Source organism: Vigna angularis, chromosome 8 (genome assembly GCF_016808095.1).
Source record: "Vigna angularis cultivar LongXiaoDou No.4 chromosome 8, ASM1680809v1, whole genome shotgun sequence".
NCBI lineage: Eukaryota > Viridiplantae > Streptophyta > Magnoliopsida > Fabales > Fabaceae > Vigna > Vigna angularis.
In genome coordinates this window covers 2,209,569-2,353,747 of record NC_068977.1, presented here as the reverse complement: position 1 = coordinate 2,353,747, position 144,179 = coordinate 2,209,569, and the positions used below count along the sequence as shown (strand labels likewise).

General features: G+C 39.4%; 4 protein-coding genes, 1 long non-coding RNA gene and 1 pseudogene across 8 annotated transcripts; 2 read left to right on the top strand and 4 right to left on the bottom strand.

Moving 5' to 3' along the window:
• Positions 1–7,184: 7,184 nt before the first annotated feature.
• Positions 7,185–12,031, bottom strand: LOC108318963 (pentatricopeptide repeat-containing protein At4g38010-like; annotated as a pseudogene).
• Positions 12,032–25,967: 13,936 nt separating this feature from the next.
• LOC108318964 (pentatricopeptide repeat-containing protein At5g47360) lies at positions 25,968–27,535 on the top strand. Its single transcript, XM_052867109.1, has 2 exons — positions 25,968–26,074; positions 26,374–27,535. Exons 1-2 carry the CDS (start codon positions 25,968–25,970, stop codon positions 27,533–27,535), a joined length of 1,269 nt encoding a protein of 422 aa, XP_052723069.1.
• Positions 27,536–44,532: 16,997 nt separating this feature from the next.
• On the bottom strand, positions 44,533–46,903 carry LOC108318967 (uncharacterized). The gene is made up of 2 exons (XM_052867108.1): positions 45,682–46,903; positions 44,533–45,395 (listed from the first exon to the last, which is right to left on the bottom strand). Exons 1-2 carry the CDS (start codon positions 46,901–46,903, stop codon positions 44,533–44,535), a joined length of 2,085 nt encoding a protein of 694 aa, XP_052723068.1.
• Positions 46,904–58,158: 11,255 nt separating this feature from the next.
• LOC128193602 (uncharacterized) lies at positions 58,159–59,475 on the bottom strand. Its single transcript, XR_008244952.1, has 2 exons — positions 59,034–59,475; positions 58,159–58,953 (listed from the first exon to the last, which is right to left on the bottom strand). It is a non-coding gene; the product is annotated as an uncharacterized LOC128193602 (long non-coding RNA).
• Positions 59,476–66,481: 7,006 nt separating this feature from the next.
• On the top strand, positions 66,482–99,762 carry LOC108319034 (uncharacterized). 4 transcript variants are annotated; one of them, XM_052867467.1, is made up of 12 exons: positions 66,482–66,606; positions 66,775–67,053; positions 67,137–67,167; positions 67,277–67,290; positions 67,373–67,423; positions 69,246–69,315; positions 86,792–86,861; positions 86,951–87,018; positions 93,194–93,299; positions 94,377–94,416; positions 99,081–99,148; positions 99,455–99,762. In XM_052867467.1, the coding sequence occupies exons 2-12, from the start codon at positions 66,850–66,852 to the stop codon at positions 99,465–99,467; spliced, it is 735 nt and encodes a 244-aa protein (XP_052723427.1). In that variant the 5' UTR covers positions 66,482–66,606; positions 66,775–66,849; the 3' UTR covers positions 99,468–99,762. The 4 variants fall into 4 exon arrangements, with proteins under 4 accessions (XP_052723427.1, XP_052723426.1, XP_017405533.1 ...); XM_052867466.1 differs by having other exon boundaries at positions 66,490–66,645; XM_017550044.2 differs by having other exon boundaries at positions 66,490–66,655.
• A 1,501-nt stretch (positions 99,763–101,263) lies between these two features.
• On the bottom strand, positions 101,264–138,284 carry LOC108319046 (uncharacterized). Its single transcript, XM_017550059.2, has 25 exons — positions 138,132–138,284; positions 137,251–137,374; positions 137,092–137,154; positions 136,103–136,204; positions 135,855–136,020; positions 134,634–134,732; positions 132,218–132,367; positions 127,620–127,659; positions 127,357–127,414; positions 126,840–126,922; positions 125,404–125,502; positions 125,172–125,287; positions 124,965–125,083; positions 122,385–122,455; positions 121,882–121,987; positions 117,423–117,562; positions 117,145–117,303; positions 116,965–117,068; positions 116,632–116,807; positions 104,666–104,855; positions 104,012–104,111; positions 103,377–103,545; positions 102,251–102,333; positions 102,087–102,163; positions 101,264–101,724 (listed from the first exon to the last, which is right to left on the bottom strand). Exons 1-25 carry the CDS (start codon positions 138,165–138,167, stop codon positions 101,553–101,555), a joined length of 2,802 nt encoding a protein of 933 aa, XP_017405548.1. The 5' UTR covers positions 138,168–138,284; the 3' UTR covers positions 101,264–101,552.
• Between the last annotated feature and the right edge of the window lie 5,895 nt (positions 138,285–144,179).

The following is a 144,179-nucleotide window of genomic DNA, read 5'->3' as shown; positions in this document are numbered from 1 at the left end:
GGACTGTATGAATCTGTGTAGCTACAGGCGTCCTTGCACCCGAGTGGTGTAGTAACTGGGATACACTCAACAGCTGCCACTCGAGGTTAGTCCGTTCTTACGTCGCCCATGTTAACTTATGGACTAAGGACCTCCTGCCATTCCCACACATGAACTACTCCCCTCTACGTGAAGATGAGTATCACGGAATATCAGGATGGACCAAGCCAGCATTAGCATGCCCACAGTCATACTTTGCCAAATTCCACATTCAACATATATGAGTCGTTCCTCCCTGGAACGCTCGTCCAAAATCCATATTCATATAATCATTCCATATAGTGTTCATCTTTTCAAACTTCATAATTCATCATCATTTACATCTTTAGATTTAAGAGCATAAAATGACGAACGTTCAGTCCTCTGAAGAACTAGGACGAACGTCCAAAGAAAAGTACTGAATGAACGGAGAATTATATAACGAACGTTACTATCTATTCGACCAGTTAAATGAACTAACTCGTTTGGAGGTACTTTGGTACTTAGAGGAATTTTCATTATAAAGACCTTAGACCAGATCAAATGTAAGAAGGAGGGTCAAGAATATTTAGAACTATTTTTGTAGTACTTCGCATACGGAAAACGGATGCCAGTAATTGAACGAACGTAAGGAAAAGTGAATATTTTGATACTTGAACGAACGCTATTTTATCCAAGTGGTTATTCAATAATACGAGAGCTTGGTATAAGACCGAGCACCGCTGATGACGAACGCTAGGTAGATGACCGAGCACCAATTATGACGAACGCTTGGTACAAGACCGAGCGCTACTTAAGACGAACGCTTAGTATAAGACCGAGCGCTATTTGGGACGAACGCTTGGTTTAAGACCGAGCGCTATTTTAGACGAACGCTTGGTATAAGACCGAGCGCTATTTAGGACGAACGCTTGGTTTAAGACCGAGCGCTATTTGGGACGAACGCTTGGTTTAAGACCGAACGTTACTTATTTTAATGTTTAAAGTATTTATATACAGCTGAGCTGAACCAAACGCTCAAACATAGTAATTCAAATGGGGATGCTCGTTCTCGATCAGAGTTCTTTCCAAATGAAAGAATTCCATTTTAAGTCATTTTCAGGGAACCGATCGGTATAAGACCGTACGATGACGAGCGTAATTTATCATAGAGAGAATTACCATATTCAGATTTTTCAACTATAACAGATTCCAGATTTCAACATTTCAGCTTATACTTTATACTTCATATAAATTTCAATTTATAAACTTTATAACAATCATTTTAAATAATTCATATTCAACATCATCATACAGATTTATTTCATACACCATAAATATCCATGTTCATAATCATACATCTCAACCATCATCCATCATGCATTCATACTCATACTGCATACATACATTCTTTCATTCATCAACATGCATACGTTTTCAACAACATACAACAGCGTATGAATTAAATCAATAAGCTTCCCTTACCCGGATTCGCAAACAGCTTGTCCTAGACGCAAGATTTGGCTTCGTCCAACTAACGTTTTTCTACCCTCAATATCACTTAACTCTTCCCAAATCAAATCTAGCCACAAGAAAATCGAAACACTTAGACTACACACTTGCATGCAGCCAAAACTTAACTTTTCAGGAAACCTAAGAACGAATAACTAAGGAAGACACTTACCAGCTTCAGCTTCTGAAACCGAGCGGTTCTTCTTGAAGCCCTTGTCACCAGGAGTCCTTCTATGGTGTCGAAATCGTGATCGGAGGAGATGAAACGGTGGTGATCTTAGAGAGAAGGTGAGGAAATCATAGAGAGAAGGAGGAGAGAAAAGGATTCTCCAGAGTTCTGAGAGGAGTGTGCGTATAGAGAGAGAAGAGTTCTTTCTGGGAACACATGTTTTGCTTCCAGCGCCGAACGAACGTCCTCTCTTTGGCGGACACGTGCTCTCCACTACCGATTCCCAACTCCTCCCGATATGACACTTGGCGTTCATCACTGAAATGTAACGTTCTCCGAGTGACACGCAGATTGCACTACGCTCGTCACTCCAGACTCCATGCAGCGTGACACCTGGCGTCCGCTGCTGGAATGCTTCTTCCTGCGGCTGCCACGTACGTTGTTGAGGTGTCTCGTTCTCCAGCTGCCACGCGTACTCCAGTGTATGTTATTTTCCAGGGTCTTACAAGTACTGTTGAAATCATGGTTGTATATGATTTGATTATAAGTTTCATGTTAAATGAAGAACTTGAATTGTTTAAAATTTGGTATTGTGATGATTATGTGATGATGATATGATATGTGCGTTATGGTATGGTTGGGTTGGTATTGTGAGGATTATCGGATATGCGTATTTTTGGCTGCTTGGTGTCATTGAATGAGTGGTGGATAGTAAGCGTTGTGGTTGCTGGCCCGGGGAAGCTCTATAGAGTGATGGGAAGTAACCCTATACACGGGTGACGTGTGTAACCGCCCGGGGAATCTCTTACATTTATGTAAGAGTGATGGGGGTGACGTGGGGTACTAGTCTGGTGAAGCTCATTACAAATTTGATTGGCGTTGTTGTGCTTGCGGGCCCGGGGAATCTCTTTAGGCGAGTGATGAGGGGTATACTTGCACTTGTCCGGGGAAGCTCTTTATTAGAGTGATGGAGGGTGACTTGTGTACTTGCTCGGGGAATCTTCCTATAGAGTGATGGGAAGCAGCACTACACATTAGGGTAATGTGTAACGGCCCGGGGAAGCTCTGAAAAGAGTGATGGGAGTGACGCTAGTACATATTATTGATCGGAAATATTGGTGGATGTAGTCTGATTTATATTGTAATGCATATTGGTGTATGCATTCTAATTTGATATTTTGATACATATTGGTATATGCAATATAGTTGAAGCATAATTCATACTTGGGTATATAGTTTGATCTGGTTAAGGTGTGGATGATAGTATGTTATTATGAGTATATTTATGATGTATATGAATTGTATTTTTGTTAGCTCACCCTTGCTTGTTTGTGCATGTGAATGTGATGATCGTATAATGCGTGATGTTATACGGGAGCAGATGTTATTACAGATGTGATGGCTGATGCTTCTGAACATGCATAAAGGATGAAAGAGAGATGGGATAGATGACTGGGAATGTATTTTTAATATTCGATCCTGACTATTTAAACGTTTTATTTTCGGAATAATCGGTTTGTAATAAATAACGTACTATTTTTCCGTTGAGGTTGGATATTAAAAATTTGATTTTTACTTACGTGTTTTACGGAAAAATTAGTCGGCGTAACACCAAATTTCGGGGTGTTACACTTCATGTGACACCCGGGCACGGAGACGAGGGCGGGGAGTGACGCTGGTGCAAGAAGCATGGTGCAGGGGGCACAGACAAGGAGCGGCTCCTGGCAGCTTCGGGTGGAAGGGGTACATGGATGAATCGAACATACACCAAAATGAGAGGGATCTGGAGACTGTATAGGTATGGGACTATACGGTTGAAGGATAGCTTAAAGGAATTGATTTAACTACTCATATCACCAAAATGCATTTGCTTTTCGGTAGCCTGACTCATAAGAACTCCATGGTTAAGCGTGCTTAGCCTGGAGTAATTCTGGGATGGGTGACCTTCTGGGAAGTTTTCCCAGAAAGTGTGCGAGTGAGGACAAAGCACACTGGAAAGCCTGGTGGTGATCTGTGGGGGTAGTCGACGGTCCCTGTGAGTTGCCGGGGCGTTACAAATGGTATCAGAGCCTAGCCTCTCCCAGTACGGTGTGGTTCGAGGACGAACCAGACGGAAGCTGGTGGGCATGGGACACTCGGGCACGGAGACGAGGGCGGGGAGTGACGCCGGTGCAAGAAGCATGGTGCAGGGGACACAGACAAGGAGCGGCTCTTGGCAACTTCGGGTGGAAGGGGTACATGGATGAATCGAACATACACCGGAATGAGAGGGATCTGGAGACTGTATAGGTATGGCACTTAGCAAGAATTATTGCAGTAGGATAATAGCTAGGAGGATTTGAAAATCATTATGGCATTAAGATTTCCAAGAATATTTTTGCTTCTCATTTCGGGCAATTAGCAATCATTTTTCTGTGGACTTCCGGGAATCTCTTTCATGTAGCTTGGCAAGGTAATTTTGAGAAAAGCCTGGTGGTGATCTGTGGGGGCAGTTGCTGGGGCGTTACAATTGGTAGAGGCCGAAATGAGCGTTGATCTTGGTTCCTTGTGGTTTTTTCTAATGGGACGTCGCTCGGCCCCACGGTGGGCGCCAAAATGTTTCTGCTGAATCGGACCGAGGAAAACTCCTGCCGCCTCCGTCCTGAAACACTCCTCCTCCTGCGCACGGTGCTCCTTCTCTCGCCTCCTCCGCCATCAGTATCAGTGTAATGGGGGGTGGACCTGCAATAAACACTCCGACGATCAAGTCAGAATGGGTTTTTATCAGTGTATCATTATATCAGAAAAGATGCCATACCTTCTCCTTTTACCCCTTATTTATATGATTTTAGAGAATATTCCCTAATCATTCCTTTATGCCAAGTCCACTGTGAAGGTAATGATGGGGTTTAATAATGGCTGGCGCACTAAAGGTGGAGAGACCCACCACTCACAGCTACTACCCCTTTAGGTGAACGGGAAACCCCTCCACTTTCTCCTTCAATTATTTGCTAATTACTCATTCATTGTGCATTTACACCTACTTGTTTGTCGAGCGCGGAAGACCGACCGCGGAGAACTATGTCGAGACCGACCGCGGAAGCTATGTCGAGACCGACCGCGAAAGCTATGTCGAGACCAACCGCGGAAGCTATGTCGAGACCGACCGCGGGGTATACGGGAGCAGATGAAGGGATGTCGCGTGATCTGGTGCAAGTGCAGGAAGAGATGGAAGAGTGTATTAGAAAGATTCAATGTTATCTTTATTGTTCTGTCTGAGATGTAAACTTTGTAAAGATTTGAGCTTGAGGTTCGGGGTGTTACCGTAATTGTATGATTACAATGTTTAAATTTTGAATTTTTAAAGGGTGAAATTTTTGGGATGTTACAAGGGGAGCTTATTAATTTAATTCATATGTTGTTGTCTGTTTACTGGAAATGAATGTATGTTGTTGAACAAGTGAATATATGTATTCAGTATGCGTATGATGTATGATAGTTGATGAGTATGAAGTATATGAATGTGAAAATGAGTTATTAATTTGAAGTATGAATCATTAATGTAGATACTATAAGGTTTGGAAATTATCTTGGATGTGAAGTATAAAGTATGATCTGGTATGTTGAAAAGCTTAAGTTGGAAATAGTGGAAAATGTGAATATGAACTTCTTACTCTGATTTTGTACGTTCGTCATCGAGCGGTCCTTTACCGTTCGGTTTTCTAGCAAACTGGTTAAAATGGAATTCTTTCATTTGGAAAGGACTCTGATCGAGAACGAACGTTCTCATGTGGAAACATTATTTTGGAGCGTTCGGCTCAGAATAGTCGTACCTGAATCTTCGAAATAAAGTAAAATATATATATATATATATATATATATATATATATATATATATATATATATATATATATATATATATATATATATATATATCTTGTACTTGAGAATTGTAGCGCTCGGTCTTACACCCAGCGTACGTCATAAGTAGTGTTCGGTCTTATACCGAACGCTCGTATTCATCTTTAATTATCAAACATGTAGAAATAGCGTACGTTCAAATTCAGTAAAATCCTCTTACCGCATTCGGTCATAGACTGGCAGTCGGTCTCTATAATAGAATTATTTTCGTTATGGTTCTGAAATCGTCTTGTGGTGGTTTATCCATTGGATCCGGCCTAGAGTTCTGTACTTAAATTATTCTTTGAGTATTGATCTAATCTTCCAAGAGTCAGTTCATTCAACTGATTCAAATGGTAAATGACGTTCATCAAATGTGATGCGTATTTGTAGTCAAATTTATTCGGTTCTGGAACAAAGGTTATCGTTCTCTTTTCTCACGTTCGTCCTCATTATAAGTAGAACTAAACGTTCGTTATTTTGTGAACTGAGATTGGAAGTTGAAAATGAAAATAGAGTGAAATATTATACGTAATGAACAATATATGAGATGAATAAGTGATGGTGGATTTTGAACGAGCGTTCCAAGGAGGAACGTCTCTATGATTTGAATATGGAAAATTGTATAGTATGACTATGGTAAAGCTATTGATGGCAGTTCATCCTGATGTTCCGTGAGTGCTCGTCCTCAAGTAGAGGAGGGTAGGTCATGTGTGGGAACGGCAGGAGGTCCTAGTCCTTAGGGGTATTTTGGACTGATAGGGCTAACCTCGGGTGGCAGCTGTTAAGGGTATCCCAGTTACTACATCACCCGGGTGCATGGAACGTCTGTAGATACATAGATTCATACAGTCCGGACAGTCTGTATAATGAGAGTTTTTGGATGATTATATGTGTTGAGATATTACTGTATAATTGTTTTGTTAAATTTGTATGTTTGATGCATGGATTAAATTACATAAGCTTACCCTTCGTTTTTCCTTGTGTTGTCTCTATCCCTGTACGTCCGTCCTGTCAATGCAATGATCATCCGTTGTGGATGTGAGCAGAAGGAGACACTCTTTTGGAGGAAGTGGTGGAAGAAGACAATCTTGTGGACGTCGAAGTGAAAGTCGAGACGTAGATCGTCCAGTAGAGTAGGCGTTCTTAGAATTTTATGACGTTCGGTTATTGGTTTTGTAAAACCGTTCGTCTTGAACTTTTGTTAGCTCTGTATGTTGTGCCGTTCGGCTTTTGATAGCTGACTTTAGTATAAGACTGCACTGTTTAATTATGTAATGTGATTAATTCTAATTTATGGTTATTACTATATTTTGGGATGTTACACTCATGCTTCAGGAAAACTACTACCAATAATGGTAGAGTTCTTCTATTATTATGACCACGTGCCATTGAATGAGTTGACGCATTCCGTATCTGAACTTACCCAAGTGGCTTCTATTTCTATTATGTTTGTCTCATGTCAGAGCTTGTGGCATAGTAACTACTGTCGTCAAAGTTCAGGTGACCATTGACCGATCGCTCACAATCATAAACATTAAACGTTGTCACTATCTCGGGCACGACAAAATTTCCCTTTGGCCCCTAAAAGAGGGTACCTATGAAACCATCTTGCTCTTGAGCTGCTTCTCAATGCATAAGCTTAAGCTTAATTTGGCAAGGAGTGACCCCGTATCTTTTCCATAAATGCAGTGCTCTCGCGTTGTAACTATTATGAACTTCCATATCAAGTCCCAATCTGGCCTGGTTTGAGCATAATAAATAAGACAAGTCTAAAATGATTTAGAGACACTTTATAGAATGCACCATTAGAAGTTGTTCAAGTCCATAGACAAAATACGTGAGCTCAGGGTCAAGTGTGCTTGTCTGATTAGCAGAGGGTATTAATATGCCCCTCAGAGTATATTTGATTGGCAAGGATGTCCAATAGTACGTAAATATCCTCACTTTGAGGATGATTACTGTCTCCAACTAAAAATTCATGACTCTTACCATCCACCCTTATAATGCTAGACCCAGGAGCCTTGCTTATCTTTAAAATCTTGTTAGAGGCATATAGATTAGAAAGAAGCACGTATATGCCACTATCTTGAAATTCAAAATTCTGCAGTGATTTCAAGATTTCTTAGGTGAATCCAACATTCCCATATGTATTACAGGCACTCAAAAGCGCTCCTATGATCTGCACATCAGGGGACATGGGCATTGTCTTTATCAACTCCACAGCTTCCTCCACCAGTCCAGCTCTGCAGAGTAAATCAACCATGCAGCCGTAGTGTTCTAACCAGGGAGAAAGGTTGTAGAGGGTGATGAATCATTATTTTCTCCACTTCACTTAGTTTATTGTGCTAGAATTAATCGGGGAATTGTTCTTAAGTGTCCAGTATTTTCCCATTTTTCACAATTGTATTTAATTTGACCAGTAATTCTTATTTTGATTAATTTGAATTATCTAAGGTTAATTATTTGTATTAGGAAATTATTGGATAAAAATTAGGGACAAATTTATTTTATGGAGAAGCAATTAATTAGGTGCACATTTTATTTTGAATCAGAAGCACACGGTCATCATAAAATTAACACTAGCAGAGTACTTATTTGTGGCTTAAAATAAATTGACGTTGAGAGCTTATTGCAGGACTTGCACGTGAAGGGGCACCAACATGGAAAGGAAACACATGTCCTAATTTGGAGAGGTATGGAATGAGTGAATCATTGATTCACGGCAGCATACAAGATGCAATATCAGATTTTCAAATGGGAATATGTTAGATGGATTAAAGTGATGATGGAAGAGAAGTAGTGGGAGACACCATGTCCCACACGGCTGCACATGAGAAGGCACTAAGTTGTGTTATCCGTGAATGAGGGGATCACTACCTACTCTACATACACTCTACAAAAATAAAAAAACTTGGGGACCATCACTTGCTGAATGGAAGACACATTTGGAGAAAGACACGGTCTTGGATGGACACCTAAATTAAATTAAAGTGATGCTCAATAAGAGTCTGCACGTGAACACACAGTTTTGGCTTCTGAAAATTGTAGCACCTTCAATTAGGAGAAGCAACAGCCACCCTGGAAGACTCGGAAGAGAAATCAGATACGGCCCTCATGCCTCTATAAAATTCAAGCTGTGTCAAGACGAAAGAGGGTAGACAGTAGGAGGTTGGCAGTACGGGGCCGTGAGGTTCCAGAGAGGCAGACAGAGATGGAAGGTGTGTGAATGTGAGTAGTGTGTGGGCGTTAGTCCAGAGCGAGGAGGGTGTTAAGAGCCGTGAGGTTCCAGAGAGTGCAGAGTTTTTGGTTCAGAGTTTTTAGAAGAGCTTTTGGTTTTTGTAATTTTCTTTGTATTGAGTTTGGATGTGAGGAAAAGAGGAGAGTTTGGAGAGGGGTAAGGCCGAGAGTTCCTAGCTTGTAGGGAGGAGGCCGTAAGCAACGTGATGGAGAAGGAAGTACACGGTACACACTTGGAGGAACTGTCCGGACGAAGAGCTCATTATTTCTTCAATGATGGATCCAGATGCACATGGATGGTTGCCCAGCTGATGAAGGAGCACGGGAATGGGAACTGCACCGTGAAGAAACACACACGTGCATGGAGAAGAATGTTCACAGCAAAGAGAGGAGATGCTCCACGGTGATGCATGGAAGGTCTTGAAGCTGCAGCTGCCATGACTTGGAGAAGAGTTGATTCATTGCCTTAGTGGATAGAAAAGAGAACTCCCAGCTAGAAGGGAATGTCACGTGAACCATGGCTGGAAACTAGGAGGCTACGGTTGGTGTCTTGGAACGTGAATGATGGAGGAACGTGGCAACACCTGCAATTGTTTTGGAGAATGATGGAAACGTGGAGGGAAGCCATGGCAGCAGAGGCATCCAGCAGTGGTGTTCTCGGCAGTAGAAGTGTTGTTAGGAAAGAACAGGTGCTTGAATGGAGGCATGCATGGTGAGCTGTGGAAGCTTCACGTGATTCATCTGAAAAGAAGAGGGCCCATCTTATTACTTTGAATGTCACGGGAGCAAGCTAACATGGGAGAAAATTGGCTTTAAAATAAGACATTCCAGAGGCAGTGGGGGGAGAGCTCTAGTAGGGGGAAGCAGAGTGTGGTGTAGAGGGAAGACGGTCGGAGGCCTGGGAGAGTTCCTTTCGTCCATATAGCTCCAGATTCTCATTCTAGTAGTGTAGGCAACTTCAGAAGAGTGATTTGAATTTCAGTAAAATGTAATAGTAATGGAGTGTAGAGTGATGTATGAGAGGAGAGAAAGGGTCGTGGAGGAGATCAGTGGAACAATGGACAGACGGCGGGATACTAGGTGATTGGCACAGTAGACGTTTAATAATCTGTGGTGTACGGTTTGATTTTATTTTCGATGTTGTAATGAATTTGATTTCAATGTATGAGTTGATTTAATTTTCTGTCACTGAAATGTCAATTTTATTTCACTATTTTATTCAAATTTGTCATTTAATTTAATCTGTGTTGAATTTAATTTTTACATTCATTTATGTGGTCTATTCACTGTTTCTGATTTTACTGTTATACCGTTCGGTCTGCTAGAGACCGAACGGCTTGTTCATTTACGCATACCTCTACCGTTCGGTCAAAACCGTTCGGCTTCGGTATTCGTGCTTGTTTAAAAACCGACCGTTCACCATATGTCAGGACGTTCGGCCATTTATCTGTTTTGCTTTTCATTATTGTTGTTGTGACGTTCGGGTTGTTTCTGCTTAGGACGCTCGGTATTTAGCGTTCGTTCAATTCCAATTTCGGAGACCGTTCGTTTTGTTTTACTTCTGTGCAATTTATACTTCAACCGTTCGTTCTGTGTTTTGGACCGTTCGGTCTGTTATATCACCGTTCGGTTTTAACACTGGTTAGAACCGTTCGGTTTTCTACTTATAGCTTCTAATTTTCTTATTTTATTGTTTTTAACTTTCAACTTTTAATTAATTTAATTTTCCTTGCAAAACAAATTCTAAACAAAACCCCCCAACTACGTGTTGATCCGAAACTGAACCAAATTTGGTCCTTGTGAGACGACCTAGGAGTCACTTCCTAGTTAGACTATACTGCATTATTTTCGTGCAAAATACTTTTGTGAACGGTGCGACCCGCTCATCAGAGGGGACTTGACATCTCATTGAAATACTTTCAGCCTTCGCTGACCAAGCCAGAATGGCAGCAAGCTGTTAAAACAGAAATGTCACTTCATTAGGCTTTGCACCTGATACTATCAAATCTTTAAATAGCTTCAATGCTTCCCTCCCAAGTCCATTTATTGCTAGGCCACCTATATAGGCATTCCAAGTACGGATATTCGTAGAAGGCATTCCACTGAAGATACGCTGCGCCATGTCTACACAACCACACTTTGCATACATGTCAACCAATGTAGTTCCTATATGAACATCCCACTTGATACGACATTGATCAATGTACTGATGGACCCATCTACCGTAGTCAAGAAGCCCAAGGCTGGCACAAGCAGAAAGCACACTAGTAAGTATAACTCCATCCGGCTCAAAACCTGAGCCTTGCATTTGGCAGAAAAGTCCAGCGATTCACTGGGATATTGGCACTGCACTAACCCGCTTATCATACTAGTCCAAGAAATAATATCTTTCTCAGGTATCTCATCAAACATTTGCCTTCCATCAGTGACAGACTCACACTTCATATACATATCCAACACAACATTGCATACCACCAACTCCTTCCCGAACAGACATTTGAGACCCAACCCATGAATTCCTTTCCCCAAATTTAAACAACCCAATTTCCCACAAGCCCCAAGTATGCTGACAAAGGTTGCTACATTAGGTTCCACATCCATTCTCAAAAACAATGTGATGGCCTCATTAAACAACCTAGCCTTGACATACCCAGATATCAAGCCAATCCAAGAGACCACGTCTCTCACAAGCATGTCATCAAACACCTTGCCAGCACCAACAGTGTCCCCAGAAATGCAATACACATGGACAAGAGTGTTTTGCACATAAATGTCGCACCACAAGCCAGTCTTCAAAGCTACGGAATGAAACTGTTTAATCTCTACAATCCCATAAAACTTTGCACAAGATTTCAAAACTGCTGGGATAGTGTACACATCAGGCACAAAACCATTCCTAACAGTCCATCTATAAATCAGGATTGCAAGCCAGGGTAAGTGGCCAGAGGCATAGCCAGAAATCAGCAAATTGCATGGGAAAGAGCTCAAGTTCCAATCAAATTGCTTCAGGAAATTGCAAGGGTAATGAACATCTGTAACATGTTTTCCCAAAAAAATTGCAACTTTGGAAATAACCAAGTCATTGGCAACAAGGGCAGAAGTCAATAGATGCGCATGAATTTGCTTGAAGGATCTCAAGCCATTGCTCTTGTGAATCAAATCCAAGAGAACCGATTTCAGAGATTGCCCAGCCTTGCTCATGGTAGTGATCAGTGCTCAAACAATCCATCCAAAATCTTTCACTATTTATGAGTGGACATAGCCACGCTTAGTTATTGGCACACAAGGTTATCAAAATCACAAGGAGTTTACGTTCCCACACCCTCTAACCTCGTTAACTCGCACATAAAATTGCTTCTGAGTAGGCTCGTATGAACTCGCAAATTCCGCGCTTCACTGGTTCACTCTTGCAACTTTCCAACTTGTAACATCCCAAAAATACAGTACTAAAACCATATAATAGAATTGATTACAGTTAATAATAAATCAGTTCAGTCTTAAACTAAGCAACGAACGGTTACGGCCGAACGGTCTTACACAAGTTACAAACTTAATTTGTTCTAGATAAAAGGAAACATGACCGAACGGTTTACAAAAAACTAAATACCGAACAGTCACATAGAACAAAAGAGAGGAGGTGACCGACATTCACCTCACAACAAAAATTACTATAAACTAGCCAAACGCTCCTATGGCTCAGCCTTCACTTCACTTCTATCAAATTTTCCTCTTCCAGCAGCGCGTCTCCATCTGCTCACATCCACACGGATGATCATTGCAATGACAAGACGGACATACAAGGACGAGAAAACACAATAAAACACAGGGTAAGCTTATGTAATTTAATTAAAGTGATATCAGGCTTGAATCTTGAGCGTTCGGTTTTGATGTATTAGTGATTTAAGCGTTCGATCTAAATTTGATATTCTTAGGTTTAAGATCTTGAACGTTCGTTTTGGTGAATTAGTTATTGTAGCGTTCGGCCTTAAATCTGATGTTCTTAGGTTTAAATTATGAACGTTCGGTTTTAGTGAATTGTTGATTTTAGCGTTCGATCTTAATTTGAATTCTTAGGTTTGAATAATGAGCATTCGGTCTTGGTGTATTAGTGATTTTGAGCGTTCGATCTTAAATTGGATTCTTAGGTTTGAATCTCGAGCGTTCGGTTTTGGTGTAATAGTGATTATAAACGTTCGTCCTAAATTGGTATTCTCAGGAAGTGATCTTGAGCGTTCGTTTTGGTGAATTAGTGATTGTAGTCGTTCGTCCTTAATTTGGATTATTAGGTTTGGATCATAAGCGTTCGGTCTTGCGTATTAGTGATTGATCGCGTTCGACCTGGATCAGGTATTTTGAGCTTTAGATTGTAAGCGTTCGGTCTTGATGTATGAATTATTATTAGCGTTTGATCTTGATCTGATAGTGAACGTTCGATCTTGATGGTGATTATTCTAAGTTAGTGATCGTTCGGTCTCGATGATGTTTGTCCTCAGGTAATGCTCGTAAAAACTTAGCGTTCGATCTAGATGAGGTTTGATCTTTGACCGATCGTCCAAACAGTGTTCGAATAATAGTATTCAGTCTAATAGAGTTCGCTGATTTAGCGTTAAGTCTAAGTGCTCGATCTTAACGTTCGTTCAATAGTGTTCGACCTAATAGTATTCTGTCTATTAGCGTTTGGAGTTTTAGCGTCCAGCATAAGTGCTTGATCTTAGCGTTCCTTCTTTTGGTGTTCGAACTAATGGTATGCGGTCTAATAACGTTTGGTGTTTTAGTGTTGAGCCTAAGAGATTGATCTTAACGTTCGTCCAAGCAGTATCCGATTTGAATGAGGTGTTCGGTTTTAGCGTTCGGCCTAATAGTATTCGATTTAATATGGTGTCCGGTTTAGCGTTCGGTCAATAGTGCTTAATCTCATGACATACGGCCAAATAGTGTTCAATCTATTATGGTGCTCGGTTTTTAGCGTTCGGCCTGATTATGATCGATTTTATAGCGTCCGTCCAAATAGCATAGTGTTCGGCAATTTAGCTGTCGGCAGATAGCGTTCGTCCGATTAGCGCGGTGAATAGTTTTGGCCAAATACGTTCGGCATATAGCTTTCGGCAGATAGCGTTCGGTCAGATAGCGTTCGTCCAAATAGTATTTGTCCAAATAGTGCTCGGCAAATAGTGTTCGGTTCCAAGGTTATTTGCTCTTGTTTTAAGTGTGCAATGTGGTTGGAATATATACTCTGATGTGATTTATGTGAAAAACATGTGAATGCATGAGATATGATAAATTACTCTGATAATATGACTATGGATGTAAATGATGAGTTTGAGTATGATTTGGACATCTCAGGGAGAGATGACTGTGGATGTAAATGATGAGTTTGAGTATGATTTGGACATCTCGGGGAGAGATGGATGAAAGTGATATGTGGTGTTGTGGTTGTTCTGTATAACTGTAGTGAACTTTGGGCTCGGTCTCTTTATCCCTACACTCAAAGCATTGTTCATGCTCACATAGAGAAGAACAGTGTTAGTGGTGAGAGTAGAGGGAGGTCCTCGTCTATAACCTTTAATGGCAGAGATATGCAGCTTGGGGATTCACCTTGTTAGTGTTGAAGAGTGCCAACAGAACTATGCAAGTGCAAAGACGACTGATAGTTCGAGAGTTATACAAATCCGGATGAGTCGTGTGAGTGTGAGTTGTGGTTTAATGAGTATGCTTTAATTGTTCTTATATATATAACTACGTATGATGACAGGAATTAACTGTGCTATATGTATAACATGTTTTTTTTATATCTAGCTCACCCTTGCATTGTTTTTGTTATGTGCTGTTTGGGTATGTTTCGTTGGTGATGATCATCCACTTGGATGGGAGTAGATGTTGTCGAGGAGATTCCCTTGGAGCAAGAGCTAGAGGATACCGAGGTTGCAGTTTAGTCTGCTAAGAACTTTCCTATTCGAACACTTGTTGTAGTGTTCAATAATTTAAACCGTTAAGTTTAAATTTTCGTTCCTTTGGCGATGATCATCCACTTGGATGGGAGTAGATGTTGTCGAGGAGATTCCCTTTGAGCAAAAGCTAGAGGATACCGAGATTGCGGTTTAGTCTGCTAAGAACTTTCCTATTCGAACACTTGTTGTAGTGTTCAATAATTTAAACCGTTAAGTTTAAATTTTCGTTCCTTTGGCGATGATCATCCACTTGGATGGGAGTAGATGTTGTCGAGAGGATACCGAGGTTGCGGTTTAGTCTGCTAAGAACTTTCCTATTCGAACACTTGTTGTAGTGTTCAATAATTTAAACCGTTAAGTTTAAATTTTCGTTCCTTTGGCGATGATCATCCACTTGGATGGGAGCAGATGTTGTCGAGGAGATTCCCTTGGAGCAAGAGCTAGAGGATACCGAGGTTGCGGTTTAGTCTGCTAAGAACTTTCCTATTCGAACACTTGTTGTAGTGTTCAATAATTTAAACCGTTAATTTAAATTTTCGTTCCTTTTTTTTCGGATGACTGTAATTCTGCACTTAAATTACACATCATATGCTGACTGTTCTCTATATTTGAATGTTGACGTCTTTATTATATAATATTGGTTATTATATAATTGGGATGTTACAAGTTGTTATGTAGTAAGATATTTATTACATAAAATATCTTAGATATTATATTTATTACATAAAATATCTTAGATATTTTAAATAGTTAAGTAACTAACCACATTTTTAGGTAAGGTGGTTATTTTTATTTTGCTTATAAATACAGTAATAGGCCAAAGGTCCAGGTACGTTCCCTCTACGTTCTCTCTATGCTCTAAAGACCCTAAATAATATTTTAGAGCAGTATCGTAATCACTCTCTTGAGAGTTGAGGCTCCATAACTCACATCTGACTTGAGCGTCGGAGTATCTTTGCAGGTACCTCCCCCTCCTTTGGAGAGTATGAACAACAACAATTAGAGAAGAGCAAGCGTCCCAGACAGCTAGGAGCAACAAGAACAAACAGGAAAACATCTACACCGAAACATTTTGGCACCCACCGTGGGGCCGAGGGCCATCCCAAAGAAGCCACAAGAGGAGCCTCGGCCTCCACGAATCATTTCTTCGGATAAAGCTACTCCATCAAGACGAAGCTGCCGCATCACCGCCAGAAGTCTCCTCCGCGAGCCATTGACGCCACCACGAGCACCTCTGCGAAATCGCGCCAGTGAGCACACCAGTGAAATCACACCCCTTTGCGGGTCAGATCCGGCACAAAAACATGCTTAACCTCATCATTCACCTCCCTTAAGAATGGTGGAAAAATGAGAAAAACTCTGTAAAACTTAACCATGATCGTTTCTCAGAAAGCGCAGGAAAAAGTGAAAACCTAAATCCCCAAATTGAGCTCAGGTTCTCACTCTTCGTATTCAATGGCAACATCTTTTTTGAAAACTACACCCAACGTGTTCCAAAGACAACCCCCAAATCGGGTCTGTCTGTCAGCCTCCGTCGCGCCCCCAGGCAACACTGTCACTGAGGCGCCGTTAGTCCCTCCCAAACCAGGGGAGGAATCATCCTCTGCATCTTCCGCAGCACCCACGACGTCCACGCACCCTTCGGATTCTGCCTCCACATCGTCCAAATTCCAATTCCCCAAAGGTCAAACTCCGGACACGACGGCTCAATCACCAACATGATCGGCAACCGAGCGTTGGTGAATCTCTGAGCAAATGGTTCCTTTTCTGTCATGGAAGGTTTCATCCAATTTCTCCTCTGTAGGGCCTCGGCCAGTGTTGCCGAAATCCGCCGCCATCCATTGTGAACCGTCCGATAAGTCCGACACATGGACTCAACGATGCTCCAAGGTCGTCAATCTGTGTTGACCGTGACCGATCGGCAAAACCTTCCTCATTGTCGTTTGACATTTTCCAGGTTGACCATCAAAGACGCGCCACCCTCCAAGGTCGTCCATCTAAGATGACCGACAAGACCGAATGTGTTTGTCGTTCGATAATTTCTAGGTCGACCATCTCCTTGCCATTCGACCATTTCCTGGTCGACCATCAAGAATGAGCCGCACTCCATTGTCGGCTCTTCATCGTCAATGTTGCTCGGTTATTGAGCCTCCCTGACGTTCGGCAACTCGGCCTCAACCGTTTTTCCATTTGGTCCCCAACGTTCGGCCATCCGTGGCCTCAACCATTCGGCCACCAGTCTCCCCAACATTCGGCCATCCGTGGCCTCAACCATTCGGCCACCAGTCTCAATAACGTTCGGACGTTGGGACTCAACCGTTCGACCATCCGTCTCATCGACGTTCGGCAACTTGGCTTGGACCGTTCGGCCTTTCTGATTGACGTTCGGTCTCTAGCGCTCGGTCATGCATGGTCTCACAACACTCAATCGTTCGGCCATTCGGTCTCACCGTCGTTCGATAATTTTCAGCATCAAGCGTCCAGCAGTCGTCCTCAATGACGTTCGGCCGCTTGGCCTCCAACCTTTTGCCTCGAGCGTTCGGCCAATTGCGTCTCACACGTTCGAGCATTTGTTCTCGCGACCGTTCAGCCTAGAGCGTTCGGCACTGAGCTCGTCATTAACATTCGGTCTCTAGCGCTAGGCCTCACGTGCCACTCGACCACTCGACAACCTATGTGTCGAGCACAGTCCTCACGTTCGACCTCACATGTCGCTCGGCCTCTACCGCTCGACCATACATCGACACGAGCGCTCCAGCATTCGACCATACTCTTGTTCAGCCTCCTAACGTTCGGCACCTCGGCCTCACTGACGTTCGGCCATTCGATCTCTTTGACGCTTGGCCTCGAGCGTCCAGCATTTGGGCTAACTGAAGTTCGGCCGCCAAGTTTACAACTCGACCGAACGATCTCACCTATATATTTTATATATATCTTATGCAGGTCACAGTAGACGGTCAACCGAAAACCGAGTGTTCTACTATCTAAACCGATCGGCCTTACAACATAATCTGTTTTTTATGTTAAATTTTCCAAACCTTGTAAATGCCTTGGTTTGTCTCGCTACTCTTTTTTCTTTAATTCTACAGCGCAGATAAGCACATCTTACATGCATAGGCGGACACCAGAGATTCGTCCATGCTGAAGCACTCAAAACCGGGAAAACACTCCTAGACCTGGTAGATGTTCGCCCTAGAACACCCAGGAGCATTGAAAAAAGGATACACTCCCTCTGGTAGTTGTTCGCCCTAGAACACCCAGAACATCAACTGCTCGACAAACCATGTCCACGAGCGTTCTGAGGGATACACTCCCTCTGGTCGTTGTTCGCCCTAGAACACCCAGAACATCAACCGCTCGACAAACCATGTCCACGAGCGTTCTAAGGGATACACTCCCTCTGGTCGTTGTTTGCCCTAGAACACCCAGAACATCAACCGCTCCACAAACCTTGTCCACGAGCGTTCTAAGGGATACACTCCCTCTGGTCGTTGTTCGCCCTAGAACACCAAGAACATCAACCGCTCGACAATCCATGTCCACGAGCGTTCTAAGGGATACACCCCCTCTTGTCGTTGTTCGCCCTAGAACACCCAGAACATCAACCGCTCGACAATCCCTGTGTACGAGCGTTCAAGAAGTCGGCCGTTCGGCCTCCTTTTGGTTTCAACCGCTCGACAATCCCTGTGTACGAGCTTGGTTTCAACCGCTCGATAATCCCTGTGTACGAGCGTTCAAGCAGTCGGCCGTTCGGCCTCCTTTTGGTTTCCACCGCTGGACAACCCATGTGTACGAGCATTCAAACAGTCGGTCGTTCGGCCTCCTTTTGGTTTCAACCACTCGACAATCCCTGTGTACGAGCGTTCAAGCAGTCGACCGTTTGGCCTCCTTTTGGTTTCAATCGCTCGACAATCCCTGTGTACGAGTGTTCAAGCAGTCTGCCGTTCGGCCTCAAAGGTGTTCGACCTTTGCTTTCAACCGCTCGTCGATCCATGTGTACAAGCGTTCAAACAATCGGTGGTTCGGCCTCAAAGGTATTCGCACGTTGATTTGAACCGCTCGACCATACATAGCCACGAGCGTTCAAGCATTCGGCCGTTCGACCTCAAAGGTAGTCGTCCCCTTGGCTTCAACCACTCGTCAATCCATGGCCACGATCGCTCAAGTATTCGGCCGTTCGATGCCATTAATGTTGTCCATTCGGCCTCAATGACGTTCGTCCGCTTGGCTTCAATCATTCGGCCTGACATGCCACTCGACCTCTACCGTCCGTGACCTCAAGCATTTAGCTTCTATGACCTTCGGCTATACAGCCTCTACCGCTCGGTCATCCTTGGTTTGAAACGTTCAGACCACAGATGAGCAACAACCTGAAACACGCTCTCTAATACAGCGAATACAGCCTCCCTGAAACACGGAACGATTAACTCGGACTTGGGGGGCATGTTATGTAGTAAGATATTTATTACATAAAATATCTTAGATATTATATTTATTACATAAAATATCTTAGATATTATATTTATTACATAAAATATCTTAGATATTTTAAACAGTTAAGTAACTGACCACATTTTTAGGTAAGGTGGTTATTTTTATTTTGCTTATAAATACAATAACAGGGCAAAGGTCCAGGTACGTTCCCTCTACGTTCTCTCTATGCTCTAGAGACCCTAAATAATATTTCAGAGCAGTATCGTAATCACTCTCTTGAGAGCTGAGGCTCCATAACTCACATCTGACTTGAGTGTCGCAGTATCTTTGTAGGTACCTCCCCCTCCTTTGGAGAGTATGAACAACAACAATTGGAGAAGAGCAAGCGTCCCAGACAGCCAGGAGCAACAAGAACACACCGGAAAACATCTACACCGAAACACAAGTAATCATAACTTTTTTTCCTGATAAAAGCACAAAAAGTGTTTTAACATTAATTTAATAAAGCCAAACAAAATTGAATGGAGATTGTTAATAGAAAAGAACACACAGCGAAAGTTGATCAGTGTTGGAATACATGATAAAATTTCAATAGTATAGCAGCAACTGTATTTTACATTTAGTTTGAATATATCGTAGGTTACCTCTCAAGACTAGTCCCTATATTTCTTTACCCGAATGATTCATTAATCAGATAGAATTATGATCTAGCATTAGCATAAATAAAGGCCAATTTTATATGTTTTTGTATCACATTGGAAAACATCATAAGTTTATGCAAGAAATAACTTAACTTAAAACTTCTATTTATTCTAATAATTACTAATTAGATCAGGTACTAGAGCAGCTTCAAAAATCCCTAGTGCACTAACAGATTGAAACCGACTAAGATAAGGAAACAAAAAAAACAGACTTAAATATGTTTCTTGTATCTGTAATATACTAATTTAATGGTTTTGATCTCCATCAAATTTTATTTTATGGTTTTGATCTCCAGTAACTAATAATTTTGAGGTGACAACCATCTACTACAGAACACCTGATGTTTCTTAAATAGTAAGGACTAAAATGAATATCTTATAATATAAGAAATATAGATATCAATGGTTTATAGTTTCGTAAGAACTAAAAAGAGAATCAGGGCACCGAAACAATCAAAGGAATATTGCACAAATAAACTGATGGTAATAAATTAAATTACAAGGTTCACTAGTGACTACTGTAATCATGTAATCACTACGGATAGGACTGAAATCTTATCAAACCTGTAGGCTACTGGATCATACTCTTCTCTTATATTGTCCTGCTCCCAATATTCTTGTTCTTTACCTGAAACAAACAAGAAAGAATACATAGCCATCAGCCTAAATGCATATGATTAAAAACTGGATGTTATTATGACTGGCAACTTGTTTTCCTTATGAAAGGACAAAAAGTGTTTTAACATTACTTTAATAAAGCCAAACAAAATTGAATGCAAATTGTTAGTACAAAAGAACACACAACGAAAGTTGATTAGTGTTAAAATATGACAAAATTTCAATAGTAGTATACCTGTATTTTACAATTAATTTGAATATATCTTAGGTTACCTCTCAAGATTAGTCCCTATATTTCTTTAACCCCAATGATTCATTAATAAGTTAGAATTATGATCTAACATTAGCATAAATAAAGGGCAATTTTATATGTTTTTGTATCACATTGGAAAACATCATACGTTACGAACCTCGCCAAGATATTCCAATATTAAAGGTCCATTATACAAGGAGGAAAATGAACCAACAAGATGTAATGGGCGACTGGTAACTGGAAAACCCTAAACCCTAAATCCTAAACCCTAAAAACCCTAAACCCAAAACCCTAACCCCTAAACCCTAAAAAAACCCGAAACCCAAAACCCTAAACCATAAAAACTAAACCCTAAACCCTAAACACCTAAAAACCTAAAAACCCTAAACCAAAAATCCCAAACCCCAAACCCCCAACCCCCCACCACCCCACCACCCCACCCCCCACCCCCGACCCTCGACCCCCGACCCCAAACCCCCGAACCCGAACCCCGAACCCCGAACCCCGAACCCCGAACCTCGAACCTTGAACCCCGAACCCCGAACCCCGAAACCCGAAACCCAAAACCCAAAACCCTAAACCCCTAAACCCTACACCCTAAAAAACCCTACACCTTAAACCCCCAAAAGTCAAACCCTAAACCCCAAACCCCCAAACCTCCAAACCCGAAACCCTAAACCAACCCTACACAAACCCTAAACCCTAAAACCACCCTAAACCCTAAACAAACCCTAAACCCTAAATAAACCCTAAACCCTAAAAAAACCCTAAACCCCAAACCCCAAACCCCCAACCCCCAAACCCCCAACCCCCAACCCCCAAACCCCCAACCCCAACCCCCAACCCCCAACCCTAAACCCTAAACCCCCAACCCTAAATCCCCAAAACCCCCAACCCTAAATCCGAAAACCCTAAACCCCCAACCCTAAACCCGAAACCCGAAATCTGAAACCCAAAACCCGAAAACCCGAAACCCGAAACCCCAAACCCGAAACCCCAAACCCGAAACCCCAAACCTGAAACACCAAACCCGAAACCCAAAATTCGAAAACCCGAAACCCGAAACCCGAAAAACCGAAACCCCAAAACCCCCAACCCTAAACCCTAAAAACCCCAACCCCAAAACCCTAAACCCAAAACCCCAAAACCCTAAACCTAAGGATGAATCAACAGCTTAGCATTGCCACAGTCATACTTTACAAATTCAAATATTCATCCAAGAGTCGTTCCTCCCCGGAACGCTCGTTCAACTTCACATCATTTCATTCATATCACATTCTCTTCTTATTTCATTCTTAATCATTCTCAATTCCATCTTTCATTACCAATCACTTTAGTTTCATCTTTCATTATCCATTATTTCAATTTCCTCTTTGACCAAAAGTTTGTAAAAGGCACTAAATACCGAACGTTAATCCTCACTCAAAACGAGGACGAACACTAGAGACGAAACAGATAGGTCTCTAGTTCCAGAACAGAATAAGACCGAGAGGTTTACTGTCGGTTTGAGAGAGAAACCGAATGTAATAGATATAGCAAGGAACGAATGAACCGGACGTTCATTACAAAGTAAATCAATTATATGAACTGACTCTTGATAACTCTGACCGAACGCTAAAAAGACCTCGCCAATTATCTACCTGAGCTCAGTCTTAGAGTGAGCTAAATCAGATTGGATTGAAACATGTGGAATGGTTATCAATTGGCTCTCCTTGATTCTATAGATTGCATGGCCACATATAGCACCAATCTGTCTACGTTTAGTAACGAGAATCAAGTAGTAAGAGTCAAGAAACTTGATGCAGCCTTGAAATGATAGAGAAATTGGTTGAGATATATATAGTACACATGTATATACACATGATGAGAGAGAAAGAGAGAAGAGAGAGAGAGAGGTACTAACCAGCAATTCCGAAAACCTTAGCGACGAAAGTGAGGCCGCTAGTGGCTCTGTTACCCTCAGCAATCCGCTGAAGCAAGCTCTTGATCTCCTGGGGTGAATACAGGACGGGGTCTTGGCTCATATTCAGATCCGACGGCTCTGATCGATCGATTTTCAACACTCGGAAGAACCTCTTGCTCCAATCACTTCCGATCAGGTAGAACCTCTGCGATTGCGATTTCAATTTCAAAATAGGTTAACTTAATCGATTGTGTAAAAGATTATTGCGTGATGAATGAATGGATAATTATCGCTCTGGTTTCGTAGAGTCTGAACTTCTCGAGGGCGTAAGAGTCCGAGTCCAGTTCAGGATCGTTGGAAGGGTGAACCTTTGCAGAGGCAGTGACAAGGGTTGATCTCGATTTCGCCATCTAGTCTCTTCTGTTGTCTTCTATTCTCTATCTATTTCACTCCCAATTTTCATTGTCGCACTCGTTCCCTATCCCATTTCATCTTTCTCCTTTCAACTTTAAATACCCTTCTGCTACCATTCCTACGGATTATCCCAAATAATCCTAAATCATTACAATAATAATAAATAATACAAATAAATTGTATATATTTATAAGTGTCAACTATAATTGTTTATAATTCCTGGTCCACTAATGTCAGACCTCGGAAATTTAACCCAAACCCCTCCTGTCAATCTCATTTAATGCGCCCAAAACCCTGTTCAGATTCTTTTAAAACCCACCCAAAACTCTGATCACTGACGCTAGGTGTCAACCAGTGAAGTTTCGAAAATCAGATAGTGGAAGGCAGGTGTCAACGAGTGAGCGAACGTTCGTTTGAACGAGAGAAGCAAACTCTAATTTTCTGAAATTCCCGTTTCACTCACTCTGCATGCACATTCTTCCCAAAACTCTGATCTTTTCATTTTCTCCTTCTTCTCTCTAGAAACCCTACCTTCTCTCTAAGAAAACTCACCATTCTTCTTCTTCGATCATCATTCAGGCACCAGTTCTACACTTCCGGCGTAGAGGACGATCGTTTGAACCGATCAGTTTAAGATTCTCAACTGGTAAGTTCATCCTTTCTCCATTCGTGCCTTTCTCTGTAACATGCAAACCCAGATTTTTGGTTGCATGAGTTGAATCTATCATTCTGAGTAATTGTCTGGTCTATGTTGGTTATAGTTTGTAGAAGAGTGTTGTAGAACATTGAGACCTCTGTTAGAAGAAGAACCCTAGCACATATATGAGAGTGTGCGTTCACTTTAAGAGGTAAGGGAAGCTTATTTAATTTAATTTGAACTGTGTGTTGTAGAACTGCTGACGTTCGTTAATTTGATGATGTTGATGCATGATGATTATTATGGTTTGATTAATTGAACGTTCGTTTACTTGATGAGTTGAAATGATATATGGCTGAGTTAGGTTATGATGCATGAAATATATGAAACATGTTTGATATGTGAAGTATGAGATATGAATGTTGATCGTGATAGAAATTTTATAAAGTTCGGAAGTTATGAAAGTATAAGTTGAGAAAAACTGATTTGAAATAAATGATTTTGTATAAGAGGTTGTACTATGATAAAGTACGTTCGTTATCGAATGGTCATTGACTGTTCGGTTTTTCTAATAAACCTAGTTTAAACGGGATTCTTTCATTTGGAGAGAATCCTAGTATAGGACGAGCGCCCTCGTGTTGAAATACTATGTTTGAGCGTTCGGCCAAACATAGTTGTATACGAACGTCCCTTGATAGAGTAATATATATATTTTTTGGTATACCTTAGTCGTTCGTAGTGCTCGGTCTTATACCAAGCGCTCGTACTATTTAGTGCTCGGTCTTACACCTAGCGCTCGTTCCAGCTCGGTCTTACACCAAGCGCTCGTATTCGATTTTTATATAATCTATATTGATAAAATAGCGTTCGTCCAAATTCAATAAATCCTTTTACCGTGTTTGGTCATTGACCGGCAGTCGGTTTCTGTAATTGAATTATTCTAAGTATGGTTCTTTAATTTTCTTGAGGGGCCTATATCCATTGGATCCAACCTAGAGCCTTTGTATTTAAAATATTCTTTGAGTATTGATCTGAACTTCCGAGAGTCAGTTCATTCAACTAACTCAAGTGGTAAATGACGTTCGTCATATGCGGTGTTATTACAGTCGGTTTTATTCTGTTTTGGAACGGGAAATTTCTCGGTCTCGCTCCTCACGTTCGTCCTCGTTATGAAGAGGGCTGAACGTTCGTTATTTTGTGCATTTGAAAGGAATGACGAAAATGGTATTAAATTGAAAGATTATAATTGAAGAACAATATATGAGGTGAATAAACGTTTGTGGACTTTGAACGAGCGTTCTAGGGAACGACTCTTGGATGAAAGTTAGAATTTGTAAGTATGAATGTGGACAAAGCTTGGCTGACGATTCATCCTGATGTTCCGTGAGTACTCGTCCTCATGTAGAGGGGGTACGTCATGTGTGGGAACGATAGGAGGTCCTAGTCCTTAGGAGTACTTTGGACGGAACGGACTAACCTCGGGTGGCAGCTGATGAGAGTTCCAGTTACTACATCACCCGGGTGCACGAACGTCGTAGCTACACGGAATTCATATAGTCCGAACAGTCGGTCTAGTATCAAGGCTTTGATTGAATTGTTGATTTGATATATATATTTGACTGTGCTTGCATGTGAAAATGTATGTTATTACTTGAATTAAATTACATAAGCTTACCCTATGTATTTCCTTGTGTTGTCTCGTTTGTACGTTTCGTCCTTGTCTTCGCAATGATCATCCGTGTGGATGTGAGCAGGAGGAGACGCACTGCTGGAAGAGGCGTTGGAAGAGCAATACTTGGAGGAAGAGAACTTAGTAGAAGTCGAGGTGAAGACTGAACAATAGGACGTTCGGCTTGTAGTTGTTTATTTTGGTTAGGTGGCCGTTCGTTCGCCTTTTGTCTTTAAGTTTTAAATGATCGTTCGGTGTTGATTTTGTAAACCGTTCGGTCTTGAATTGTCTCTCGTATGGTTCAATTCAACTTAGGAAGCTATGTAAGGCCGTTCGGCCAAAACCGTACTCCTGTTTAATTAAGACTGATTTGGTTTATCATTAAATGTAATTAATTCTACTATATGATGTTTACTGTTTTTGGGATGTTACAACTAAAATCTAATTATATTTTTTAAATTAAAGTTTCTAAAAACTATCTAAATAATATATACTTTATCAAACTTTAAATTGTTTCCATAAATAAAAAGTTATAGATTTTTGTCAAACTAAACAATAAATATTTAGTATCTTTTGATTTTTTTTTCCCGAGGATGTTTGAAAAAACCATTGGATTTGGAAGCGGTGTGAGAAGGAGGAAGGAACCAACTCAACTCATTTCTTGGCTGATGGAGTCTCGTCCTCACATACACAGGCACTGGTAATCAAATCAATTAGACCCTTTTCTGTTTCACGCAACCTTCGTCGTTCTTCCTTTTTCTTTCTCGTCCACTAACCCTTTGCCCCAATATGTAAAGTTTCGGCTTTTCTCGCGTTGCGACGCACTCAAAACTCTACCCATCTCCACCAAAACAATGGCAGTGTTGAGAACTCATTGTCCAAGGTTAAGCCTAAACTCGATTCTCAATGTGTCATTGAAGTCCTCAATTCCTGTCATCCCAAGCAACCTCTATTGGGCGTCAGATTTTTCGTTTGGGCTGGATTTCAATCTGGCTACAGGCACAGTGCTTACACGTACAGCAAAGCTTGCAAGTTGTTTGGGATTCAGCAAAATCCCCAAATTATTCGTGATCTCGTTCTGTCTTATGAGGCCGAAGGGTGTTTAATCAATGTCAACATGTTCAGGGAGGTTCTGAAACTGTGCAAAGAAGCCCAACTAGCTGACGTGGCATTGTGGGTGTTGAGGAAGATGGAGCAGAGTTTCAACATCGGTGCTGACACTGTGATGTATAATGTGGTTATTAGGCTATGTTGCAAGAATGACGACATTGAAACGGTTGAGAAGTTGATCGGGGAGATGAGTTTGAACGGTCTTTACCCTGATCTTATTACGTACATGGCAATAGTGGAGGGATTATGTGATGTGGGTCGCCCAGAGCATGCTTATTCTTTGCTTAAGGTTATGAGAGTACATAGATGTTCAACCAATTTGGTCCTTTTATCAGCCATTTTAAATGGCTTGTGTAGGTTTGGATCTATGGAAATGGCATTGGAGTTGTTGGATGAAATGGAGAAAGGTAGGGATTGCCGTCCAAATGTTGTTAGTTATACATCTGTGATTCAAAGTTTCTGTAAGAGAGGTCAGTGGACGAAAGCATTGGATATTCTGGATAGAATGAAAGCTTCGGGGTGCCATGCAAATCATGTTACTGTTTTTACTTTGGTTGATAGCCTTTGTGTTGAGGGTCGTGTAGTAGAAGCTTACAAGTTGATTGATAAGTTTGTGGTGGAACATGGTGTTTCTTATGGTGATTGTTGCAGTTCACTTGTGATTTCATTGATAAGGATTAAAAAGCTGGACGAAGCAATGAAGCTCTTCATGGAAATGCTTTCTGGTGATGCCAGACCTGATACTTTGGCATCTAGCCTTTTGCTAAAGGAGCTTTGTATGAAGGACCGGGTATTGGATGGATTCTACTTGCTTGAAGCAATTGAGAACAAGGGATGTTTGTCTGCCATTGACTCTGATATTTATTCTATTCTTTTATTTGGCCTTTGTCAAAGAAGCCACCTGACCGAGGCCACAAAGCTAGCCAAGATAATGCTTAAAAAATCAGTTCCGCTGCAATCTCCATACAAAGAGGGTGCAATCGATGTCCTAATAGAATCTGGAGAAAAAGATCTTGTGAATCATTTAACTGGCATTCGTGCGGGACTTTGATGATAAAAGGTCGTATGAAGGAGGTCACGTCCATTGTTCTCTGCTTGGTCATATCATAAGTTTGCATTGTATAACAGCAACAGTAAGAATTGGTTTCTGTGATGTAGTCTGCTGGTACTTTGTTCATTTCTTCCCCTTATAGGAGACAGTGTATTCTTGAGAAACAATATGCTTGTCTTTATCTGTGAATGCTAAACCCATTCTCCTGTAGATTCCTTTTAATATCGATAAGTTGGCAAGCCCATTTTCCTCATACAAAATGCTTTCTTAATCCAGTTCGCATCACACACCGCACCATAGTCACTGAATTCGTTCATCCATCCATCCTTATTTTCGTTGCATTCGTCACTCTGTTTGATCAGTCCAACACTTGTTCTCTGCATGGAAGGCTTGGCCTCTCATCTTACACAAAGAGGTAGTCATCAGTAATTGAGTTTAAGGGGTTTTGCAAGCAAACTAAATGAACTTAATAATTGAATTGCAAATTTTAACTAGTGATCATAGATTTAACTGATTTAAAATAAAGTAATTACTAAGATTCGGTAACAATAAGATAGTGGGAAAAGTGAGAAGTGAACTATTGGAATAATAAAATTGAGATAAGCTGGCTAATTAGACTAGAACCGCTTACCCCATTAGCGTTCTAAGTCAACACAAAGACAAGACAATTAACTTGTAATTCGAATTTAAAGATGATGAATATAGCCAGCGAAACATTTTGTTGAAGTGAAGGCCATCATAAAATTTCTGGTTTATATTTTGCAAACTCAGTTATGAATTCTAATTATTTATTGCACACCCTTTGCTGGAGAAAGAGGTAAGGGGAGCTAGATCTATGTCTTTTGATTGTTGAATTATACTGTTTTTGATGAAAAACTGGGAAAGGGGGGGATGAAAATGGTGAATCTGGAAATCTGCTGCGTTTCTGCATAATTCTGCAGAACGAGCGTTCGTCTGAATAGTGCTCGACAAAATAGTGGTCAGCCAAAATAGCGTTCGGTCGTGTATTTTTAGGTAGCGAACGTTCGCGCTCGTTCTCAGGGTGATCGATCGGCGTCCGGCATTAAATTTAATATTCTTAGGTTTAAAATCTTGAACGTTCGGTTTTGGTGTATTAGTAAGCGTTCGGTCTTCATTTCATATTCTGAGGTTTAGATCTTAAGCGTTCGATCTTGGTGTACTAGTGATCAATAAACATTCGGTCTTTAGTTCTACTGATCGGTTAAGCCTTCATTTTTAGCACCGTTCGGTTAGGTATTGAACTTTGTAGTTCGGTCAGGGTTTATTTTATACCGTTCGATTGATACCTGATTTGATAGTGTCCGGTTAAGTGTGAGTTTAATCGATTGATGATGTTATTTTGCTTTGCAGTGATCCTTCATAGTGAGCGTTCGGTCTTAAATTGATATTCGTAAGTTTAAATTTTGAACATTCGGTCATAAATTGATACTCTTAAGGATGGATCTTGAACGTTCGGTCTTGGTGTATTAGAAATTGTAGCGTTCGGATTAAATTAGTGTTCTCAGGATTTGATTTAGTACCGAAAGGTTAGAATGAATTTAGTACCGTTCGGTCAGATTTTGATTTAATACTGTCTGGTTAAGTCGTGATCATTCGGCCAGGGTCTAGACGTTCGGTCAGTACTTTGGGTGTTCGGTAAAGTGATCTAGGTATTCGACCCAGACTCTGAACGTTCGTCCTAACAGTGTTCGTCATAGGCATCGTTCGGTCTTGCTGAGGCTTGATCTTTGAGCGTTCGTCCAAACAGTGATCGTTTATAGGGATTGATCGGTCTTGATGTTGTTCTGAAGTAGCGATCCTTAATAGGGAGTGATCGGTCTGGATGATGTTCATTCTCAGTTAGTTATCGTTCTTAGGGAAACGCCCGGTCTTGATGATGTTTAGTGTTCGTCATAGGCAGCGTTCGGTTTTGATAAGGTTTGATCTTTCAACGTTCGTCCCAACAGCTAAGTCTAAGTGCCCAATCTTAGCGTTCGATCAAATAGTGTTCGGCCTAATAGTGTTTAATCCGGTATGTTGCTCGATTTTTAGCGTTAGGCCTGATAGTTCTTAGTCTCATAGCGTTCGGCTTGATTATGTTGGATTTCATAGTGTCCGTCCAAATAACATAGTGTTCGACAATATAGCGTTCGGCAGATTACGTTCGGTAAATAGTGTTGGTACAAATAGCGTTCGGTGAATAGTGTTCGGCCAAATAGTGTTTGGTTCTAAGTTCTTCTGCTCTTATTCCGGGTTGAATTGAGTGTGCAATATGTTTTGAATATATATATATATATATATATATATATATATATATACTATACTGTGATTTCTGTAATTAATGCAAGTTGGCATGTACTTTATTTTTGTGGGATTTAATTAGATAGCCTTTAAGAATTTTATAGTCTTATCGTGCATAATCAAAAATATTTTTATGCTTTATCTCGGTAGCTAAAAGGATAATTTCCTTTTGCTTATATAAGGCGATAGGTGGGTACAAGCTCTGTCATTTTACCCTTTCGAGGGAAATACAGATATCTAGTCCGTAAAATTCTAACTCGTGCTGAGTATTGTGTTTGGTGAATGGATGTTACTCACCAATGTTTTTACTCGTAAGACCTTGAAGAACCGGGAAGATATGTCTAAAGTGATGTGTGGGGGCAGTCAACATTCCCTGTGAGTTGCCGGGACGTTACACCTGGCATTGTCCTGTATTTGACCCTTGCTGGTCGTTATGTTTATTTGGTGGATGATTACTGATAAAGGTTACATTGACGACCGTATGATGTAACTGATGGTGTCGTTAATATTATATCTAGTGATATGGCGATCGTTTGGTCTAGGTGGTTGACGATCGTTCGCGAGTTGAGTTGGTTTTACTTGATCGTTCACTTGTGAGTGGTTGTGATAATTTCCAAACCGATCGTTAAGCATAGCGATCGTTTGAGTATTTGTTGATATATGCTCGGTTCACTATTCTACTATACAGTTTTCATGTGATTTTAGAGGATTCAATATACTGCTTGAGATGCTTAAGTTTGATTCTGAAACAAATGCTTTTGTTTCAAACAGGACGAGACCAACATTTGAATCAGTAGAACTTCTTTGTTTCAACTTTGTGGCATTTGTCAAAATGTCCATCTCCATAGAATTGAAAGCTTTGGTAGTTCTACTGTGTATATTTTTCTCCAAAAATTCTTCATTTTGTTTCTGTGATTAGGAGATTTTACCTTGCTCAGGACAAACATCAAGCTTATCAGGTTGCCCTGTTAAGTTGTTAGGCACAGGGGGACCGATCGTATCTAGAAACAATACTAATCTGAGAATGAACCCCTACACTCGTCTGAATCAACCATCAAATTCCAGTGGGTCTCAAGCGGTGGTCACTGTTGGACAGTCTGGGCAACCAGGAAACGTAACCTGTTTCCAGTGTGGAGGACCGCATTACCGCTCGTCATGTCCTCAACTGATGGGAGGAAAATTCTGTGGTCGTTGTAGAAGAAGTGGACATTTGGAAAATGAGTGCAAAACGGGAGGACGAGCAGTGATGAGACCACCGAACGCAGGAAGGAATCAACCAAGGGGTGGTCGAGCCCAAGCGGTTGGGCGTGTATATGCTCTAACTGGCGCGGAGGCAGCCAGCTCAGGTACACTTATCACCAGCACCTGCTTAATATATGGAGTGTCTTGTTGTGTACTGTATGATTCTGGGGCAACCCACTACTTCATCTCGAAGGCGTGTGTTGAAAAATTGGGAATAACTGAGAGGGAGATGCAGTTCGACTTGGTGGTGTCAACCCCAGCGGCTGGAGAGATTAGGACGTCTACGGTTTGCGTCAGATGTCCTATTGAGGTTGAGGGGCGTAGATATAAGCTCAACTTAATATGTTTACCTTTAAAGGAGTTTGAGGTGATTTTAGGAATGGATTGGTTGGCTACCAATCGCATTCTCATAGATTGTGGTAAGAAGGAATTGGTATTTCCTGACGAAGAAGAAGAGTTATCAGTAACGCTCGGTCAACTAAAAGAAGACATTATGGAGGGCGCCAGCTGCTTCCTGATAATGACGCACGAGGACAAAGAGATGGGTGAAATGAATTTAGAACGATCGTCCAGTAGTCACGGAAACAGACGATCGGTTGTGGATGAGTTCCCGGACGTTTTTCCGGAAGAAATACCTGGACTTCCCCCTCCTCGTGAAGTAGAATTCACCATTGATTTGGTAACGACCGCAGCACCCATCTTTGTACAACCATATTGTATGTCGCCTGCAGAGTTAGTTGAACTTAAGAATCAGATTGAAGAATTGATGGACAAGCAATTTATCAGACTGAGCGTATCACCATGGGGAGCGCCTGTTCTCTTAGTGAAGAAGAAAGATGGCAGCTCTCGGCTTTGTATTGATTACAGACAATTAAACAAGCTGACCATCAAGAATAAGTACCCACTGCCAAGGATAGATGATTTGTTGGATCAACTGCACGGGGCCACAGTATTCTCGAAGATTGACTTGCGATCTGGATATCATCAAATCAGAGTTAAGGAGGAAGACGTCCAGAAGACTGCTTTCAGATCTCGTTATGGACACTACGAGTATGTAGTAATGTCGTTCGGTGTGATGAACGCACCAGCAATCTTCATGGATTACATGAATCGCATATTCAGACCATACCTGGACAAATTTGTGGTCGTCTTCATCGACGATATACTTATCTACTCCAAGACCCAGGACGAACATGTTGAGCACTTGAGAATTGTACTTGGCGTATTGAGGGAGAAGGAGTTGTACGCCAAGTTATCCAAATGTGAGTTCTGGATGAAGGAAGTTCAGTTCTTGGGGCACGTGGTGTCGGCTGAAGGTATCTCAGTGGATCCGGCCAAGGTACAAGCGGTATTGGAATGGGAGAGTCCTCGTTCGGTCACTGAGGTTCGCAGCTTCGTGGGACTTGCGGGCTACTATAGACGTTTTATTGAAGGATTTTCTAAGATAGTAGCCCCGCTAACTCAACTGACCAGGAAAGATCAACCGTTCGCATGGACCGATCGGTGTGAAGCGAGCTTCCAGGAATTGAAGAGTAAATTGACGAGCGCTCCAGTTCTGATTATTCCAGACACAACCAAACCGTTCGAAGTATACTGCGACGCTTCTCACCAAGGTTTGGGTTGTGTGCTGATGCAAGAGAAGAGAGCGGTAGCGTACGCTTCCCGTCAACTGAAGATTCACGAGAGAAATTACCCAACGCATGACCTGGAGCTGGCAGCGGTCGTTTTTGCACTGAAGATTTGGAGGCATTACTTGTACGGATCTACGTTCCAGGTCTTTAGTGATCACAAGAGCCTCAAGTATCTATTTGATCAGAAGGAGTTGAACATGAGGCAGAGGCGTTGGCTGGAGTTCTTAAAAGATTATGACTTCGAACTACTGTATCATCCGGGGAAGGTTAACGTGGTAGCGGACGCCCTAAGCAGAAAAGTGGTTCATGTTTCAGCCATGATGGTCAAAGAATTAAGCTTGGTTGAAAGCTTTAGAGATCTAAGGTTATAGTTCGAATTGGAACCGAGCAGTATCAAGTGCTGTAACCTTAGAATATCCAGTGATATTTTCGACCGGATCAGAGTGAAGCAGCGAGCGGATGAGGAGTTGGTAAAAATATTAGGCGCGCTCGGTATAGATCAGGCCAAGGAGTTTAACACTGGGATGGACGGCTTCTTACGCTATAAGGGTCAGACGTGCATTCCAAATGATGGAGAGCTGAAGCGGATAATTGTTGAGGAAGGGCATCACAGCCGTCTTAGCACACATCCTGGTATGACTAAGATGTATCAAGACCTTAGGAAGACATTTTGGTGGTCGGCAATGAAGAACGATGTCGCTCGTTTTGTGGCATCGTGCCTAACTTGTCAACGAGCGAAGGCGGAACACCAGAGGTCGGGCAGCTTACTGCAGCAGTTGGAGATTCCGGAATGGAAGTGGGATAGTATCTCAATGGACTTCGTGACCCACCTACCCCGCACGGTCAGGAATCACGACTCCATCTGGGTTATAGTGGATCGATTAACAAAGAGCGCCCACTTCCTAGCGGTCAACTTGAAGATGTCGATGACCAACCTGGCCAAACTGTATATCAGAGAGATCGTTCGGTTGCATGGTGTACCTTCGAGCATCATTTCTAACCGAGACACGAGATTCACATCTAGGTTTTGGCAATCCTTGCAAAGCGAGCTGGGCAGCAAACTTCAGATGAGTTCAGCTTATCACCCTCAAACGGACGGCCAATCTGAGAGGACCATCCAGACGCTTGAAGACTTATTGAGGACGTGCGTCCTAGATCATTTAGGCGCTTGGGATGAAGTCTTACCGCTAGTGGAATTCACCTACAACAACAGCTTTCAGTCTAGCATCGGAATGGCACCGTTTGAAGCTCTCTACGGGAGAAAGTGCCGAACGCCACTTTGTTGGTTCCAAGAAGGAGAGAAGGTGTTGACTGGACCCAAACTTATCCAGCAAACGACCGAGAAGGTGAAGCTAATCCAAGAAAGGTTGAAGACATCATGAAGCAGACATAAGTCCCATGCGGATAAGAGGAGAAGACCTTTGGAGTTCGCTGTAGGCGATCATGTTTTCCTTAGACTCAATCCGATCACTGGAGTGGGCAGAGCCGTTCGTCCAAAGAAGCTATCCCCCAAGTTCGTCGGACCTTACCAAATTTTGAAGAAGATCGGACCAGTAGCATACGAGTTGTCCTTACCTCCTCAACTGTCCAACCTTCATCCAGTCTTCCACGTTTTCCAACTCCGGAAGTACATAGTCGACCCATCTCACATACTGGAGTTGGAAGACGTTCTTCTTAGTCAAGACCGAACGTTAGAGATGCAACCAGTCCGTGTGGAAGATAGCCGCACCAAGTACTACAAGGGAAAAGGCGTTCGTTTAGTGAAAGTGTTGTGGAACAAAAAGACTGGCGACGCTACATGGGAAGTGGAGAATGCCATGAAAGATTTGTACCCTCACTTATTTCCGGGTAAGTTTTAATTTTCGAGGACGAAAATTTTTGTAGTTAGGGTGAATGTCAGACCTCGGAAATTTAACCCAAACCCCACCTGTTTAATCTCATTTAATGCGCCCAAAACACTGCTCAAAATCATTAAAAACCCACCCAAAACTCTGATCACTGACGCCAAGTGTCAAGAATGGAAGATTCGAAAATCAGTAGTGGAGGACAGGTGTCCACAGGAGAGCGCACGTTCGTTTGGACGTGGGGCGGACAAAAATGATTTTTCTGAAAACCATGTTCACTCTCCTCTGCATGCATTTCTCCTTCCCAACTCTGATTTCCATTTCCTCCTCCTTCTCTCTATAAAACCTTTCCTTCTCTCTACTGTAACTCATCCTTCCTTTCTCCGATCACATTTCAGAAACCGTAGAAGAAGTCCCGACGTCGTGAGCTTCATTCTGGACCGAACAGTTCCAGATTCTGAAACTGGTAAGTTTCTTGTCCCTAGTCGTTCGTTCTTGGGTTACATGCAAAACCAAGTTCTGGTTGCATGCATGGGTTAAAAGTCTAAGTTATTCTTGATTTTTATGGTTAGATTTAGTTGGAAGAATTAAGTGATCTTTGAGGGTAGAAAGCTGTAGACGGACAAACCCGAAATCTTACGTTTAGAACGTTCCACTCACTGATCCAGGTAAGGGAAGCTTATTCAATTTAATTTGTATGTTTTATTTGTGCTGTATGGACGTTCTGTGAGTTGCATGAAGCATGATCTGTGTTATTTAATTTTTGATATATGATCATAAGTATGAACTGATGCATGGTGAATATGAAATGTACTATGATATGAGTATTTGAAAATATGAAATGTATATGCTGAGAAATGAGTTAATTTTAATTAAACTTTGAATAAAAACTTCCCTATGATAACGTACGTTCGTCATTGAACGGTCCTTGACCGTTCGGTGTTACTATTAAACTTTATTTGAAATGGAATTCTTTCATTTGGGAAGAATTCTAGTTGAGGACGAACGCCCTCTTGTATTAGTGCTACGTTTGAGCGTTCGACCAAACGTAGATGCCCTGAGTATTATGTGAGGAGTTGAGAAACTTTATAAATATACCTTTGAACACTCAGTTATTCCTAAATCCTAACTTCACCATCTCGTGTTACCTTTATTTCTATTATGAGTACAACTCCGCGATGGGTTTTGACCCAAAGCGTACGTTACGAGTGGCGCTCGGTCTTATATTGAACGCTCGTCCTTGTCGTTACTTACCAAATGGGTGGAAATAGCGTTCGTCCAAAATTCTGTAAATCTGTGTACCACGTTCGGTCATTGACTGGCAGTCGGCTTCTATAATTAAATTGTTCTCGGTATGGTCATTTAATCATCTTGAGGTGTCCTTATCTAATTGGATTCGGCCTAGAGCCTTCCTACTTAAATTATTCTTTGAGAAATGATTTGATCTTCTTAGAGTCAGTTCATTCAACTGATTCGAGTAGAAAATGACGTTCGTCAAATATGATGTGTCGGTTTTATTCGGTTCTGAAAAGAGGAGTTCTCGATCTCGTTTCACGTTCGTCCTCGTTATGAAGAGGGCTGAACGCTCGTTATTTTATGTAATTGTAATGGAAGACAAAAATGAGGTTAAAGTGAAAAATTATAAGGAATGAACAGTATATGAGATGAAATAATGGTTGTGGAATTTGAACGAGCGTTCCAGGGAGGAACGACTCATGTATGAATGAATATGGAATTTTGTAAAGTATGACTGTGGGCATGCTAATGCTGGCAGTTCATCCTGATGTTCCGTGAGTACTCGTCCTTACGTAGAGGAGGGTAGGTCATGTGTGGGAACGGTAGGAGGTCCTAGTCCTTAGAGGTACTTTGGATAGGGCTAACCTCGGGTGGCAGCTGATTGATTATTCCAGTTACTACATCACCCGAGTGCAAGAATGTTTGTAGCTACACAGATTCATACAGTCTGGACGGTCTGGTTAATGAGAGTTTTTGGATGGTTATATGTGTTGAAATATTCTTGTGTGATTGAAATGTTTAAATTATATGTTGACGTATGAATTAAATTACATAAGCTTACCCTGTGTTTTCTTGTGTTGTCTCGTCCTTGTACGTCCGTCTTGTCATTGCGATGATCATCCTTGTGGATGTGAGCAGAAGGAGATGCCTTGTTGGAAGATATAATTGAAGAGGAGAATCTGGTAGATGTGGAAGTCAAGGCCGAGCCTTAGAACGTCCGGTTATTCGTAGACGATAGCTAGTTATTATTTTTGATTTGGAACGTTCGGTTAGTTGGTTTTGTAAAACCGTTCGTCCCGAACTCTTATTACTTCTGTATTAATGTATTTAACTCTGAAATTAATGTCGTTTGGCTTTTGAACGTTGATGTTTAGTGTAAGAATGCACTTTTTGACTTTAAATTGTAATTAATTCTAATTTATGGTTATTACTGTATTTTGGGATGTTACATTAAGAGACTTGAAAAGAACTTTATTTATCCATAGTTTATATATATATATATATATATATATATATATATATATATATATATGTGTGTGTGTGTGTGTGTGTGTGTGTGTGTGTGTGTGTGTGTGTGTGTGTGTGTGTCTTTATTACTTATGTTTGTGTTGTTGGAAACAAAACAACTAAACAGCAAAAGTAATACAATACATAGTTTGAAGTAATTAACTAAACTATAAATAAAAAATGTTTAGCTTTTTTAAATTGAAAATTAAATAAGTATAATTCAGTTTTTATAAAAGTAGTTTAGTTTTAATAGTAAAAAATAGTATAAATAATTTATAGTTAACCCAATCAGATTGAACCGAATCTAACTGCAACAAACCCAACTCAATTGAATTGAATCGATCAAAATCAAGAGACAAGCCTGACTGAACTTAACCACGCTGAACTGAGTTGAGTTGAGTCGAGTCGAGTTGAACAAAATCGAGTCGAGTTGAGCCGAACAAAATCGAGTTGACTAGAGTCGAACTAAAACGAGCTAAGTCGAACCCAATCGAACTAAACCCAATCTAACCGGATCAAATGGAATATAACTGAATCGAAATGAACTGAACTTAACTAAAACGTATCGAATCCAACGCAACCCACCCCAATCGAATTGAATCGAACTAAACCCCATCTAACCCAACTCAACTATACTTGACCAAGTGGGACTCGTTGAGCCGAGTCTAAACTAACTGAATCTAATCGAAACGAACATAACCCAACTGAACCGAATCCAGCTGAAATGAACCCAACCTAACCCATCCCAACCCCAACCCTAATTTTGTTAGTCCTATGTCTCATACGTTAACTCTTAATTTTTTAAATTTTGTAATAAAAAATATAAATTTGTATAAAAACTTTTGTAAAGATTTATATATAAAATAAATTTTGTTTAAATTTGGAAAGGAACAGAATTGTTTATTTATTTTTTAAAATGACTAAATTGACACAAAAAATACAAGAACCAAAGAGATAAAATAAAATTATAGACACCAAATTAAGATAAATACAATGACATGTGGCCTGAGAGTAACATGTGACACTGTTGGTGCCACATCACACTATTATTGCCACATCACACTATTCTTCCTCATCTTCATCATCTTCAAATGCATCATCATCATCAGCTTCATCTTCTTCCATCTCTCTAGCTGAAGCTTCAGCTGCTCCAGCTCCTCCTCCATGCACTGGTTCCTCTGGCCAAGCTACCACATTATGGAATTCATCCATAGTCCACCTGTGGGCTGGAGGTGTATCATACATCCCCACAATCATCTCAGCAGTGGCCACCTGCCCTCTGTGAATGGACTGCAACTGAGCACCTATAAGAGACATATACATGTCCCTCATCTAGAATGGTTCTGCTTCATATGTCTCAGCAGATGTCTGGCTCTGTGCTGGCCCTCTCTCTCTACGAGCACGGCGTGGTGGAACTGGCTGAGCTGCTTCCTCACCTCCACAGTACTGCCTGTAATAAGCCTCATCAATAGCTTTTCTTGGCCTCTCAAATGGTGGAGCAGAAGTGTCCACCCCAGCTCTCTTGCAAAGGTGCGTGATCAAAGAGGGATGTCCTAGTGGTGCTTTGTTGTTTGAGGTGTTGGCGCACATACTAATCTCATCAGCTATCACCTGCCCAATATTAACATTCAAGTTTCTGATAACACAGTAAATGAATAGTGCCCTGCTAAGAGTAATATCTGACACATGTGAACATGGCTGAATGTTGGCATGAGAAAACGCCATCCAATACTTTGCAAGAGGAGTCAGATCCGTCCTCCTGATGTTAACCACTGAGCCAGATCGATTCCTTTGGAAGTGTCCTCCAGGTATACACAGTACTCTCTCCACATCCTCATAATCAGCACCTTCCTCCATGCAAAGAGCAAACTGGAACTGCTCACCAGCCCATACAGTGTCCAGGAAGTTATTAATAGAATCAGGATCATACCTGATAGCATGGCCTCTGACATAGCCCAAATAATTCTCAGCTGGATAATCACCAATCTTCTTAGCATTGGTGTAAAATTCCTTTACCACAGCTATGTTGGCAGGTGCAGGATAAGTTGCTAGCTTTCCCCAGTCATTCCCTAACACTTGCTCTCCAAATTGAGGAGCAAAGTTAGGTATCATTCCCACCTTTCTCTCCATCAGAAGTCTCCTGTCCTGAACCACCCTAAAGTGCTTCTCATGTTTTCTAGAGAAGAACCTGCTAGAGTGGGGTTGCTCTGGTTCCTTTTCCTTTCTCTTGGTTGCCATGGTTTTCAATCTTTTTCCTGAAGAGGATGCCATTCCTACAATCAAACACAAATAAAAAACCACAGAACATGATGTTAATCATTAGTAAACAGAACACAACTCCTTTTGAAGCTAAACCACCGCTGAGCGCCAGAATTTCCCCTCAGCGCCACCAGTGCCACATTCCAACAGGCAAAAATTCAGAAAAACCAAATCTGGCAGAGTGCCGCTCAGCGGCAGTTTACCCCTCAGCGGTAACTCTGTAGATTTTTGAAAAACTTGTTTTAAAGCTATCCTAACTCCACCCAAATGCAATTTTCAGTTTTCCAGTTCATAATCATGCAGTTTAATCGGTTCAAACATCAAATATATGATCAAATCATGCATAGAAATCAAAACCCCTAAATATTCATGCTTTGACAATCACATTCAAAATCAAAAACCCTAGAATGAACAAAATGCATTTTACTTACTTGGGTGGAGATACTAGATGCAATGAGAATGTTTCCAATCTAAGATACTCTCTTCCAACCCCAAACATGAATGGAACACTAGTGAAAAAGTGAGTGGAAGAGAAATTTTCTTAAGAGGAAAGAGTGAAAAGATGTGGAAAACCTTGGAGAAGGTATGTGGAAGTATTTGTGCAGAGAAAAGCCTGAAAGTATGAGAACTTGCGCATCTTAGGGTTTAAAAATACCCTAATGGGCTCAGGTTCCGCTAAGGGGAACTAAGCCCATTCTGCGAGAGTACCGCTCAGCGGTAAATTACCGCTCAGCGGCACTTTCGTGATGTGCCCTTTTCCTTCTTTTCTTAACCTACGTGCCTCCTAGACATGCCCCTCACTAGTTCTCTACAATTCAATGTTCAAAATGCTTATGCAAACCCTAACTAAAATAAACAAACAGAAATTCAATCAACTGGGTTGCCTCCCAGGTAGCGCTTGTTTAACGTCACGAGCCTGACCCAAAATCCACCAACACCCATCAGTAGGTGCAAAATTTTCTTACCAACACCCATCAGTAGGTGTTACAAACATAGTATCCTTCAGTAAATACTTAACCACCTAGCATCCTTCAGTAGATGCTATCTCCAACAAAACAATACAAAAATAATGTTCACAAATTAAAAATTACAAAACCAAATCAAAAGTCTGTAAATCCACTGGGTTGCCTCCCAACAAGCGCTCTTTTAACGTCATTAGCTTGACCCAATAAAATTCAAGTTCCATCTTCTTTATAGTTGATGTTGTCATTCCACCAACTCCTCAGCTGTTTCCTCTGAACTGTCTTGGTCCTTCTAGAATATGGAGACTCTATCTCTATCATCTCTTTCTCTTTAAATCCTTTCACAACCCACAACTTGTTCTTGATTCTTACAGGTGAGCCAAGTTGGAGTCTTATTCTCTCCCAATCACTAGGAATTTCTCCTCCTCTTCCAATATTTTCTTCCTTGGGTACCTGAAACAACAAACAATGGTTACCTGAAACCGTGAGATTTTCAACTTTCCGGCTAGTCATGGGTGCATCTTGAAATGCAGCTTTATAACTAGCTTCTTCCTCCTTTGCTTGTGTCTCATCTTTGAAGACGTCTACCACCACTCTCTCCTCTTTGTCCTGGAGCACCACTATACCTTCATTTACATCAATAATAGCTCTAGCCGTTTTCATAAACGGTCTTCCAAGTATGATAGGTATCTTCTCTGTCTCCATCTTCATCACCATAAAGTCTGCCAAGAACTGAAGTTTGCCAACACAAACTATAATGTCCTCTACAATCCCACATGGCTCCTTTGAAGATCCATCGGCCATTACTATTTTAACCTTTGCAGGTTTTACTTTAACATTGCCGATTTGCTCCAGTAAAGAATAAGGTATCAAGTTAACACTTGAACCTAAATCATGGAGAGCTTTCTTTACCTTTTTCTTCATTATGTTACAAGGGATAGAAAAACTGCCTGGATCTGTTGCTTTAGGAGGGAATGACTCTTTTTTAACAATTATACACTCCTTTGCCTCATCATCTCTACGTCTCTTTTTTGTAGAGATTTCTTCATCAGATTTTGTGTAAACTGCGATTTGCTGTAGAATCTGTTCCCAAGGTGCTTCATTATCCACCATTCTGAATAATTCTGTGAAATCCATTTGTTTCCCTTGATGGATTGGAAAAGGAAAAGTACTTTTGCTCTCTATGTCTCTTCTCTCTGCTGTATCTAACTCAACTTTATCATCATCAACACTCTTTACCACCTTGCACTCTTCTCTGGGGTTAACCTTAGTATTAGCCCCAAAATTTCTATTTGGCCTTTCTTTCAATTGCTTGGTAATCTGACCCATTTGAATCTCCAAATTCTTTATAGCAACTTTAGTGCTCTTTTGAGAAGATTCAGTTTTTTGTATGAATTGCTGAAGAGTTTCTTCCAACCTTGTTGATCTTTCATTAAGCATAGATAATTGTTGCCAAAAGGTTGGTTGCTGCTGCTGCTTATTATATTGACTAGCTTGCCCAGTTTGTCCTTGACCAATGCTTGGGTGTGGTTTCCACCCTTGATTGTAATTCCCTTGACGGTATGGAAATTGATTGGCCATGAAATTAACGTCCTCTACAGCTTCAACTGGAAAGGCACATTGACCATTGATATGGTCACCTCCACATAATTCGCACAACTGGGTTTGTACCTCTGCAGCAGTTTTCAACTCTTTGGGTAATTGTGCAAGAGTTTTAGTCAGAGTTTCCAGCTGTTGAGTTTGAATTTTATTTTGAGCTAGCAAGGCATCATGTGTCTGTAATTGGAGAATCCATTTTTGTTGCATAGGAGCTCCTCTCTCACTGTGCAGCTCATTATCACTAGTAGCCATGTTTTCTATAATTTCTGTGGCTTCCTCTAGAGTTTTCCATTTAGTATTGCCTCCTGCTGAAGCATCCAGCATCATCTTGGTTTTTGAACCAAGCCCTCCAAGGAAAGTTAAGACTACTTCCTGTTCTTCAAAGCCATGCGTGGGTGTTTTTCTTAGCAGACTTTTGTATCTATCCCATGCATGCCCTAGTGATTCTTCCATGCCCTGCTTAAATGAAGATATCTCTTGCTTGCCTTTTGTCACCTTTGATTGTGGAAAGTACTTGTTCAAAAACTTTGTCACCACTGCTTCCCACTCTGTGAAACTTCCCTCTGGAAAAGAATTTAACCAAAGTTTAGCATTGCCTCCCAATGAGAAAGGAAACAAGCTAAGTTTGATCGCTTCATCTGGTACCCCATTGATTTTCACCGTGTTGCAGATCTCATTAAATGTAGTAAGGTGCTCATATGGGCTTTCATGAGATAACCCATTAAATTGATTGCTCTTCACCAGTTGGATCAATGCTGGTTTGACCTCCATGTTAGCTGCATTGACTCTAGGTCTAGCTATACTGTTAAAGTGTTGAGGTCCAGCTATATTGGTGTAATCAGCAAGAGTTCTTCTGATATTATTATTCTCCATATTTTCTGTGCTATGGTCAGAACCTTGTGGTGATGGTTGCAACAAAGTTTTCGGAGGAGGGAAAAGTTCTCTAGATGTTCGGATTCTTCTCCTCCGTCTACTCTCGTCTAAACCTTCAAGAAGAGGTTCTGCAGTTATCTTACTCCTAGTTCGAATTGCCTCCTGCATACACAAGAGAACAAAACCCTAGAATATTTGGTTAGCACAAAAAGATATAAGAGAAGATAAAAACAGAAAACAAAAAAATAAAATAAAATAAAATAAAATAAAAAACCGAAAAAGTAAAAACAAAAATTCAAAATTCAAAGTCAAAGATAATCAATAATCACACAAATTAACTAGTTAAACCACGAGTCCCCGGCAACGGCGCCAAAAACTTGATGGACAAATTTATGAACACCAAAATATGATGTCACAAACTTGTTTTTCAATCGGCAAGTATGACTGAATCGTTCAAGTAATAAACTTGGTAAGACCAAGTATCGTTCTTCCCAAAGGACTCACGGCCTAGTTTAGTTGTGTGGTTTCTTGATTAGCTAAGACTTAAAGACGAAATATTTGGATTTTTATATGCAAAAGACGAAAATTAAATATGTATGCATGAAGTTTTGATCAATGGCAAAAAGCAAAAGATAAACACTTTCAATGAAATATATGTATGAATATGTTGTTGGGGTCAATTTCATCTTATCCACTCTCATATATTTTAGGAATTCAACATTCAAATCATCATTGTTAATGCCACTCTCTAAAGTACCTTTCAAGAAGGCTTCTCCCTAATCACGAGTTCATACAATTCCTATATCAGTTCATAAGTGCAGGAGCTTAACGACAACCAATATAATATTGGGAGAAATTCCCCGGATCTAGACTTCCCCGTACGCGCCCGTATCGACAAAACCAATATTCATGCATCGAATGAGTTAAACAATGCAAGCATTAAGCAAAGAGGAAAAACCCTAACTAATGATGAAAGAAAGCATAGATCTTAAATAAAAGATGTAAAAACAAATTCCATATATGAGAGCTTCAAAAGATTACATTGATTCCCCAACAAACATACAGAGTTTAGTTCACCATATTCATGGTGAACCTAGATGAATAATAATGAAAGAATGAAAGATAGAACCCTAAAAAGGTGAAGAGGAAGCCTGAGCATCCAAGATCCTCCTTCAAAGGGGTGGAAGAGAGAGTATTTTCTTCGTTCCAGCCAAAGATGCTAACCCTAGGAAACCCTAAAGCTTATATACTATTCGTAAATTACAGAAAATTAAGCCCAAGCCCAAAAATAGTGCCACTCAGCGGTAAACTACCGCTCAACGGTAAGTGCGTGAGTCGTTTCTTCCCCTCAGCGGCCATTTTTCCCCTCAGCGGATCTCCCGTAAGCTCTTGAGTGCCGCTCAGTGGTAAACTGCCGCTGAGCGGTGACTTCGGCTTCTCCTTTTGCACTTTTTGATGTCTTTTCTGATTCCATCTCTCTCCTTCTTCACTTCTTTCACCAAATTCACCTTAAAACCTGCACAAAAACACTGAAATCAAGCATAAACCTGTCCAGCTCTCTTATTTCTGAAAACATGAAGAAAAGCATGATTTCAAGCTAGTTTCTAAGTATAAAGGTTGCTTTTAGTATCAATTTTAAGCATGAAAATAACAGTTTTTCAATTGTTATCACTCTCCCACTCCAATACCGCTCGTACCTTAGCTGGATCTACAGAGATACCTCCAGCCGATACCACGTGCCCCAAAAACTGAACTTCCTTCATTTAGAACTCACATTTTGATAATTTGGCATACAACTCCTTCTCCCTCAGTACGCCAAGTACAATTCTCAAGTGTTCTTCATGTTCGTCCTGGGTCTTGGAGTAGATGAGAATATCATCTATGAAGACAACCACAAACTTGTCCAAGTACGGCCTGAAGATGCGATTCATATATTCCATGAACACTGCTGGAGCGTTCGTTACTCCGAATGGCATCACCACGTACTCATAATGTCCATAACGAGATCTAAACGCTGTCTTCTGGATGTCTTCCTCCTTAACTCTGATTTGATGATATCCAGATCTCAAATCAATTTTCGAGAATACTGCGGCCCCATGCAGTTGATCCAACAAATCATCTATCCTTGGCAATGGGTACTTGTTCTTGATGGTCAGCTTGTTTAATTGTCTGTAGTCAATACAAAGCCGAGAGCTGCCATCTTTCTTCTTTACCAAGAGTACAGGCGCTCCCCAGGGTGATACGCTCGGCCCGATGAACTGTCTATCCATCAATTCTTCAATCTGCGTTTTTAGTTCAGCTAACTCAACAGGCGGCATACGATAAGGTTGAACCGAGATGGGTGCTGCCATCGTCACCAAATCAATGGTGAATTTAACTTCACGAGGAGGGGGAAGCCCAGGTATTTCTTCTGGAAAGACGTCCGGGAATTCATCCACAACCGATCGTCCCTTATGGCCACTACTGGACCATCGTTCTTGCTCCAACCTTCCGAATTCCTGATCTTCGTGTGTCATAATTAGAAAACAGCTGGCGCCTTCCATGATGTCTTCCTTCAATTGACCGAGCGTCACAAATAATTCCTCTTCTTCTTCATCAGGAAAGACTAACTCCTTCTTACCACAGTCTATGAGAATGCGATTGGTAGCCAACCAATCCATTCCCAAAATTACCTCTAAACCTTGAAGAGGTAAGCAGATGAGGTTAACTTTGAATCTACGCCCCTCAAACCGTAGATGTCCTAATCCCACCAGCCGCTGGGGTTGACACCACCAAGTCGAACTGTAATTCACTCTCCACTAGCCCCAGTTTTTCAACACACGCCTTCGAGATGAAGGAATGAGTTGCCCCCGAATCATACAATACACAGCAAGGCCTTCCAAACAGTAAGCAAGTACTGATGATGACTGTACCTGAACTAGCAGCTTCAGCACCCGTGATTGCATACACTCTCCCCACTGCCTGCGCACGTCCACATCTCCCTTGTTGTGTTCTCCCAGCGTTCGGCGGCCTCATTGTCGCACGACCTCCCATGTTACACTCATGCTCTAAATGTCCATTTCTTCTGCATTTGTTGCAATACTTTCCTCCTGATAGTTGAGGACATGCCCATCGGTAGTGCGGTCCTCCACACTGAAAGCAAGTTACATTTCTCTGCTGTCCAGACTGACCGACAGTAACCATTGCTTGTGATCCACTAGGAGATTGGGTTGGACGAACGTAAGGAGACCTTCTCACGTTCGAAGTATTTCTTGATACAACTGGCACCCTACCCATTTGTTGTTTCTTTTGTTGTTCTGCCTCAACAACGTTCTTCTCCAACACCTTGGCTCTCTCGACCATAGCAGGGAACGACCTAATACACAGGCTGGATATCAATACTTTCAAGTCACTCCTCATCCCGTTCTCAAACTTTCGACATTGCCACTCTTCACTTGCAACCGTGGTATTAAAACGGACCAGATGCTTAAATTTGTTTGTATACTCCGAGACGGACATCCTCCCTTGTACCAACTGTAGAAATTCCACTTCCTTGGCAAAGCAAACGCTGTCAGGGAAATACTCTTCATAGAACTTAGCCCTGAAAACCTCCCAGGAAATGGGACTCTGAGCTTCAGTCAGTAACATCTTCATACTCGCCCACCAGTGGCTAGCTTCTCTAGTCAGCAAATACCCCGTAAAGGCCAACCAGTTGTCATCCGGACACCTCTTAGTGTCGTAGATACGTTCCATATCCCTCAGCCATTGGTCCGCCTCATCAGGAAGGCATTTTCCACTGAACTTTGCAGGATGGTGTTGAAGGAAGCTTTCCAAACTCCACTCAGCCTGATGGGTAGCGTTGGAAAAGGACGCTCCCGGGGTATTCCTGGTTGCCGCTAAAATCTCCATCAATTGTTTTTTAGTAGCTTCAGAGTTGGCGCGAGAGGCCTCCAAACTCTGCATAGCATTCTCGTTCTGCTGCATTAGGGTAGCGTTTTGAGCCATCAAAGTAGTGTTCTGCTGTTGAAGTCTATCGATAACTGTTTCCAACAACCTAGCGTTGTTGGACGCATTAGGTTCGTTGGGCTGCGGTGGAGGAGGGAGTCTAGGTGCCATTTGTTCTCTGGGAAACAGAGAAAAACGAGCGTTAGTCATGTTCAAAGAGCTCAAAAATAACTCATCAAACATACAATAAGTACACAGCAAAAACACAGTGTACTCATAACCTACAGTGTCCTTAAGAGAACAAAACTGCTCTGATACCAATAATGTAACATCCCAAAATATAGTAATAACCATAAATTAGAATTAATCACATTACATAATTAAACAGTGCAGTCTTATATTAAAGTCAGCTATCAAAAGCCGAACGGCATTAAATACAGAGTTAATAAGTTAATACAAAAGAAACAAAGGTTCAAGACGAACGGTTTTACAAAACCAATAACCGAACGTCATAAAATTCTAAGAATGTCGAACTCTACTGGACGATCTAAGTCTCGGCTTTCACTTTGACGTCCACAAGATTTTCTTCATCCACTACTTCCTCCAAAAGAGTGTCTCCTTCTGCTCACATCCACAACGGATGATCATTGCATTGACAGGACGGACGTACAGATACAGGACAACGCAAAGAAGGAACACAGGGAAAGCATATGTAATTTAATCCATGCATCAAACATACAAATTTAACTAAACAATTATACAGTAATATCTCAACACATATAACCATCCAAAAACTCTCATTATAGAGACTGTCCAAACTGTATGAATCTGTGTATCTACAGGCGTTCGTGCACCCGGGTGATGTAGTAACTGGGATACCCTCAACAGCTGCCACCCGAGGTTAGCCCTATCAGTCCAAAGTACCCCTAAGGACTAGGACCTCCTGCCGTTCCCACACATGACCTACCCTCCTCTACGTGAGGACGAGCACTCATGGAACATCAGGATGAACTGCCATCAGTAGCTTTACCACGTTCATACTATACCACTTCCCATATTCAACACATAGAGTCGTTCCTCCCTGGAACGCTCGTTCAATATCCACCATTAATTATTCATCTCATATACTGTTCATTACGTATAACATTTCACTTTATTTTCATTTTAATCTTCCAATCCCAATTCACAAAATGACGAACGTTCAACCCTACTTGTAAGGAGGACGAACGTGAGGAAAAGAAATAGAAACCTTAGTCCAAGAGCAGAATAAATTCGACTGCAAATACACATCATTTTTGACAAACGTCATTTACCAATTGACTCAGTTGAATGAACCGACTCTCGGAGGATTTGATCAATACTCAAGAAATAATTTAAGTACAAAGACTCTAAACCGGATCCAATGGATAAAGCTCCCTCAAGACGATTTCAGAACCATAACGAGAATAATTTTATTTTTGAGACCGACTGCCAGTCTATGACCGAACGCGGTAAGAGAATTTTACTGAATTTAACGTACGCTATTTCTACACGTATAATATTTAAAGACGAATCCGAGCGTTAGGTATAAAACCGAACACTACTTATGACGTACGCTAGGTGTAAGACCGAGCGCTACAATTCTTAAAGTACAAGATATATATATTACTTTATTTCAAAGATTAAGGTACGACTATTCTGAGCCGAATGCTCCAAGATAGTATTTCCACATGAGGACGCTCGTTCTCGATCAGAGTCCTTTCCAAATGAAAGAATGATGAGTCGATATTTTATTCACTTCACTTAGCTTATTGTGCTAAAATTAATGAGGGAATTGTGCTTGAATGTATAGTATTATCCTGTTTTTCCTAATTGTGCTAAAATTGATTGGAAATTCTTATTTTAACTAATTTGAATTATCTGAGCTTATTATTTTGCATTATTAATTACGGGAAATTTTTGGATAACTTTTTGGGACATTTGAAGGTTAAATGAAAAATAACAATTGAGCCAATTTCATCTTAACCATTTCAATTTTCGCTGGTTGCTGTTTGAATTTTGTGTCAACTTGTAATTCTTCGTTCGAGTCCAATTCTTATTCGTTTTCCATGCAATTTTTTTTCATAGTTTCGTATGGATGTCTATTTTCACGTATAGTTTTTCTTTTGTTTAAATTCGTTTTGTGCTGTTCCCAGTATTTATTTTACTCTCCTATGTCAGTCCAGTGTTTACTGTTTGAGTGATTTCTAATCTCTTTACATTGTTTGATTGTTGTTTGGTATTTGTGATGGCTGGAATATCACGGTATTGGCTTAAATATGCATCTCACAGTTGAAATAAATTGGAAACCAAGCACATAAGCACACAAGTTTTACGTGAATATTGCTGCAGCAAAACAAGTTACATGCATGATGAGAGCAATCTTCAAAGTTTGGTTTTGTTATGGAGAATAGGAAGAGGGAGGACAATTGTCACGGCTGAACTTGGAAGTGTAGAAGTCTTTCAATTCAATTTTTAAAAGAAACACAAATTGGTTTGGAAGAAATTAATGTTGATGGAATAATCACACACCTAATGACCTACACCACACATGTGCTATACGTAAAACAAAAGAGGAAGTGGGTTAGTGTTTTCAACTTCAGAATTTTGCTGAAGTTTCAAGTGGAAATGGGCAGCCATATTTCCTATTATTACAATATTGGTGCATGATGCAAAGGCATTAGAAAAGAAGAGTAGAAACACCCACATGACCACATGTCTTCCACGTAGAATGCAATAACAATTGCATGTGACACATGCTGGAAGGAATCTACAAAAGCTTGTGGTATGAGTGCACATCATAGTGTAGGGCCCTCTTTATTTTTGCTGAATGGAAGGAAATGTTAAAAGACTTTGTTGGAAGGTGCACATCTTACACCAACTCACGGCAGTCAGCAAAGGAAAAAATCTCCTTTCTCTTTTGAAAGTTGAGACACCATTCTTTTCTTAGTTTGGAGAAGAGGAGTGCCGTGGAGGGGCGGCTGCAGGGGGAATAAGCTGGACATTTTCCAGCAGAGGAGAGAATGCAGAGAGGGCTGGACTGCTGGAACAGAGAAGGGAGAATCACAGAGAATGGAAGGATACGGTTGAGAACAACACTGCACATTAGGTTTTTCATTTTTATTTTCTTTGTTGTAATAAATTCATGTCCAATTTAAATTCAAAGTTTGGTTTGATTTACTGTTTCTGAAATTTAAATTCTATTTTACTGTCTCTTTTTACTGCTGTAATTTAATTTCTGTTATAATTTAATTTCAGTTGTTGTTTTATGCAATTTAAATTCCTGCTGCTGTTTATCTTTTGCATGTTGATTAATTCATTGTAATTTTATTTTCTCTGTATTTTACTGCAGTAATTGTGATTCTGTTTTTACAGCTTTTGAAATTTACTGTTTTTCTGTATTTTCTGTTTTCTATATTTTCATTTTCTGTATTTTTCTTTTACTGTTTTTCTGATTCTGTAATTTTGTATTTACTATTTTTACTGCAATTATGTGCTTTTGTAATTTCATTTTCCAAAATTTACTGTTTTCTGTTTTTACTGTTTTCTGTATTTTCTTTTTTTTTTTTTGTATTTTTTTCTTTTACTGTTTTACTGATTTTGAAATTCTGTATTCATTATTTTTACTGTTATTCTTTACTGCTGTAATTTCATATTTTTGTTTTTGATGTTTTACTGTTTTTACTATTTACTGTATTTACTATTTTCTGCATTTTATGTTTTTCTGTATTTTGCTGTTACTGTTTTACTGATTTTGAAATTCTGTATTCATTATTTTTACTGTTATCCTTTACTGCTGTAATTTCATTTTTTGTTTTTACTGTTTTACTGTTTTTGCTGTTTTCTGTATTTACTATTTTCTGCATTTTATGTTTTTCTGTATTTTCGTTTTTACTGTTCCAGATTTATTTTTTTACTGATTAATGTTACTGTATTTTTGTTTTTACTATTTTCTAAAATTTACTGTTTTCTGTTTTTACTGTTTACTGTGTTTTCTATTTACTGTATTTTCGTTTTCTGTAATTTAGTTTTCTGTTCCAGATTTAATTTTAATGTTTTATTTTACTGTAAATTCGTTTTTACTGTAGCAGTTTAATTTTTACTGTTTCAATTTTGTTTTACCGTTTTAGTTTAATTTTCACCATAATTTAATTTTTTTTTTTTGTTCAAACAAATTGTAAACACCCCCCACTTCGTGTTAAATCTGAGATTGAACCCACAATATTGGTCCTTGAGAGACGACCTAGGAGTCAAATCCTAGTCTATACTGCATTATTTTGTTGTAAAAAATTTGTACGACCGCGACAGTCGTACCAAAGAATTTCATTTTTAACCAGTTTACTAGAAAACCGAACGGTAGAGGACCGTTCGATGACGAACGTACATAATCATAGTAAGAAGTTCATATTCAAATTTTCCACTATTCCCAACTTAAGTTTTTTTTTCAACATACCAGTTCATACTTTATACTTCACATCAAATATAAATTTTCAAACTTTATAGCATCTACATTAATGATTCATACTTCGAATTAATAACTCATTTTCACATTCATACACTTCATACATATCAACCATCATGCATCATACTCATACTGGATATATATACATTCACTCATTCAGCAACATGCATTCATTTTCAGCAAGCATATAACAACATGCGAATTAAATTAATAAGCTTCCCTTACCTCTAATGTGAATGGACGTCCTACAGTTTGCAACTTGCCTTTTCAACTACAATCCTTTCTACCCGCAACTCTCACTACCCTTCGAACCAACATCACGACAAATGAAAAGGATTTAGAATTCAGCTTAAGGACTCATGCACCCAGAGTTGGGTGTGCATGGTCACAAGAACAAACAGTTGAAGGAAAATTAACTTACCGGTTTCAGAACTTGGATCTATTCGGTTCAGATTGAAGCTCACAACTCAGAGAATGCTCCTACGGTTTCTGAATGTGAATCGGAGAAGAGAGTGGTGAGTTACAGTAGAGAAAAGATGGAGATGTTCTAGAGAGAAGAAGGAGAATTCGAAAGATCAGGGTTTTTGGAGAAGATGAGTGCATGCAAAGAGTGGGAAGAAGGTTTTCAGAAAAATCAGTTTTCTTCCCTAGGTCAAATGGACGCACTCTCACATACGGACACCTGTCTTCCACTACTGAATTCAGAATGTTCCATTTTGACACTTGGCAGACGTGATCAGAGTTTGTGAGTGGGTTTTAATGGCACTGAGCGTGTGACATGGGTGCATTTATGAGAGTAACCAGGTGACTCAGTAGTGCATTTAATGAGGCGTGAGAGAAGGAAAAACCTCTAGGTGCAACGAATAATTTAAATTTAAATTTTAAAGTAAGAAGCAAAAAGAAAACCATAAAATAAAATAGAAAAAGGTTTTAAAAAGAAACTCTCTTCTTCTTTTTTTAAACGTTTTAACTATTTGTGTGATTATTATGCCTGGGAGGGAGTTCAAAAATGCAAAGCCAAAAGAGCTGTTTCTTTGAAATTCATCTTCTCTTCTCCATATGTTCGTTGTGCGATGAACCAAACCAAACCAAACGCGGGCTTGTGAGGTTGATACTCTTCTGGGAACACATTTGTCTTCTTTTTTGTTCTTCTCTCAATCTTTTTGAATTTTGAATCGCTTAATGCTCAACGATTCTTCTGGCATTATCTCCCTTTTGCAAGATCCTCATCTCACTCAGTCTTCTTCCAAAGTTCTCTCAGGTTAGTGGATCCGCTTCACGAACATCTGAACGAGTTGGTAATTTTGTGAGTGTTTTTGTTTTCCCCGTTCTTTTACTCTATTTATGTTTTCATCGTTCTTTTTCTCATTTTCTGTTTTGCGGCACGTAATACGGGGATAACTGAAGAAAATGAGGATTGTTAGTTTGAAATTTTTTGTTGTCGTCATCTTGAATTTTAGTTTCTGTTTCGGTATAATAGTTGAGACCAAGATATGAACCTGATGAGTCACGTCCTTTCCCCCTAGAATGTTGTTATCTTCATGTTCTCTTCTTACTCAGCACGCTCCCAGGAGAATGGGGTGGGTACCTACGAAGGTACTCCGACGCTCAAGTCAGAAAAGGGGAATCGTAGAACTCTCTCAGTTCAATAATAGAAGAAATAATATTATTCTCCTCCCCTCTCTCAGAAAAACGTACCTTTTTTCCTTCTGGTTTTTCATATTTAACCTAACAATAAGATAAAATCGCTTGCCTAAAAATTCGGTTGGTTAGAGAACTTAACTGCTTGGAAAATATAACCGCTTGGTCGTACTTGATATTGGGTTAGTTGGTTCCGTGATTTGCGACGTCATGGTCACTTGTTTCTAACCGTTTTGACTAAAACTGACCGAATATTTGTTGAATTTTATCTTTGACTGGGTTTAACAGACGATCGCTAAACTACGAATGGTAAACTGGCTATAACGATCGCTCGCTCTAGCGGGTGAACGATCGTTCGGGAACAGTCATATGATAACTCGTTATTTTATCCTTTGGTGATCACTTGGGCAGCCAGTCGATGGATTCAGATATCTTACCCTACATAATACCCTCAAAACCCTAACCCCTAACCCATAAACCCTAACCCCTAAACCATATCCCTTAAACCCTAACCCATAAACCCTAACCCATAAACCCTAACACATAAACCCTAACCCATAAACCATAACCCCTAAACCCTAACCCCTTAACCCAAAACCCTAAACCATACACCATAAACCCCAAAAACCCCAACAACCCTAAACCCAAAACCCCAAAACCCAAAACCCCTAAACCAAAAACCCTAAATCCTAAAAACCCAAAACCCTAAACCCAAAACCCTAAACCCTAGACCCTAGACCCTCAACCTTAGACCCTAGACCTAAAATCCTAGACCTTAGACCCTAAACCGTAAACCATAAACCTTAAATCCTAAAACTCTAAACCCTAAACACTAAACCCGAAAAATGAAAACTGAAACCCTGAAACCCAAAAAACTGAAACCCTGAAACCTGAAACCCAATGGGTTTGTATAAACCCTAAGGGTTTATATAAACCCTGAAAAATTGAAACTGAAACCCTAAAACCCTAAAAAACCCCACAGGTTTTTACAAACCCCACGGGTTTTGGATTTCAGGTTTCAGGGTTTCAGGGTTTCAGGTTTAAGAGTTTGAGGGTTTCAGGGTTTCAGTTTTCAGGGTTTCAGGGTTTCGATTTTCATTTTTCAGGGTTTATATAAAAACGTGGGGTTGGTAAAAACCCGTGGGCTTTGTAAAAACCTATGGGCTTTGTAAAAACCCGTGGGGTTTTTTAGGGTTTCAATTTTCATTTTTCAGGGTTTATATAAACCCGTAGGGTTTGTAAAAACCCATAGGGTTTCAAGGTTTCAGGGTTTCAGGTTTTAGGGTCTCAGGGTTTCAGTTTTCATTTTTGAGGGTTTCAGTTTTCATTTTTCAGGGTTTATATAAACCCGTAGGGTTTGTAAAATCCCCTAAGGGTTTTTAGGGTTTCAGGGTTTCAGGTTTCAAGATTTCAGGGTTTCAGTTTTCAGGGTTTCAGTTTTCAGGGTTTCAGTTTTCATTTTTCAGGGTTTGTAAAAACTCGTAGGGTTTTTTCGGGTTTCAGGGATTCAGGGTTTCAAGTTTTAGGGTTTTAGGTTTTAGGGTTTCGGGGTTTCAGGGTTTCAGTTTTCAGGGTTTCAGTTTTCATTTTTCAGGGTTTATATAAACCCGTAGAATACCCGTAGGGTTTTTTAGGGTTTCATGTTTCAGGGTTTCAGGTTTCAGAGTTTCAAGGTTTCAGTTTTCAGGGTTTTAGTTTTCATTTTTAAGGGTTTATATAAACCCATAGGGTTTGTAAAAACCCGTCACACACACACACACATACTCACGCACACACACATACACACATACACACACAGAGACACACTCATATATGTTACAACAAAAATACACACACACACACAAAAGCACACAAACACACACACACACACACACATAGATAGCACACAAACACACATGCACATACACACATATTACACATACACACACCCACCCACCCAAACCCACCCACTTACTTACTCACAGACACACACTCTCACACACACACACACACACTCACGCACACACAGACACCCCATTCATTCCCCTCTCTCCTCCCCCCGTACAAGCACACACAAATGCATACACATACATTATAAACACAAACACACACACACACATATTACACACCCACCCAAACTAACCCACCAACTCACAGACACACACATTCACTCACCCACCTAAACAAACCCAACAACTCACAGACACAAACAAACATACACAAATACACACACACATACGCAAACAAACACATAGCACACACTCACACACACATACACACCCACCCACCCACACACGCATGCGTGAACACCTACACACCTTAATTCATACGTGTGTGTGGGTGGGTCGGTGTTTGTTGATGTGTGTGTGTCTGTTTGTGTGTGGGTGTAGATGGGTTTTTGTTTATGGGTAGTGTTTAGGGATGTGTGTGTGTGTACAACAATGCGTATGTGGGCATGCAGTCATGAGTGCATGCGTGCGAGCATGCAGAAGTACATGTGCGGGTATGTATGAGAGTGTGTGTATTAGTGTGCATGTGTAGGGGACAGTGTGTCAGCACTGATGCATGAGTAGGTGTGTGCATACGTGTTTGTGTGCAAGGGTGTAGGCATGCATGCATGCGTTTATGTCCACATGCGTCCATGCATGCGTGGCTCCATGCGTGTGTGCGTACATGCGTACGTGCATGCGAATATGGATGCGTGTGAAGGTTCGTGACTTGGTGCAAGCGAGGGAACATGCACGTGTGCGCACGTGCGTGAGTGTGTGCGTGTGAGAGTGAATGATAGCGTGTGCACGTGCGTGTGTACATGTGTTCCTTCCATAAGGGATTGTGTTTATGGGTGTGCGTGCATGCGTACGGGACAGTGTGTCTGCATTCATGCATGAGTGGATGTGTCCATGCCTGCGTGCATGAGTGTGAGAGCAGGCGTGTGTGCATTATTGTATGGGCGAGCATGCTTGTGTCCGCACGTTAGTGAGTGCGAGCGTGCAAATGAGCGTGCACATGTTCATGCGTGTGTACGCACGTGTGTGTGCGTGCGTGTAACGTCCCGGTAACTCACAGGGAATGTTGACTGCCCCCACACATCACCACGAGGCTTTCCAGTGTGCTTTGTCCTCACTCGCACACTTTCAGGGAAAACTTCCCAGAAGGTCACCCATCCCAGAATTACTCCAAGCTAAGCACGCTTAACCATGGAGTTCTTATGAGTCGGGCTACCGACAAGCAAAGTGAGGGTGTAAGGGAGTTCTTATGCCAGGACATTACAGTGCGTCCTTTGCATTCGTGTGTAAGGGAGAGGGGGAATGTGCACGCAAGTGAGGGTGCACGTGCCAGGATACGAGCGGGCGGATGCGTGTGTGCGGTTTTGCAAGCGTACGTGCGTGGGAGGGACTGTGTGTGTACATGCATACGTGCATGCGAATGGACGTATGTACGAATATGCAATGGTGTCAAGGTGCGTGACTTCATGCAAATGAGCGAACATGCATGTGTGCGCACATGCGTGTCAGCATGCATGACCGCATGCGCACGTGCGTGCGTACATGTGTACCTTGCATGTGGGATTGTGTTTATAGGTGTGTGTCTGTAGGGGGGACGTGGATGTGTGTGAGTGTGCTCGCATGCGTGCGTGAGTTCAAGGGCAAGCTTGTGTGTGTTAGTGTATCCGCAAGTGTGCCTGCATGCGAATGTTCGTGAGTGCGTGTGTGCGAATGTGCGTGCGTGTATGTATACATGTGTGTGCGTGCTTGAGTTTCTTGCATTCGTGCATAAGGAAGGCAAACATCTGCATGTGCGTGAGTGTGTGCATCCGAGCGAGCAGACGTGCATGCGTGTGTGCATGCGTGCCTAAACCTTAAACCCTAAATACTAAACCCTAAATCCTGAACCCTAGAGCCTACACACTACGCCCTACAACTTAAACCCTCACCACTACATCCTAAATCTCAAACCCTAAATCTTGAACCCTAAAGCCTACACACTACGCCCTACAACTTAAACCCTTACCACTACATTCTAAACCCTACACCCTAAATCCTAAACCCTAAACTCTAAATCCTACACCCAAAACCCTAAACCCTGAACTCTATAGCCCAAACCATTAATCCTCAACCTTAAACCCTACACCCCAAACCCACCTAAACTAACCCACCAACTCACAGACACACGTACACAAAGTCACAAACAAACACACAAACATACACATACCCACACACTCACACCCACAAACACACAAAAATATACAGACAACAAACACACACACATTATACACAAAAACACAGAGACACACACAATCACACAAACACATACACACACACACACCCACACCTCCCTAAAAAAAACCCATAAACACACTCATCTACACACACTTAGACTGTCATACACCCATCCACACACCTACTCACACACAAACACACACACACACGTCAACAAAAACACACCCACCTACACACAAACACACACATCAATAAAAACACACTCAAACACACACGTATGTATTAGGGTATGTGTGTGTTCATGCATGCATGTGTGTAAGTGTGTACGTGTTTACGACAGTGCGTGTGTATGCATGCGTCCGCGCATGGATGTGCACATGCATTCATGCGTGCATGCGAAAGTATAGGTGTGGGTAGGTGTGGAAGCATGTGCGTCAACGTGCATGCGGATGGGACAGCGTGTTTACGTTTATGCATCAGTGCGTGTGTGAGAACATTCTTGTGTACGAACTTGAGTGTGTGCCGACATGCGTGTGTGCAACGATGCAGCATGCATGCATGAATTTTTGCACACGTGCGTGCATGTATACGTAATTACATCCGCGTGTGTCTTCGTTGGTGCATGTATGGGTGTATAGCATCTGTGTGCGTTTGTGCATGTGTGCGTGCATGAGCGGGCGAACGCGCATGGGTGTGCTATTTTGCAAGCATTAGTGCGTGAGAGGGAGTACGTGCGTACATGCATACATGCATGCGAATGTGCATCGGTGCATAGGTTCTTGACCTCATGCAAGCAAGCCAACATGCACGTGCGCGCACGTGCTTGTGAGTGTGCATGACCATGTGCGCACGTGCGTGCGTACATGTGTACCATGCCTGCGGGATTGTGTTTATGCGTGTGTGATGAGTCATTATTTTCTGCACTGCACTTAGTTTATTGTACTAGAGTTAATCAGGAAAGTGTGCTCAAATATCTAGTATTTTCCCATTTTTCTGAATTGTACTTAATTCGATCAGAAATTCTTATTTTAATTAATTTGAATTGTGTGAGACTAATTATTTACATTATTAAGTGTAGGGAAATTATTGGATAATTTTTTAGGACTGAAAGATAAATTTCTCAGCAATTTGATTTTAAACTTATGTGAGAAACAAAGATGAATTTTATTTTGCAGAGGGAAAGAAGCCAGCCATTATTAATTTCCAATTGAAATTTCTAATGGAAATGCACGGATTGAATTTTTGGTGCACACAGCAACAACAAACACCACGTCAACCTAAGATGAAGTGCCAAATCCATGATAGCATATGTGGCACCAAACACCCGTGTGTCCAGCTGGCTGGAAACGTCCAAGCACACAACAGGAGTAGGGAGCAGGAAGCAGAAAAGAGGCGATTGATTGAAGAAAAATGGAAAGGCTAGCTGCTAGGGGGAGACCAGCCGCTAGTCTATGGGCACAAAGAGACAACACACATGCTGATTTTGGAGGTCTCTTAACTCCTTCTTCTCGGCAGTTTTTTTGATCCATCATTCAATCCCATTTCTTCCCAAAAACAACGTACAGAGATGACTCCCAGCATGGATTGAGAAGGAAGGAAGCTTCTGGTTTGATTGTTCAGACACTGGAGCACGTTCTATTAGGAGGCACACGGCCAAGAGGCAGCAGACAACACTTGTTTGTTTCTTTTTACTTTGAATGTTTTTCTTGAAGAGAACTGGAACTGTATTTCATGTTGAATGAATAGATAATGTTTATGTTGAATTCTGATGGCATTTTCCAATTGATTTTCTGCATCTTTATATAAACTCTTCTAGCCTTCTGTAACCTTGGTGAAGGAAGCACACTGTCTTGTTTGGAACCACTGAACACGTTCACTTCATTTAGAAGTATAGTAGTACTTGTAGACTTGATTCACCATCTATTTTAGGAATCTACTGTCTAAGAAAAAAATCACAAAAAAATTGTTTACTTGGAGAATGGAACTCTCGGTGTAGAGAAGAAGAGAGCCATGTACAAACCTTGGATGTGTTGATTTGTTTTTGTTGGAAGGAAGTGGAACCACACACTTATTTGCTTGCTAAAGAGTAGAGAGGAAGAGAAGGATTTGTTACAAAGGGGAGAAGTGATTTTTGATGAGAAGGGAACGTAGTTGAAGAAGGAGAAAAGGAGAGTGCAGCTGGAATGGATGCAGCAAAGTGGACGGTCATTAGCATATTGGAAGGGGTGTGTGTTAAATTCTGCAGCAAGAGTACCTTCTTATTTCTGTGGAGAAGAAGTGGATGAATGTGGAGGAGGAGTTCTCGGTTACCATAGCAAAATTTATGTGAATTATTTCTTTATAGTAGTAGCTTGATGAAGTGCTTGGTCCACCAACACATGACTTTCTCAGAAAAATTGGTCTATGTAGTAGTAATATATCATGCTTTCATTTTATTTTGCTGATGTGCACGGTGATGAGGTTCTGAATTCAGCAAATACCCATTTCATTTTGCCTTAAGATAGTGTTGTGGTCCTACTTGTTTTTATTTTCCAATCTTTGTTATCCTTACCTTTCTTTTAGATATTGCCGTGCTATTGTGTCCATGCAGCAGCCCCCTTGCACCTTTCCATCTTGTTTTGTTTTGATTAAAATGAAGGGAAACGTGAATCCATTATGCAGCACCGAGTTTGGTTTGTTAGAATAGGATTGTTATTGTTATTATTATAAGAAGAAGTGATTGATTTTAGATGGAAAGTAAGGAGGGTGGAGCCGTGTGAAGAGTGCTTTGGAGAAGAAGACAAAAGCTTTCAAAGAGCATCTTTTGGAGAAGGAATTTACGTGAATGGATGCAAGTTTTCAGAATTCTTAAACCAAGTGGTTTCTTTCATGTGATTGAGAAGAAGTGGCCCACGGCCCCTTTCTTGCATTCTTTATTCCTTTGAGAATTGTTGACTAAGATGGAGTAGTAGATAGTTTCTATTTTAATTTGTTTTCAATTCCCTTTGCAAGTTAGTGGATCATGTGTCTAGAAGAATGAATTTCACGTCTGGAAGGAAGAGGCAACCAATTTGTTTTGATATTTTCTTCTTTGCTTGCCAAATATCTCACGGCCAAGGAGTGGTTTTTAAGCATTTGCAATTTTTAATTTTCGTTGGTAGATGAATCGGTCACACTTAATAGTAGAAAAATTTTACTTTCTTTAAATTTCTTTTGCTTTAAAATATTTTATATGTTGAATTGATTTTCTGTATTTAAGTTATTCCGAATTGTTTTTACTATTTCAAGTGGATGTAATTTCATTTTAATGTACCAATTTCGTTTTTACTATCTAAATTTTGTTTTACTGTTGTGAATTTTATTTAAACGCAATTTTAATTTTATCGCAACCAAAAACACTACAAAAAACCCCCCATTACGTGTTGACAAAAACTGAACCACATTTGGTCCCTGAGAGACGACCTAGGAGTCACATCCTAGCACTGTACTGCATTCTTAATTGCACATAAAATTTGATCGGCCGCGACAGCCGTATCAGTGTGCGTGTGGATGCGTGTGTGTATGTGTACATGTGTGTGTGCGTGAGTGCGAAGGGAAGCTTGAGTGCATTATTCTATGCGTGGGCGTGACTGCATGTGCATGTTTGTGAGTGCGTGTGTGCGCGTGTTCATCTGTGTGTGTATTGCGTGCTTGTGTTTCTTGCATTCAAGCGTAAGGGAGGACGGGCATGCGCACGTGCGTGAGTGTGTACGTGCGAGCGTACGGGCGTGCATAAACTCTAAGCCCTAAACCTTAAACCCTAAACAATTAAACCCTAAATCATAAACACTAAACCCTAAATCATGAACCCTAAACCCTAAAGACTACACACTACGCCCTACAACTTAAACCCTAACCACCACATCATAAACCCTAAACCCTACACCCTAAACCCAATACCCTAAACAGTAAACCCTACTCCCTAAACCCCCAACCTTAAACCCTTAACTTTGACCCATAAACCTTAAACCATAAACCTTAAACCTTAAACCTTACGCCCTTAACCCTAACCCTACACACTAAACCTAAACTCTAAACACTACACCCTACAAACTACACCATAAACTCTAACCCTAAACCCTACACCCTAAATGCTAAATTCTACACACTAAACCCTATAGCTTAAACATTACACCCTAAACCCTGAACCCTAAACCTTAATCCTTAATCCCTAAACTATAAACCCTAATCCCTAAACCCTACACCATAAATCATAACCCCTAACACCTAAACCTTACACCCTACTCCCTAAACATTAAACCATCATCCACAAACCCTCAATCTTAAACCCATAACCCTTAACCCTAAACTCTCAACCTTAAACCGTACACCCTGAACCCTAGAGCCTGAATCCTAAAACCTAAACCTCAAATCCAAAACCCCAAGCCCTACACCATAAACCCTACCCCACAAGCCCTACACCCTAAAGCCTAACCCAAAACCCTAAACCAAAAATCCTAAACCCTACACCCTAAACCATACACCCTATACCCTAAACTGTTACCCCTCAACCTTAAACCCTTAATCCCGAACCATAAACCATAAACCCTAAACCATGCCCTTAAACCAAACACCATTAAACCCAAACCGAAAAACCTAAACCCCAAATCCTAAACCCTACACTGTAAAGCCTACACACTACACCCTACACCTTAAACCCTAACCACTACATCCTAAACCCTAAACCCTTAGCCATACACCATAAACCCTAACCCATAAACCCTAAGCCCTATACCCTAAACCTTAAAGCCTAAACTCTAAACCTTAACCCTAAAACCTATACCATAAATCTTAAACCCTAAAACCTAAACCTTATTCCCTAAACCATAAACCCTACACCTTAAACACTAAACCATCAAACTCAAACCCTCAACCTTAAACCCTTAACCCATAACCATAAAACCTAAACCTCAAACCCTAAGCCCTACACGATAAACCCTAAGCCATAAACCCTAAATCCTACACCCTAAATCCTACACCATAAACCCTTAACCCTCAACCTTAAACCATAAACCCAAAACCATAAACCCAAAACCCTAACCAATGCCCTTAAACCAAACACCATTAAACCCAAACCGAAAAACCTAAACCCTAAACCAAAAATCCTTAACCCTTCACCCTAAACATTAAACCCTAAACCTACATCGAACACACTCCACCATAAACTCTAACCTATAAACCCTAAAACCTAAATCGTACACCCTAAACGCTAAACTTTACACACTAAACCCTAAACATCCAAAAATCCTCAACCCTCAACCCTTAATTCAAAACCCTAAACCCTACACCATAAAACCTAAACCATAAACACTAATCCCTAATCCCTAAACCTTAAACCATACACCATAAATTCTAAACCCTAAACCATACACCTTAAAAATTTAACCATCAACCTTAACCCTTAACCTTCCACCCTAAACCCTGAACCTTCAACCATACACCCTGAACCATAAACCCTAAACCTCACACCCTAAATCCTAAGCCGTACACCATAAACCCTAACCCATAAACCCTAACTCCTGAACCCTAAAGCCTAAACCCTAAACTCTAATCCCTAAATCATACACCCTAAACCTTAAATCCTAAACCATAAACCTTACATCTTACACCCTACACCCTAAACCTTTAACCCTCAACCTTAAACCATTAACTCAGAACCATAAACCCTAAACCCTAAACCATGCCCTTAAACCAAATACCATTAAACCCAAACCGAAAAACCTAAACCCTAAACCCAAAATCATAAACCCTACACCCTAAATCCTACACACTACATCCTATACCTTAAACCCTAATCACTACATCCTAAATTCTAAATCGTAAACCCTACACCCTACACCCTAAACCCTACACCCTAAACCTTTAACCCACAACCTTAAACCCTTAACTCTGAACCATAAACCTGATAAGTATGAAAAATACATGTTTTCAGACTTACTAATTAACTCAAAATTTGTATTTATTCATGAAATAATGTGTTTCCTCATAGAAAAAGTTGTAATAGAAAGTAGGAAAGTGTGTAGTAAATTGTACAGGAATTTATACATCAAAGTGGAGTGTTGTCAGATGTTTCTCGCTAAGCCAACATTAAATCGCTCAGCTAAAAAGATGATTATTCGCTAAGCGCATGATAGTTGTGCACTAAGCGAATTAATTAAATTAGAATTGGCTTTTAAGTTTGAGACATGCAGAAAGAGAGAGAAGTTCTAGATAGAGGAAAGAAACGAAAACATCTCAGGAACTTCAGGAGACTACTTCAAGGCATCAAGACACCATTGTTGCAAGGGATTGCTTCAAATGTGTACGTTATAGATGACTAGGAGTAGTTAAATTTTTTTTTCGTTGGAATTGGATGTAATGAACTCACTCTGATGTAATTTTCTTGTTCAATATATCGTTGTTCATTCATATGCTCTTTCTTGAATTTACTATCATTGTATGGAAATATAATGTTAATTGAATGTCTTTGATTACTGGAAAGTAACTTTGAACATGGACATAGATAGAGCACTGGGATCTAGGGATAGACTCAATAACTTGATCATTCTTAGCATCAGACTTAATGCAAATTGTATGTTAAATTCATTATGGGATTAAAAGTTTGATATATTAATTTAGAACTAGTTGCCAAGGGATTAGGACTAGTATGCCTTGATGTGAATGTTTGAATGAAATAATGAAATATTGAACAAAGTTTTATATTCATATGATTCATGAAACTCAATTCCAACGACGTTTCTTTTAAATATAAATTCCTTGCACACCAACTATTTGATAAAATACCAAAAAGAGTTTCTTGTGTTGTTTTGAGCATTTTGATGTCTAATTAAGTTATAAAAGGAAGAATTGTCATGTGTTGCACAAGTCCTTTGGGAGATGATACTTTTACTTATTTCACTGTATTACTTGAACGATTTGGTATACTTGCCAAAAAGTTATCACAACCCTGAACCCTAAACCTCAAACCTTAAACCTTACATCCTTAACCTAAACCCTACACCGTAATCCCTCAACCCTACACCTACATCCTACACACTCCACCATAAACTCTAACCTATAAACCATAAACCCTAAACCTTAAATGCTAAACTCTACACACTAAAGCCTACAGCTTAAACCTTACACCCTAAACCTTAAACCCTAAAACCTAAACATTAAACCCTCAAACCTAAACCCTAAACCCTTAAACCTAAAACCTAAATCCCAAACCCTATACATTAAACCCTACACCTTAAAACCTAAACGATACACCTTAACCCTAAACCATACACCCTACACATTTAACCATCAACCACAAAATCGTAACCTTGATCCCTACACCTTGAACCTTAAACCATACACACTGAACCCTAAACCGTGAATCGTAAACCCTAACCTCACACCCTAAACCGTAAGCCTTACATAGGGATGGCAACGGGGCGGGGCGGGTACAGATAGTGCCTACCCGCAACCCGACCCGAAAAAAAAAAATCCACCTGCTACACGACCCGCTACCCGCACAGATACCCGCTTATGTGGGTATTTTAAAACCCGCAGATACCCGTGGATATTCGCGGATACCCGCAAATATTAAAAAAATATATTTTAATAAATTATTAAAATAAAATTTAAATAGAATTACAAAACATATATAAAATATAATATAAATTAAATTAAATATAAATATAAATTCAATTTTAATTAAATTTAATCTTGTAAAATATAAATTAATGTTAATTTTAATTAAATTTAACTTAATAAAATATAAATTAAATTTTTATTTTTACTTTTTGCGGGTAGCGGGTATTCGTAGGTACGGATAGTATAATACCCGCACCCGACCCGTTTATAAGCGAGTATTAAAATATCCGCTACCCGCGGGTTGCGGGTAGTAAATATCCGCGGGTATCAACTATCCGTCGCGGATTTTATCCGCGGATATCCGCGGGCGCGGATTTTTTTGTCATACCTAGCCTTACACCATAAACATTAAACCCTAAACACTAAGACCTAAACCCTAAACCCTAAATCCTAAATAATAAACCATAAACCATAAGGCCTAAACTCTAAACCCTAAACCATAACCCCTAAAACCTAAACCTTAAACCCTAAACCCTACACCCTAAACACTTAACCATCAACCACAAACACTCAACCTTAAACCCATAACCCTTAACCTTAAACCATACACTCTGAACCCTATACCCTAAAACCTAAACCCTAAACCATAAGCCCTACACAATAAACCCTAAGCCATAAACCCTAAACCTTAAAGCCTAAACCCTAAACCTTAATCCCTAAATCCTACACCCTAAACCCTATATCCTAAATCCTACACCCTACACCCTAAACCTTTAACCATCAACCTTAAACCCTTAACCCATAACCATAAACCCTAAACCATGCCCTTAAACCAAACACCATTAAACCCAAACAGAAAAACCTAAACCCTAAACCCTACACCTTGCCCACTAAACCATCTTCAACCTTAAACCCTTAACCTTTAACCTTAAACCCTAAACCATACACCCTGAACCCTAGACCTTGAACCCTAAGCCCTACACCATAAACCCTAACCCATAAATCCTAAGCCCTAAAGCCTAAATCCTAAACCCTTAAACCCTAAATCCTACACCTTGAACCCTACACCCTACACTTTAAACCCTTAACCCTCAACCTTAAACCCTAAACCTTAAATAATGCCCTTAAACCAAACACCATTAAACCCAAACCAAAAAACCTAAACCCTAAACCAAAAATCTTAAACCATACACCTTAAAGCCTACACACTACACCCTACACCTTAAACCCTAACCACTACATCCTAAACCCAAAATCCTACACCTTACACCCTAAACCTTAAACCCTAAACCCTACACCCTAAATCTTAAACCCTGAAGCCTATACCCTAAACCTTTAACCCACAATCTTAAACCCTTAACTCTGAACCACAAACCGTGAACCCTAAACCTCAAACCTTAAACATTACATCCTTAACCCTAAATCTCAAACCTTACATCCTTAACCCTAAACCCTACACCCTAAATCTTAAACCCTAAACCCTAAACCTACACCCAACTCGAAGTTGAAGATCGGGTAATTCATTATGATTGAATTGTTTATGTTAGAAAATTAGAAATTTTATTATTATTATTGTTGATATATTTAATATGTTTATATCTCTTTATTATGATTGTTTTATAGATAGTTTACCGTGTTTATGTTTGTGTGTTTGTGAATGATATTATCCATAATTATTGTATAATGTATTATACGTGAGACTATGATATTGCATATATTTCAAAAGCATAATAAATGTGAAAGATGATGGGAAAAGATTTGAAGTAATGTAATTTGGAGTTATTTAGTTATTAATTAAACATTGTTTTCCTAACTTTAAATTTTAAAGTTTTTAAAAAATACATTTTTGCATTATAAAAAGTTTTAAAATATATGGTTTTTTCCAATAATCCGTGACAGTGTGAATTTGGGAATTTCTGCCAGTATACTACTCCGGAGATCCAAAAATCCACTCCTCTGTTTGCCGCTGCCAAAGCCGCTTTCTCAAACCAATTCATCTGTGCAGAAATCACTTAGCTGCGTGTTATTCACCCTTTTATTCCTTAACTGGAATGGTTATTCTGTGTATACCCTTGGTGATTTTTGTGTTGCTCTGTTCTTTATTTTTGCTATGTGTGTGGGGCTTTTGGAAGTGAAAAACTGACATGTATTAATGTTTTGGTTAAATGTACTGGTGAATCCAGGTATATCTAGCTTTTAAGTAACGCAAAGAGCTTCAGCTTGTTCCGAAATAAAATTGACCCAACAACAGTTAGAGAATGCAAACTATGCGGCTGATGCTTTCCAATTCCGACAACAGATCTCTTATCAGGCTCTCTTCATATTTGTATTCTTATTTTCGGACACCATTGAATTTTTTCTCACTATCGGCACCGTCTCGTGCTTCCTCCACCGCAACCAACTTGTTCACATCTCCGTGGTCTTCCTCTCAACGTCGGGGAATCAAAGTATCTGGCTCTGATGTATGCATCTTTTAAATTTGACTATTTTATTGGGCTTTTGGTCAAATTTTATAGGTGCTTCTTCACTGTCTTTTGCGGTGCAGATTAGAGTTGGAAATATCATTGGAAAACAAGGTTCCTTTGCTCTTCGGTTATTGAATTTTACTATGGTTTCAATTCGACATGTATGCTTTCTAACAGATTCATTTTGCATTCTTATTGTGTTGGTCGTGCTTGCTTCCAGGGCGCATTTACGAGGTACTTAATACTACTACTCAATCAATTTATTCCATTGAATCTTGTTATCCCACACTTTCGTTTGTGATGCAAACCTCTTCAGGTTCTTAAAGTAGATCACTCTCATGAAGGAAGAGGAAAAGCCACAATCAAGGTTTGTCCTAAGTTTTCCTCTTTTTTTGTGTCATACTGACCCTCCCTAAATGCATACTTGTTCCATAATTTTATTAATGAGCATGCTTATCTTTATTTACTTTTGGACGAACTTTTACATAAGCTAAAATGCATAAGCTAATTTGTATAAGCACTTTCTAGCTTCTTTTAATTATTATTTTTAACTTGTACATGAGCTAATTTTAGCTTATGGAGAACATAATTTCATTTTTTTTCTTTTTGTTTTTCTCTCCTGGAAGGACATACGGTGAAACTTGTTCAAATATGTCCTTGGGAATGGAATAGTGTACTATGTTGAATATGCCTTAAATTAGGAAAATAGTATTGGTGTAGTGAATGCTATCATTTTATTTGTCTTTTGAAGGAATTACTATCGTATATATTTCTAAAGGTAACTAATGGGAAGTCTTTTGGCCATTGTGTCCAGGAAACCTGCTTTCCTCATTTTTCTGCACTCTCTTTAAGATTTTTCTTGACACACAAAATCAACTCCTTGGTGCAAAATATAGTATGCCTTAATTTTATACTGCATATCCTATTTGGTAGAGGAAAATTTTCATCAGTAATTTTGACAATTTTCTTATTTATCTTCACATATTAGAAAAGTGGTGAACAAAGTGAATAGAAAACTAGTTGTGTAGATGGTAACAATTTACTTATTTAATCATAGTTAAATAACTTGTTTTATGAGTTAAGATTTCTGGACCCTAACAAGTTATTATTATCCATAATAAAAGCATATATGTTTGATATGTAAATGCAAATAAGACAATATTTTAGTTTGGCAGCTACTTTCTTTCATAGCTATTTGGTAGCTGTCAGTAAATAAGTTAGACTGTTGTATTCTAGACAACTGAATCTAGACTGAATGTAGATAGATTGAAATGATAGTCAAGTGCAGAGCAAAGTTTCCTTTACCTCTGTTTCTCTCCTCTTCTCTCTATCCTCTATATTGTGTTCTTCCCTTTTCCCCTCTTCTTGTCTTCCTGTTTCTTTCATCTTTCGTACCAAAATTCTATATTATGACTCATCTTGATTTATTTATCTGTAAATTTACTGGCTTGAATCCACATGTTAAAATGCATGTGTATATACGCTGTTTGCTATTTACAAACTCACTTGGACTGTGTCGAAAAACCAACAAAGTGGTAATGGACAAACTTACTTCGATACACTGTTAAATGATAAACTAATATTTTTTTCATGACCTTACTATAGATGTTATACAAAATCCCAAATATTCTTATGATTTGATTTGGTTGCAAGGTGAGAAAGTGAAAGAGAGTGATCAAGGAGTAACAACAAAGTTTGATTTGAGAATCTAAGTATTCTGCTATTTTCTCTATAATTGAGCTATACAATTTGTAGAAACTGATGAGACATTGGCTGGTAGTTGTTTCGAATGATAATGCAACCATTTCTCCACTAATTTGCTACAAACAAGTTTACTGAACTTCCTACAACAACTAACAGTGTGCAAAAGCACGAATGAGATCTACCTAGTAATAGATGTTATCAAGTAATGTTTTCTTTAGAGGGTGTTAGGGTTTGAATTTTTTGTCCTAACTATTTCTTATTTGGTGTTTTTAGAAACTTATTACATGGTTCCGTAAAAACTGAAAATGGAGAAGCCCTTGTCTTGTATTTAGATGATACCACCTGTCTGTCAATCTTTATTAAGGAAATACAACAATTAAAGGAGATCTTACTAATGCTCTTGTTATCAGTTAAAGTTGTATGTTGTTACTCGGGACTCTCTCAATCAACTACATTTGTAACAAATACTAGTTTGTTGATAATAGGTGGAGCTTCGTGACATTGGTCAGGGAAACAAGATAACACAAAGAATGGGTACTGATGACAATATTGAAAGTATGTACTTGTATATGTAACATGTCAAATGCAAATCTGAGTAATATAATCATTGTGCAAAGTTTGTTGATTTAGTTGTTTTGTTAATATTGATACCATTGTTAGTAACTTCTTGCTGTCTGGTACCATTGTTCATAACCTTTTGTTACGTCCAAGATTGCCTAATATTTATGTTGCAAAGCAATTTAATGAAAAACATTCATGGATGCATTTGGTAGGGGAATCTCCAATCCTTTCCTTGAGGACAATGTTGAACATTTAGGAGATGACATTGATACGTTTCTGGAGAGTACTTAGAATATTCACGTCTAAGGGGTTGTTGGGCACTTTAAATTGTTAGAAGTAGGTAATTATCTTTCATAGTTGGAGAGGTAGAAGAGAAGAAGGTAATTGGTTAGTTTGTAATTGGAGGAGTAAGTTGGTTGCAAGAGGGGAAAATTTTTGTTGGAGGGAAGTCCTTAGGAGGATGGTACTATCTTTTATTCTGTGTGAGATTTGGTAAATCAATATAACGAAAGTGTTCTTTCTTTATTTTTCCCCTTCTCTCTTCTCTACAACTCTCTCTCCCTCGGGAAAATGCTTTGTATATTTTACTTTCCATAAACTAGATAGAGCACTAGAATTACATAGACGGAAATCATTCCAATCCGGGTAACTACAGTTCTTGTAAAGTGAATTTAGGCCTAATTCAGCCCTTCAAAACCCACTTGTAAGGTTTATATATTATAATTTGATCATATCTCTAATCCATTTAGGATCTCTAACACACACACCCATGTTGAGGACTTGGCATTTCAAGTGTGCTAATAGATATTTATGGGTGGTTCGATAATAGTTTAATAGGCCCAACAACTTCCATTAGGATTGGCTTCGATATCATTTTCTAATTCAAAACAAATTTTAATGCAACCTAAGTCTAACAATATATAGAATCAAAGATAAACCACATCCTATACATGAATCTACTAAATTACAAAAGCTTTAACACAAAACAAGTCTTCATGAAGATCTTCTTGCAACAAGAGCACTTAAGACTTGACTTTGAGACATCATCAAAACTTCTTCTTTTTAGCTTTATGCTATCAGAGAATGTTGTAATTAGAGGAAAATCTTCCTAATTAGAGAAAATATCTTTAGAATCTTCTAGTTTATTTTCAGTATATTGTTTCCTTATTTTCCTTTTTTGGAAGATTAGATTGCTACAAATAGGTGTAAGGTATGTAATAGACATAAATGAATGTTAAATTTGGGAGAGAAAATGTAGAGATGAAAATATTACTCCATTGTGTCAAGTTTCTATTACACCAAATGGCCTATATAAGGAGCAAACAGACCAGCACATAAAAGCCCAAAAACTAAAAGTACAATTATACAATACAATATATATCAACACTCCCCCTCAAGCTGGAGCATATAGATCATATGCACCAAGCTTGGAACATATAAATTGAATCCTAGGCCCCTTAGAGATTTGGTCATAATGTCTCCGAGTTGTTCATTAGAATTGACAAACTCAGTAACAAGTTCCTTAGTCAACAACTTCTCTCTAATAAAATGACAATCAATTTCTATATGTTTTGTTCTCTCATGAAACACTGGATTGGAGGCAATATGAAGGGCTGCTTGGTTGTCACAGTACAGTTTCAACGACTCATTTCCACAAAATTTCAACTCTTGGAGAAGTTGCTTGATCCACACAAGTTCGCATGTAGTCAAAACCATAGATCGGTATTCAGCTTCAGCACTAGATCTAACAACAACACTTTGTTTCTTACTTTTCCAAGATATAAGGTTCCCTCCAAGTAGAACACAATATCCTGTAGTATATCTTCGATCAATTGGAGAACCAGCCCAATCTGCATCACAATATCCTTCAATCTGAGTGTTTCCCTTGTCCTCATACAACAATCCCTGTCCTGGATTTCCTTTTATGTATCTGAGAATTCGAATCACTACATTCCAATGGTCAACATGTGGATTCTGCATAAATTGACTCACAACTCCCACTGGATAAGAAAGATCAGGTCTTGTTATTGTAAGATATATGAGTTTTCCAACCAGCCTTCTATATCTCTCTGGATCTGCGAAAGGTTCACCTTGATCTCTCATTAGCTTTTGATTTGAGTCCATAGGACTATCAATAGGCTTGCAATTTGTCAAACCTGTTTCCTCTAAAATATCAAGAGCATATTTCCTTTGTGAAATGATGACACCTTCTTTTGACTGTGCCACTTCAATACCAAGGAAGTATTTTAGACGACCCAGATCTTTAGTCTGAAAGTGGTTGAACAAATGATTCTTTAATTGAGTAATTTTAATGTTGTCATTCCCTGTAATAACAATATCATCAACATACACCATGAGATAAACACATTTGTCAGGAGAAAAATGACCATAAAACACTGAGTGATCCGCCTCACATCGTTTCAACCCAAAATTTTGCACAACCCGACTAAATTTACCAAACCAAGCACGAGGTGATTGTTTCAAGCCATAGAGGGAACGACGTAATTTACAAACTAACCCAGACTCCCCCTGAGCAACAAACCCAGGAGGTTGCTCCATGTATATCTCCTCTTCCAGATCACCATGAAGAAAGACACTTTTAATGTCCAACCGGTAAAGTGGCCAATGACGAATGGCAGCCATAGCAAGTAAAATACGAATGGTACTGGTTTTAGCCACAGGAGAAAAGTATCACAATAATCAATGGCATAAACTTGAGTATATCCCTTAGCTACTAGACGAGCTTTTAGACGATCAATTTCACCAGTAGGACCAACCTTAATAGCATAAACCCATCGGCAGCCAACAGGCTTCTTACCAGGAGGAAGAGGGACAAGGTCCCAAGTACCATTGTGGTCAAGGGCCTGCATTTCATCAACCATGGCTTGACGCCATCTAGGATGATCAAGTGCCTCATAAATATTATTAGGAGTCTTAAGGGAGGATAAGGAGGAAACAAAAGAGAAATAGGTAGAAGACAAACGATGATAACTCAAAAATTTATAAACAGGATATGGATTACGAGTAGAACGAATACCTTTCCGAAGGGCAATGCGCAAATTATCATCTGAGTCAGTAGAAGACGAGGAGGATGAAGGATCCATGGTCTGGTGAGCTGATGGAGGAGAAGATGAGTCTAGAGGATCTTTATTGTTCTGATCTTGAGATTGTCTCCGACGCTGATATGTGAGAAGAGGTGGAGGAACAATTTCATTCACATTTTGAGTTTGAGGTATAGATGCAGGAATAACCAAGGGATCACACAATGGTAAAGGAAACATTTGTTGAACAGATGAACGATCCTCCATAGAGGACGAGAAAAACTGTGTATCCTCAAAGAATGTGACATCAGCAGACATATAATATCTCTTGGTGGAGGGAGAATAACATGTTTTACTAATTGACACGACTCACAATCTAAGACTTGAATGTTCTTGAGACTTGGAACCATCATCTTCAACTTGGATAAACTTGGATGGCCCAACCGATCATGCAAAAGTTTTGGGGATGAAGTGGTAAAACAGGAAACTGAAGAGCTATGTTTCAAAAAATAAAGTCCTCAAGACTCATGTCCTTCTCCAATCACGCAACCCGTACCATGTTCCTGTATAACAAAGGAATTAGCAGTAAAGGTTACAGAACAATTTAAGGAACGAGTCAATTGGCTCAAGGAGATTAAATTGTAAGGACAATGAGGAATATACAAAACATAATTTAAATTTAGTGAAGGAGATAAGGAAACTCTGCCAATTCCCTGAGATGCAACTTTGGATCCATTGGCAATAGTAATGAAATGAGGGATTTTCTGAGAGGACATGGAAGAAAATAAAGAAATAGTACCAGATATGGTCAGAGGCACTTGAGTCAAGGATCCATGGATTGTGACCTTCCACAGATTGAGATATATCGACAGTTGACACATTGGACATGGAAGAGGATTGGTTACGATTAGAAGATTTTCCAGACTTATACTTCAAAAATTCTTGATATTCTTCATTTGAAATTTTGGGTTCATCAAATTTCGAAACATGAACGACCTTGTCTGGATATCCATGTAAGGTATGAGAAATAAAGAAGATTGGGAGAAAATATCCCTTGTGTGTAGCATACACATAGGGTAGTTTATTTATAATGTAAGATAAGGGTTAAACCCTAAATACAGAATGGGCTAAGCCCAATTAACATAAACACACCACTTAACATCTAACACTCCCCCTCAAGCTGGAGCATATAAATCATATGTTCCAAGCTTGTTACAAAGATAATCAATTCTAGGTCCTCGTAAGGACTTAGTGAATATGTCTGCCAACTGGTTGCTTGAGTTAACAAACTCAGTCTTGATATCTCCAGATATGATTTTTTCTCGAATGAAATGACAATCAACTTCAATGTGTTTGGTTCTCTCATGGAAGACAGGGTTAGAGCTAATATGGAGAGCAGCTTGATTATCACATAAGTATCATGTGAGTGACATCTCCAAATTTCAATTCACTAAGCAATTGTTTAAGCCACACAAGCTCGCAAGTAGCTGATGCCATAGCTCTATATTCTGCTTCTGCACTGGACCTTGCCACAACACTTTGCTTCTTACTTTTCCAAGATATCAGGTTGCTACCAATAGAGACACAATATCCAGAAGTAGACCTCCTATCAGAAGGGGAACCAGCCCAATCAGCATCTGAATAACAAACGATTTTTGTATCGTTGTTAGGGCCATATAGCAAACCTTTTCCAGGTGATCTTTTAATATACTTCAGTATGCGAACAACTGCATCCCAATGGTCTTCACATGGGGAGTTTAGAAATTGACTCACCACACTAACTGCGAAGGAAATATCAGGACGCGTAACAGTAAGATAGTTTAATTTACCAACTAGTCTTTTGTACCGTTCAGAATCTGAGAAAGGCTCCCCCTGATTTGGTAGGAGTTTGATGTTAGGGTTCATACGTGTCTCAACAGATTTACAGTTCATTAACCCTGTTTCCTCCAAGATGTCTAACGCATACTTCCTCTGAGATATGACAATACCATCATTGGATTGTGCTACTTCAATACCCAAAAAGTACCGGAGTTTGCCAAGATCTTTGGTTTGAAAATTATTACAAAGGTGTTGTTTCATCTGAGAGATGCCAAGATAGTCGCTTCCTGTGAGAACAATATCATCGACATACACTATTAAGTAGATACATCCAGCACTCGAGTGGCGATAGAACACTAAATGATCCGCTTCACTGCGAGACATACCAAATTGTTGAACAACACAACTGAATTTACCAAACCAGGCCTGAGGAGACTGTTTTAGGCCATATAAGGATTTGCGAAGACGACATACCAATCCAGATGACTCCCCCTGAGCAACAAAGCCAGGCGGTTGCTCCATATAAATTTCTTCATGCAAATCACCATTGAGGAAAGCATTTTTGACATCAAGTTGGTAAAGAGGCCATTGTCGAAGAGCGGCCATGGCAATGAATAGGCGAACAGAGGTCATTTTTGCAACTGGAGAAAAAGTATCACCATTATCCAAACCAAAAATCTGTGTGTAGCCTTTGGCAACCAGTCGAGCTTTCAAACGATCAATTGTGCCATCAGGACCAACCTTGATAGCATACACCCACCTGCAACCAACAACAGACTTTCCAGATGGTAATTGGACAAGCTCCCAAGTTCCACTTTCCTGTAAAGCACTTAATTCATCCATCATAGCTTGACGCCAACCAGGATGAGTTAAGGCATCACCCACAGATTTGGGAATTGACACAGAAGAAATGGATGAGAGACAAGTATAAAAAGATGGAGATAATCTGTGGTAATTAAGAACAGTATAATGGGGGGAAGGGTTACAGGTAGAGCGTATACCTTTACGGAGGGCAATAGGCAAGTCAGACTCAGTTGCTGGAGCCGGAGGAGACACATGAGGCAGCACCGGAAGTGAGTCAAGAGGGAGACAATTACGGCGACTATAAACCCGAAGGGGTGGAGGTGAAGGATGATCCTGTGGTGAATGAGAGTCTAAAGAAGGAGAAGACAAAAGGGGTGGAGCATCACCAGGAGGATCACAGATAAGAAGAATATCAACAGTAACAGGGAGAGGTACAAAACTAGAAGATAGATGTGAAAAGTAAAAAGAAGACTCATCAAAAGTGACATCAGCAGAGATAAAATGACGATTGAGGGAAGGGGAAAAACACTTATAGCCCTTTTGTGACCGTGGAAATCCTAAGAAGACACATTTGTGAGACCTAGGAGATAACTTATCAAGACCAGGACTAAAATCATGAACAAAACATGTAGACCCAAAATGATAGAATCCTCCACAACGAACCTAATCAATACTCCAAACTCACACCAAAAACACCAGGTAATGAAGAAAGATCTCTTTTATTCACAAAAGAATATCTCTATACAATGAACAATAGAGGCCTAACCCTCTCCCCAGGACAGAACCTGTTTAACAAACAATTAACCAAAAATCCCCCCTCCTACACTAACTCTCCTATTTATAATGGTTTCCCTCCTCACTTAACTGCTAAAGGCAGTTAAGTGCCAGACCGTTAGTTAGTTAATCGCATCAGTTGTGCCTCTTCCTTCTCTCGTACACTATCCACTTCCCCTTATTCCTTTCAGGTCTATCAATACCCTCCGCCTGAAATTCAACCTTGTCCCCAAGGTTGAAGTCAGGATATTGTTCTCTGATAGTTGCCTCATCCTCCCAAGTTGCCCCATCCGAACCTCCTTCCTGCCACTCAATCAGCAATTGTGGCACTGTCTTCTTTCCCTGTTGAGCTTGCCTTCTCCCCAAAACTCCCACTGGCCAGAAAGACGGCCCTTCTGCTTGCAATTCTCGTGGTAATTCCTTTTCTACCCTTCGCTCCCCTATAGCCTTTTTTAATTGGGATACGTGAAAAACGGGATGGATCCGCGCTGTATCTGGTAACTGCAACTTGTAAGCTACCTCCCCTACTCTCTGACTGATCTTGAACGGCCCAAAGTACCTCGCCGACAATTTTGGGTGCAGCCTAGTTGGCATTGAAGTCTGCCTATGGGGTCTTATCCTTAGATAAACCCAATCTCCCACTTCAAAATTCGCTGGTTTCCTTTTCTTGTTCGCTTGCCTTATCATCTGTTCTTGTGCCTTCTCCAAATGAAATTTCAACTGTCTCAAAGCCTCATCACGGGTCAAAAGCTCTTGACTCACTGCCTCAACTAAAGTTTCTCCCGGAATGTATCTATGCAACGAGGGAGGCTGCCTCCCATAGACTGTCTCAAATGGGGTGCACTTTATAGCTCCTTGATAGCTGGTATTATACCAATACTCAGCCCAAGGTAAGACCGCCATCCATCCTGCTGGTTGCTCCGAACAAAAACATCGGAGGTATCCTTCTAGCACCCTGTTCACGACTTCAGTTTGGCCGTCCGTCTCGGGATGGTAAGCCGTACTCATTTTCAGCTTCGTCCTCAATCCCTTAAAGAGTTCTTTCCAGAAAAGACTAAGAAACAAGGGGTCTCGGTCACTTACCACCGACGGAGGAATCCCATGTAACCGAACAATCTCCCGCGTGAAAACCTCAGCAACCGTTCGGGCTGTGTAAGGATGTTTTAAGGGCAGAAAATGGGCGTACTTACTCAAACGATCCACCACAACTAATATCGCATCATGCCCTCTGGATTTGGGTAGCCTTATAATGAAATCTAAGCTCAAATCTTCCCACACCGCGTTTGGAATCGGCAATGGCTGCAAGAACCCCTGAGGAGAAGAAGACAGATATTTGTGTTGCTGACATACACTACATCGTGCTACGAACTCGGTCACGTCTTTCTTTATCCCCCTCCAAAATAGGGATTGAGCGATTCTCCGGTAGGTTCGATAAACTCCGGAATGGCCCCCTGCCTGCGTTACGTGAAATTCTGCTATTAATGTGGCAATCCACGAAGATTTGGCTGACAACACCAGCCGGCCCTTGTAATGAAGCCTTTCATTCTCCAGAGAATACGCAGGATGGGTGTTTGGGTCTGCTTTGATTTCTTCCACCACTTTCTGCAAAATCGGATCCGCTGCCACTTCCCTGGTTACTTCTTCAAAATCTTGCCAGTACGGTCTAGCCACCACCCTGAGTTCCCCCTCCTCCGTGCCTTCCTCTTCTTTTTTTCTCGACAAAGCATCAGCTACCTGATTCAACGTACCCGCCTTATATACGATCTCAAAATCGTACCCCATCAGCTTTACAATCCAATTTTGTTGGTTTTGGGTAGTGATGCGCTGTTCAAGCAAGTGTCTTAGACTTTTCTGATCGGTGTGAACCACAAATCGCTGACCCAGAAGATATGGCCTCCAGTGTTGAATGGCCATCACCAGCGCCATTAATTCCTTCTCGTAAATTGACTTACTTAGCGTCCTCTCCGACAACGCCTTGCTGAAGTAGGCGATAGGTTTCTTATTCTGCATCAGCACCTGATTCAACGTACCCGCCTTATATACGATCTCAAAATCGTACCCCATCAGCTTTACAATCCAATTTTGTTGGTTTTGGGTAGTGATGCGCTGTTCAAGCAAGTGTCTTAGACTTTTCTGATCGGTGTGAACCACAAATCGCTGACCCAGAAGATATGGCCTCCAGTGTTGAATGGCCATCACCAGCGCCATTAATTCCTTCTCGTAAATTGACTTACTTAGCGTCCTCTCCGACAACGCCTTGCTGAAGTAGGCGATAGGTTTCTTATTCTGCATCAGCACCGCTCCGACTCCTCGACCAGATGCATCACATTCAATATGGAACGGCTGCCGAAAATCTGGCAAGGATAATACGGGCGCCGTCGTCATTGCTTCCTTCAGATTTTCCCATGCCTCCTCTGCCTTATCGTTCCAAACGAATCCCCCTTTTTCTAACAACTCCGTTAACGGTTTGGCGATCTTGCCGTAGTCTTTTACGAACTTCCGGTAATACCCCGTTAGCCCCAAGAACCCTCTCAGCCCCTTCAGAGTTTTCGGTCTCTCCCACTCCTTTACTGCCGATACCTTTTCCGCATCCATTTCGACCCCTTTTTGCGAAATCACATGGCCCAAGTACCTTACTTTAGTCTGCCCAAACTCACACTTCCCCTTATTTGCCACCCAGCCATCACGCTCCAGGACGGACAACACCGTCTCCACATGCTTCAGATGCTCCCCCCATGATCGGCTGTAAACTAAGATATCGTCGAAAAAGACGAGGACGAACCTTCTCAAAAAGGGTTGGAAGAGACTGTTCATCGAACTTTGAAAAGTCGCCGGCGCGTTAGTGAGTCCGAAGGGCATCACCACAAATTCGTAGTGCCCTTGATGCGTCCGGAATGCTATCTTCTCTATATCCCCCTTGTCCATGCGAATTTGGTGATATCCCGCTCTCAAATCTATCTTTGAAAAGTAACACGCTCCTTTCAGCTCATCCAACAATTCTTCAATCACGGGAATCGGAAATTTGTCCGGTACGGTGGCCCGATTGAGCGCCCTGTAGTCGACGCAAAACCGCCAGCTCTCGTCCTTCTTCTTTACCAAAATGACTGGGCTCGAATACGGGCTGTGGCTCGGCTGGATCACCCCAGTTCGAAGCATTTCCGCAACTTGCCGTTCGATCTCACCCTTCATGACATGCGGATACCGATAAGGCCGGACGTTCACTGGGTCCATTCCCTCCTTCAGCTTTATCTGGTGCACCCTCTCTCTTTCAGGTGGAAGACTAGTGGGCTCTGCGAACACCTTGTGATACCGGCCCAATAATTCTCCCAGTTCCTCCCTCTGTCCTTCAAAAAGGTCCTTACCATTCTGATTCACGTTCTGGGCCTCCAGCAAGCCCAACTCCCAAATCAGTAAGCAGACTTCCACGTCATCTACTTTTGATAAAGTTCTGGGTCCCACAATCTTTCTTTCTAATGTGGGGTCACCTTTAATGGTGATCTCCTCTTCTCCCTGTCGGTAAATCATGCTTAAGGTTCCCCAGTCCACCGTCACCTTCCCCAATTTCCTCAACCAGTCTATCCCCAGAATTAACTCTACCCCTCCCAACTCGAACAAATAAAACCGTTCAACGATATCAGCTTCTCCGACCTTTACGGCCACCTGTTCACAACACCCCCTAATCTTCTTCCGTTGACCATCCCCCAAGCTCACGAGATACGGCTGGGTATCCTCCACCTTCAACCCCAGCTCCTCCACTACTCTGCGACTAATGAAATTGTGGCTCGCGCCACTGTCGATCATCACCAAGACCTCTCGCCGACCTATCCGCCCCCACAACTTCATCGTTTTGGGGGACGACAACCCCCCTGCTGACAAAGCCGACAGTTCCATTTGAGCGATGTTCACTTCTGTTTCCGTCTCACCGATGTCTTCCTCCTCCTCATCCACCACGATCAACATGCGAAGTCCCCGTTCCGGGCACCGATGACCCGGACCAAACGGCCCTCCGCAGCGGAAACATTTGCCCTCCTCTCTCCTTTTCAAGTACTCCGCATACGGTAGGTTTCGCGGGCCTCGATCTCTCCTGTCACCGGTGGTTCTGGCAACGCCTCCTCCTTGGGTCGTCTCCCTCTTAACCAACCCGACACTCTCGATGGTTCCCCCTCGATTCTGCGTTTCTCTCAGTGGGTCCACCCGCGCGACTGTTCCCGCCGACCGCCCCCACGAACTTAGATTTTTGTACCCCGATCCTCCTCCCGTCTTCAACGACGCACAAAATTTTTCAACGTCCCTCGTGACCCGCATCGCGGTCATAAGGTCTGGCGGATCATGCGGTCTCACCTGGTCGCTCACCTCTTCCCTGAGACCCGCCATAAAATAACCCAGGATTTGCTTCTCTGGAATTTGAGTCGTCTGACCCACTAACACCTCAAAATCCCTGGCGTAGTCTTCCACCGGCCCCGTCTGTCTGATTGCCGATAGCTTCTCATAGACGGTTCCCGAATTCCTCCTCCGAAGCGAATTACCAATGCTCTTTTCAACCCCTCCCACGAGTAGTTCTTAGTCTTCTCCCGCCAGAATCGGAACCAGCTTCCGGCGTACCCTTCCATGCTGATAAACGCCAGTTGCATCCTCTCCTCTTCTTCCACTTTTTGTACCTCGAAAAACTTTTCCGCCCGACTCATCCAATTCCAGGGTTTGCCACCTTCAAACACGGGCAAGTCCACCCGCTTCCGCCAATTGATCATCGCCCCCGTACGTCCTGCTCCGGTTTGGCCCCCATCGTCTCCTGATCCTCCGACGTTATCATTGACAGACGATTCACTCCCATCCCGTCGCACCCCTCTATTGTCGGTCTTGCGGTCTTTCAAGATCGTCAAAATCGCTTGGATATCTTGGCGCATCATCTCACAGTTTTGCCTCAGCGTCCCGGTTTCATGCCGCAGGTACACCGTTTCCGCTTTCGTTTCTGCCAACGCCACCTCCACCGCTTCCATCTGTTCCGCAACCGTCACCACTCTTCCCTCCATCACGTTCGGCTATCAATGGATCCGACAGGTCGGACCAATTTGATAGAATCCTCCACAACGAACCTAATCAATACTCCAAACTCACACCAAAAACACCAGGTAATGAAGAAAGATCTCTTTTATTCACAAAAGAATATCTCTATACAATGAACAATAGAGGCCTAACCCTCTCCCCAGGACAGAACCTGTTTAACAAACAATTAACCAAATATCCCCCCTCCTACACTAACTCTCCTATTTATAATGGTTTCCCTCCTCACTTAACTGCTAAAGGCAGTTAAGTGCCAGACCGTTAGTTAGTTAATCGCATCAGTTGTGCCTCTTCCTTCTCTCGTACACTATCCACTTCCCCTTATTCCTTTCAGGTCTATCACAAAAACTCGAAGAGGTAATGGATGCAGAGGATCTTGAGGAAATAAGATAGAATGAGGGATTTTGTTATCTAGGACGGAAGAGGGCATGCGGTTGATAAGATAACATGCTGTGAGAACTGCATCACCCCAAAAACGTGAGGGTACTTGACCATGAATCAGAAGTGTACGAGTTGTTTCAATAAGGTGTCTATTCTTGCGCTCAGCCACCCCATTTTGTTGAGGGGTATAAGCACATGAGGTTTGGTGAAGAATGCCATGAGAAGCCATAAACTGTTTAAACAGTTGAGAAAGGTATTCACGGCCATTATCACTACGTAAATTTCAAATACAAACCCCAAACTGTGTTTTTATTTCATTGAAAAAAGATTGGAAAATAGAAAACAACTCAGAACGATTCTTCATTAAAAGCAACCAAGTACACTTGGAATAATCATCAATAAAGGTAACAAAATACTGAAAACCTAAAATGGACTTAACACGACTAGGTCCCCAAATGTCAGAATGAACCAATGAAAAGGGGGACGACGCCCGTTGTGAGACACTACGAGGAAAGGAACTACGAGTATGCTTCCCTAACTGACAAGACTCACATGACAAACTTGATAATGTGGACAACCTCGGGACAAGTTGTAGTTTGGCAAGACTAGGATGACCGAACTGAGTATGAAGAAGGGATGGTGACTCCATGACTACGCCAACATGTGGAGAAGGGCGGAGATGATAAAGGCCATGAGACTCACATCCTGTGCCAATCATGTGTTTCGAACTCCGGTCCTGCAACCAAACAGAATCTTTAGTAAATGAAATAACACAATTAAGAGTACGAGTTAAACGACTAATGGACAATAAGTTGAAGGGAGACCCAGGGACATAAAGTACATGCTCAATGGATATGGATGGAAAATTATTAACAGTACCAATACCATGAGATGAGACTCTAGACCCATCAGCCATTGTTACCGAGGGTAAACTATCCGGACATGACAAGGAAGAAAACAAGGACTTGTTACTAGTGATATGATCGGTGGCGCCTGAGTCAAGGACCCAAGGTCCGAGGGAGTGAGTTAGACCAACAAAAGGTGTACCTGTACTGGCAACAGATGCAGATGTAGTGGAACCAGAGTGCTGATGATCCTCATACCATCTGAGAAATTCGTTGAAGAGTGCAGGTTTGTCTACGGTATTAGATGAAGTAGAATGGTCTGCAGACGGTGATCGGGGAGGTGGATCAGAATTTGCCATTGCTACAGGTCGAGGAGGACGTCCATGGAGAGCATAACATCTATCAATCTTGTGGCCTAACTTGCCACAATGGTCACATTTTGGAAGTCCTTTTCTTGGCTTGCGAAACCGACTTCGATCATCACGTTGAGCAGCCATAACAGAGGAATCATCAGTATGAGGGGATGTCTCAGTGACGGGTTTGCTCGGTATACGCAAAAGAGCAGAACGAGTAGAAGTAAAGTTGGGTATGACAGGATAACCCAAAATCTGATCACGGACATGAGAAACATCATCAGAGAGTCCGTATAATGCCAACAACATGAAGAACTTTGATCGTTGTTCCAATTCTGCAGCAGGAGTGGAAGCAGGAGGTAATATATCATTAAAGTCATGAAGAAGGGCATGAATTTTACCCAAATATTCTGCCATGGGACCAGGATTGCGCGGACCAATAACAGTTAATAAGTCCTGACAAACACCATAAAGATGCTGAGTGTCATTTGTGTATAACAACTTCGCTTGTGCCCATACTTCTGAACATGTTTCATAGGATCGAAACATTTGTTTCAGTGAGGAGTGAATGGTGGACTTTATAACAATGCATAACTGAGCATCAATTTTCATCCAGCGGGAAGTGTCATCTATGGGAGCAGTAGTCACATTTTGAGTAAGATGATCTAAGTACCCCTGACTCTTCAACCAAAGTTTGATGTCGGACGCCCTTGTTGCATAATTCGTGCCATCTAACTTGTCAATGGACAAGTGTACATTCACATAATTGGTATATATTGAAGGATCAGAAGATGAGCCACCAATAGGGGTGTTTGTAAACGAGGAAGACGCCATAGGAGGGAGAAACCCTAAAAATTCAAAGTGCTCCGATTGACGCAACGACCACAGATCCAGAAAGAGGGCGAGGAGGTGATCACGACAGTGCTGATCGGCGGTGTAAAGCTCCGGCGACACGCCAGCAAGCGCGATGGCAGCGACGACTCTTGCGGCGGCGCGTGGAGGCGCGTGAGAGGTCTGATCGCCGCGATCTTCGTACGACGGTGGTCGCCCGGCCGAGACGCTTCCGATGGTGTGGTCGCCAGTCGATTCTGGAACTCCGGCGGCAGCGGTGGCGGCGGTGGCGACCGCAGAGGCGGCGACTACGACAACAGCAGTAGTGATGGGTGCCGGAGACCGTGGAGTTGACTGGAACTATTCTTGTGCTCTAGATACCATATGAGAAATAAAGAAGATTGGGAGAAAATATCCCTTGTGTGTAGCATACACATAGGGTAGTTTATTTATAATGTAAGATAAGGGTTAAACCCTAAATACAGAATGGGCTAAGCCCAATTAACATAAACACACCACTTAACATCTAACATAAGGCATAACATTTCTCTCGAGTATGGCCTATCCTCTTACAATATGTGCACTGAGGAGGATTACCACGGCCACCACGTCATCCTCGGTTGCCTCTGCCTCCTCCTCTTCCTTGTGGTGCTACCATTGCTGATGTTTGAATATCACCAATTGAACTTTCGTCTTTAACTAATGAAGGTACCCGAAGAAGTCGAGTAACTAAGCTGTCCATTGATGGAACTTGATCACCAACTAACATTTGATCACGAACATGACCAAAATCTGAATGTAGACCTCTTAAAATTAAGATTATGTAAAACTTATCAAGCTTCTTGTTTAGGCCTTCTAAAGAATCAACCACAAAGAAATTCTTCAATTCTTGTACAGCAGCACGGGTTGTTCCTATGTAAGTAACCATATCATGATTGTTTTGTTTGAGGGAAGCCACTCTTTGAGTTGCATCAAAGAGGCGTTGTACATCGTTAGCAAAGATATCCTGAGCTTTTCTCCAAAAGGCGGAGCACGTTTTGTAAGGTCTCAAAATTTCTAAGACTTCTGGTTCAACAGATTGCCATAGGACAACACATAGTTGAAAATCAAGCTTCTGCCATTGAGATTTCTCTTCAGAAGCGGTGGAAACATCTTGTTCAAGATGGTCATGGTGTCCTTGACCAAGAAACCATAACTCCACAGAAGAAGACCAAGATAGATAGTTTTTCCAATTGAGTTTTGCAGAAGTAATGGTTGGAGTAGCAGAGAGAGACGGTGTTCCAAGACCAGCCATTATAAAGCCAAACAAGAAAGGAGGAAAAAAAAGATTGTGGGAAGAAACCCTAAACGGAGCAACCCTCAACGGAACAGCAAATCAGAGACCACAACACACTCAGGAGACGGAGGCGAAATGACCGACAGTGGCGCGGTGAAGATCCGATACGGGAGAGGCGGCGCGTGAAGCCCACGCGCCCGAGAGAGAACACACAGAAACGGCTCGTGACGGCGCGTCGAGAGGAGGATGCGGCGGCGACCACCAGGGATGGGTCGCGCTCTTCGAGGCGCACCGAACCCTTAACTTCGCCGGAGAAAAGGCTGCGACGGCGGCGACGGCGACGGAAGCGACGGCGGACGATGGCGGGCAATGGGTGGCTAACTGCAAACCCTAACCTGCACTGGATACCATGTTAAATTTGGGAGAGAAAATGTAGAGATGAAAATATTACTCCATTGCGTCAAGTTTCTATTACACCAAATGTCCTATATAAGGAGCAAACAGACCAGCACATAAAAGCAGAAATGTGATCAGAAGCACCTGAGTCAATTACCCATGAATTTTGACATTCCATAGATTGAGAATCGCAGGCTGTTGATGTATTGGGAGATTGAGATGGTTGTGCCAAGCTGTTAGACTTTAACCTTAAATACTCTTGATATTCATCCTCAGAAAACATAGAAGTGGAGGTTTCAGTTTTCGAAGTGGAAGTTTCAGTCTTCGAAATATTGGCGGTTTTGGAAGGGAAACCATGTAAGGAGTAGCAATTCTCTTGAGTATGACCCATCCTTTTACAATATGTGCATTGAGTACGTCCCCGACCTCCTCGTCCTCCTCCTCTAGTGCCACGTCCTCCTCTTCCTCGTGTGGCAACCATGACAGATGGTTCCACTAGTTGATGCGCTTCTTGAGTTTGAGATACCGGGACACGCAAAAGGCGAGTGGTCAATGTTTCCATAGAGGGGACCTCATGACTAGTTAGAAGTTGATCTCTGAGATGATCAAAATCGGGATGTAGGGCACGAAGGATCAACACCATGTAGAATTTGTCTAGTTTCTTGTTTATATCCTCTAATGGATCTACTTCCAAAAACATCCTAAGTTCTTCGACAGCAGATTGGGCTTCAGCCATGAAGGACACCATATCATGGTCTGCCATTTTAAGAGATGCAAGTTTATTCGTAGTGTCATAGAGACGTTGAATATCGTTGGCATAAATGCTTTGGGCTTTCTTCCAAAAGGAGTGACAAGTTTTGAAAGCCCTCAAAGATACAAAAAGTTTGGGTTCCACTGATTGCCATAACAGGGCACACAACTGGAAATCTGCTTGTTTCCACTGATCAGCTTTTTCAGTAGGCACATGGCTTCCATCTCGCTCAAGGTGGTCATAATGCCCTTGGCCAAGGAACCACATTTCAACGGCAGCAGACCATGATAGATAATTTTTTCCATTTAGCTTCTCGGAGGTAATTGATGGACTTCCAGAGAAGGAAAGAGTACTGCCAGACGCCATTTCTGAAGAAGACGAATAGTACTAACGAAGAACAAGAAACCCCTAAGGGTTTAGACGAAGGAAACTGTGACAGTGATGGACGACGGTGGCCGGCAACGGCGGGCGGTGGCCGGCGGTGACGGTGGCCGGCAGTGACGGTGGCCGGAGACGGACGACGGTGGCCGACGGTTGACGGTGGCCGGCGGCGGGCAGCAGCGGGCAGCGGCGGGCGACAAAGAACTGTGGCGCCGGACAGATATATATTACTAGACAGAAACGAGAGCGGGATCGACCCGCTCTGATACCAACTTAAGATTGAAACTGTAAAATAATTTTAGAGGGCTTGATTGATCCCTCTCACAATCTTCTATTTATAAGAATAAATTGATACACAAGTACATGATAAATAGGGTAACCCTAGACACAATATAATCATGATAAAATAGGATAAATATCCTAACAAGCCCAAAAACTAAAAGTACAATTATACAATACAATATATATCAACAATGATAATAATTAAATTCATTCTCTTTTCAAGTGTAACCAAATCAGAGATAAAGCTCTACATATTCAGAATAAATCTAGATTTTGATGAGGGCCAGCAGTGTGTCTTTGTTCTTAGATCCAATAACCTATATGAAGGCTGTGTACATTTTCCATTCTTTTAATTTAAATGGAAAGATGTTGAGCAATATCTGCCTTTTCCAATCAGTGTCCGGTAGGGTACATCAAGCCTTGAGATAATGGGCTTGTAATCCTTTCCTGCACTTACAAATCGCTAATTGTTTCAGGGGTCTACGTTCAGGAGAAGACTTTCATGTTTATGTGCATGGATCATGATGGAACTGTAGTTTTGATGGAGTGAGTTTTTACAGCGTTCGTTCTAATTGGGGTTATAAATTCTTAGTAAGCTTAATTATTAATTTGTTTCTCTTTGTATTTGTGATCAGCCCTGACTCACTGGATCAAATGGAAGTTTCAAAGGACTTGTTCAGCAAGGACTGTTTGTATCTACGAGGTGGATAAAAGCTAACACTCCTCAACCCTTGATATCTGCTCTTTTTCGATCAATTAATGTGGAACATTTTTAACTTGTCAATTGCGCTTAGTGCTCATATCATGCTGGAAAGGATGCTATGATAACATGTTTTTTTCAATAACCTACAAATGTGTCAATTGTTTTTTTAATTTATCATTTTTATGGATTATTGGCAATTACATTTCTTTTGTTTTGTTTTTCTAATCAAATTCATTGTTCAATTGCTTTGTAATGAATTTGAGTGATGATTGTCTCTCAAGTGTTTCCCCAAAACTTGTGCTACCAATTGTCAACTTCCTCATTAACTTAGAGTCTTAGATAATCAGTTGTTGATGTTATTGTTCAGTGTGCGCTTTCTATAGCTTTGTAACAACTATGTATATCTGCTAGGGTGTTTGAAATCTGAATGCCGCCATGATGCATGGCATTTAAAATTTGTTCCATTACTTCAATCACATGCTATATCACTATCATTAGTTTTATTCTTGTTTCACCCCTTGTTCACTGCTGTATTTATATGAAAAATGTATAGATAATCACCTACATGCAGCAAAAGTTCCCTAATTCATCATAAAGCTACCCAACTAACAGTAATTCTAGAATATACACTACCGTTCCATCCGTTCTCCTTTAAGTCTACTCTTCTCAATCAGTTGTTGAATCACCTTTCTTTACTCCTCGCATACCTCCTGCCCTTTCTATTTTCCCCCACTCTCTCCTCTACCTGACTCCTTTTCTCATACAGTTTTTGTTGGGTTCCTAAATTGGGAACCCACTTTCAAGACTCCCTTCCTCCCCCAAGAAACACAGAAAGAAAGAAAGAAAGTGAAGTCTGAATGTTATTCACAAGTATAGTATTTGTACAATCAACCGCAGAGGCATAACCCTCTTCCACAGTTATAAACCCGTAAGCAACTAAGCAATCAAAAATCCCCCAATCCCTTCTTCTCAGCCTCTATTTATACAATCTTACAATCTCACCAAAACTGTCCTAACTGTTAGTTTGTTATAGTTTGTTATATTCATTTCCTCCTATTTCTTCTCTCATAAACTACCCATCCTTTCTTATTCTTATCCCTATCAATACCCTTCCCTTGATCATCAACCTTGTCCCCAAGGTTGAAATCGGGGTACTGTTCTCGGATGGTTATTTCATCTTCCCAGGTGGCCCCTTCTGGTCCTCCTTGTTGCCACTCCACTAGCAGTTGCGGCACGCTTCCTCCTTCTTCTGTCCGCTGCCTCCTTCCCAAAACATTCACGGGCCAAAACGAAGGCCCTTCTGCCTGCAGATCAGGTGGTAGGTCCTTCTCCACCTGGTGCTCTCCTACTGCCTTCTTCACCTGTGAAACATGAAATACCGGATGGATTCGAGCTGTCTCTGGCAACTGCAATTTACAAGCTGTCTCCCCCACCTTCTGAATCACCCGAAAAGGTCCAAAATACCTTGCTGACAGCTTTGGGTGGAGTCTGGTTGGCATTGAGGTTTGTCTATGGGGTTGTATCTTCAAATACACCCAGTCCCCCACATTCATATTTGCGACCCGTCTCTTTTTATTAGCTTGTTGCACCATAAGATCCTGCGCGCATTCCAAATGGAACCTCAACTGTTTCAGAGCTTCGTCTCTGGTTTGAAGTTCTTGATTCACGGTCTCTACCAAAGATTCACCAGGAATGAATCTGTGCAAAGAAGGAGGCGCTCTCCCGTAGACAACCTCAAAAGGTGTGCACCTTATTGCTCCTTGGTAACTCGTGTTATACCAAAACTCCGCCCATGATAGCACTGTCATCCAACCTCGAGGCTGCTCTGAACAGAAACACCTGATACCCTTCCAGAATACGGTTCACAACTTCCGTCTGCCCGTCCGTTTCTGGGTGATATGCGGTGCTCATTTTCAGCTACGTCCCCTGGCTTTTGAACAATTCATTCCAGAACATGCTCAAGAATAATGGGTCTCTGTCGGTCACGATGGATTTTGGGATCCCATGCAATCTTACTACTTCTCATGAAAATCTCAGCCACCGTCCTTGCCGAATAAGGGTGTTTGAGCGGTATGAAATGGGCATACTTGCTCAAACGGTCCACCACCACCAATATAGCGTCGTACCCCTGGGACTTAAGCAGCCGTACCACGAAGTCCATGCTAAGCTCTTCCCAAACTGCATTTGGAATTGGCAAGAGCTGTAGTAATCCTTGCGGTGATGACGCTAAGTACTTGTGTTGTTGACACACAAGACATTTAGCCACAAACTCTGTAATATCCTTCTTCATCCCGACCCAGAATAAGGATTGGGCTATCCTCCGGTATGTCTTGTAGACTCCCGAGTTGCCCCCCGTTTGAGTTTGGTGAAATTCTGCCATTAGCCTAGGTAACCACGAAGACTTTGCAGACAATACTAACCTCCCTTTGTAATGCAACCTTCCGTGTTCCAACGTGTACGCCGGGTGAGAATTTGGATCCCCCTTAATCTCTTCAATCACCTTTCGTAGCGTCTCGTCCTCCTCCACTTCCCTCGTGACTTCTTCAAAGTCTTGCCAGTAAGGTCTGGCTATCACCGTCAGTTCCTTGTTTTCTTCTTTTTCACCCTCTGCTATTCGAGACAGAGCATCATCAGCTCGGTTGGTCGTCCCAGTCTTATACATAATTTCAAAATCATATCCCAATAGTTTAGCTATCCAGTTTTGTTGATTCTGCGTCGTGATCCTTTGCTCCAATAGATACCTGAGGCTCTTCTGGTCCGTGTGCACTATGAATTTCTGCCCCAGTAGGTAAGGACGCCAATGCTGGATAGCTAACACGAGAGCCATCAATTCCTTCTCGTAAATGGATTTGCTGAGAGTTCCTTCAGATAAGGCCTTACTGAAAAAAGCGATTGGTTTTTTTTCCTGCATCAGTACAGCACCCACTCCTTTACCCAACACGTCACACTCAATGTGAAAAGGTTGCTGAAAGTCGGGTAAGGACAACACCGGGGCTGTCGTGACGGCTGTCTTCAGTGTTTGCCATGCCTCTTCCGCCCTTTCGTTCCAAGCAAAGCCCCCTTTTTTCAACAGTTCCGGTAGAGGTCTGGCGATTTTGCCATAATCCCTAATAAACCTCCGATAATACCCCGACAGACCCAAAAATCCCCTTAAACTCTTTACCGATTTTGGCCGTTCCCAATCCACCACCGCCTTGATCTTTTCATCGTCCATCTCCACTCCTCTATGCGAGATGATATGTCCCAAGTATTTGACGTGGGTTTGCCCAAACTCACACTTCCTCCGATTGGCCATCCACTGGTCCCGACTCAGCGTTTCCAGGACCTTTCCGACATGCTCCAAGTGTTCATCCCAGGTTCGACTGTAAACGAGGATGTCGTCGAAGAAGACTAGCACAAACTTCCGCAAATAGGGCTTGAAGAGGTGATTCATAGTGCTCTGAAACGTCGCCGGCGCGTTGGTGAGTCCGAAAGGCATTACCACGAATTCGTAATGTCCCTGATGCGTGCGGAACGCCGTCTTCTCTATATCCTTCTCAGCCATGCGGATTTGGTGATACCCGACCTTCAAATCCACCTTCGAAAAATAGATAGCCCCTCCTAACTCGTCCAGCAACTCCTCTATTACCGGTATGGGGAATTTATCTGGCACCGTCGCTCGATTTAGGGCTCAGTAATCGATGCAGAAGCGCCAACTTCCATCTTTCTTCTTGACTAAAATTACTGGACTCGAGTACGGGCTTTGGCTTGGTCAGACCACCCCCGTCCGGAGCATCTCCGTCACTTGCTGCTCGATTTCATCTTTCAACACGTGTGGGTATCGGTACGGACGGACATTGATCGGACCGGTGCCCTCTTTAAGGGTGATTTGGTGCACCGTCTCTCTGCTAGGCGGCAACCCCACTAACAACGCGAACACCACGTCATGAAAATTTAGTAACTTCTCCATACGATGTTTTTGTCTTTCAGTAAGCCCCGAACAATTTGGGCCGCTCGCCTGGGTCTCACACGAGCCTAATTCCCAAACCAATAACCACATTGCCACCTCATCTATTTTCTGTAAATCCTTGGGGCCCACCACTCTTCGTTCTAAAGTGGGATCCCCTTTCACTGTTATCTTCCTATCTCCCTGTCGGTACTTCATTGTCGATTCTTTCCAGTCCACCATCACTTTCCCAAGCTTTTCTAACCATTCCACCCCCAGAATGACGTCGACTCCGCCAAACTCAAAAATATAGAAACGTTCAACCACTTCTGCTTCCCCCATCTCCAATGCCACCTGTTCACAGTACCCGCTAATTCGTTCCCTCTGTCCGTTCCCCAAGCTTACCATATACGGCGGGGTTTCCACCACCGTCATCTCTAATTCCTTCACCACCCGTCGACTTATAAAATTGTGGCTAGCGCCACTGTCAATTAAAACCAATACCTCACGTTGACCCATTCTCCCTCGTAGCTTCATCGTTCGGGGCGTCGTGAGGCCACCGGCCGAAAGGGCCGATAATTCCATCTTGGTGATGTTCAGTTCATCCTCCCCGTCATTTTCAGATTCTTCCTCCTCTTCAGCCAAAATCATCGTCCTTATCCCCCTCTCCGTACAACGATGACCGGGGCTAAAAGGTCTGCCGCACCTGAAACATTTCCCCTCTTCCCTCCGCTTGATGTACTCAGAGTAGGGAAGATTGCGGACACTCCTTTCATTTCTGCTGCCGCTGTCTCTCCTGTGATTCCCCCCGTGGGTCGCACCTTTGTTTACAGAACCGACACTTTCAGCTCGTCCCGCTCGTCTCGCCGGTTCGCGATTCGTCTCCACCTTAATTACCGATCCCGATGTTTTTCCCCAAGGACTTGGATTCTTGGATATCCATCCTCCTCCCGTCTTCGCGCACAATTTTTCCACATCTCTCGCCACCCGCATAGCGGTCATCAAATCCGGTGGATCATGAGGCCGGACATGATCGCTCACTTCTTCTCTTAAACCGGACAGAAAATACCCCATGATCTGCTCCTCAGGTATCTGGGTCGTTTGCCCCACCAAAACTTCAAAATCACGTATGTATTCCCCCACCGGTCCCGTCTGTCGTATGGTGGAGAGTCTCTCATACACCGTTCCTTTCGTTCCTCCCCCGAATCGGATACCCAGCGCTCTTTTCAACCCCTCCCAAAAAAGATTCTTGGTCTTCTCGCGCCAGAATCAGAACCAGCTTCCGGCGTAGCCATCCATGCTAATAAAGGCCAACTCCAACTTCTCCTCCTCCGCCACCTTCTGGACTTCGAAAAACTTCTCCGCTCGGCCGATCCATACCCACGGTTCGCCTCCCTCAAACACGGGTAATTCGACTCGCTTCCTCCACTGGCTCATCCCTCCTTGGTTACCTTCTCCCCCATTTCCTCTCATCATTCAGTCCACTGCCATTATCGTTCACCGATGACTGACTCTCCCCCTGTCGCTGTCCTTGGTTCATGGATATACATTCTCCCATCGCTTTCAAGATCGCTTGAACGTCCTGGCGTATCGCTGCTGTATCAACCTTTGTCTTAGCGATTGCCACTTCCACTGCCTCCAAGTGCCCTTCAACCACCACCATTCTTCCCTCCATCTCCACACACGAACACTCTCCGATATTGATCCGGCAGGTCGGACCAAATGTTGGGTTCCTAAATTGGGAACCCACTTTCAAGACTCCCTTCCTCCTCCAAGAAACACAGAAAGAAAGAAAGAAAGAGAAGTCTGAATGTTATTCACAAGTATAGTATCTGTACAATCAACCGCAGAGGCATAACCCTCTTCCACAGGTATAAACCCGTAAGCAACTAAGCAATCAAAAATCCCCCAATCCCTTCTTCTCAGCCTCTATTTATAATATCTTACAATCTCACCAAAACTGTCCTAACTGTTAGTTTGTTACAGTTTGTTATATTCATTTCCTCCTATTTCTTCTCTCATAAACTACCCATCCTTTCTTATTCTTATCCCTATCAGTTTTTGTCTCAGGCCTTCGTTTCTAGGTCTAACATCTTAACCCTCTTGGCCTGAGTCAATGCCTTTCCCTTTTGTTCTTCTGTTAAATGCCTATTAGTGGCTCTGCATTTATCAACAAGTTTGTTCTCTACACTTATAGTCAATCTAGCTCTCTATTACTAGTTAATTATCACTTTGTTGCTTGGTTGGCAGATGAAATGAAAGTTAAGGTACAATTTTATGATGACAAACCTTTATCTGCATCAGTTCCAAAACATGTAACATGCATTGTCAAGGAAGTCATTTCAGCCACTACAAGGTATGTGTCATTATTCATTGTTGTGCTTAAAGAATTTTCTTTATAGTCTTCTTGTTTGCAAATTTCTCCAATTTTGTATACCAATTTTTTTCAATTTGTCTTACTATTCATACTTCCTTCTTGATCACTTTTTCCTTTTCACTTGAATTTGTTGTTTAAATTTATAGTCTTTGAGGTGCTCTTTGTGTGCTCTAAAACACCATTAGCTAGATTTTTTTTAGAATTTCGAACTATATCCTAGTCACAATCTCTTGTTTGTGCCAGGCACCCATAATACCCTAGTCTCTATCACTTTAACCCATTTTAACTCTTAGATTTTATTGTTCTTCAATTCCCAATTGCAAATTTCTTTTGATGGAAATGAAATTGTGACAAGTGAAGGGAAACACCTAAAATAAGGAACAAGAGAAGGAAATTATTATGAGGGTTGGAAAGTGGAAATTGTAATAAGGTGTCCTCTAAAGCTTATAGTTTTATAAAAACAAAGGAAAACACAATTTGTGATTATTGAGAATGGTAACTCCCTTGAAGCATCCATGGTCAGAAGTCCAAAGAAATATAAGAACATAATCTCTATCCTATCCCAAATCGGAAGCAAGTTTAAGGGCAAGAGGTTGCCTGTAAAGGTTAGTTTGAAGGAAATTTTAGGTGCTTTGTAAAGTAAGAAGCTTCCCACTATTATAAAGCTTTAGTTGTGTAAGAACTTCCATTTGCTTTGGCTTGTGAAGTATTTTTTCCAAATAGTAGTCTTGCCCTTTGAGGGAGTTTTAGGCATCCAAAAGTTTGTCTTGGACTAGTCCCTAAATTGTTTGCTTTCTTTCTCCATCTGAATGACAATAAGTATAACTATATACTTGCTGTCACGAGAGGGTGCTGATTATTGTTGTTTATTTGTTTTTGATTTTTTTGTATTTGTATCAGTCAATATTTGCATACTGCTCATATGAATTCTTATACATATCAATGATGAAAATCAACCTCTTAGATGGAAAATCGAGACTTCTTTGAAATTTAAATTCTTTGGCCTATAAATTTGAAAGTTGTGTACTAATTTCTTCTTATTCTTCTTAATTTAAGGAATAAAAAGGTGGTACTGGACAATGGCCTTGCAGTTGAAGTAAGTCAAATTATTCTTTATTTTTTGTATGACACTTATTTAATGGTGTAAATAATTGGTAAAATGTTAATCACCATTTGCTTCTACCTTTGAAAGTATAATTATTATCTAACATAGTAGTTACAAGCAACATTTTTTTAGAATTTCTTTTATGGTCATTGCATGAACCTTGTTCTAAGTCAAGGTTCTCACACCGATTGTCTCATTCAAGGAAAGTTGTTGAAGGAAATTTGAACTGAGGTTGTTAAATCAAATAACCAACTAACAAATGTGTTGACCAAGTCCTTAAGGGGACCTTGGATTGAGTTTATTTGTTTCAAGCTTGGTACAATCAATTTGCATGCTCTAGCATGAGAAGGAGTGTTAGAATAAGTATTAAAAGCTAGGTAGGAAGGAGTATGTTGGGAACCACTCCCAGCTCTACCTATGAGTTGTACCTAGTTATGTACCTGCCTAGTGTAGTCTATCAGTTGTACCTAGTTTTGTACCTAGGAGTCTAGTGTAGTCTTTTGATCTTTCATCTTTTTATTGTATTAGATTTATATCATTATGAATAGAAGATAATTTCTTTTGGGTCTTTCAAGCCTTCCAAACATATATTTTCTCTTTTTTAATCTTAAGTGTCAATTAGATTAAACCCAATGAGACCAATCTAATATACCATACTATTAGGTCTATTAGACATTTGTCGAGCCACTTGGACCCAGACTGACCTATGTTGACATGGGTTCGGTTCACTCGGCTCGACCTTCAACAGCGATTGACTTGGCTCGACTTTTGGCCTAGATCGTCTTGACATGACCTTTGGTCAAGATCGACTAGACTTAACCTTCGGCCCAGATTGACTCGACTTGACCTTTCAGCTCAACCTTTGGCCAAGGCTAACTTGGACTTTCGGTCAAATCCTTCGCCTCGAGCTAACTCGATTCAACGTTTGGCTCAATCCAACTTGACTCAACCGAGACTGACTTGACTTGACCTCTCGATTTGAGTTGACTCGAATCAACCTTTGACTCGGATCAATGCTACTCAACCTAAGCTCGACCTTAGTCGCCTTGGCTTGTCTTAGACACACCTATATTTTGGATTGTCAAAATCCAAAAAGTTTCCCAATCCAAATCAAGTGGACGGGATTTAAAATAAAAAAATATGGATTTGGATTTGGGAAAAATCCATTTAAATAGACTTAAAGTAATATGTCTTTGGACCATTATAGATTGTATTTCAAAATTTGGATCTTTTGCCAACTCCTACAGCCAAGCCTATTGATTGATGGAGGCACAAGGCCAAACCTGTAACACCAAAAGACATTCAAGATGGGATGACTTTGTGCACCGATGGTCCCTTAATCTAGCATAGACCCTGAGTAATGAATTGCCAATCCTACAATGGATTTGTTATTGAAGATTTTATTATGATTCCATTAATTTTTCTAATTCTATTACCTTCCATTATATATTATAGTGTAATTGTTAGGAATCTAGGTAAGAATCCTAACTTTCTACTTGTAACATCCCAAAATACAGTAATCACCATAAATCAGAATTAATTACATTTAACAGTAACACATTACAGTCTTTGCACTAAGATTTAAGTTCATAAGCCAAAAGCTTTAATTACAGAATTCAATACGGTAATATCAGAATAATAGAAGCTGGGACGAACGGTTTTACAAAATTTAATAACCGAACGTCAAAATTTAAAACCTAACGTCTAAACTCTAGTATGAACGAGCGTGCTAAGGTTCGGCTTTAACTTCCACTTCAACCAGGTTTTCTTCTTCAATCACGTCCTCCAAAGTGGCCTCGCCTTCTGCTCACATCCACACGGATGATCATCGCAAAGACAGGAAGAACGTACATAGACCGTGGACAATACAAGGAAAACGAAAGGGTAAGCTTATGTAATTTAATTTATACATCAACATATAAAATAAACATTTCAATATACACAAGCACATAGTTCAACATATAACCTCATACGGAATATATATACTAGACCGACCGTCCGGACTGTATGAATCTGTGTAGCTACAGGCGTCCTTGCACCCGAGTGATGTAGTAACTGGGATACACTCAACAGCTGCCACTCGAGGTTAGTCTGTTCTTACGTCGCCCATGTTAACTTATGGATTAAGGACCTCCTGCCATTCCCACACATGACATACCCCCTATACGTGAGGATGAGTACTCACGGAACATCAGGATGGACAGCCAGCATTAGCATAGCCACAGTCATACTTTACCAATTCCAATATTCAATATATATGAGTCGTTCCTCCTTGGAACGCTCGTCCAAAATCCATAATCGTATAATCACTCAATATAGTGTTCACCCTTCAAGTTCTTATAATTTATCATCATTTTCATCTTTAGTTTTAAGAACATAAAATAACGAACGTTAAAGGCGAGATCTAGAAAGACTCGTTTCCAATCAGAATAAGTCGACACATGATTATTTGACGAACGTCATTACTACTAAAATCAATTGAATGAACTGACTCTAGAGCGATACAATCAATATTCAGAATAATTTAAGTACAAAGACTCCAGGCCGAATCCAAGTGCCCATTCCTTCCACAACGGTTGCAGTGTTTTCCTCCCACCAGCTGAGGACATGAAGAACGGTAGTGTGGTCCTCCACATTGGAAACAAGTAACGTTTCCGTGTCCAGACTGTCCGACAGGAACCACTGCTTGCGACCCACTTGCATTAGATGGTTGGTTTGGACGAGTGTAAGGGGCTCTCCTCTGACTAATACCTCCCCTGGACACGATCGGTCCCCTAATCACTTGTTGTTTCTTCTGTCGTTCCGCTTCTGCCATATTCTTCTCCAATACCTTGGCTCTCTCAACCATAGCAGAAAACGACCGGATGCATAAACTGGAAATCAAAACCTTCAGATCACTCCGCAGTCCGTTCTCAAACTTCCTACACTGCCACTCTTCAGATTATTACACCAAATAATCGATTATCTGCGCAAACATTCCCTAAACAAGAAAACTTCTAAGTGTTCTTACATCATCAAAGTTATTCCTATACAAATATTTCTACAAAAGGCTTTTAATGTAAATACAACAAGAGTCTTCAATTCTTTAGCTTGTAACATCATCAAAACTTCAATATCTTCAAGATACCAATGCTCCTCATTGGTAACACGGTGTTATCAGCTGGTTAACATCAAGGAATTTCAACACCAAAGTCATGGTTGAAGGTTGCTCATGGCATGAGGGGGAGTCTATTTCTGACAAGATTCAGAATCTTAGTCAAACAATTTCACCAGCCCCTTGTCATGTTTTTGGATGCTTTGTTGAATAAAGGAGACCATTATAACCTTCCACCTTCACGATTTATCATCGGTCGTCAGCATTTCCGTCATTCGCCGTGAAGGGGAGTATGTTTCAGCCACTGCAGGCCCCATCCTTTCTTGATGGCAATTTAGTCCTTACAGTTTGGTCGCTTTCAGTAACTACAAGCTCCATCAGTCAGTGATGGCAATTTAAATCCCTGTAGTTTGTCGCTTTTAGCCACTGCAGGCCCATCCTTACTTGATGGCAATCTAGTCCTTGTAGTTTTGTCGCTTCCAGCCACCACAGGTCCCATAAGTCAAATGGCAATTTAGTTCCTACAGTTTGTCGTTGTCTACCATTGTTGGCTATCATCCACTTTTAATGGAAATCTCCTTTATCAAAGTCCCTAGTTGAAGTTTCATGGTGTTTGTTGAAGTTTCGTGGTTGTCTACTGATGTCCAATATTATTCTCCATAAGTTGTTGTGACTTGTTTGTCAATCTGTGTTTTTGCACTTTTGCTATTCGCTAACCACTGTCATCGGTTTGTTGCACACTCTTGAAGAGGAGTCTCTTTGGCTATGCTGGATTGTGAGTCTAATTTGGTTTATAGACATTCTCTTATATTTCAAGAGGAGTTTCTTTGGCTATGCCGGATTGTGAGTCCAATTTGGTTTATAGACATTCTCTCTCGATGGTCTGAAGCATATGTGCATCTTGTTCTAAGTTGAAGTTTCTAAGTTCCTAAAGAGATCTCAGATTAAGTTTATCATTCCAAGCTTGGTACATACAATTTGTATGTTCCAACTTCAGGAGGAGTGTTAGAATATTTATCCTATTTATCATTGTTAGAGTATTTACCCTATTTATCATTGTTAAAATATTTACCCTATTTATCATCATTATATTGTGTAGGGTTACCGTATTTATCATCATTACATTGTGTTTAGGGTTATCTTATTTATCATCATTATTATATTGTGTCTAGGGTTACCCTATTTATCATGTATTTTGTATCAAAACTTTCTTATATATAGAATGAGAGTGAGAGGATCTTTCAAGCCGTCAAGAATTATTTTACAGTTTTTCAATAAAACTATTTTCAGGGATTAAAAGCAAAAATTTACTATATTTGTGAGGATGAAAAATGCATTTAAATTTTTATTTATTTTACTTTAAACACCTAAATTCAACGTTTATTAGATTAAAAGATGAAATGCCATCAAATCGATATGTAGCTAACGAGTATGCTTAATTGTGCTAAAATTTCCTTCCTTTTGAATTATCTTTCATGAAAAATTGTAGAAGAATGGAATTAAATCATTATTCAGTGCTGGTAATACTAAATGTCTGTTTTGTCTGATCAATAACCTCCAGGTACCGCCTCACATTGTAGCTGGTGATGCCATAGTTGTTAACACGGAGGATGACTCCTACATAGAAAGGTTAGTTGGTGTAATCTTATTCAAAGAAAGAGATATTAAAATTAGTGATACATTTTTTCATTCAAAAGAGAGCCGTGTGATCAACTCTCTTGCATTGATGTCTTACATTTTTCGTATTATCTCTCGTATTTGTACTTCGTCCTTCTGTATCTCACTTCATTATAGTAGGGTATAATGAATGCATTCTTTACGTAGCTAGATTCATTTTTAACTGCTATTATACTTGGAACCATTATTATCATTTGTGTAAACTTGGATCAAATTGATTTGTATTATTAATAATAAATATTATCTCTTCATTTTCAGGGCCAAATCATAGTGTGACTTCAGCCAGGATTTGAATAGATATCCAAGACTTCTGAAGCAGAATGGCCCTTTTATTCAGCCTCCTAGCCCTACCCTCCTCTCTTTCACTTCATAATAGCATTTTTTTTGTTTTCTTTATCTCCCAGCAAATGAATTTGGATGTTTGTGTTTGCAGGACTGTTGCTTTAGTTTGTGCATAACGAAAGCAAGGCAACATAATCTTGATTGTTGAAAGTTTAGATGATAAAAACTCATTTGAACAGTTTGTATTTATATTTTAGTAGAAATTTATTTTTCCAGACCCATAAGCTTCAAATTGCTTACATTACCCTTCTGTATAAATTGTATAATCTGGAAACTTAATGAATTGTGCAAATCTAGTGTTTGATGAAAAAATTAATAATTAATTAATAACATTATTTTTATAGTAATTACATAATGTGCATTTAGTTAATAAAACAGTGAAAGTAATCGTTTGAAAACTATAAAAATTTTAAGTTGAACAAAAATATTTAATAAGAACTAACTAAAAATACCTTTCATATTACCATTTTTTTATAACTATTTATTATTCAAATCCATTTTATATTTATATTTAGTAAAATATATCAAAAACTATTAATTTTGTTTTCAAGATTTTACCTTTTTTTTTCTTTTGCACTCAATTAGTTTTGGTTTAATACCTATCTTGGTTCTATTTTATTCAGAGTGATTCTTAATTTTTTTGGATGTTCAAAATAGTTTCAATTTTTGTAATTTTTGTTTAATTTAATTATTTTTATGATGTCTAGATTGTTAACAACATAACGTCCATGTGAGTTATTATTGAATAAAGTATAACTTTTTGACATGTGGCAACTTAAACAAAAGTTGATGTAGAAACGTTATAATTGAATATGACCACATCATGGTTTTCAACCTAATCCTAGCTACCAGCAAAACAACCACTGTCATTGGACCACCGCGAAAGCTATTAGCCATCAAAACCCACCACCATCATCTCCTTCAATATCGCAAATCAGCAAACAATAGTCATTGTGAGCCTGTTTGTCTTTATCGAACAACCACAAGCAACCTGCATCTATAAACCTAAACCTAGATTTGTTCAAACATCATCGCATCAGAGAAAACTTTAACTTCAAAAAAAAAATCCCAAATCTGAAGATTTATCTGCTCCCACACGTCATCAAACATGCCAATTTCTTTTCCCAACCATATTTTTTTTCTTTTAATGCTTGTGTAGGAAAACTGTTAACCAAAAATATTATAGATTGCATAACTACAAATCTACAAAATTAAAATATATTTCAAATTACAAAATCTAAAATGTATTCTAAATTATACAGTCCAAAATATGTTTTCAAATTACATAAATAAAAATTAATATTTTAAAATGTACAATTTAAAATACATTTCCATATTATATAATCTACAAATACATTCAAAATTGTAAAAGTATACATTTTCCAATCATATATGATCTAAAAATACATTCTTGATTGATTAATCCAAAATATACTTTTAGGTTTCGAAATATATTCTAGACAGTCTGAAATGTGATTTTGAATTTCCAAAAATATAATTTAGATCGTATAATCGAGATCATATTTCCGTACTTTACAATCCAAAAATCTAAAATATGATCACTTTAAAGTTTTCCAATACCTCACAAAGGTGCATGAAGGAATGATAAGTAAGGGTGGGGAAAGATCCTGCCTTTATTGATTAGCTCTAGTTTAAAATGATTTTCAAGATACAAACAATTTAGCGCAAGCGTAACATCAATCAAATTAAAAGATGCAACTAATATTGATCAAACTCAATTTCCTTTAATTGCTTTTGGATAACACTGTGAATTCGTTCTCTACATTAACACAAGACATGAATGCTCAGTTTGCATACAGGTAAAATTTGACGCATTAACAACTAAGTTTAAACTAAATGTGCTGAGGTACTATTCATAACCAACAAAGCCTTAAAACCCGACAAAATTATGCACGTCTATCATAAAAGTGGTTGTAAATCCTTACCACCAAAAGCTTAAACTTACCAACATGGAAAACCCTTCGATTAAAATTCAAAATGGTAGCTAGAAGCCTCAGTTAATCTTTGGTTTTGGTCGCCTTGGTCTCAGTACCATATAAAGGCACCCTAGAACAATCAAGAAAGCTGGTATAGTTGTCATATCAAAAACCATATGTATTTTTCTCTCTCTTGTGCAGTTAATTGGATGAAGAAGGGAAAGGGTCGCATTGACTTGACCAACAAACCTGCGTGAGAGATTGTCAGACAAAAACTAACAAATTTCAGAAAATAAAATAAAATTTAATAGCGTTTGAAGTACAACTTAAAGAAAAGATAAAGTAGGTCTACATGAAATCACTAGCTACTAATCAATGAAGAGCAACAGAAAAGTAAAAATAGTTGAGCTTAACAATATTTTCATCCTTAGATAAATTTTGCAATTATATTGGAATGAAAGAAAAGAAGAGGAACGAAAAGCAAATGTGAACAAATTCAAGTAATAAAGATTAGCCAACCCCTCTAGGCCAGGTTTAAAAATTTGACAGCTCAGCCTGGCCTATATTTTAAAGCAGGCCATTAAATTGCATATTGCAGAATAGTGCCCAACCTTTTGGATGCATCCTCCAACGTGTTTAGTAGCCTCAATGCATCAACATAACGCAATTCTCCAGTGACAGTTGATACCTGAAGAATACAACATTCATAACACATTCATGGAACTTAAGAATATGATTGCAAGTTGAATAGAAGCTACAAATAACTACCACTTACCCTTTTCCAAAGGCTAACGACATAACTGTACTTGTTTGCAAGCTCAAGCTCTTGGGACTGGAAGATCCTGAACGTTTTTTCAGCTTTATATTGTTAAGAATTCACATTAACTCATTTTGTCTCAAGAAAAACAAAGGCCCTATAATACCCCTGAAAGCAAAGGGCAGGTTTGCATTCACATGGTTTAATTTGATAATATATGCTTTAATATATTTTTTCTTACACAAGGCAAATGCGATGGTACATCATGTTACTCGCTATTGGATTCCTCCTAGTCCCACAAGATGTCCAGTCCTCACTGTGAAGGATGTATTGGAAATCTTGTATCAACTAAAGATAAGACTAAATTATAATATATAACTAGATGCAAAGCTTATTTTACAAGCTGGTTTTGTAAAATTTAGTTGGACCTAATTCCAATTTCTTAAGAGATATTAAGCATTGACAAGTGCTCTCAGTCCCATTGTATATTTCAGAGTGATCCCATTTGCAATTGTTACAAATTGTGATAATAGTGTGCAGAAAGCAACGACAAATGTTACATGTTAAGAAACCAATTAAAGAAAAGATTCAGCTATCTCACACCAACGAGCAACGACAAATGTTACTTGTTAGGAAACCAATTAATGAAAAGATTCAACTATCACACCAACGAAAATGTTCTGCTCAACCACAATTATTTTGCATGCTTATTGACTTATAAATGGTTGGTCCCTACCAATTTTTCTTAAACAAATACACTCTTTTAAGTATAGAGAAAGCAACAATAGTTAAACTCATAATCACTTGATCACAGAAGGCTTTCATATGATGATTGACAGTTAGCCAATGAGCTTAGGTTTTAGACTAAGGTTCAAAAGTAATATTAAATTTATCTCACTTTATATCAAATTAAGATATTCTGTCCCATTTTCCTCTCTCTCTCTCTACATCTAACTCTAAATTCAACCTGGCATCAAAAGTAGTATCATACACTAACCTGTCCCCATCACAGTTCCACTGCCATGTTCCTAAAGAAATTACAGAAATAGATGACATGCGCATTTTAATAATGATCTAATTGATGCTTTTTGAAATAGTAATTTTTCTATCATTAAATGGCTGCAATGCTACACCGTTAGGATACTAGTACGTTCCATTAGCAGAAGATGAATGGCAGAATTAACCAGTTGTATTGATTCTTCGAGGGAAGTGATGACATAGCTTCTAGCAATTGAATCAGACTGGAACTGTGAAATGTGCCAACCTTGTGATGTAATGGAGAAAGGGTTGCATCCTACTGACCATAACCAGTCCTGTCATACGCAGAGATAAATCTTACAATATGATAGTTCAAATACACTTAAAAACGAAGTTACATCTTAGTACATGGACATTGACTGTTCTACGAACTTGGGACACAGTTCACACATGCTAATCTCTAAATGACTATGTATATTGTTGAAAAAGGCATTAAGCATCTGCAACCAGGACAAAATTGAAAAGGTGGTCAAGCTTCCTGCAGGCTCTTTTGCTACATGCATCACTTTTTGTATTTTGGGAGATTTAGGGAGTTGCAACGTGAGTATGGTAAAAATTAACTGATTTGTTGCCATTTAAGGGATTAGGTAGGTATACCCAAAGAAGAGTAACATAGTCCCATACAATCAATGCACAAGAACTGAACCTCAACAAACGAAAGATATCTGGATTTAGTATACGTAAAACACTAAATGCATCAAAGAAGTAGACTGGATTCCAAATATTGGACATAAAATGTACCTCAATAGCGGTCTCATGGGCCTGACCATAGACAAGATGAAGGGGAAGCAAACCAGCAAGATGCTCAGCAGTGGCAGCAACTGCAGCTTTTATAGGCTGCCTTTATCGTCCCCATACAGGATGAAATCATGAAAGAACTAATGAGTAGATTTTTGTACCTACACTAATATATAAAAGAGATTCTCCCTTTTGGGGTACACATTTTTTTTTCAATTTTATCCTTACAGTAACCATCATTTATATTTAAATAATTATCTTACCAATTTTACCCTCTAAAAACAACCCTCCTTTTAAATTTAATTATATTTTTCGATTTGACCATTTTTTAAAATTTAACCAGTTTTAAACTAAAATAATTATCTATAACAAAAAATTACCTATAAAATAAATTACAAATATTTATGATAAAATCATAAAAACATTTATTTTTACTTTTATAGTTATAATAATAATAATAGTTTTATTATTTTTTGTCATCATAAAAAGAAAATGAACACACATGCGTGTAATGGTAATATCACAATTGTTCAATATAAATTTTTATAAAAGTTCACCTCTTCCCCTACCCTTTCCCAATGAAATCAATAAAATACGATTGCAAGACAGATGAATAAGCAATTTTAGAAAGTTGGAAGATAGGTTTCTCAATCTTACCTCAAGTCCAGTAGAAGTGAATGCCCATTACAATGTAGATGGCTTTCCCACGAGGAGGACTCAGATTGAACGACAATAATCATGTCAGAGAGAGCTTTTGCCTGAAAATATTTGTCTAGTAAAAGTGGTTCACTGTAGATGAACCAAAAGATTGGAACCTCGAGCACAGACCTGGAATGTGCATGCCTACCTGCACCATTCATAAATACTCATATTTGTCAATAACAAGAATATCAAGAATATCAAGAATAAAAGAGAGCTTTATTTTAAACTTATATTTAGTGAAATGAACAAAATAAATCATGTCATAAAATTACGTCCAACTAGAACATGCAACCCCAACGCTAGACATAGAAAGTCCTTGTTAGTCCCTACTATTTTACACTTCTACATATTCTATGATTTTCCATTTGACATCTAAGTTTTGACCATAACAAACAACACAATTTTGGTGTTTCTAATATATTTATCTAGTGTGCAACAAGCTTAGTCATGATCAACAGCAACTTTGTGTCAAGATACAAGTCATGATTAAAGCGCAAAAGACAAGTGAATGAGGCCATGTTAGATGACCTCACAAAGAAGAAGACGGAACTAGAATAGAAGAAGCTTTCCAAAAGTATTAGACTACACTACAAGTAGCAAGAAGCGCTAGACAATAATGTCACCTACATATGACCATATTCCTCGGGGCATGAGATATATGTCAACAAGAATGGAAGTTTAGACAGCCAAGTTAGAAAAAGCTTCCATCTTGAAGCATCAAAAGCATGCAAGATAGAGAAGCAAGAAGAAGATCAAGAGAGGTTGCTCAAGAGTATTCTTGGATTGATGTAATCTGCAGAGAACCAAGATTAGAGTCCTTGATGTAGCACCTATCAAAAGATGTCTCCTATGCCAGCTTCAATTGTTAGATGACTCGAGTCACTTGAGATTGAAAGTATAAAATAATTCTTGAGGGCTTGATTGATCCCTCTCACAATCTTCTATTTATAAGAATAAATTGATACACAAGTACATGATAAATAGGGTAACCCTAGACACAATATAATCATGATAAATAGGGTAATCCTAGACATAATATAATCATGATAAATAGGGTAACCCTTGACACACTATAATGATGATAAAATAGGATAAATATCCTAACACTCCCCCTCAAGCTGGAGCATACAAATTATATGTACCAAGCTTGGAACAAATAAACTCAATCCGAGGACCCCTTAATGACTTTGTCAATACATCTGCGAGTTGATCGTTTGACCCAATAAACTCAGTACATATTTCTTTGGTCAACAACTTTTCACGAACAAAATGACAATCGATTTCTATATGTTTAGTCCTCTCGTGAAACACTGGATTTGATGCAATGTGGAGAGCAGCTTGATTGTCGCAATACATCTTCATAGTATGGATGTCACAAAATTTAATCTCTTGAAGGAATTGTTTCACCCATATAAGTTCACATGTTAGTGATGTCATTGCCCTATACTCGGCTTCCGCGGTTGATCGAGCTACTACATTCTGTTTCTTACTTTTCCATGAAATAATGTTTCCTCCCAGAAAAACACAATATCCTGTTGTAGACCGTCTATCAATAAGTGAACCTGCCCAATCTGCATCACAATACCCAGAGACATGAATGCTTCCTTTATCTTCATATAACAATCCTTGCCCGGGAGCCTTCTTTACATACCTTAGAATGCGAATGAGAGCATTCCAATGGTCAACACATGGAGCCTGCATGAACTGACTAACCACTCCAACTGCAAAGGATAGATCTGGTCTTGTAATAGTGAGATAAATCAGTTTGCCAACCAGCCTCCTATACCTCTCTGGATCGGTGAATAATTCACCTTCTTCTGTCCTTAATTTCTGGTTTGGGTCCATGGGACTGTCTACCGGTCTACAATCAATCATGCCTGTTTCTTGTAATATATCAAGAGCATACTTCCTTTGGGAGATTAGAACTCCATCTTTTGATTGCGCTACTTCAATGCCTAAGAAGTATTTGAGACTTCCAAGATCCTTGGTTTGAAAATGTCTACACAAGTACTCTTTTAGTTGAGATATTCCAACAACATCATTTCCTGTAATGACAATATCATCAACATATACTATTAAGTAAACACATTTTCCGAGAGAAGAATGACAATAAAAAACTGAATGGTCCGCTTCACTGCGTTTTAGCCCAAATTTTTGAACAATGGAGCTAAACTTTCCAAACCAAGCACGTGGGGATTGCTTGAGGCCATATAGAGATCGAAGCAATTTGCATACCATACCAGACTCCCCCTGAGCAACAAACCCAGGAGGTTGCTCCATATAAACTTCTTCCTCAAGATCACCATTTAGGAAGGCATTCTTGATATCCAATTGATGAAGTGGCCAGTGACGAATGGCTGCCATGGCAAAGAAGAGATGAATAGTAGTCATCTTGGCTACAGGAGAGAAAGTGTCACAATAATCAAGACCATAAACCTGAGTGTAACCTTTTGCAACAAGCCGAGCTTTGAGCCGATCAATTTCACCATCAGGGCCAACTTTAACTGCATACACCCATCGACAACCAACCGCCTTTTTGCCTGGGGGAAGGGGCACCAGCTCCCAAGTATTACTGTGGTCAAGAGCCTGCATTTCTGCAATCATAGCTTGTCGCCATCCAGGATGATCAAGTGCTTCTTTCACATTCTTGGGTATAACAACAGAGGACACTGAGGATAAAAGAGAAAAATAGGAGGGCGACAATCGATGATAGCTTAGAAAATTATAAATGGGATGAGGGTTCCGAGTGGAACGAGTACCTTTTCTGAGGGCAATAGGCCATGCTGAATCATTTGCACCAGGAGGCGTGGGAGGAGGTGACGAGGGAGAAGAATCTGAAGTAGGAGATTCACCATTGTCTTGGGGAGGTGAACTATCCATTGGGGCCCTATGTGGGATGATCTCAGTATGTGGAGGAACAGGTGTAGAAGGATTGTGATCAAGAGTTGGAATGACAGAGACAGTGGAGCTATTTGACTCAGCCATTGGAATAGGAAGGACCTGCTGGAGGAAAGAAACATCCTGAACAGATGGAGAGAAGTAAGGAGTATGTTCAAAGAATGTGACATTGGCAGACATGTAATACTTCTTAGTTTCAGGAGAGTAACACCGATATCCTTTTTGAAGTCGAGAATAGCCTAAGAAGACACATTTGAGAGCGCGAGCGGAAAGTTTGTCTAGACCTGGATACATGTCATGAACAAAACATACACAGCCAAACACTCGGGGAGATGTATGAAAGAGAGGATTATTAGGAAACAAAATGGAGAAAGGGACTTTATTATCAAGAGAGGAGGAGGGCATCCTATTAATAAGATAACATGCAGTTAAGATGGCATCCCCCCAGTGATGGACAGGAATATGGGCACCAAGCAAAAGGGTACGAGCAGTTTCGACCAAGTGTCTATTTTTTCGTTCTGCTATACCATTTTGCTGTGGTGTATGAGGACAAGTAGACTGATGTAAGATACCATGGGAACTCAAGATGGCAGAAAAGGAGGATGAGAAATACTCTTTTGCATTATCACTTCTTAATATTTTGATTACTTGACCAAATTGATTCTTGATTTCATTCAAAAAGGATGTAAAGATAGCTAACAATTCAGAACGATTTTTCATAAGTGTTAGAATTATTGGTTTATGGGTGAGTGTGTATGAGCTGCGTGTGAGTGTGTATGAGCTGTGTGTGAGTGTGTATGAGTGGTGTGTGAGTTGTGTTAAGTGTGTTACAACTAGAGAGCACTCTCTCTAGTTCTATAAATGTAAGATCAAGAGTGGAAATGAAATAAGTCCTTTGAGAAATATTTTCTCCTCTTTTAGATCTCAAGTTGGTATCAGAGCGGGTTCATCCTGCTCTGGTTTTCGTGTGTTGTCCACCAACACTGTCACGGCTGGTCGCACCTGTCCAGTGCCGTTCGTAGTTGTCGTTTGTGGCTGTCTCGCCACTATCTGCAGCTGTCAACTGCAGTTTCAAGTTCTTCAACTTGGTTGTCAACCATCCTAGTATCTATCAACTACCGTCTTCCGTCGTCCACCGCCGTCCACCGCTGTCCTCCGCCGTCCGCCGCCGTCACTGCTCCGTCCGACGTCCACTGGATCTGGTTCGCCTCTTCACGCGACAGCCAACCCCACCGGTGGGTTCGCCTGATTCTCCTCCACGCTCCGTCACGCGCCGCCTCTTTGCGCGCTGCGAACAGGCGCGTGCTGCCCACGCGCCGCCCTCTGCTCACCGGAAAGTCTCCGCGCCACCTCCATAGCTGTCGCCCTCATCTCCTCTGTCCATTGTGACCCTCAAAATCTTACTTTGGTGGGTGCAGAAGCTTCCCTTTAAGAAAACCTTAAGAAACCCTATAGGGTTTTCTGGTCCTTCACGGTTTTTTCTGATTCCCTCTCCTGTTTTTATCGAAGAATGGCATCTGGAAGTGCTCTTTCTTTCTCTGGAAGTCCCTCAATCACTTCCGAAAAGCTAAATGGAAAGAATTATATGTCTTGGTCTGCTGCTGTAGAAATGTGGTTCCTTGGTCAAGGACGTTATGACCACCTTGAGCAAGATGGGAGTCAAGTACCATCTGACATGGCTGAACAATGGAAACAAGCTGATTTTCAATTATGTGCCCTATTGTGGCAATCTGTGGAACCCCGACTTTTGATATCTCTTAGAGCCTTCAAGACATGTCACACCTTTTGGAAGAAAGCTCAAAGCATTTATGCTAATGATATTCAACGTCTCTATGATACCGCAAACAAGCTCGCCTGTCTCAAAATGACAGACCATGATATGGTCTCCTTCATGACTGAAGCCCAAGCAGCTGTGGAAGAATTGAGAATGTTCTTGGAATCTTCAGAAGATATCAAAAAGAAACTTGACCAGTATTATATGGTGATGATCCTCCGTACTTTGCATCCAGATTTGAATCACATCATAGATCAACTTCTGACAAGTCATGAAGTCCCTTCCTTGGAAGCCTTGACCACACGTCTTCTTCGTGTTCCTGTGTCTCAGTCTCAGGAAGCTCATGAAACAATAGAACCATCTGTCATGGTTGTCACGCGAGGAAGAGGAGGACGTGGAACTAGAGGAGGAGGACGTGGAGGACGTGGAGGTCGAGGACGTCAATGCTCTTACTGTAACAAGATGGGTCACACCCGAGAAAACTGCTACTCCTTGCATGGTTTTCCTTCAAAAAGCGCTAATATCTCTCAGGCTGAAACTTCCACTTTCAACTCCAAGTTTACCGAGGAAGAGTATCTACGCTTAAAGTCTAACAGCTTGGCACAATCATCTCAGTCCTCAAGTACGTCCACAGCTTGCATTTCTCAATCCATGGCAGGACCAAATTCATGGGTAATTGATTCGGGTGCTTCTGATCACATTTCTGGTAATACCTCATTGTTCTCAAATCTTTCCCTCCAAGAAAAACCCCATTTCATTACCCTTGCAAATGGCTCTAAAATTTGTTCAAAGGGAGTCGGTCAAGTTTCCCTGTCTCCCTCTCTAACTCTGAAATCCGTTCTTTTTATTCCTAGCTGTCCATTCAATTTAATTTCCCTAAGTCAGTTAACCAAAATATTAAATTGTTCAATAACGTTTGATTCAAAATCTTTTGTTATACAGGAGCGTGGCTCGAGGAGACAGATTGGAGAAGGATATGAAGCTGGAGGTTTATACCATTTTGGATTTCGTCCACGGGTATCTTGTGTTGCCGCTCTTCCTCCTAAAGTGTTACATGATCGGTTTGGCCATCCTAACTTGTCAAAATTAAAAAAAATGTGTCCTGAACTTAGTGGTCTTCAGACTTTAGAATGTGAGTCTTGTCAACTAGGAAAACATGTTAGATCTGTCTTCCCTAAAAGATCTCAATCAATGTGTACTTCTAGTTTTTCTATTATTCATTCTGATGTTTGGGGACCTAGTCGCGTCTCTTCTTTTGGTTTTCGGTATTTTGTTACCTTTATTGATGAGTATTCTAGATGTACTTGGGTTTATTTGATGAAAGATCGCTCTGAATTGTTACCCATTTTCACATCCTTTTTGAATGAAATCAAAAACCAATTTGGCCAAGTAATTAAAGTCTTAAGAAGTGATAATGCTAAAGAGTATTTCTCATCAACTTTTTCTTCACTTCTTAGCTCCCATGGTATTTTGCATCAGTCCACTTGTCCTCATACACCCCAGCAAAATGGTATAGCAGAAAGAAAAAATAGACACTTGGTTGAAACGGCTCGTACCCTTTTGCTTGGTGCTCATATTCCTGTTCATCACTGGGGGGATGCCATCTTAACTGCATGTTTTCTTATTAATAGAATGCCCTCCTCCTCTCTCAATAATAAAGTTCCTTTCTCCATTCTCTTTCCCAATAACCCTCTCTTTCACACCTCTCCTCGAGTCTTTGGTTGTGTTTGTTTTGTTCACGACATGTCTCCGGGGCTCGACAAGCTCTCTGCTCGTGCAATCAAATGTGTATTTTTGGGCTACTCTCGCCTTCAAAAAGGGTATCGATGTTACTCTCCTGAAACCAAAAAATACTACATGTCTGCTAATGTTACCTTCTTTGAACAGACACCTTTCTTCTCTCCATCTGTTCAAGATGTTCATATCCTCCAACAGGTACTTCCTCTTCCAGTGGTTGAGTCTAATATCTCAAATACCTCAGTCAATCCAAGTCATACCCAAGGTCCTCCCGAACCTTCCTCTCCACATACTGATATCCTTCGACATAGTACCCCGATGGATACTCCTCTTCCAGAAAATGGTGGATCTTCTTCTTCAGATTCTTCTCCGTCACCATCTCCTGTCACGCCTCCTGATGAAGATGATTCTGGTTGGCCCATTGCTCTCAGAAAAGGTAATCGTTCCACTCGAAACCCTCATCCCATTTATAATTTTCTTAGTTATCACAGAGTATCTCCATCCTTGTATTCACTTTTATCCTCAGTATCTGCTGTGGTTATTCCTAAAACTGTGAAAGAAGCACTTGATCATCCTGGATGGCGACAAGCCATGATTGAAGAAATGTAGGCTCTTGACCACAGTCATACTTGGGAGCTTGTGCCACTTCCCTCAGGCAAAAAGGCTGTTGGTTGTCGATGGGTATATGCAATTAAAGTCGGTCCTAATGGTGACATTGATAGACTCAAAGCTCGACTGGTTGCAAAAGGATACACTCAGGTTTATGGTCTTGATTATTGTGATACCTTCTCTCCCGTGGCAAAAATGACTACCATTCGATTGTTCTTTGCAATGGCAGCCATTCGTCATTGGCCACTTCATCAATTGGATATCAAAAATGCCTTTCTCCATGGTGATCTTGAGGAAGAAGTTTATATGGAGCAACCTCCTGGGTTTGTTGCTCAGGGGGAGTCTGGTATGGTTTGTAAATTGAATCGATCTCTATATGGGCTCAAGCAATCACCACGTGCTTGGTTTGGAAAGTTTAGCTCCATTGTTCAAAAATTTGGGCTAAAACGCAGTGAAGCAGATCATTCAGTCTTTTATTATCATTCGTCTCCAGGAAAATGTGTTTACTTGATAGTATATGTTGTTGATATAGTTATTACAGGAAATGATACTACTGGAATATCTCAATTGAAGGAGTATTTGTGTAGACATTTCCAAACCAAGGATCTTGGGAGCCTCAAATACTTCCTAGGCATTGAAGTAGCTCAGTCAAAAGATGGAGTTGTAATCTCCCAAAGGAAGTATGCTCTGGATATTTTGCAAGAAACAGGCATGATTGATTGTAGACCGGTTGATAGCCCTATGGATCCAAATCAAAAATTAACAACAGAAGAAGGTGAGTTATTCTCCGACCCAGAGAGATATAGGAGGCTAGTTGGAAAACTAATCTATCTTACTATTACAAGGCCGGATCTATCTTTTGCAGTTGGAGTGGTTAGTCAGTTCATGCAAGCTCCATGTGTTGACCATTGGAATGCAATCATTCGCATTCTAAGGTATGTAAAAAAGGCTCCTGGGCAAGGGCTGTTATATGAAGAAAAAGGAAGCCTTCAAGTATCAGGATATTGTGATGCTGATTGGGCAGGTTCTCCTATTGATAGACGATCTACTACGGGATATTGTGTTTTCCTTGGAGGAAACATTATCTCATGGAAAAGTAAGAAACAAAATGTAGTGGCTCGATCAACAGCTGAAGCTGAATATAGGGCAATGGCTTCATTAACATGTGAACTTATATGGGTGAAGCAGTTCCTTCAAGAACTTAACTTCTGTGACATCCAGGGTATGAAGATGTATTGTGATAACCAAGCTGCTCTTCACATTGCATCAAATTCAGTGTTTCACGAGAGAACCAAACATATAGAAATTGATTGTCATTTTGTTCGGGAAAAGTTATTGTCAAAAGAAATATGTACTGAGTTTGTTGGATCAAATGACCAACTTGCAGATATGTTGACTAAGTCATTAAGGGGACCTCGGATTGAGTTTATTTGTTCCAAGCTTGGCACATACAATTTGTATGCTCCAGCTTGAGGGGGAGTGTTAGAATTATTGGTTTATGGGTGAGTGTGTATGAGCTGTGTGTGAGTGTGTATGAGCTGTGTGTGAGTGTGTATGAGTGGTGTGTGAGTTGTGTTAAGTGTGTTACAACTAGAGAGCACTCTCTCTAGTTCTATAAATGTAAGATCAAGAGTGGAAATGAAATAAGTCCTTTGAGAAATATTTTCTCCTCTTTTAGATCTCAAGTATAAGATAAACCCAAGTACATCTTGAATATTCATCAATAAAGGTAACAAAATATCTAAAACCAAAGGAGGAGATACGACTAGGTCCCCATACATCAGAATGGATGATGGAAAAACTAGAATTACATATTGATTGAGACCTTTTAGGAAAGGAAGATCTAACATGTTTTCCCAATTGACATGACTCACATTCTAAGGTTTGGAGACCACTAAGTTCAGGACACATCTTTTTTAATTTGGACAAATGAGGATGGCCAAGTCGATCATGGAGCACTTTAGGATTAGGAGTAGCAACACAAGACACCCTTGGACGAGATCCAAAATGGTATAATCCGCCAGCTTCATATCCTTCTCCAATCTGTCTCCCCGAACCACGCTCCTGTATAACAAAAGATTTATGATCAAAGGTTATTGAACAATTTAACATTTTAGTCAACTCGCTTAAGGAAATTAAATTAAAAGGACAATTAGGGACAAAAAGGACTGAGTTGAGATTGAGAGAGGGAGACAAAGAAACATGACCGACTCCTTTGGAAGAAGTTTTAGATCCATTTGCAAGGGTTATGAAATGAGGTTTTTCTCGAAAGGAAATAGATGAGAACAAAGAGGTATTACCAGAAATGTGATCAGAAGCACCTGAGTCAATTACCCATGAATTTTGACATTCCATAGATTGAGAAACACAAGCTGTTGATGTATTGGGAGATTGAGATAGTTGTGCCAAGGTGTTGTTAGACTTTAACCTTAAATACTCTTGATATTCATCCTCAGAAAACATAGAAGTGGAGGACCATGATAGATAATTTTTTCCATTTAGCTTCTCGGAGGTAATTGATGGACTTCTAGAGAAGGAAAGAGTACTGCCAGACGCCATTTCTGAAGAAGACGAATAGTACTAATTTGGAACAAGAAAACCCTAAGGGTTTAGACGAAGGAAACTGTGACAGTGATGGACGACGGTGGCCGGCAACGGCGGGCGGTGGCCGGTGGCGATGGTGGCCGGACGGCGACCGGACGGTGGCCGGACAGTGGCCGGCGACGGACGGCGGTGGCTGACGGTGGCCGGCGGCGGGCAACGGCGGACAGTGGCGGGCGACGAAGAACTGTCGCGCCGGACAGATATATATTACGAGATAGAAACCAGAGCGAGATCGACCCGCTCTGATACCAACTTGAGATTGAAAGTATAAAATAATTCTTGAGGGCTTGATTGATCCCTCTCACAATCTTCTATTTATAAGAATAAATTGATACACAAGTACATGATAAATAGGGTAACCCTAGACACAATATAATCATGATAAATAGGGTAATCCTAGACATAATATAATCATGATAAATAGGGTAACCCTTGGCACACTATAATGATGATAAAATAGGATAAATATCCTAACAGAGTCAAATGGAATAAATGCAATCTGAAGAGTGCTTTGAACTAGACACATCTGCAGGATTTTATAACGTCTAAATCCCTACAGCTGACTCAACATGTATCTCAAAGATGAAGACACAGGTACTAACTATAAATGAGCAAAAGTCCTTTTTGGTATCGTTAGGGGCACAAAGTCAACTGTAAAGTAAAGGAGTATGTTTCAATCACGTCAAAGTACTACAAGTCAAAGTAAGTGAGAAGAGAGTCATCACTCTCTAAGAAAAGATCTAACAAGCAATGACTCCAAAGGTACACATCCTTCAATGGTCCTTTTGGACACCTATACAAGGAATGCACCACCATGCAAGAAAGTTGATGGATATAATAAGAAAAGTCTTCAAAGATATCACCAACATTACATACGCAAATGATAAAGTGCTGAAAAAGCCTAAAGTGCAAGATCTAATTGTAATTACCTACCACTTGTTACAATTGTAGGATAGGAGTAGTGAGGTGATTGTCATGTTGTCCCTTGGTATATTTATATTGCATGATGAATGCAATAGGTTTAATTTCTTTATGGTCCTTTTATTTATTTATTTTGCTCGATTTGGTCCCTCTATTAATGCAATATTCAATCAAATCCCTCAATTTTAAAAATGTAACAGTGTAACTCTTCCAAGGTTAAATCAAGTCCCTCAATTTTTAAAATAGCAACAGTGTGACCCTTTTGTCCGTTGAAAATGATGTGGTTGGTTTTATAAATTGTCAGAATTATATTAAGCATAAACTAAAACAATCACTATTTGTTTGTCAATGATTTTATGGCTAATTGTATAGAAAATGGTCACATTGTTGTTACATTTATAAAAGTTGAGGGCCTAGATTGGGACTTTTATTAATAGTGAAACCAAATTGAATAAAATAAATAAGGACCTTCAGACCTCTTATGATGCTTGAGTTTGACAACATTCGTCTTGACAAAGGCTCATTACCTAGCAGTTTAGAGTTTATATGAATCAAGCTTTAGATTGTGTAAACTATCTTCTATGCATAGCTCTCACCCACCATTAGCTTGCAAGGAGTATTAGAATATACCTGGGTTTATTGAAACCCAGCATACACTCGACCTCACTATAACTTTTTTCTGTTCAGACATGTAAAGAATTAGTCAGTTTGGTACAGCTGGACAGATGTAATATATTCACATCCCTCTACACGCAATTTTTTTAGGTTTCAGAATCAATACAAAACTCAGTTATTATTTTCCCTTAAATCCTTAAACTCAACACTCCAGTATGTGGAGCATATAATTGTGCCCCAAATACTACAATGCCCCAGTTTATTCAACAGTAACTGCACAAACCCAATTCATTATACATAGTCCACGACAGACTTTTGGCAACTTAGTGAAGCAAACACTATGAGCTTCAAAGTCTGAGCTATAAAGAGTTGAAGATACACGAAAACTAATGTAATATTTAGGATTGATGCTACTATCATCCCAAATCAGGTATGCCACACTTCCTATTCAGCAGTTGAGGCATAACGTCAAGCATCTTATAGAATGTGCGCAAAGGTTGTCTTAAACTCGTCTCCAATTCTGACTTAATTATTTATTTAATTGAATAAAGATTTCAAAATAAAATTCCACCAAATTTGCTTTGAATAAAAATGTGCAATGGATGAAAATAGATTGAGTAACATATACACTAATCATCGATGAAATAAATTTTCCTTTCACCCTTTTTTTACACACAACTTCAAGATGTCTGCAATTTATTCTCATTTTTCAATGTACATACAAATGGCACTCTAAAACAGGACTTAAGGATATAGGAATGACCTTTAAGAGAACCATGTTTATTCAGTCTTTGCAATTGATATTGCAGAATAGAAGAATCAAGATATGTTCGAACTGTCTTTCGGTAGGTTCCATTGATAAGCAGTAAAGGTACAGCGGCTGCTCGTCGTGCAACTGCAAAGGCCATTGCTAAGGCAGGATCCTCCGACAGTGGCAACCTAAAGTGATAGTAATGTAAGTAGAAAATTAGGGAGACAATTTATAGGAATGTGATAAATCAGACACAAAGCATTGTCTTAAGAAAACATTTCACCAACCAAATGCCTAATTGAAGGTAGGGAAAAGAAAGGTTAGAATTAAAAATTCATGACATACATGTGTTGACTGAACATTGGTTTCTGAGAAGGAACTGTCAATGAGGAAAGGCTCCCCTTTATAGCATTCATATCCACAGGAAGCTGTTTTATGTGCTTAACTTTCTGAAAAAATAATACAAGGGCAATGTCAATATTCAGCTGTTGCAAGCCTTTTCAAGTGATCAAACAGACATCTTACCTCCTGTGTCACGAAAAACAACTGAAAGGATATCTTCTCATAATAATGGAATGCACCATCAGCAACCGAAGGTGACACAATATGTCTCATAGATCCCCACAGCATTGCACCTAGATGTGCAAGAAAAGAATCACGTGCAACTGTGTAATTTTGGAACTCCTGCAAAGGGGTAAATCCTTGAATGATGAGGTCCAACCAGAAATTTAAACTACCAAAAATTTGTGGGCATGCAGTTCATTATAGTAATTTACTAAATTAACATAGATCAACTGGCTGACCTCATGCGTGTCACTGAATAGATTCCAGCTCTCCATCCGTTTCAAAGCGTCTATGGCCTTTTTCTTATGACTTTCATCATATTCTTTACCTTCAAATGACTGTAGCTCATTTCTCAAATCCCGCATCCTTTCATCAAGTTCTGAAATTATCTTATGTTACAAGCTGTACAGAAAAGCTACAATAAAACCGTGTAGCTTCTAAACCTACAGAAACTGAGCAATGAAATCTACAACGTTTGATACTTAGAATGAAAAATAAAGCAAAATAGAACTACATACAAATAAAAGCTTGATGAGAACATCTCACTACTACCAGAGAAGCACAGATACTTCAAATGATAACCATGCCCAAGAATTGACTAGCACAATATTCGTTATTAATTGGTGATTACAGAATATTTATTATTATTGGAACAGTTTTACTTGTCAACAATTTATGCATGATTGTACAGCTAAATTTATGTTATCTTGATAATTAGTTAGCCCAGCAGCTGCAAGGTAGCATTTATTGCACAATAGTCACTTTCAAGTCGAATGGAGAATTCTCCAGAGGAGAACACATTATTGATATGCAATTTTTCAAAGTCTAATATGGTATAAGACTTGGCTGTACTCCTATTTTAGTTCTGTCCAAAATTCCCAGACTCTAGGTTCTGCAAGACTATCCTTGTTTTTCTCTCTCTAGTATGATTTTTTCATGTCTTTTATTCGTCAACTTCATATCTAGTGACAGGTATGATATCTTATTTGTTTACCTTAATGGCAAGAGTTATTTAACCTCGGTTTTTCAGTTCTAGATATTGATAAAAGATAAGAACTTCTGAGGTCATGTTGATGGTACCAGTTCTGTTCCTAACAGAAAATCAACAGGAGGAACATGTCCAGCAGGAAGTTAAAGATGCTCAAGTAAAGACAGGGATCTATCATAGTCTTTGTTGATCCTAATATTGTTCCCAATCTCCGACAATTCAATAATGCAGCAGATGTGGGCCTATCTAAAGATATACAGCCACAATAATATTGCTAAAAGATTCCAATTAGAACATGAAGTCACCATATTACAGCAGGATAGTCTTTCAATTTTTGAATTCCTTTCTCATTTATGAATCTTTGGGCCAAAAACACTGACATTGTATATGAGGATTTCTAAAATGATGGTGAAAGTATAGAGCAACATGTTCATGAAACTACTAAACAGATCAATTTCTTATGAAACTGAGATCCAATTTTGAGGGTGTTTGAATAGAGTTCCTACCCCATCATTGGATGCATGCCTCAATGAGCTTCTAGAAGAATGTTTCCAAACTAAAACATCCATGAAAAGCAGAAATTTGTCTCTCTTCCATCAGCATATGCAACACAAGGAAAGCCTAAACAATGATACCGAAGTGCTGTCCAAAGTTTCTGTTGTGAAGAATTTGGACGTGCTTCACATTGTCTTAAAATGTTCTACAGTTACTGCATAAATGGTCAATTCATTAAAGAATGTTCCATAAGACCACCAAGAACTGCAACAGCCTTTACTGCTGCAACTGGTCCTTCTACTGGTACTAGTTCTGCAAATCAAAATGTTTCTACCCCTGTGAAACACTTTGACCACCAAAACAGTCCCACAAATGATAATTTAAGCATTTTTTGCTTTGGGATCTTCAGGTAAACTTTTTCTTCATGTACTAGTAGCATTAGTGCGTCCCATCTCTCAAATTTAGAAAGAATAACATATTTCTTCCATATTTCAATAATTAGGCCATTGGTCCTATTAACGCATGAGCCAGCTTTTTATTTTAGGAAATATAGAGAGCTAATTCTAAGGAAACAAATCCCTGTAATTATGATACACCTGTATTAAAGAATAAAAGTACAGCAAGGATAAAATAATAAACCTTCTAAAATACATAATGAGATGCACAGTTTTGACAGTCCCTCTCAAACTGGTAAGTGTTCTCCAGTCCCATCTTGGATATAATTCTTTCAAAGTTAATGCAGATCAACCCTTTGGGGAGTATGTCTAAAAGTTGATTTTGAGTGGACACACATTGCGTAATAATCAAACCACTGTCTAGCTTTTCCGTGATAAAATGTCTGCCAATCTCAGTATATTTAGTTCTATCATGCTGCACCAGGTTATAAGCTGTACTAATTGCAGATTATTATCACAATATAACCTCAGGTTCATCCCACTTTATCTTCAAGTCTTCCAATATAATCTTTGGCCATAGAAGTTCACATATTCATTGGGCCAATAATTGAAATTCTGCTTTTGCACTTAATCATGCTATTACATTCTGATTTTTTACTCCACCAAACAACTAGATTTCCACCAAGGAAGGTGCAGTATCCAGTAGTTGATATCATATCCACAACTGACCCTGCACAACCTGCATCCATATATTCTTCAAGACTTACACTCTTGTTTCGTTTAAACAATTCTAGGAATAGCTTGCAAACGAACCTCCTTTGGTTGGTGTATAAATTGACTTACAAGACTCACAGCACAAGCAATATCCTGGCCTAGTGTGAAATAAGTAAATAAGTCTGCCAACAAGTCTTTGATGCATTTCTTTGTCCACTGCAATATCTTCCTCTGTACTTCCTAACTTTATGCTTGGATCAATTGGAGTACTAGCTGGTTTGCAGACTGTCTATATTATTTCTTTAAGCAAGTCAACAACATACTTCTGTAGAGATATGAAGATTACTTTTTTTGGCATGAGGCACTTTAATTCTCGAAAGATATTTTAAGTCTTCCTAATATCTTAATCTTAAATTTCGTGGCAAGGCATTGACTCAACATTTGCTCCTCCCTTTGGGATCCTTCACATGTTCCCTCTACCAATGGTTCTCTGTATTATATCTGTTTTGTGGATGCTTTTTCACGTTTCACTCGGTTATATACTCTTAAACACAAATCCGATGCCTTTACTGTTTTTCAGAATTTTAAAGTTGTGGCTGAACTTCAATTCAATGCTAAAATTAAAAGCGTTCAGACTAATTGGGGCCTGAGTTTCAGTTCTCTAGTTCTTTTCTTACTACTCATGGTATTCTTCATCGTGTTATATGTCCACATACTCATCACCAAAATGGTGTTGTTGAATGTAAACACAGGCACATAACTGAATTGGGTTTAACTTTATTGCATCATGCTCAATTACCCTAAAATTTTGGGATTTTGCCTTTCAAGCAGCAATTTATTTAATTAATCGTTTACCCAATGCAATAAAATTCAAGGTGTTTTATGTATATTGATTGCAATTCAAGGTGTGCAATTTTAACTACAAACAAACACTTAACAACTGACACAGTAGTCTGTCGTCTACTTGTTTCCCCAACAACCAGTACAGGTTCATGTCAATTATAGCAGCGATCCACAAGGAATTACAACTTCTGTGTGCCTTTGGTCAAGAGTACACTTTTCAGACCATCTTAACCTCCAAACCAACAACCAAATAGCAAGAGCTTCCTCTACATGATATCTGTTCATACAATTTTTTATGTCTAGTTTAACCTGAAAGTGCATTCCAGAATTTCTTGAACAGACTTCTCATCCTCGTAAGATCTGTTACCATGTATATATCTTTCTATGTCCAGAAACCTTCTTTCATTACAGTCACATTAGCTTTTAGCTCTGTAACCACCTTCCTTTATTCACTGGCCCATCTAGTTGGTTATCCATTATACCCCTTCATTTCAAAACCAGCAAGTTGGACCAATCTTGCTCCGTGCCACGTCAAAAAAGAAAGAACACAACCAGAAACGAAGATTGAATATCTTGTGCAATATTATTTCAGCAATTGTTAGTACTGTACACCAACATCCACATACAAAGGAAGACACTTCCTTTCCTAAGGGTATTTCCCTATACGCAACCAAAGGCTCTCAATAAAAAAACCCCTAATTTCCCCCAAAAGGGTACATTATCGGGCAATGTCGATCCCCTGAAATTACTAACATTATAACTACTTTTATTTTTAAATTTCCTTTTATAACACACATTTCACTCTCCGTCATTATTTCCCTGTGAACCATTATATCAATGTAAGTGGTATAGTTTATAAATGGATAATGAATCTGGAAAAACATTCACATTGTCAAGATTGATATTTGAATTGAAACCATTATGCATAATCGCTTATATTTTACAAACAAGCTCAAATTTTCACTTTTGTTCATATTTTAAGACGATCTTTAACATTTGTGTTTATATTGGTTTGAAGAATATTAACTACATATACTATTTCTTAACTTTGTTCTGCTCTATAACTTTCCATGTTTGTTGCAACCAAGCTTAATGACATTGTTCATATCTTGTGTTGTATTTGTTATTTCCCAACATGTCCAAAAAACAAGATGTTATGAGAAATTGAAGAAACAGTTTTTTACCGATATAAAAAAGGGAATTCAACAAACTTAAAGTTCAAATTAGAAATTTAAATGCCATGAGCTACAGAAGGAGATTTACCTTCACAAAGAGCAAGCTTAACTTTCCTTCCTTTGCAATGCTTAAAAGCAAAAAGCTCATATATATCAATCTCAGCTAAAAGAATATCAATGGCCTGGTGTTCCTTCTGCAACATTAAGAGTAACAACTGACTCACTTTTAGAGAAAATGAGTGTAGAAAGAAGGGACATTTACTACATATATCGGATGCCTACATTCTCTCAACTCAACATCCTTATTCACATTCCAATGATATCAAAGTCGACTAACACTACATAAAACTCTTGTCAACTTGAGAGAAACCTAGAGTAGAAATGTTTATTTCTATCACAATTTGTTTCACATCCTCAATCATTTTGGTTGAACCACGCTTTTCTTTTTTTATTTGTTTTCAGTATTGACAATGTATGAGGTAGAGACTATCAAGAGTATATACAATTAACTACAACTCTCTGAAACCTCATTTCTTCGAAGAACCGTATCCAATATGCAATATATTGTTAGACCAGACATATTTTACATACATCACCAAATACAGCAAATTTCTCCTGAATAGTATCTTGCAATCGATCTTCTGCTTCTTCTTCCGAAATTTCTGCAATCAGCAAGAAAACAGATCAAAAATAGCAAGAAATATAACATGGCATCGAGAGTTAAGCCATGCACAATGAGAAGAACAAATAAGGTTTAACTTTACAAGTCAACATAATATGTCAGAGGTTTCCAGTAATTTTGTTTTTCTTTGAGACTAACAAGACCGAAATAAGTGAGAAACTAGAAGAATCTGGATCAGTGAAAAAAAAAATACACTCAATAGATAAAGTGAACAGAGGAGAGGGAGAGAGAGAGAAAATGAATAATGAATCGAACTTATTTTATTAACATCACACAATAAATCATATGTATATAGGCTATTTATACAAGTCAGTTATCTGTTAAGAATAACAGATACTGAGATTTATACATGAAATGAAAAAGATACAATAATAGGAAACCTAGAACTGTACAATACAAAGGTAACTCATACAAGCCAACTATAGTATAATGACACTTATATACTATAATTTCACGTTATCACCGGCCGATGTGGGATCTCCACACCCTCCTCACACAGAACTATATATATCTCAAGCATAAAATTAGACATTAATGAGTGATTCAATAGCAATCATATAACGGGTGGCACAATAGACCCAACAAACAACAAATTTTGCTAGGATATGCTTTGCATGGTTTTGATACCATTTTAAAAGGTGAACTTTAAGTTGAACTCAATCTTACAAAACCAAGTTATAAGATAAAGTTTGCACTGACTTGTATACTATAAGTTCACCTTATCTCTAATTGATATGAGATCTCCAATAGGTTTAATGGAAAGATAATGGATTTGAGTAGAAAGTTTATTGCTATGTTTGATTGATTTGATGGAATTAATTAAGGTTGGTGGGTTAGTTTTTGTGTAAAGTAAAAATTACCCTTAGTGTATCTTTTCAAAATATAAATATTTTTTTCAGAAAAAATATTTGAGAAAATGAAAAAGAATTATATTATAAAAAATAATTAAAATAAAAATATAATTTATTAATTGACAATAAATAATTTAAAAACCAAAGAATAAATAAACAAATAGGGGCAACACAGTCATTTACACTCACTCCAAATTTTCTCCTCGGGTCCACTCAAATCTCCTATACCAAATACCCAAAATCCTCATAAATACACTTAGATATTTCTTCATGAATAGTAAACTTGCTATATCAAACACCAGTACAAAGAACATTTGAGCCAAGGAAACCTTAAGACATAAAAGTTTGTGCGATGAAATTCAAAGAAAAACACCATTATCATTTACAAAGTCGCTTACACTCTTCAAGATTTTTGGTTATTGAAGGCCCAAAGAAGAAGGATATTTATATATACCAAAGAGGACAACCTCTTGACGTGGCATTGCTTATTGCTTTAGAAATTCAGGAGTTGTTGTAACATATGTGTAGCCCTTGAATTAAAATACCAATTTTGGGACCATTGAAGTAGTAAAAAGGTAGTGTAATGAGAGCTCAAGGACTAGTGGCAAACTGATTGGGACCACAAGTTGAACTAACTACTGTACAGTAAGGTTGGGACAAGCAAAGTTGGACCCTATTGAATGATTGTCCTAAGCATTTTCAGATTGACCATACTTAGCCTTGATGATAACACCATACTTCAGTATGACTATAATCGTACAAACTTGACAATGAATGTTAGATTGACCATCGTGACCTTTCTGACCACTTAAGTGTCCCTGACAGCTATAGTTATCACCACCAAAGAAATTTTGACAATGAGAGTGATTATCATTACGAGTGAGTAGGACTTGAAGTATAGAATCAACACGATTGATCATTTGGCATCACTAGCAACCCTCTTGTCAAGGAGCATGCACTCAATTTTCTGATTGAGCTCGCCATTCCAAAGTTTAGGTTATTCGACAGGAATATGCACTACAGACATATGCAGCTGTTCCAAATAATTAATACATTTTTTATATGAATGCAAATAAGCAAAGTTATGTTAAATAAAGTATGCCACCATTATAAAGCTCTTATTACACCACTCATAAATATCCAACATCATGCCCAAGATGTTCATACGTTGGCATGGGAAGTGTGTTTGAGACCCCACATCAATTAAGAATAAGGCCATATTATAATATACAATTGAGGTACAATCTTCACCATGAAAGTCAGTTTTGTGATGTTAAGTTAGATATAAATTCATTTCCTAAGTGTTACCAATAAAATAATTATTTGTTTTCTTACATAATTAAAGACCTTCTAACCGAAGTGGTTGGTCAGTTTCTGCATCAAAGAAGTATTATCCATGATTTAGTGATTTTTCAAGCTCTTAATATGATATTGAGAAAACTATTATACTCAACTTAAACTTAGTACTGAGAGTTCTCTATTTCTTGATGTTATGCTGAACTAACTACTAGTAGACTACAACTATATAACTAACTATACAGCTGTCATTGATAGCTATGACAATTAACACTATATTCTTATACAAAAGTATGATTTAAAGCTGGATAAATTACACACAATCGAACATATCATTACTACCTGAAGCTGAACCAATTGTTTTTTCCACACTTGGTAAACTTGCTTCCGTACGCACACCTTCTCCCCCAACAGCAGGTCCCCATGAAAAAGGACCTGCACTTAAATCAATAAATGCCCATCTGGTACAAAACAATGACAAACGGAAACAAAATGTAAGGGATGTGTATGAGTGAAAATTAGCATTTTGTGAAGCAACAGAAATTGAACCTGTCTTTTCCAATCCATGTATCAGTGAGACATTCTGCTTGAAAATCACTGTAGTCTGCAGATTTTAATACTTTTTCTAATTGGAGCTTCAGGTCTTGATCCTTCCCTTTTAGTAACTAGAAATGCAGGGTAAAAAAAATGAAAACTTAAGAAAAAGATGTAGCACAAAAATTTTGGTAATTAAATCTGCTTTCCTATGTCGAGAGTGGAGACATATCTGATGAGTATACACCTGTAAAGCTTTGACCTCAATGATCTCAACTATGTCTTTCCCTTGATACAACCTCCGAAAATTATCCAGTGCATTTAGCCAAATATTATGCCATTCCATCTGCATTTTATTGTTGTACCAAAACAGCAAACATTTAATAATGCTTCCAACAAGAACACCAGAAAAGTGACCAGACCCGAATAATAAATGAGCACTGAGCAGCACAACTACCATAGAAATGCCCTAGTTACACTTTGGCTTGAAGCAAAGAAATATATACGTGGAGAGAACATGGGATTATGATTTTGCGTTTTAAAAACATATATACATGTTGAGAGGATTTCTTTCTCCTTTATTACAATTTTTAACTCTTTGAAATGATCCATTCTCCCTTTACCTAATGAGTCAATGGTATTTTAGGTCTCCAAAAAATTCCAAATTTAGATTTTGTTCCCAACTTTCAAAACTTTGGTTTTAGTCCCTATATTTTATTTTTTATTTTCTGAAATACACAAAAATTTGGACCCAGAATATAGGGAAAAACAGTTAGCTTTAAGGACTAAGTTCGCTTTAAACACTATTAACCCTTATGTAATTGATCTCCAATAACTAAATGCTCTGCCCGTCACTTTCATTCTGTGTTAGCTCCTATAAGTTAACTTTTGACGTAACTGATAAAGAGGCCATGATAAATAGTATTCATGGAGGGGAAGAGGGTAGAAAAGTCTTGGACATATGGGAAAATGAATATTTGGAAGCCAGGTGAGACATCAGATGATCTTTTGGAAAGCTCAATTGATAATGCAGAAGGAAATTCTGGTGCAAGAGGTAGGGGAAAGGAATATAAAATAGAAGGGGTTATTCGGAGGACTAGTACCCAATTTTATATGTACAGGAGATCAATAAAATAGGACTGCGTGATGAATAGTAGTTAGTTTCGTAAGTAAATGAAGTTCAAAAGAAGTAGAAAAAGCAACTAAAACTTGTACCAATAGAATTTTGTATAAGACTATCATAAGGTGATAGGATATAAGTAATAGGAGATAATGGGTTTAAGAGAGAAGGAAGAGTTAATACAGAGTTAATATCCTAACTGTTTTAGTAGTTAGGAAAGGAGGGAAGGGAGGTCTTGTATAAATAGAATTCTATTCATTGTTAGAAGGCAGTTAGTCATATTCTTTTGTATAGACAATAGGTCTTGGACCTTGTGAGGGGGGTTAGGCTCCCGTGTCATCATTGTATAAGACATTCGTTGGTGTGAATACATACAATTCCTTCGTTTATTTCCCTTTTGTGTGCAATTATGTGAGTGTAGGTTGTGAGACAGTTAGGTTTCATACCTAGGAACCTAACATAAGATCATTCAATCATGTATAAGATTTGAATATCACATATCATGCAAAATAAAAACTAACGAGCATATATGCTTTCACCATGCAAGGAAATGAAATACTTACAACATCAGCATCCTCGGTTCTTGTCCAAGAAAATTTCATCATTGGATGCTTTACATACAATGGTCGCTGAATCTTAGTAAGAGCTGTAGAGCAATATCAAGTAGCTAATGAGGGATTCTAAGTAAAAGCAAGAAGAAATGAAGAGGGACTGCACACATCAACTGCAGAAGTATATCACAAATAATAAAAATTTGAATAAGCATAGGAAAGACTTTGCGGTGTCAATGTGTGTGTATACATATGTTTGTGTGTGTGTGTATAAAGATGACTACAACTACAGCTCAAAGTGGAAGAGGGTAAAACCTATGTTCCTTAACCTAAAGCTAAGTACAACCTAAAACAGCTGTTATAAAAGCTATACAATGAAATAATAACACCTGTTTAAACACTCCTCTCAAATTGAAGCATATAAATTTGTATGCACCAAGCTTGGAACATAGAACGTTTGTAAGCAAGTCATCAGCTTTGATGAATCCTGTACCAAGTTCCTTAGACAAAATGACAATCGATGGCATACCAAGAAGATTTTCAGGAATGTTTTCTGCCTGAAGAAGCTTCATTTGCAAACTCTTATTCTGCACAATGTGGTGGTTGTTAGGGTTGGCATTGAAGGCCTTGATTTAGTATAGAAAAATATTTAACAATTACTTTTTGCAAATAACTAGTTCATAAACTCTGCAAAATAATGCCAAACATATTTCGATACAATTTACAAATGAAACAACCAAATCACAATAGCAGGGCACATTCTAAGGAGAAAAGACAGAATATTTCATATACCTCCTTTAGCAAGTTTATTTCGGGCTCGGATAAACCTCTCCTGAAATATTTTGCAAGAGACACAATATAAAAAAACATGCAGGTACAAAAGCATGGCCATAACATATAATTTTGATAGATACCCATAAGCTAGACTTGAACTATGTAAGAAAATATAGAATTATTTTACTGATAACAATCACACTAATTACATTCTCATCTTCTCTATTTATAATAACCAAAACTTTTAAGAAAAGAAATAAAAATATGTTGAAATACAGAGAAAGATTATCAAAGTGTTTTTTCTTAATTACTATGGAGATATTAAGAATATTCTTTTTCTTAATAACTTGTTATTTACAATGCTCCCTCTCAAGTTGTTAGATGAATATCGATCATTCTCGACTGACCTACAAGATTCTAGAATCTATCCAAAGGAAGCGCTTTAGTGAAAATGTTTGCCATCTAAGATCCTATAGGGATATGAATTATAACCGCTAGACCTCTGCCAAGAATATCTTTGATGAAATGTTTGTCAATTTCAATATGCTTAATTCTATCATGTTGGACTAAATTATGAGCAATGCTCATAGTTGACTTATTAGCACACTACAATTACATAAGGATGCCAACCTATATTTTATGGTCATCAAGCATAATCTTCATCCACAATCCATTTCACACACCTTCAGCAAGGACTCGAAAGTAAGCTTTTGCACTAAAACAAGATACTCTCCGTTTTTGTTTTTTTTTTTTTGCTTCTCTAGGTAACTATACTTTCTACAAGAAATATATCATACCCACATGTAGATTTTCTACCAGTAACAGAACTTGCATAGTCTCATAAGTATATATCAAGATCAAAGTATTTCCAGAAGAATAACCCCTTTCCCAGTCTTGATTGACTTCAAATACTGAAGAATTGTATCAACTACTTAGGTGTGTCTTTCTCGTAGATAATCCATAAACTAACTTAGCACACTAATTGTGTAAGCACTGTCTAGTCTTGAGTGCTAAATAAATAAGATTTTGCACTAATTTTGATTATTGTTTTTTTTCTGGAGGAGAGCACCTTTCCCTTCTAATTCTACGATTTTGTTCAATACGAACTCAGGAGAATCTACATCCTAGCTTACATGTTTCTTCAAAGAGATCAAGTACAAATTTTCTTTGGGAGATGAAAATAAATCGCCTTTGAGTAAGCAACCTCTATTCCATGGAAATACTTTAGTTTTCCGAGGTCTTGGGCAGCCAATTTTTTCTCTAATGTCAATTTGTATCTTTCAGCATATCCTACAATAATCATGTCTTCCACAGAGACCAAAAGTAGTGTAAGTTCTACCTCTATCAGTAATAGAGATTGAATAATCAACATAATCAGTCATGTGACTGTGTAAACGTTTGTACTGTATATTAATTGTAAGTATCATACATTATTCAGTTCTACTAGTCAAAACTCACAGAAAAACAAAGAGAACTTAAATGGTAATTATGAGTAATTACAAATGGTTACAAACCAGCGTAACCTCCGAGAATTACAAAATAAAATAAAGCAAACAGACAAAGCTTTATGACAAAACAATTAAAACAAACAACAAACATATAACACAAACAATAAACATATAACATCCACAGCCCCCCTCAAACTCAAGGTGAGTGATTGAGATTAATGAAATCTATCACATTGAGTTTGCTTCGGAGCAACAGAAAAAATGCAGAATAGTGGTTTGTTGAGAACATTGGCCCACTGATCAAGACTGGAATGTGAGACACCACGAGTTGATGGGACAGCACTTGTTTATGAATAGAAAAGACATCAATCTCCATATGCTTGGACTTGGAGTGAAAAACAAGGTTGTGGGCAATAGCAACAACACTGTGGTTGTCACAGAATAACAGGAGTGCAAAAGGGAATGTGTAATTCTGTTAGCTGCGCTTGGATCCATGAGAGCTCAGGAGATGCCTGGGCTAAGCTGCGGTATTCAGCTTCAATATTGGAACAAGCAATGACATGTTTTTTTTTGAGACCACCAGGAGATCAGGTTGGCACGAAAAAGAAATTGCAGCACCAAAGGTGGATTTGCAGTCATCAATATCGTAGGCCCAGTCAGAGGTGGATTTGTTTTATTGACATTATTTGTAATAGTGCTTATGTTAGGTTCCTAACAGCTTAACATAGAGCAAGGTGTCCAAGAATAGTCAAGAGACTTAGAGGATGACAACAGCTGAAAGAAATGACTATCAAGCTAAAGATTACTGAATGAATAAAGTCCATCAACACCAACAATTCCTTGAAGAAGAACCTTATTTCTCCCCTGAGATTTGACAAGACTTTTGTCAAAATGAAAATTAAAGAAAATCGAATTATCTTTGGCAAATTGACTAACACTTAATAGTTTTAGTAATAGAAGGGACATATAACATCATAAGGTGACACAAAAGAAGAGAAACCAGCACCATAAATACTTAAACTTGCACCATTTCGAATGAAAATTTCATCTGGACCATCAAAATGTTCAAGTTGTTTAATATTTTGTGGTTCACCAATAACATGAAAGCTTGCACCAGAGTCTGATATCCAAGAGGTATTGGCATTTCCTTGAGAATTAGACTTTATCAGCATCACACAAGGTCGAACATTGTTTTTCGGCTTGTTATAGGATTTACCCAAGTATTTGATGTTTAATATGAACAAGCCGAATAAGGAAGGTAATGTTATGTAGCCAGATCAATGAACTACAGTGATTCATGAGGCTGATAAGAAATGGCAGATATGAAATGACAAACATTGGATGTGTGTCCAAACTTGAGACATTTAATATTGAAAATTGGCAAATTTGCCACCACGACTTCTACCATAACTTCCACCACGAGAAGAAACTCCAATACAAGAGCATCCATGATTCCTACCACCACGATTATACGAGGCTTAAGTGTAGTGTATTGATTGCATCTTCTAAACACAGTAAGTTCGGCTTTGTATCAAGGGACAAATCACTTATTCTCTCTAAAAAGAGATCATGTTTCTACCATGTTTATACTTTGATTAGAATTTACAATATATAACGAAATCGGACTCAAAAAATACATCTAATATTGTCTTAGATAAAGAGGGAAAAAAAATAACTATATTGTGGAAAAATTAAAATTTTAAAATATTCATATTCACTCCAATGATATCCCAAATATTTTTACAGAATCTAATTTAATATAAATATCATTAACTGGACAAGTTGCTACCATAATATCAGTAACTGCACTACGAGATAGCAATGCTCTTTGGTAGTAATGTGCATACTGGCAACATCGTTGTAGAAGATTGCAACGCCGCATGATTCACATTGAGATGTTAATAGATTCTACTAAATCATTGATCATGTTGGAAGTCCCACATCGACTAGAGATAAGGCCAAATTATAATATATAAGTGAGGTGCAAACCTCACCCTATAAGCCGGTTTTGTGGGGATGAGTTAGGCATAAACTCACTTTCTAATATGGTATCAGAGCCAGGTTAGAGCCTATCCTAGCGAGTTCTAAGTGGGCATTATATTCTTCTCTTCCACCCGCAATCGGGCCGCTATCGGACCACCCAATTTCTACTATCACGCACGAGATGTCTATACCTCGGCGTGAAGGGGGTGTGTTGGAAGTCCCACATCGACTAGAGATAAGGCCAAATTATAATATATAAGTGAGGTGCAAATCTCACCCTATAAGCCGGTTTTGTGGGGATGAGTTAGGCATAAACTCACTTTCTAATAGATCACTAGAATAGTGTTTCCCTACTTCTTGACCTAGTGACTGATGATTTCAGTGACCATTGTTGGCATCGCATTTTTATATCATCTCAATGTACATTGCCACAATGGACCTGGAGAAGACCCAATTTGTCAGTTATCAAGCAACTCAACCTAGCTTAATGATCAATGAATTGAGCCAATGTGCTCCTTCTACACAGAATTGTGACCTGAGTAAAGGCTCCCTAGCAAATCAATGGTATCCTATACCCTCAACTATTACTGTAAACTACCCAAAAAAAAAATAGATGTTTTGTCTAAAAGTTGCTTTGACAATGGTCACCCTTAGCGTACCTTAATTGTGGTTTCTTTGAGGCTACCTTAATTGCAGTCTCAATGCCAATAGTATTCTCACATCAAGTAGAAATATGATCAAAACAGATATCATAAAGCTCACTTTACAAGTCGGTCTTTTGATATGAGTTAGGCTTTTAATCTTACCCAAGATACATAGTCTACCTTAAATCCATATTTAAGATACCTGGAATTGCCTTGGACATTAAGGGAAGTGTTGGAAAGTAGTCTTAATCCTACGTGAACTAGAGATATGTCTAAAATAGAGCATTAACAAACTCTAATTTTAAATTCTAGGAATTCCCATTTGAGAGCATTCCCTTTAAACAGATCGAATTCATTTTGTCTCTCCAAAATGATTTCCCTCCTTCACACAGTAAATAAAAACTACTTTGGTCTTTGAATTTGTGCCTACAAACTCATTAGTTTAGACTGTGTATAATTACAAGATTCTCTACAAAAGAGGTAACATTGTTTGATTTGATATATAATAAATAATAAATGATAACATTCTACAAATACGCACCGATACCCATATTTAGATTTCCTCTCATCACGCTTGGGATTTAAAATAAAAATATTGTATGCATTATCAAGCTGAAGGTATTCAACTAGGCTAGATAAAAGGCCATCCAACATGTCCACATCTACTTGCCAACTACCACCATTGTTGTCCCTGCAATAAAGAAATTGGAAGTATAAGAGAAAGCAAGAAATTCAAAAGACAAACAAAATGAAGCCACATTATGTTCCAAAAGTAATATTTATCGTCACTTCTTTAGTGCATCATAGCTACTTTGATGTTAAAACTAAAAGAGTATATTTAAAGTCATTTTGGTCCACTAAAGTGTAGTATTAATTTAGTCCCTAAAAGTACAAAAAAACTTATTGAGTCTTTGAATGTGTATCAAGTATGACAATCATGTCTGGTTAAATTTTGAGAGACTATTTTCATTAACTTGTAACATTTAAGGACAAATTTGACACTAGGGATCAATTTGTATTTTACAGATTTAGGGGCCAAATAAATTTTTTTTATCTTTTAAACACTAAATAGCCACTGGTTTATATATCCAAGGATCAAGTTGTTCATTTACCATTCAATAATTCTATAGATCATTAAGTTTGAAACTTACTTTCAAGTTAAATCTTCTTAGGTAGAGTATTCTTGGATCTTGACATTTGAAATAAAGAAAAAAAATGGATTAGATGCCTTTTGCCCTTAAAACTAGCTTTGTAAAAGTTATTTTTCAAAGTTTCCATTTAAGAAAGGCTGAACTTTTAAAAGTTGTTTTTCTTAAACCACTTAGATTTACTTTTCAAGAGAAAAGAAACTCAAATTAATTGGCTCCATCCCTACCTATGTATGGAGAGGGGAGAAACATAATTGTCATAATTATAAAAATAAGGAGCAAATCCTATCTAATCAGGAATATCTAAATTATATATGAATTAGTAGAAACATTTTTATTTTTTCACTTATCACATCTTTGCTATTAGAGGATATCAAATCACCACTATTTATTAGATGATTCCTTTATCTCAATATAAATAAAGCATGTGTTCTCAATATAAATATCAACTCGATGTCTCTATCTTCCTCTAGCTTAACATGGAATCTAGAGCCTTTCTAAATTTGTGTTGGCCTAGTAAACCCAAGGTCTTTAGAGGATTTCTTTTGTAAATTTCTAACCCAAGTATTTTAATTTCAGTTATTTTGTAATCTTCATTGATGAATTCTCTTGATGCAGTTGGGTTTATCTAAAGAAAGACATATTTGAACTTTTATCCATATTTATGTCTTTCTTCAATGAAATTAAGAACCAACTTGGGAAGACACTCAAAATTCTTAAAAGTGATAATGTTGAGAACTATTTTTTTGCTACATTTTCTTCGTTATTATCTTCCCAGGACATTTAACATCAATCAACATGTCCTCACACTCTACAAAAAAATGGTATAGTAAAGAGGAAGAGTATACATCTTATTGAAATTGTCTGTCTTCTAATGTTGAATACTTATGTTTATGTTCATCATTAGAGATATGCAATTCCCACTACATGTTTCCTCATCAATAAGGCATCTTCTTCTCTTGAAAATAAAGTTTCTCACTCTATAAATTTCCAAATGACCCGCTGCGTCATGTTTCTCCATGTGTGATTGGGTATACTTGTTTTGTTCACAATGTCTCTCCGGATCTTGAGAAGCTTTTGAAAAGGCTATTAAGTGTGTGTTTTTGGGCTATTATCACTTTAAAAAGGGTATAAAGTTATTTTCCGTCAACAAAAAGGTATTATGTTGATTGATATCGCCTTCTTTGAGGACACACCTTGTCCTCGATGGAACATTCTTCATTTGTTCAACAAGTCCTTCCTATACCATCTTGTGATATCCATTGATTATTCCTACTTCCTCTCAAAATCCAACTCAAAGAGCAAATAACATTCTTTCACAACCTCTTCTCACATACCAGCATCACACACAAATAACTCCTTCACCTTGCCTGAAGATCCTCATGACTCAGATCCTTCACCACCAAATTGAAGTAGTGAGAAACACTAGAAGCGAGGGTTGAATAGTGTTTCTAGAAATCTTTTTCGGCACTTATATTTGACAACCTTTGATAGAGATTGGGTAATCCTCGTGAGTTGCTAATCCCTTGACTTGTAAGATGCTATCTTGACAGAAGGATTTATAGCTTGATTGTTTAGCTATTCTTTTGAAACGTCTAGGAGAAGTAGCTCTTAAGAAAGGTCGCGTCTAATGATGAGCGTGTGTTAAATGTTTGCTTTGCAAGTATATGCTATAGTTGAGGATAGAAAGCTTGTAGAAATTAAATAATAGGCAAACACATTTTATAAATTAATAGGAACAATAGAAAAAATTAAATTAATAGGAACATGTATTAATAGGAACATTAGGAAAAATTAAATTAAATTGACCTGCTGCCAACTGGATCCTCCTTGCGGCCAAACACATTTATGGCATGCTCAATTATGGAAGTAACCTTCTCTCCCATTTCAATAGCATGAACAGAAAAGCTGCACCATAATGTCGACTGTCAGACACAAGATAGTAAAAAATTTTCTCACCGAAAGGAACTTCCAAGAATAAATAAGGAAAAGCATTATCAGATTCACTTTGGAGTGGCCATTCCAATCAAGAGGGCTCAAAGAAAAAGATATACAAGTATTATTATCCGGGATTAGAAAATACTCAAGAACCAATACTCAAATTTTGTTTGAATAAGTTGATTCAAACAAATTTTTCATCCTTTTATCATGCACTTATCTTCATTCTAAGAAGTATATCCTTTTATTTAAAAGTAAATAAATAAAAATAAATTGCTAAATTAAGTGAAGGATAAAAGAACAATCAAATTTATCAGATCAAAAGGTTTAGCTTTAAATGTATCATGTCAAAAAGACAATGACTGCAGCCATTGTAAGCCTTGGTAGTTCTCTTCTAAGAAAGAAACTAACATCAGCTTTGGCTTTCAAATTTGGTCTAGCAAATTTTCCACTCCATCCCTATGTTAACCTCAACGGTTTTATGACGTAAATCCTCTAAATGTGATGCCAACGCAGTCTGCATGTGTGTTTCTCCACAAAATAACTACATTTTTCTAATAGTTATTGTAATTAAATTCTGTATAATAAACTAAACAAATAAATTAAAATATGGAAAAGTTACTCTAAGGTGGATTCTTGGTCTTTTGCTAGAATCCAATTCTTATTCCTCCTTGTTTGTGTTGAAATAGGAATGTTCGTAGAATATCAATAAAATAATTGTTTTATTTTAATCCCTTTCTGAAAAATTCTATATCTTGGTTTCTGTTTTTTCCAACTTAGAATCTTTCTTCAAGATAGTCGTTAATGCTATATAATATGTAGAAAACAAATATAAAAGAAGAATAAAATGGATTGATTTTTTTGAAACATCAAAGGTCATTTATATAAATATATATATATATATATATATATATATATATATATATATATATATATATTAGAATTATCAGTCAAAATCCCTACTGTATTGAAACTTAAAACTGGTATCCATTTCAGAAAAGTTGAGTGCATAATTAATCATAAAAGCAAGATGATGTCAAGCAATAGCCAGTACAGTCAAGGCCGGGTGAAAAGAGAAAAAAAACAAGTTACTTGTAATTTATGTGACTGACAACAGGAAGGTGGTGCCATCGCATTTTATCGATGTTGCTTTTGTAAAATGGAGTAAGAACTTCTTCATGTCGAATCCGAGTGTGTTCAAAGATATGATCAATTTTGGTAAACCAACGCTCAATTTCTTCTGGGAGAAGCTTGAATTCTGAAAGACAAAAAAAAACACTATAGAATCCACAATCCAATAATATAAGACAACCAAAAAAAGTTAGTTTTCAAGTATGTACCATGGCTGCCCTTCCCTTCAAATCCTATAAATATAAAATTCACAGGAACTGGGAGGTGGATGGAATCAACTTCCTGAAGCTTTAGATAATTAGCAATGTTACCTGAAATACAGTAAAATTATTTTAAGACTAGGTGCTCAATTTTCAAAGTAAATTGCAGAAGGTTTAGCCAATCCTTGCTTAAAGTACAACTACTACCACTGTGGTCATCAAGATATAATAATATATGAAAACAAGATAAAAATGTAATTAAAGCAAGATAAGCTAGAACCATATAAAAGGTTTGGTGCTAACGAGATAACAATAGTCCTATATATTGGACATGGGACAAATAATAATAGGATAGGAATTAGTCAATCAGACACGAGAGAAAGGGAGAACAAAGAACTCATAACCCACTAAAATACTGACATAAATGAGAGGAAAACCACCTCATCAACCTAACAAAAAGAAAACAGCAAACAAGAGATATAAGGAATACTGGAGAAGAAGAAAATATGCAGCAGTGATGGTTGTTTTTTCAGCTTTAGACTAACCAAGAATAGAGGTGAAAATGGTCAAAGGTTTAGAATTAAAAAACCTGGGTATTTTAGTGTCACAAAATGAGTAATAGGTCATAAACTACGCTTTTGTTTTTGGACTAAATGATCATGATCTACTACGCTATTGGACATATTAAATTCCATACAGATGAATAAGGAAGTATACCACAAATATTTTTTCACAAGTATAATATAGCCTCCAATGGAGAAGGAAAACTCCACCTATTTAATCTTTGAAATGAGTTTCTACACAAGAGGCAAATAAGACAACTAGAGCCCAGAAGCTAAAAATTTGACAACCAAGTTAACTTTTATAGCAAAAATAGCATAAACTTATATTGGATAAATATTCATTAAATAGAAGAATATATGATTTACATTATCAAACAACAGTAGTTCAAAGAAACAAAAGTAATTAACGAAGACCTTTAAAAAATGCATGAATACCTGCATTGGTATAATTAAATGAGCTTGACTTTCCATGGCTTGAAAACTTCAAATCATCAAAATCTGAAAAGCCAACAAACTAACTAATGAGATTAAGAAAATCTCTGCCAGGATAATGAAAAAAGAAGTTTATACTCAATGAACAAGGTGTCACCATACCATTGTGTATAACATCCTCGCTCCAAAAGCGACTCCTTTCTTTGAGGTTAAACAGTGAGAATACAGATGATCTGCCACTTTTGCGAGTTTCAATAGGAGATCCAAGTGAACTGACTATTAAGAACTGATAAAAATCACAATAAGGGTTTACATTATGAATGTCTTTATTTACAGAAATAACAAACTTATCATAGGGATGTGAAGAGGCAACAAGCACTAGCTATTAAAAATAAAATAAAACAAAAAAATCAACAACAGAAGGGCCTAAAAAGTCAAAATATATCTAGTATAGAAAACAGAACAGCTATGCTTTATATCATATCTCTAGATTAATTCTATCATGGATCAAAATCTAGGTTGAACCTAAGATGAATCACGGATTCATCTCCCACCCTGATTCGTGTTATACTATTGCGATCTGTCCCTGGGATAGTGGACAGGATTGATGACTTGTTCATAATATACCCAAGGTCAGAGAACTAAAGAATGTAGAAGTCTCAGAAACAGAGCACTGTCACAGGGTTGGCCAGAAACATGTGCCACACGGGAAATGTTCATTGGAATAGAGAACAAAAAGGATACTAAACAAAGAAGAACGCAGAAATCATTGGTATGGGTTATTAATATACAACTTTCATAAGCTGTCCTGAAGGAGAAGGTAAACTTCTTTGCGCAACGAAAATCAAGCATCATGGCTATCAATCCTGGATTATTAATCTACAATTTTGTTTCAGATTCATACATTTGAAATAGATACTGAGTACAAAAAAGAAAAAAAAAATGGGGAGGGTGGGTGAAGTTGTTACCCAGGAATCAAAGACCAAACAGCAAAAGAAGAAAAAAAGAATAAAACACAGTGGATAGTGGACGAAAGGACTAACCAAGATGGGTAAGGCCACTGCAGAAGAACGAATCATGGTACGTGGTGCCACTGCGAAAGGAAGAACCAAGCTTTGTAGTTGGGGACAAACCAGGCCAGGGCAACCACAGAGGGAGGTACGCACAGTGTGTAGGGTTGAGTTTTGGGGGTCAAAATTTACATTTTAATATTTCAAAATCATCCCCTTTTAAGGTTTTTGTATTTTATTAATAGTTTTTATTTAAATGTAAATCTAGAAAGATTAAAATTAGTTTGTATAAAGATAATAAAGGATTAAAATACATGATTTTTAAGAATAAGACTTAAAAGATAATGTTAAATAATGTTAGAAATAAATAATTAGTGTACAAGACAACTTAAGATTTTGCTTTCATGAACATGTATTTTTTTAAAGCTCTTCCTCTTTGTCAAAAATTTAACTAATAGTAAACGTCACCAAACATTTGTTAGTCATGATTATTAAAGTTTAATACATCCAAATAACTAAATTTTCAATTAAAATCATTTTTTATTAATCCTATTTGATTTTCTAAATTCACATAAATGTGGTATTAATCATGTTTGGCTAATATAATTCATGACAATTGTGTCATCCCAAATATACAGTCATAAACTATATAATAGAATAATCACATCTAATAATAATTCAGTACAGTTTTAAAAAAAACGAACGCGCAAAGCCGAACGTCCTTATAGAAAAGTTACAAAATTAAAGCCGAACAACATAGGTAATACCTGACCGAATGGTTTACAAGAGAAAACTACCGAACGGTCGTACATAACAAAATAAAAGGTTAAGGTGATCGAACGACCACTCTATCAAACACCCATACTACTAGCCGAACGTCCTACTGTTCGGTCTTCACCTCAACTTCTACCAAATTTTCTTCTTCCAGCCACTCGTCTCCCTCTGCTCACATCCACACGGATGATCATTGCAACGACAGGACGAACGTACAAAACGAGACAACACAAGGAAAACGCAAGGTAAGCTTATGTAATTTAATTCATGCATCAACATACAAGTTAACCAATTCAACACACAAGAACATTTCAACGTACGCATTACACCAAGCCTATCACTAGACCGACCGTCCGGACTGTATGAATTTCGTGTAGCTACGACGTTCGTGCACCCGGGTGATGTAGTAACTAGAATGCTCTCATCAGTTGCCACCCGAGGTTAGTCTGTTCCGTCCAAAGTACCCCTAAGGACGAGGACCTCATGTCGTTCCTACACATGACGTACCCCTTTACATGAGGACGAGTACTCACGGAACATCAGGATCGAACCGCCAGCCAAGCATGACCACGTTCATACTTTACAATTTCAATAGTCATCCAAGAGTCGTTCCTCCCCGGAACACTCGTTCAAAAGTCACAACATTTCCTTCATCACTTATACTCTTCGTCATTTATTATTCACTATTCCACATTCATTTTTATCATCAATATGAAGACCATCAAATACCGAACGTTCTGTCCTCACTAAGAACGAGGACGAACACTGTGGACAGGACCAAGAAGACGCCCATTCCAGATCAGAATACGACTGATAGAGTTACGATTACGTTTGGAAATAACCGAGTAATATCATTTTTCATTGGACGAACGTTATTTACTATGTAAATCAGTTGAATGAACTGACTCTCATGAATTCAAACCAATACTCAGAGAATAATTTAAGTGTGGAGGCTCTAGGCCAAATACATTGAATGTAGACACCTCAAGACGTTAACGAACCATATTTAGAATAGTTCTCATACCGAAATCCACTGACGGTCAATGACCGAACATGGTAAAGGAAAATTCTACTGAAGTTGGACGTATGTTATTTCATTAAGACTAATTTTACAAGGAATGAGTACGAGCGCTTGGTATAAGACCGAACACCACTTAGTGCGAGCGCTAGGTGTGAGACCGAGCACTTATCCGTACGAGCGCTAGGTGTAAGACCGAGCACTACTCAGTACGAGCGCTAGATGTAAGATCGAGCACTACTCAGTACGAGCGCTTGGTATAAGACCGAGCACCAATAACCTTAAAATAACAGACTTTGATAAATATAATAAAAGATTGTCGAAGTAACTTTATGAACGACGAAATTTACCATTTCACATATATATAAGAATGGAGTTTATCAAGGGATACCCAGATACGACTGTGCTTGGCCGAACGCTCAAGCATAGTATTTTAACACGAGGATGCTCGTCCTCAACTAGGGTTCTACCCAAATGAAAGAATCCCATTTTAACTATGTTCACCAGGAAAACCGAACGGTCAAGGACCGTTCAGCAACGAACGTACATTATCATTGGGAAGGTTCATATTCAAATCCATTTACATTCCAATTCATTTCTCATCATATAGTTTCATAATTTCATCCGTTTATATCAACTTTCACATTTCATACAATCCATATCATGTAAGTTCGTCTATTTCATTTCATCAAATCAACGAACGTTCATGCAATTCAATCACATCAACCATCACGCATCAAAATCATGCAGGCAAATAACGAACGTTCATACAAAACAACAACATACAAATTAAATTAGATAAGTTTCCCTTACCTTTAAAAGTGACCGAACGTTCCCTGACGCAGAAATACACTTCTCCACTACAGGTTCTCCTACCGTCAACGCTCGTTAAACCAACTACAACAAGTGACACCCGACACTATCAGATCCCCTCATTTTAAGAATGGTGATCAACGCACGAACTCAAAACTGGGTTTGCATGGTTGGAAACGAACGACAGAAAGAAGGGAAAGACTTACCAGCCCAGCTTCACAAACCGAACGGTTTATCTGGAAGCCCTTGACGCCGTGAGTTCTTCTATGGTACCGGAATCGTGATCGGAGGAGAGGAAATGGTTGTTTTCTTAGAGAGAAGGTGAAGAAGACGTAGAGAGAAGGAGGAGAGAAAGGATTCTTTGGAAGTCTGAAAGGAGGGCGCGCGCAGAGAGAGTGGAGCATTTTTTTAAGAAGCTCAGTTTCGCTTCCAGCGCCGAACGAACGTCCTCTCTCTGGTCGACACCTGCTTCCCACTACTGATTTCTGACTCCTCCACGGCGTGACACCTGGCGTCCGTTGTTGAAGTGTCGCGCTCTCCGATTGACACGTGAACTCCACCAACGCACGTCATTTTCGAAGTCTGACAACAATAAAGATAATATAACTAATTAATGAAAATACATGTACACATATGCTTACATCCATATGTATTTACTTTTATTTTATGATAATATAAAACTTATTATTAAATTTATAAAAATATATACACAAAAGTAATTATAAATGAATTATTTTTATATATTTTTTAAGTTCTTCCTGTTTGTTCAAAATTTAACTACTATGTAGTCATAAATGCTAAAGCTTAAAACATCCAAATAACTAAATTTGTAATTAAAATCTATCATTTTTATTAATCCAATATTTGATTTTCTAAATTCACATAAATTTGGTATTAATGCTAATATAATTCATGACAATAAAGACAATATAATTAAGAATTAAATATCTTTTTCACATTTCAGACATATTTCATTTTTGATTTAAAATAATTATATTTATTTATTTATTTTAAAATTTAGAAATAAAAATATATCAAAATTTAAAAAAAATAAATTTTAATTTTGCGTAAAAATTCATGAATTAAAAATATGTTTAATCTAATAATTAATTAATAAAAGTATATATACACGCATGCCCTAACTAAATTGTTTCCTTTCATCCACACAAAAAGAACCCTCAATGTTATATATATATATATATATATATATATATATATATATATATTATAAAATATTGACCGAGTGGTTATAAACAACCAATAGGATTTTCAGGAGTGGTTATAAACAACCAACCAGATTTTCATATAATCTGTTTATATCTTATTCTGTTTATATTCAATTGGGCTTACATCAGCTCAGGATCCACGAGGTAAATTATAAATACAAAGCCACGGCCGAAAGCCAGGTACATTCCACTTACGCATTATTCACTCTAGGCTACTCTCAAATACTCAATAGTGATATTCATTCACTAAATATTCAACTAAGAGCCGAGGCTCTTCAAATCACACGCCTAACTTGAGCGTCGGAGTATCTTTTGCAGGTACATCCTCCCTCGTCAAGAAGGAGACCGATCGGTTTGTGCCAACACCGATCGGCCAATAACAGGAGTTTGGAAGCGAGCGAGCGGTTCAGACACATCAGCAGGTTAGTCTCTCGGTCCCGCAAAATATCAACCGAAACATTTTGGCGCCCACCGTGGGGCCGAGCGGCAAGCCCAATGGTGACCACGAGGAGCATGGAGGAAGAACAACACACCAGAGATTTGATAGCGCAGATGCAGGAGCAGATACAGGCACAAGCCAGAACCATACAGGCATAGACGCAAGCACAACAAGAGATGCAGCGAAGGCACGCAGAGGAAATTACAATATTGAGAGCAGAGCGAGGTCGTGCCGAACGGTCAGCTCAACACTCGGAGTCCACAGCCGATCGGGGTAACAATCATCACAATGATAACGATGGAAGTCGTAATCAGCAGCCATCTCGGCATACTAACCCGAACGGTCGGGGAAGAAGGGAATCATCCCCCTTACGAACCGATCGGCCCTCCAGTCTTCTCTATTTTACGACGACCATCATGCAAACTCCAATGCCCGAGAAGAACCCCCCGGTATTGGATAAGTATGATGGTTCGGCAGATCCCGACAATCATCTCCGGCTTTTCACCAATGCAATGGTATTCTACACGGATAATGATCCGATTATGTGCAGAGCCTTCTCCTTATCACTCAAAGACGAAGCATTAGAGTGGTATAACACTCTTCCCCCAAACACAGTGGATTGCTTCGCCACGATGGAAACCCTTTTTCGAAGGCAATACGCCGCCAATCGTAATCAGGAAGTAACACCAGCGGAATTCGTAAATACTAAACAGGATAAAGGAGAAACTTTGAAGGCCTTTATGAAAAGGTATATTGAAACTGCACGGCAAGTTAAAGAGGTAAATCAGTCTTTTATCATCACCAATTTGCCTTCATGTCTAAGACCAGGGTATTTTGCTGAAAAATTGTATGCGCGACCGCCAAAAACTATGGAGGAGCTCCAAGAATGAATAGCTGAATTCATCCGCATAGAGGATATCCGAATCTCACAAAGAAAGCGACAACATGAAGTTGAGGCAAGTGGAGGTAGAAAGGACGGTAAGCGACCGTTCAACAATAATGGTAAAACCGGGGAATCTCCCCGAACGTTTAAGTTTCATCACTATACAACCCTCAACACACCTAGGGCAAAAGTTCTTGAAGAAGCTCTAAACGCTGAACTTCTCACACTCCAAACGAAACCATCTCCAAGATACGCAGATGAAAGGAAGAGCTGTCATTTCCATCAGAATCGTGGGCATACTACAAAAGAATGCATTACGCTGAAAAACGAAATAGAACGTCTCATTCGGGCATAACACCTCTGTAAGTACATACAAGAAACAAGAAGAAGTCTCGAAAGAACGTATCGGAAGAACGAACGAAGGCGAGACTATCGCAGTCCCAATCGTCATCGTGAACGATCGGTTCGTGGAATTATAAACTGAAGAGAGAAATCCCAAACTCCATTAATGTCATATTTAAATTCTTGATTTAGACTTTTTTTTTTATTTTCTTAAACTTTCATTATGAAATAAATAAAACCGAGCAATTCACGCTCGAACATTAGTTACCAGTTTCATTCAAGAAGTTCGTAGTCAACACTAAAGCTCAAGTCCGAGACCGAGCGGTAAATCCCGCTCGGCAGAGAGGTAAAGCCCTCTTAGAGCTGAATGGTAAAGCCCGTGACCTAGGAAGTACTCCTAGGTCAAATACCGAGCGGTAAATCCCTCTCGGGAGAGAGGTAAAGCCCTCTCAAAGCCAAACGGTAAAGCCCGTTCACTAGGAAGCACTCCTAGCTCAAAGCAGAGAGGTAAAGCCCTCTCAAAGCTGAACGGTAAAGCCCGTTCCCTAGGAAGCACTCCTAGGTCAAAGACCGAGCGGTAAATCCC

Excerpts from the sequence above, each read along its gene's own strand:
- LOC108318964 (XM_052867109.1), top strand. The coding sequence starts at position 25,968 with ATGTTTGAAAAAACCATTGGATTTGGAAGCGGTGTGAGAAGGAGGAAG. Across the intron at positions 26,075-26,373 it reads CCTCACATACACAGGCACTG|GCACAGTGCTTACACGTACA; the intron begins GTAATCAAATCA and ends ATCTGGCTACAG.
- LOC108319034 (XM_052867467.1), top strand. The coding sequence starts at position 66,850 with ATGCAAACTATGCGGCTGATGCTTTCCAATTCCGACAACAGATCTCTT. Across the intron at positions 67,054-67,136 it reads TCAAAGTATCTGGCTCTGAT|ATTAGAGTTGGAAATATCAT; the intron begins GTATGCATCTTT and ends TTTGCGGTGCAG. Across the intron at positions 93,300-94,376 it reads GTCATTTCAGCCACTACAAG|GAATAAAAAGGTGGTACTGG; the intron begins GTATGTGTCATT and ends TCTTAATTTAAG.
- LOC108318967 (XM_052867108.1), bottom strand. The coding sequence starts at position 46,903 with ATGACTAACGCTCGTTTTTCTCTGTTTCCCAGAGAACAAATGGCACCT. Across the intron at positions 45,396-45,681 it reads TGCTGAAGCTGCTAGTTCAG|ACTGTGGTAAGAAGGAGTTA; the intron begins GTACAGTCATCA and ends GCATTCTCATAG.
- LOC108319046 (XM_017550059.2), bottom strand. The coding sequence starts at position 138,167 with ATGATTCGTTCTTCTGCAGTGGCCTTACCCATCTTG. Across the intron at positions 104,112-104,665 it reads TCACTTCTACTGGACTTGAG|GCAGCCTATAAAAGCTGCAG; the intron begins GTAAGATTGAGA and ends GGGACGATAAAG. Across the intron at positions 102,164-102,250 it reads TCGTTAGCCTTTGGAAAAGG|GTATCAACTGTCACTGGAGA; the intron begins GTAAGTGGTAGT and ends TGTATTCTTCAG.